This window comes from Myripristis murdjan, chromosome 21, assembly GCF_902150065.1.
Source record: "Myripristis murdjan chromosome 21, fMyrMur1.1, whole genome shotgun sequence".
NCBI lineage: Eukaryota > Metazoa > Chordata > Actinopteri > Holocentriformes > Holocentridae > Myripristis > Myripristis murdjan.
In genome coordinates, this window is record NC_044000.1 from 8,850,638 (window position 1) to 8,988,244 (window position 137,607).

At 40.3% G+C, this 137,607-nt stretch overlaps 3 protein-coding genes across 6 annotated transcripts; 2 read left to right on the forward strand and 1 right to left on the reverse strand.

Annotated features, from left to right (window-relative positions):
• The first annotated feature begins 1,057 nt into the window (after positions 1-1,057).
• On the forward strand, positions 1,058-79,908 carry LOC115379824 (nck-associated protein 5-like). 4 transcript variants are annotated; one of them, XM_030080742.1, is made up of 15 exons: positions 1,058-1,658; positions 16,115-16,250; positions 28,151-28,241; positions 30,882-31,034; positions 40,801-40,869; positions 43,262-43,300; positions 44,702-44,821; positions 58,884-59,063; positions 59,205-59,582; positions 59,622-62,191; positions 63,114-63,228; positions 65,175-65,256; positions 71,137-71,523; positions 74,557-74,652; positions 77,183-79,908. In XM_030080742.1, coding segments are annotated over exons 2-15 (4,311 nt in total). In that variant the 5' UTR covers positions 1,058-1,658; positions 16,115-16,221; the 3' UTR covers positions 77,185-79,908. The 4 variants fall into 4 exon arrangements, with proteins under 4 accessions (XP_029936602.1, XP_029936600.1, XP_029936601.1 ...); XM_030080740.1 differs by having other exon boundaries at positions 59,205-62,191; XM_030080741.1 differs by having other exon boundaries at positions 16,115-16,210; positions 59,205-62,191.
• An 8,847-nt stretch (positions 79,909-88,755) lies between these two features.
• On the forward strand, positions 88,756-107,803 carry LOC115379422 (ly6/PLAUR domain-containing protein 1-like). Its single transcript, XM_030080085.1, has 3 exons — positions 88,756-88,907; positions 90,644-90,778; positions 105,725-107,803. Exons 1-3 carry the CDS (start codon positions 88,859-88,861, stop codon positions 105,964-105,966), a joined length of 426 nt encoding a protein of 141 aa, XP_029935945.1. The 5' UTR covers positions 88,756-88,858; the 3' UTR covers positions 105,967-107,803.
• gpr39 (G protein-coupled receptor 39) lies at positions 107,801-137,365 on the reverse strand. Its single transcript, XM_030080083.1, has 2 exons — positions 136,591-137,365; positions 107,801-108,303 (listed from the first exon to the last, which is right to left on the reverse strand). The coding sequence occupies exons 1-2, from the start codon at positions 137,363-137,365 to the stop codon at positions 107,801-107,803; spliced, it is 1,278 nt and encodes a 425-aa protein (XP_029935943.1).
• Between the last annotated feature and the right edge of the window lie 242 nt (positions 137,366-137,607).

Here is a 137,607-nt window from a genome sequence, read left to right on the forward strand (position 1 = left end):
TAAGATGTCCAACAAGGAATCTTTCACTCTGAGACATTTTTAGAGCCTATCATTGAATAAACAGCTATTATAATAAGAGTAGTGATATTTTCCCACAAAAGACCCCACTAAATCTCTTTCTTCTATGTGATCTGCTTCGAATAAAGACATGTATCGTTTTCCTGGGGCATATTTCTGCAGTTAATGTGCATCCTTGCAATCGTAGCAACATAGGATCCTTTTGATATGACTTAGCCTGACAGCGTATCATCCAAGAGCAGACCATGTGACATGGCACAGAAATAGAGGAGCTTATTTCTTTACATCAGTCTCCAACCTTCTATAAATACTCCAAAGCTCTCCTCTCTCTATCTCGATGTCTCCCTCTCTTTCTCGTTGCCTCACTGCTTTCTCTGTTCTCTCCCACTCTGCCTCTCTCTCCGTTTCTTCCCCTTTTTTTCCTCCTCTCTGCCCCCCTCCGGCTTCCCTCTGCTCCTGTCAAATAACGTAGAGAAATGCGTCATCAGTTCACCCTCTTTCCTCTCGTCCCTTAAATCTTTTTTTCTTCATGGGAAGGGTGTTAGAAAGAGGCACTGTTAAGCTGGAACATAAACACTCTCGTGCTGCATATCATTTCTGAGCTCATTGTTGAAGCCTGTAGGTTTTTTTTTCTCCCCCTCCTGCAATTCAGCTTGGGTGCTGTGCCTGCAGGCTATTTAAACTGACAGCGATTTTATCATCCTTTGCGTCACCACAGCACACAACAATATAGATTCACTTCCTACCAGCGCACAGATTTACACCAATGATGGATAACTGCTGCAATTAAACTGATCGACAATTGCTCAGACATTTCAAGCTTTCAAATGCGGGATTATTCAGGAGGAATGGGGTCAACCAAACATTATCGAAAGCAGCTGCTTGTTGCCACCTCCGATGATGCGCCGCTGTGCCCAAAATGCAAGTGCAGTGCCGTTCTATCCATCCATGTAGGAAGTAATAAGCGTGCCACCTATGAAGTCAGCAGTCCCCAACCCCCACCCTGAACACATGTTCAACATTCTCTGGGCACAGGCTGAGCAGAGCACTGAGACACAGCTGAGAATTAGAGGGAGGGAGAGAGAGAGAGAGAGAGCAGTGAAGTGGAAGTATGAGTGAGCATCAGAGAAAGACAGAAATAGAGCAATAAAGCAGTGAATTAGGGAGAGAGAGAGAGGCAGAGGAAGAGGGGGAGAGTCTTTCACTGAGGTGGTGATGGTTGGCGTGCACAAGGCTTTATTCATGTAGCAAAAAAAAAAAAAAAAAACAGCTCAGTTTTCCCCTCCGTCGTTTGTGGATGTAAGAGCCTCATGGATTCGCTTCCCTCTGACTCCCGGTGGAATTCATTGCATCTGGATCCAAACAGCTGCAGCTGGAAGATGCGACCGTGCCTGGGTACGGGGATCCATGTGGGCCTGTGACGACTGCAGTCCCCGCCGTGGCTACCTCTTCTCCATAAGGATGGCTCCAGCAGCACTGACCCAGATTGTAGAGTCGTGGCTCGTCGCTGTGGATTGCTCCTCCTCGGGTGGTCTGTGAATGTGATGCAGACCAGGCATGCTCTACACCTCAGCGGACACCACGCAGCGTGCTACCTCTGCTGACATCTGTCTTTGTGGATACACACAGTGACTGGCAGGGTAAGATGCACCGCTCTCATCAGCGCGCTCAAATGTCAAGCTGGCTGGTCTGTGTATGTGTGTGTGGATGGGTGTGTGTGCCGGTGCAGTGTATGTATGCATGTGTGCTGTGATATATATGCCTGTGTGAATGTGGCTGCAATACGGCTTGTGTTTTTCGGAAATGCTGGTACTCAGGGCAAGCATAATAGATGAATTCTGGGATTTCTTGTCAGAACCTTTGTAGACTCTCCATGAAGTGAGGCTTTGATGATGAACTGGTGCCATATTGTATGCATATACTATGCAGAACAACTCCATGCATAATGTATGACCTAGGAGAGATCATGGCAAGCAACAAGTCACTGCACTTGCCCCCAAACTACAGACGAAAGTAGGCTAGGATGGCACAGCAGAGACAGAGAAGACCTGGATAAATAATTGATTGATGTCCTTTTTGGTTTCTTTAAGCATTAAGCTTTGTGGTGCTCGGAAAGGAAAGATGGACTTGGTCTGCATTTTGAGAGCAAAGTGTTTTGTTCAATAACATGACACAAGATCAGAGACAGAAAATCAATTTCGTTGAACTGGATCCAAGTTGAACCAATCAAATTCAGTCCAGTCCGGTCCATACACTCTCCAGTCAGTTCAGGTCAGTTCATCCATCCATCTTCCATACCTGCTAATTCCTCCTCAAGGTCTTGAAGAGCTGGGTCTATCCCAGCATGCACTGGGCAGAAGGCAGGGAAACACCCTGGACAGGTTGGCAGCCCATCACAGCTAACACACAGACAGGCAAACACACTCACACACTTTCATACCTACAGTGTGGACAATGTGGAGTCTTCAATCCACCTGACCTGCTTTTGACTGTGGGAGGAAATCAAAACAAGCATGGGAGAAAATGCAAACGCCACACAGAAAGGATCAGGGCTCAGATTCAAAGCCAGAGTGCTCTTGCTGTGGGGCAACAGCACTACTCACTGTGCTGCCCCCAGTTCAGCTCAGTTCATTTCAGTTAAAGGTTCTTCAGAGGAGACCCTCAACGGGTTATAAGGCTAATCTTAAATTGTAGAAAAAGGCAGTATGTATCAGCTGACCACAGATGTCAGAGGTCAGAGGCCAGAGATCAGTCAATAGGCCAGTAAAGAGCAAAGCCCACTCATTTCGTTTAGTAATTAGATGAGGGTCTTGTGAAAATCAGAGGTGGTGTCTGTGGGGTTTATAATAGCAGAGTATAACAGAGGGCTTTATGACGAACTTATGTAATTATGTGCATTAGCGCGATGCTATTAATTCTCCTTCTTCTCCTCTCTCAAGCTCAGCTCATGCTCTGCTCTGGACAATGGTTCTCTTTTTCTTTTCCTCACACCTGGAGAGCTTTAGCCCAAATCCAAACATTATGTAGTCTGAAACTTTAAACAAATCCTGCCTTCAGCTGACCATTTCATATTTTACATTCTTTTTTTCTTCTTCTTCTTCTTTTTGTCTTGGATGCTGTTCTGTCAACCAGGTCTCTTGGGAAAAACATTTGTAATTTCAGTGGGCCTACTGACTGAATGTTAGTTAAAAATAAATAAATAGATAAATAAAAATGTCAGGTCGATTAACTTTTAGTGAAATAATTAGTTCAAGATGAGATTTATATGAATGAATGAAATTTATTAAATAATGAACATTTTTAAAGCAATTATACTGCACTTTTTTGTGATACAATAGACTAATGTATAAATTCAGTCTGTGGCTGCAGAACAGTAGACGGACCTACAAGTACTGTTATTACGGCTGTGATAACTAAGCTATATGCAGATAACATTTTGATTAATTTTGTCTTGTCACAACCAGGAGTACTCATCATTGCTCTCTGTGGTCCATGTTTCTACACTGACTGTGATTCTGAGATGGTTGTACCTCCTCCCCACTAAAGGCGATCTTGCTCATATGCCTCATAATGTTGTCAGTGTTCTCTTTAAACACATTTATACAACATTCACATGGATAAGTTTATAAGGCAATCATTAGTTTCAAGTTAGTTTTGTTGTGACAAACATGGGTCTACATAAGGGAGGGAATACGCCCAGAGATACTAAATAGTATCCCTAGATTACAGTAAAATTGGCCATCAGGCCTGGATTGTTCAGTGACTGCAAGTAACTATTTGCAGTTGTTTTGCCTTGCTTGGAGCACTACATGGCTGGAACTCAGACACTGTATGTTATTTAGAATGAGGGGTCACTGTTAGATGCTCTGAAATAAAAAGCTGTGACCCTCCCTGACCAGACTATATTTTTCTTTGACCCTCCCCAAGTGATTGAAAAAAAGATGAGTACCCCTCCCCCAACACACGTTGCACTATTTTCACTGGCGACATGATATTCAGCATATAATCACTACAATATTTTGGTTCAATTTGGTCTCTTTGCTGTAATAGGTTGGGTTAATTGTCGATACGTTTTATAATCGCAATACACTGAAACTGACAGAAACAGTCACAATCTAATGTTAATTAATGTTGTGTGTTCTTCTACATGTCCCAAAGGTCACATACACAATGTTCATACAGAGAAATTGTTTGGAGTAAAGCAGCCTTCCTGCTGGTAAATCCTGAGCTCCATCAGCTGTCCAGAAAAATATTTCAGCAGCTAAAATTTTAATTCTGTTTCCCGTGGGGAGCTTCCTTTCAGTTTTGCTGCCTAAATGTCTCACAATATTTGCTGCAGTGACATTAACTGCGTACATGAAAATGTTTACAATTTCTGAAAAGAGCCGCTCTAATTTTTAAAGTGAATCGTTAAAACAGTCATATATTAATACACACACAATAACGAAATCACCTGGAAAGCTTGCACCGTTCTACATAATTTACCAAGCAGCGTAGCAAGGACAGGTAGAGGTGGACTGAAATGTCCATGTGGGTGCAGGTCTCCAAATCTGAGAAAATCCTTCATTCGGGTAGGTGACGCGGAGACAGTTTATGTATATACATGAATTTATGTGGCATCAGAGCTGATCAGCACATCATAAAATGTGACCCCACTCTGTGTATTTAGGTAACAGACATTCATTTCGTCCACCAGATGACACCATGTCACCATCTGTCCATCCAAGTTTGGCTCAGGGCAGCTTCCGTACTTTCACCAGAGCAGCAGCGACACAACAGCACCATAGCTGACCTGAACTCTGTGGTTGTAAAATTAGGAAACTTTTTAGCAGTGAGGCTATGTTGCACTGACTAGGTAAAGGTTAGGGTTAGTGGCTAATCCTAACCTTAACCCAGGTCGGTGTGATGAGGGGGTAGGTGCCTGAGTTGCTCCAAATGTGATGATTACAAGCCTGGCCCAAAGAGAAATGCTACACTGGATCATACCACACAGTTTGGCTAGGAGGAGGAGAGTCACTGAAGGAACTTTGCATAGCTGCTAATTTCCAAAAAGCCGCCTGAAAATAAATAAATAAATAAATAAATTTGATCATTCAAATTTGTATGACTGTCCCCTGGACTCAAATCAAAAACAGTGTACTCTCCCTCAGACTAAAATTAAAAAAGCTTGACCTTCCCCATGTTTTCCTCCAGTGTACCCCTCCTATAAATTTCAAGAGGTCCTTTACCACATTGATTCTGACTAACCCTTGTCTTCCTACCCCTTCTGTCTTGGAAGAAAAAAAAAAAAAAAAACAGAATAGACCAGCTTCTCACCCTCCATAAAATGACAGGTTATTATAAGGGGGGAGAAATGTACTACTTGCATCATTTTATTTGTTTACTTAGAGCATACAATCTTCCTCCTCTGGGTATTTTCACTTGAATTGGGACTTGCAAAAAATACTAAGAGGGATGGAGATTAAGGGAAACATGGGAGAAAGGGATCTGATGGGATTTAACTGGGTCCGCAGAGACACAACTAGTCCCAAAGTTGTTCCAGAAGTGCCTGTAAGGAGAATACAGCTGACGTTTTGATCTCTCACAGGATGTTATTAAATGAGTTTAAGTTTGAGTAGGTGTAGAACTTATCGTAGTAGTACTCGTGGCAGCAATAGTATGGTGGTAGCTATTCTACAAGTCCCTATCCTATTTGAAATGCATTGCACATTCATCTATCCTGCAGCACAAAACTCTGTCTCAGGCCTCATCCGTACTTCTTGCAGTGGCATGTTCCTTTATTTCAGAGTGTGATACATACAAAATGAAAATGAAAAAACACTGTTGGGGTGCTGTCACAATTCATATGGGAACAACACTCCACTGAGACAGTGGCAACAGGGGAGGAGCTCAACAGACAGCCAAGACAAATGTCACTGCTGTGAATTAAAGTGAATCAAGGGAAGTAAATATTTGTCATTCTGCCTCATGAGCGAGCAGATTTTGACCTGTCACTCACACTGATATAACGCTCCATTGACAATTAAATTCAAAGATGTTTAAGGTAACTACTAGGCTAGCCACACTTCATATTCAGAGCTGGTTTTGCTATAAAGCGAAAGTGCTAGTTGACACTTTATCAGGCGAGTTGCTCAAGGCTGTACATTCTGACGTCTTCACTGTTCTTCACAGAGTCTTGAGTGTCTTTGGTTCCTGGAAGAGTTAAAGTCTTAATTTTCTTTAGACCACAGATACTCAAACAGGCTGTTTGTCTACTCCATTCAACCTTTGTTCGGTCCTCTCCCCATCATGCTGTGGTCCTTCCTAGTGAATCATTTTGTCCACTGGGAGAAGACATCTGAAAGCATCATGCTAACTACATGGCTGATCTGACCTCAATGCAGAAAGGCCTTTAAACAGAAGTGGATGCACAGTAGCTCAAGGCAAGGGGATAACCATTGTCTGTGGCTCCATCCATTCCATATTTGGTGCACTGAAGCAGACAGTCTAATGCATTCGATTGGGAGACAGGATAAGGGCATTGTGCAGCCACACAAAAAGGGGGGCAGTGGTAGCCTAAAGGTTAGAGGAAGGTTTTGACAGGAAGGTCTCTCACTTGAATCCTCATACTGGTCAGGGGAATGTGGCTAAACCAAGTGATTAATGCTCTCAAAAACTGGTGTAGAGGTGCCCTTAAGCACCTCATTTTTTCACTGGTATATCAAGACAATACTGGTCTTTTATCAAGTCTCTGGTCTAAGCCAGTCATGTGGTCCACTGCAAATGTGGTGTATCTGCCTTGACCACAGCTACATGAAAACACTGTAGAATCTGCAAAGTTTTTTTTTTTTGCACATTTATCTATTCACTTTGTTGCTAAGAGTTTTCCCTGCCATTTAATGGGTGGAGTGGGCTCCTTCTCTCGAAGAGCTGCTTACCCTACAAGATGTTTTTTTGGTTTGAATGAAGAGCTTCAGTGTCCTATTTTGTCTGAATGCTGTTTCAGAGGCTTTCTCACCCTGATAAATATAGAATTTTGGGTGAAACAGTGAATGCTAATGATTGTGTGGCACGAAAATTAACAAATTTAAAGACACCAGATGTCATTGAAATGTTGGTATGAAACTACTGATATCAGTAACAGCCCTGTCAGTGAAACCCTAGTATGACTGTGAAACCGAGGGGCGGTGAGGACAGGCATATATGCTGAGCAGAACCTCTCACTTGCTAAATAAAGATTAAAACCGCAAAATGACAAATCTGTGAAAAATAGCTCCACATCAAAGGCTGAATTTGATTGTTCCATAAAAAGCTGCTGAGGGATCAGATTAGAAACTGGGAATGAACGACAGAATGGTAACAGCATGATAGCACGGGAATGAAAAAACTTTTGCACCATCAAGGATGCACAAAAAATAGCTGCACTCTAAAAATAGCCCATACGAGGACTATTTCTGGAATGAAAGGAGAGGAAATGCTTAAAATTTTCACGTTTGCCGGAGAAACAAAAAAACAACTCAGATATGGACCTGAGATAGGGGAGTGAGTGAGGTAGAGTGAGCTGATGAGAAAAACAGCTGATCTCACTGTAGGTCTGCTCTTTTTGGACATTTGAGCCTCTGTCTGTTTGTTTACAGTTCAGCCATTCAAGGGATGTAGGCCTAAGCTATTCATTATGGGCACTTTGACCCTTGATCCCCTGAAAACTGTTATTCTTAGGGTTATTGATCTGGGAGACTCAGTCACATTTACATTTGCACATACAAACAGATGCTTGGTGGTTCTCTTGATGGTCACTTTAAAGATGACCAGCTGAGTTTTTGATCACTAGTTAGAATATTGGTTTTCATCCCATGGTGCACATGAATATACATATGAACATACCAGGAGCTCAAAAGTGATGCAGTATTGTATGGAGAAGACAGTGTTTCCAGGTTGTTTTTCCTCTGTGCTCACTTAATAGCCATGTTTGAGGAAGAAACGGATAAAAGCTGATTGCAATGCTGAGTGGAGAAAAATCACAGAACATTTTGCTCTGGTCCTCACCTCTGCATTGTCCTGCCTGCCATCAACAACTTTGCTCCATGCTAGTTGGACAACACGACAGCAAAAAGTTCCGTCAAAGGATTATTGATGCGAAATGAAAGGCATCTGAAATAAAAGATTTTTCTCCTCATAGGCAGTCAGCCAAGTTTAATGAACCAAACTCCAACCACAGCCTGCTGGTGAACGTGCCATTGGAGCAGTTGAAAAGTTATGACTGTCTTCTATACATTTGTATTTGCATGTTGTAAATTATATTGCTTTTTTAAATTAATCAATTTATTTCTTTTTACTTGCTGAGTAAACTGCAGATGTAAATTAGCATTCTTGCCCACTCCGGCATGTTTACATCTTGTATTTTATACTGATATTCATCAACGTGCTCTCCATCTTTAGTGTTAGGGTGAATTAATGAAGGAAAATGGTCCTGCAATCAAATGAATGCTTTGAAACCTGGGCAGATTCATTTGACTGCTTTCATAATCATTTGGAAAAACACAATGAGCAACTTCACAAGAAAGGACTGAAAAATGAGCAAAATTAGCAAGACATTAGTAAAAAGTGGACAAGAAGATGACCTGAAAATTAACCAAAAAAAGACAAGATTTTCTTCCTGTGACAAAATTTTACATATATAATAATAATAATAATTATAAAGATAGATTTCTGGATATTTATTTCCAAGTTTTTTTTTTGTTTGTTTTTTTTTAAAAAACATTTACAATAATTTTCTCTCTCTCTCTCTCTCTCTCTCTCTCTCTCTCTCTCTCAGGTTCTTCTAACTTTCTCACTAATTTCTTGCAGATTTTCAGGTCATTCCTTGCTAAATTGCTCATTGCCCTCTCCCCCATGTTTTTGAACTACATTGAGCCAATTTGCTGTCACAAGCAGTCAGACTCAGGAAATGTAACACCCCAACAGGTTTCAAAGGATTAAGGGGCGGAGCTTCCTCTCAAACCGCAGCTCTCCACCTGAATGACTCTGGAGCTTTGATGACCCAAGAAATAAGGACTTTACAAAAATCTACAAAAGTAATAAATTTGTTCAATATAGCATATATAATAGAAATTATGGATCTCTTTTTTGAAGTAGTTGCACAGAGAATTATAGTGTAAAGTAGTACATTAAAACCTCCAAAGTAGAAATTGAATAAATAAATCTCATCTATACCATATAATTTGTGCTGGAACCTGATGACTTGCACTGATTTGAAGCTATGGAAGCCTGTAATGGGAAAAAAAAATATGATAACCATCTTACAAGATGTTTCTGGGGCCTGGTGTTTTTGCTACTGTACGTTGCACCCAGTATGAGTCACTTTCGATAAGTGTCTGAGCTAAATGTCTAAAAATGTTAATGCACCTACAAATGTAACCCTTTCAAGGATGCATTTCCCGCAGATCTCATTTTCCCAGTGTGAGTTTTACCGCAAAGTCAAAACAGAGACTTGCCGTTGTATCAGCAGGATGTGATTTACAGGATAAGTATGTATTCATTAAATGCCCAGGGGGGCCAGATCTCAGCAAGGTCCTGTCCTAATTCATTCCAACATCAATGCCAGGGGCTGAACTGCAGCCTTGATTACACCAATTTAGCCCCACACCCACCCAAAAGGAAGACATATAATTATGCTGTTTATACTGGGGATCTTTCCTCTCTGAAATCTCACCAAGTAAACACACGCTAGCTATTGTTGTCAGCCAATCCTATGGACGCCATATCTTCATGATCGGAGTCATTTTAACTGAAAAGTACACTTAATGTTGTGGAGTTTGTTTTGGGGACACTGAAGTAGAGACATACCGACAGCTTCTCTGGAAGCACGGTGCATGAACAGGAGTAAGGAGACATGCAGTGGTACTTACTCAGCATGCATACGTCCTACATTCAGTGTGAATACATTCCTAGTATGAGCCCAATTATCCACAGCATCCTATTATTTCAGGGTATGCGGCTAAAGGAGCCTTTGAATTGCAGAGTCAGTGTCACATGAAGAGAACATGTGCTGTATAAATACGGTGCGTATAGTGATGAAGATCCCCCGCTGCTGCTCTGAAAAGCAGCTTGAAGGCAAAGCTTTTCACTCAGTCATACCGCTCGGTCATTATAGGTTTCTATGCTGGTTTGGAGCTGTTTTGCCTCCCTGTGCTGGGCCCAGATGAGGCTTTATGTTGCACTTTACTCCCTTTATTGAAGAGTGTCATCAAGAACGAGCTTAAATAAAGACAATGTGTACAAAGGTGTAAGCTTGCACATGATTTCAGTCTTTTCAAATAATATAATTCTTCTTCTCTTAAGTGATGTTTTCTGATAATGATGCCATTAATCAGCTAACCAAGGAACAAGCTCGTTTAACTGGTTTGAAAAAAATGGTATCTTTACAGCCACTATAAAATCATAAAGACATAGCAGCTACTTTGATATCTACTTAATTTTTCACTACATGTGTGGAGGGAAAAGGCATTTATTATATGGGACTGTAACACAGTGAGTTATGTATTCATATTACAATGCATAACGCAGGGTAAATGATTTGTTTACTCTCTGGTTTAGTGGAAGCAAAGACACATCAGAAAATTACATTGCAGAATTTGAGTTTTCCCATATAGGCAACACTGCTGCTTGCAATTTTAGGCGTGCAAGCTTTAATCTGTGATGGATTACACTCTCTCTCTCCCAACCACAACAAAATAAATCCAGTTTGAACTCATTCTTTAACCTCAAATTTATGATTCAGTATGTTTAAAATGTAGAAAATCCTGTCTGGAAAACTGATATCTTCTTGCCAACTAATAAGTAAAAAAGAAGTAAAAAATATGAGAGCTTTCATATGGTTTAGATTTATTGTAAAAAGCAGCAAATTGTATGTAGTTTAATGAGTATCAAGGTGTGTGACATAGATTTATATATTTATTGTTTGTGCATAATTTATATATAGTATTGTTTACAGATATAGGGGCTGAGAACCTTGAGTTTTTAGATTCAAAATGCCACCTCCACCATTTACATCTTATGATTTTTAGCATTTTATATGGAATACAAATTTGTACATTACATTTTCTTACATCTCCATGGACATATACAGAGGAAAAGGTGTCTTAGGCCTTGTCCCTGTGGGTGCATTGGAGAGCTTTATTCAAAAAGTATATGAAAAAAGTGACACCCTGTCTCACAAAATGATCCAAAATACAAAATGAATGGGTGTCCTTCCAAAAGGCCGATTTTTCACAATCACAGATGATTCTGTGTTCAAAACCATAACCATTTTGTCAGCAAAAGCCCCAGTATGAATGGCAACTAAATTAACCCAAAATGTGCTTTAATTTAAAGGCAGCTATCATCTCATATGAGTATGTGTCATTTTTTCAACTCATCTGCTCAATTTCTGGTCCTTTTCAAAGGCCGTGGGGGAGTTTAAATCCTTGGTTGACAAAGCAGAGACAAATTTACAAACTATCTTTTATGTTATGACACATTTTGAATTATATAATGTTTTCCCAACAAAATGCATATGTGCTGCTTTGGAAAAGAACGCTCCATATCAGCAAGGCTGCCCTGTGGCTTAGCAGACTGTAAGCCAAACAGCAGCTAGTGCTGGTGTAATCTGGCTCCCAGCCTGCAGTGCATGTTATCCCTCTTTTTCCTCTACTGTTTATCCTCTGCCTCTGCTTTTGATATAGTCCCACCGAGCCACAATGCCACAGAAATAATCTCCAAAAAGAACAGACAGGAATACAAGGAGCCAGATAATGAGTGCAGGTAATTCATGACAGCTGACAGTGAGTCAAGAGCGCCCTCTGCAGGCCAGTCACTGACAAACATTCACACAACCACATAATCAGAAATTAATCTTTTATATTAACCCTTCTGTTACTTTTCAAATTTATTTTTTATCAGCCGGGTTCAATTTGATCCCAGTAATTTGAACCTCCAGAAAATTATTATTATACTAAATACGGTTTTGCAAATTTATGCATCAAGTACTTAATGTCCTAAATAGCCCTTTAAATCAAACATAACTTGAAGCTGGTCTGGCTTTGGCACCTCTACAGGTGTGGTTATGTTAGGTTAGAGCCCTAAAGCAAAGAGATGTTTTTTTATGATTATAAATGTCAAAATTCCTCAGTGTCTAAAACAGCTAAAACAAATGTGTGTAAAATGTTGATATTACTTGATATTACTTTTATGCAGCTAAGAAACACTGATGCTTACCAAATGTGGTCAGGGCATTGAAAACATGTCATCATGTTAACTTTATGCTTACCCACCTGGCCCCATTAAATTTGGAAAAGTCATTAAAGAAAAATCAAGAAAACAACAACAACAACAACAACAACAACAACAACAACGATGATGTTAATCATGTGTTTAGAGATTGAACATTGAATGGGGTCAAAATCAGAGGGTTAAAGAAAAGTGAACTCTTGAGGAAATATAAAAGCAGCAGATTGACAACCATGCACTTTAGACATTTTTAAAAACAAAGTCACTTTAGTTTTACCTGTATAAAAATACATGTATATAAATGAGGGATTATAAATAGGAGAATAACAAAAAATGCCATTGCGAGGCCATATATGCATACTATACAACATCTCTGCTAATCATGTGGCCAATATTTCTGTGCAGCACAGGGAAGTAAAGTGAGGCTTTGTGCAGTGTGAAATAGGAATGCATTTTAATCAGTCAGATCCATTTAATCAATGATTAGCTTCAGTTGGTAAAAATCCATGTCATTGTCTTTGCTATTTTAAAGGTGATGCTTGCAGAATGTAAAAGCAGGTGCCTGTCACTGGTAGTGATCTGCATGCACCACTAGATGGAAGTGCTGATTCAAATTTCGCTTGCCTGGTCTCTCAAATGTGTCATTTCCCAAAATGACATGCTCAAGACCTGGAGCTATTTGGGAAACCGCTTTCAGAAAGGATAACTCTGCTTTTGATGGTAGAAAAAAAGGCTTAAGTCCGTTCACTGATCTATTCATTTTAGACTGCTCATTTTTATTTTGTATGCTGGTATGTTTGAGTTGTTTTGTCCTTGGCTTTGTCTAAAAAGAAATAAAAAATAATAATTCTCATAACCAAGCTGCTCATTTAGACTGGAATGTTAAAAAAAAAAAAAAAAAAAAAAAAGGAGAAGCAGTATCACATTTCTCAAAAGAAAAAAGAAAAGATATCCTTGAATATAGGGATTTAGAATATTATTAATAAGAGTCATTTTCTCATTCACTATTATATCTTATCAGTTACTCTCTGATTATTCTCCACTTTTGAACAGCAGGTGTCACTGTGCTTTAAAGTTGTGGGTCTCACATTCAGACTGAAAATTATTTGTTCCCCTATAATATGTTCATGAAAAAAGATATCGGTGCTGAAAACAAAGCGTGTTTATCTTAAAAGAAGTTTGTCAGACTGATCAGTTGGTGGTTGAAAAGCATCCGGTTAATTGAATGACCTTTTGTAATTACAACGAGGTCTCAGCTCACGTCAGAGGAAACGGGGGGGATATAGCGGCGTGTGGGTGTCTTCTGCATAAGATAATCACAAAGTGAGGGGGGAGAAGAAAAAGCCCAGCCGTTGGATATATTTCCTATATAGGATGGGAAGTTAAAGGGGAATATGAGCCATGCTTCACTTTCTGCATAGCATTCCACTAGTAAACACTTGACCTGTTTTAACCCAGAGACACCATGAGATCCTGTCAGTTTGACCAAACTCATCGTATTATATTTGCACACACGTCTTCAGCAAAGTCACTGCGCTGAAAGTGCCTCCATCGATCTGTAGAGCTGCAAGAGCATACAGTCAGAGGCTACACTGCACCTGACTTTGGACTTGTCCTTGAGGTCTAAAAAATTTTACTTGAACTTTATGTTGAGTCTTTAGTCCAGTTTTACTCAAGTTGCAATACAAACTTATTTCGTTCAAACTTTACATCTGAATACATGCAGCCACTTGTTCACTAGTTGCAGTTCCTCAGGCCAGCATGTTGACCATGGTGAGCAACATGCAAATGAGGCAGGTGGGCTGTAACAAAATCCTGAGTCCTGATTGGTTGGCATTTTTGTTTTTTAACCAGTGAAGTGAAAAGATACGCCAACTAGTTGACTCGTGAACATTTTGGTATTCACGAGTCAACAAGTGGAGGAAACTGAGATCTAATATCAAGGATATAACATAAATGCTCAAACAGCTTTTGATAGTGGCAGTAATACTAATAGCAGCAGCAATAGTAGTGGTAGTAGTAGTAGTAGTAAAAATATTAGTCTTTTACCATGCAGTGTCCTCACTCAGAGTGAAATCTATTAATGATATAAAAAGCAGTTATCCAACAACGATAAGAAACAACCTGCTGAAAAAGAGAAACTGGTTGGCCACCTGATGACCAGGTCAGCAGGATATTGGCAATCAATACATTATGAACACAGGCAGTTACTTAATCAAGTGCTAATCTGCAATTTTTATACTAGCAGGGAGCAAGAATGAAAAAAAAAAAAAAATCATCAAAGAGCATTCTGGGTAGGATGATGAGGTGGGATGAGGTTGCACATCAGAAGTTTGTGTCATTTCTTGGGTTTGAACCACAAGAAACAGGCTGATTTACATGGTGAAATTAGAGCGTCATCCTCAAGAAATTTCACCATGAAGTCCGGTAGATCAGAGATTTACAAACCTTTTTCATATTCCAGACCGCCAAAATTGACTCAGTAAATTCTAGTGAAATTCTTCATTTTGGTAGCCCCTCAAGAACCCTGGAGGGTCCCAGGATCCCACTTTGAAAACCACTGCTACAGGTGACAGAGTCTGCAGAGGAGATAAAAATGTCTCTCTCCTTTTTAACAGCAGGTCATGAACCTGCCTCTAGGTGGCAGATTAACTCTCTCTGTGCGACAGAATTGAGGGGAGGAATTGTCATGTGTGGCATCACTGAAATGGACAGCCAGCGGGTAATTTCTCCAGATAGTGCTCTGTTGTTTCAGGTTTATGGTGGTCTTGCCTATGTGCAAGGCCACAGGGACTTCTTATCAAATAAATAACACCGTGGAGGTGGAGGGAACTCATGTTATTTCTTTGATAAGGTGTCCCTGTGGCCTTGCACTGCACGGTGGAGTATGCTGATGTAGTGTGACGGGTACGGTGAGTCACGGGGAACCAGACCTGTGACTAGAGGCTAGCACTAGAATGGGATAAAACAAACTCAGACTGATTATTTCTGGAATAGACCGGGCTTCATCGTGAGTCATTTTATTGGTGCTCCAATTAGCCTCTCCATAACTCTCTATAGACTGCTGCTCAAAAAAAGAAATGACCTTTTTCTCCATGAAAATTCCCATTAAGTTGATGCAAAGTCAGCCTTTCACAAGTAGGGAGCTAATTTGGAGAGCGGAGGTGAATATTCTGGACTATAATAACTTTTCAGAGTGATTGATTATACTTATACAACTAATGCTGACAACTGAGGTGGATTTTTTTCCATTAAAAAAACAAATTCCACTGGAGTGCATAAGATGAACTCAGTAACTAACTGCAAAAGTAAATGACCACACCACAGCAATGATAAATCTTTTGATTATGTGGCACAGCTCTTTTTTGGGGGGAGGTGGAGGGTGGGTTGGGGGGCTTAGGGATATCCATACAGGTAAACATCCCAAGGATAAGCCATGGTGAAAACTTTATTATAATTTTCATATCACCTCAACTTTTGCTTCCTCACCAGTACCGAGGCATCTTTGATTTCTTAGATGTACAGGTACTTGGTCCCAAAATGACAGTTTACCCCAAGGCCCTGTTTAAATGTCATGAGTAAGGAGGTAGTCTAACTCACAACCTGTCAGCTGTGGGGAAAACATGGATGTCAACGCTAATTCAGAACTACAGTGTGTGAGGTGGGAGGCAGCAGAGAGGAGCCCGGGCTCTGTTTGTGCTCTTTTCCAAACAAGTAAACTTGCTGACAAATTGTCCTCTTACCTATCTAGGGGGAAAAAAAGTGAGCAGATGTATCTTTGAAATCTTCTGTGGGATTATGATATGCAAGATTAACAGCAAACTGCGGTGTTTATTCCTCTCCCCTGCAGCTACGCCAGCGAGACTGATCCATAATAATAATCCCCAGCCGAAGAACAAACAACATCTGGGCGTGGAGAGAAGGGAGAGGGCGAAGTCTCAGCAGGGTGGGTGGCAGATGGTGACACTGCAGCAGCACTTCTCCAGGTAGCCCCCTCACCACATCAGCTGCCAGGCCAGGCCACTGAAACACACCTAGACCTACTCTGCCTGACTGACGGTGGCAACAGCAGCTGCTTCTTGTGCTTTAACCCTCTGAAACCTTAGCAAATTCACTTGAACAGCAAAAAAATGAGCACTAAAAAATTACAAAAAAGTTGTATTAACAGAAATCAAAATGATTTGTTTAAATGACCAATCAGTGATGCTCGAACGATGTTGTATTTCTTGTATTTAATGCTTAAACCCAGAGCAAATTTACTTGATTTCTTTCAAAAATGTGGGGAAGATGTGATGAGCAAATTTGCAAGTTATGACCCAAAAATTTGCTCAAAAAAGAGGAATAACCACAAAAAAACTCTACCATTAAAAGATTACCACAAAAATTAGCAAAAGAAGAAAAAAAAAGAAAAGAAATAAAGCGAATTTTGTTAAGAGGCTGAAACAGAACCTTTCAAAAGGGTTTCAAAGGGTTAAAGGTCAAGGGTCATGACTTGGGTTTGAGTTTGAATTTAAATGAATAACCCACTTTTCTCATGAAAATGGTTATGGGTGTTTTGATGCTCTCTTTAGCCAACAGAGATAGACAGTTGGTTTTCTCCCTTTGCACTGAGACAAACAGCTTCTGTAGATGAGGCTCACAACCACCGCCAGTGATTACCATGCAAGCAGTACAGCTTAATTCTTTGTGGGCCGAGTGTGCTGCAGCACGCACAGACATCTCACTTTCAAACCCATTCCTTGAGGAAGTAGCGCACTGTTGAATGAGTCATCTTTTTGAGGTGCTTGTTTGAAATGAACAAATCGCCAAAAGACTCCCTCCTAGCACTACTAAAGCCGAGACAGCCTCCTGTATCACAGTGGCCTAAATTTAGAAGCAAATCAACTTCAGCAGACTATCCATTTTTGTTTAAAACATCACTGACAGGGACATCAAGGATCTTTTTTAGGTATGTCTTTTTTTTCTCAGTTGGTTGTGACATATTTAGCCATTATTTGTGCACAGCCAAATCTCTCAGACACACAGTTACCAAGTTATCTAGCAGTCTCAGGAATAACAGCCACGACTGCTTGAACATAATAGTTTTTGCCTTTTGGTCATGGCTATGATCATATCTCTCCATCCCAAATGCCAGATGTCTCAGTGTGCACAGAATATTCTTTGGTAGCTTAGATGTCAAGGTGAACTCACTCCCATTCATGTCCAAATATGTAAAAAGCTGGCTTGTGAAGCTTGAAGGAAGGCAGGTCCATGTCGTGAATTCTTGGCCAGCGTGTACTTTTGCTACAGCTGCAGAGATCCATTAAAAGTTTTGTGTTTGGAGGAACAATTTTTTTCAGGTACATTCAAATTCGCCCACTTGCTCTCTCAGCTTTGTTGTACTGTATTGTAAGAGATGGCTAGCACAACCCAAGTCAACGATTAGATGAAAGGTGCACCACAGAACTCGTAATTCAGCCTGGTCTATTCAGCAGCATGTCGCTGCATCTGGGCCACTTACATCTGACCAGAGCGCTCGACCTACAACCACTCAGAGATCTGAACAAGGATCGCATTTGGTATCAAGTTTCTATCCAAAATGTTTTACATACTTTAAGCTCATTTCAATAATTCAGTTAAAGAAAATGTGACTAGAACTGGAAGTGATGTGACGAAGCATCTCACTTCCCTAGCCCTCACTATAACCCTGCATGTGAAGCGAAACATTAGGCACATGACCAAGACTGTGTTCTTTTTCTGGTTTCGGTGCCTAACCTTAACCTTTCCTTAATGATAACCAAATGGTTATTATGCCCAAACCTAACCAAGTGGCTACCAACGCTAAAGACCAGGGTGCGTGGACTGCAACACTGAAACTGCAGCCTCTGGTACTGCAGACACACAATATTGCAGCCAGGAGACACAGAAGGGGCGGTCCAGTGATCAAATGTTGTCCACTTTATGTGGAGTCATGCTGTAGATTGTGATCTGCCACAAAGAATTTATTCAGCAAAGGTGCTTCCATCTCCCATTTAAGGCGAAATTAAGTTTTTCAGTCAGCCTCTTCTAATATGTTACTTCAAAATGCACTTAAAAATATTTTGTTGGGGTAAAATGGACCGAAGAAAACAAACAAACAAACAAAAAAACAGTGTTATAGTGAACGTATTCACAAGATCAGCAAATAGCAAGAGTAGCAAACTGTAAGTTTCAAGGAGCTTTTCATAGTTTTTGCACATGAATGGGAGTGAACTGCCTTGACATCCAGAGCATATTCTGCAGCTGATATTTGTGACAGACAGATATGATCAGGACTTTTAATGGGAACTCACAGTAGGACTGGTATAGTCCTTTAAGCTCTGTAACCTCTGCAGTTTCTTAAAGTATACTGAGGCAAATTAACTACTTAAAACATGAACTTGTATCCATATTTTCTGATAGCCTTTCACAGAATCTGTGGAATGCTGAACCTTTTCACATGACAAACACCTGAATGGCATGTTGTCCAATTAGCGCCTGTAGTTCATGCTGCGGTAGATAACAAGCCAGTGCCAACAATGCAAAGACAAAACCTCCTAACCCAGCAACAAACAAAATGCATAGCCCACATCCATCAAGGGCTTAACACTAAATGTGATGAGCTGCTTGGCTTTTACAGTGACATCCCACAATTTCATTAACTTGAGAGCACAGCACATGCAGAGGTTGTCTCTACAAAAAGTCCCTACACAGTTTTATTGGAGTACACCTCGCTCAGACTTGATATGAAGTGTCAACCTTCTGCGACAAGAGACTGCTGTGTCCCAGTCTTATTCATCGTCCCTCTCAGCGTGTGATAAGGGGAAATAATAACCAAGCATTATGTCCAGCCAACTGTTGGGCTGCTGACAGCCCCTCATGCTCCAAGTTCGATCCCATCTGCATATGCTCAGCGAGGTGTGAGATTAGGCTCCTATGATTTGTGTCTGTAAGTTAATTCACACCCGCCACGCTCAAGATATTTGGGATTCAGCCGGATATTTAGAGGAATTAGAAAACACTTTTTTCCCTCTTGCCAGTTATCAGACTTACAAATAAATGAGTGGAAAGTGATGTGCCAATCAGCTGTAGAGTACACCCTGTAATTTAGTCAAGTGTACACATGACTATGCCTTGTTTAATACTGTGCCTGCACTGATAGTGACAGTGGCCAGCGAATGGCATATTTGTTTTGTTTTGTCTTATTGTAATAGTTTGAGGTCCACCTAATCTTGTTACATACACAATGAAGACATTTAAAAACATAACACTTTCCAGAGAATGGGAAAGCAAATACGATACCTAAGGCAAATAAGCCTGAGGCATCGTAACACCATGCAGTGTTGGTGATGAAAGTAAGGACTACGGTGCACATAAATTAAAAGCTGACGATTAAAAGATGAGAGGGAGTGTGAACACCTTAAATGTCTTTTTTCCCCGAAAGAACACAAAAATATCAACACGGAGTGCCTTGTTTGAGTCTCTGTGAATCACTGAAGCATTTCCTTTAAAATGATACAACCACAAGGTCATATTAATTGAAAACCATTTGAAGTTGATTTAATGAGCTCAGGGCTGTATGTTGGCTGTCAGAGGGAAGCAGAATGTAAAAGCTGTGAAGAGTGGATGGATTTGTGTGCTTTAGACATGTAGCACCTCACCCAAGGCAGTCTAATTAACAAACTCATGTTCATCAATGTTCTGATGAAATACTGAAATACTGGCGCCGCATGCCTTCAACCACTCCATCTTTATTTTGAATTTGTAAAATATGCACGGTTCGTCGTACGCTGGAGCTTTGCGGGTTCTGGCCTTTGAGTGCCCTTAAGTAAAAAGTGGGTGTGAAGCTCCAGTGAATCATTTCTGCCTCATATTTTATTTATGGTCAAACTGTTACACTTCAAACCTACAAAACGACCACCAGTTTTTTAGATTCTATTTTTGTCATCACAAAAAGCATGCAAATATGGAAGCTCTACTGAAAATAGATTGCCAACACATACAGACCGCCATCGCTGCTGCCGAAGTAAAATTTACTCACAGCTTTTTAAGTGAGAAGAATATTGTTTTATTCCCTTTTTGCATGTAAACAGATCAACATTTCATGAAGGGAAGGAAAAAATCCCTTCATTTGACATTTTATCATCCCTGTTAAATGACTTTAAAGTTGTCTGTTGCACTGATCATTGAGTTATCAGACATAAACTTTAACATGGCTTGTGTTAAATGTACATCCGTCTACCTTTACTCTGAGGTTTTCACCCCAGGCCTCCCCTGATCCTTCTTGCCTTCACTGTCCGTCCCCCTCTCTACTGATTATTGACAGTCAGTGAAAAGAAAAGTTACCTCACAATAATATACATGTTGTGTTGTGGCGCAGTGGGACTTTGCCTTGTCTCTCACACACAATCTCATGAGGACTGACTATGTAATATGTGAATAAGCTTCTTTAACTTTTAGCACGGCTATTGAGTTAGTGCAGCCGCTTCAGCTTGGATTGAATGTTGACAGTTGCTCAAGCGAGGCATTAGCTTCAGCGTCTGGGGCTCGCTTGGTGAAATCCCCCCCAGGTGAAAACAAGCTGTTTTTCTCTGGTGGATAGCACACTGGTTCCTCTCTGTATGAGATGGGGACAGCTGGGTGGGCTGTCTTTCTATCCACACAAAAGAGGACCAGGATGGCTAATGAGGACATCCACGCCTACCCTGGACAACCTCTCATTTTCGTTTTCAGTGTTGTGATCTGCTGGTGTAGCCCTGGGCTTTAGCTTTAAGATGATTGCAGCGTTACAATGTTCAGCTGAAACCTCTTTCCATGTGTGTGTCACAGGGAGATTGCAATCTGAGAAATACAGTTTAAACTGCTCAGATCTCCTCTCTCTGTGCTCTCAGTGTCAACCACTGTATCCGCATGCTTCGTGTTTGCTGGTGGCGACACCACTGCTGTCCCAAAGCTGGCTCCCAAACAATCCCACAATGCCTTTCACACACCACATGATCAGGCAAGACAGCTGTACAGTATAAAATGTATCACGATTCCAAGTAGTTTCAAAAGTAGCTCCAAATTCCAAGAAAACGTAGAAGTGGCAAGAATTTATTTAGCATAAAAAAATGAAACAATAAAAAAAAATACCATAGGCAAAATCTGGTTCCCTGAACCGTTTTGGGGCAAATTTGGAGGAGATTGGAGGAATGTTGATCAGAGGAATGGCGAGACAAACAAGTGGACAGATACACACATACACACACACCATACACAAACAGCTCTCCAATATTAGGATCGCCGAAATGTTTAACACACCAGCCTGGGTCCCATGTCTGTACAGTCTTCTGTTCCTGAGATACAGGTTCTGTTTCTGGCCCATTGGCCTGTTCTGATGATTTCCAGAGGTCCAATTGACTCGGGACCATGCTCAATCAACTCTGTGCCCCTAAAAACCCCTGGAAGCTAACATGGGATCAGTGACCCAAAGGAAAAGGTGTTGAATAGTGGGGCAATCAAACACACGGCTCTCCAATTATAGTGGTAGGATACTAAACAGTGAGGTAAGCAAAATGATCACTACAAAGTGGAGCAAGAGGGACCAATGATCACAGGGGAGCACAAGATAAATATTAAGAGAATGGAGAAGCAAGACATTTTTTAAGTGAAAGTACAACCCCAACCATCATTACCTTTTCACACAAATGATGCGGTAGCTTTCCTTTCATTTGAACCCTTGACGCCATCGAGGACTGTTTCTTAAATGCGCTTTAATCATGCCTTAAGAAACATAAAGGTGAGACACACTCTATCATCTTATTCTAACTTAAGAAGGTATGCAGTGATTTTAGCGCATTCCTTTGGCTACAGCATACGCTTGACAATGACAACAATCATCATAACTCCATTATATCACAATTCCTGCAGAGAGACTCGTCTACAGTTTATAGTAAGTGGCTCATCACATCATTCATAGCAATGCCTGCAACAACCACCTAAAATACCTCGGAGGACAGTAACCCTGTGCTTTTTGCTATTGACTGTAGCAATTGGTATCCTATGAATAATAGTGCTCGTCTGCAGGGCTGTGCTATCCAGATACACTTCAGTGCATTAGTGTGCTGTGGCTAAACAGTGATGAAAACCACCGAGAGCAGAGGGGCCCGGTTTTACGCAGCGAGATGCTTCCCCATTGATGTTTCGTTTGGGATTAGTTCAGCTTGTCATCGAGGCAGTGAAAGGGTTCACGTTTACTGGGTGTCGGTGAAACTAGGCCATCCATTCACACATTGTTGTGCATGATGAGCTGAGGTCAGGCTTTGAAAAGTGTAGCCTGTGGCAAAATGTCATGGAGCAGCAGCATCCCCTCTGGTAAGAAGGTAGGGTTGGTTTTGTCTCTGGCTTCAGTGAGGGACAAACACCATACAGTGTCTGCATGAGATGTGCATGATCGCTGAAGGCATCCCCACACTGTGCACACAGGCATGAATGCACATGCTTGTCTACAATACATTTGTATACTGTATATTTGCACATGCATGTGTATACAATATGTGGCTCGACCAATATGGATTTGAAATATGGAACATCATTTACAAGTTCCCTAAAATTGTTTTAAATATTAAATATTAAAATATTAATGTCTAAAATATTATTAAATTCATTATGGGACACTAAAATGTGTATTTTCATTGAAACACAGGAAGACAACATACAGAATAGTAGCAGTTACAGTTGTAGTAGTACTTGTATTAACAATAATAGCATTACTAATTATCATCATCATCATTATTATCAATATCATCATAAAAGGTAACTTAATCAGAATCAGTTGAGGTAATGGGCAGTGTAATATTGATCATTTATACAGTAAACACAAACTATTGGCATTATATCCATCATGTTGGAAGCAGATGACACTGAATGATCAATATCCACTCTTAACAACAGGCCCATATGGACCTGATTTATCAGCAAACCAATTTATCATTCTAATCCTAATATGGTTTTGTCTTACAAAACTAAAAATGAAAGGATGACACAGTGAGATAGTAACGGAAACACAGTGACTGTCTGTCCTATTTCTTCTGAGTGCTGGCAAACAGACTTATTTCACATAATTCAAAGTACTACTTCACTCTGGTGCCGTATTTTCATCTATGAGACATTTAATGTGGTGAACCTCTGACATTAGTTGCCCCTGTTGGATACCCACTCATTTTTTTTCTAGTTCTCTTCATCCATAATTGAAAGCAGATGATCTATTAAAGGAAAACCATGAAGCAGACAGTAGAGCTCATCAACAACCGTCACAGCAGACTATGTCGTGTCTATAGGCCTGTACAGACATGATGCACAACACTGTACTTCGCATTGATCATCTACCACATGCGGTCAGCTTACTCTTCTTGCTTCTCGGGGACTGAGGTCCTGTGAGTTACAGTGAGTGAGTGTGTGTGTGTGTGTGTGTGTGTGTGTATCCCAGCTTGCACGGATGTACAGTATGAGTAGTATGACTTGACAGACATCTATGAGTCAAGTGCAATCAGGGGACAGTGAGACACAGAAAACAGACTGTTTTGGTGTCTGTACTCACCAGTGTCAGTTGTTATCCTCACAATGGCACAGAACACTGTCAGGATCGATGCAGAGGACTCACTGAACCGATTTTGCTCCATCCTCTGGAAGGAAATGCTTCTGTCCTCCGCTGGTGAGATGAGGTGAACTATCACTGCTCCCTCGGCTATGGAAGTGCAAAACTTATTGCAAAGTTGAGGGTAAACAAAGCCACTAACTTTCCTTGTAACAAAGAAATAAGATGCGTAATTCCAGTTATTATTAGTAGGGTTTGACTGTTATGGGTTTTGGAGGCTGATGCCAATACTGATACCAATACTTGTGGATCAAAACTGCCTGCAGCCAATATTCAGTATTTTAAATTTGACTATTTTTATGCCCCAAAATTTCTGCAAAATTTACATGAGCAGAGATTCCCCCCAGAATTACATTACTGGCAGGGTGGAAAAGCCTCTGAAACAGTGTTTAAACCATCATGGGACACTAAAACTCAGCTGAGACCCAGACTAATGAAATTCTTGTAGGCTGGCTGGCAGCTCATTAAGGCAGGTTGAGGCTCCTTTTACACTGCCGCTTCTGAACCTGGCGAGGAAAATCAGACCCTCCATTGCATCGGTGATGAATGACACTGGCCAGTCCCATGTCTTCAGTAAAAGTCAGACCAATATACTGATATAACCCCAATTGTTAGATTTACTTTTAATTTGGTTTTGGAATGTGTGTTATGCAGTGATAGACAATCAACTACAATATACTAAATACCACAGCAGCTCTAGGACATGATTCCACATTGTAGCCTCATTACATAAGCCAAATTCTATTACCCTTAACTGAGTGGGAGCAAAGGCAAAAATATTCAATGTTCATTCTGCGGCACTTTAGGAATGAGGCTGAACACAGAGAAACAAGAGCAGTGCAGCCACACAGACCATAGACGTCTTCCCTGCCAGACCAGAGTCATGAGATTAGGGCAGCCTGGAGGGTAAGAGGCCTTGTTAGGGAAGAGCCAGACAGAGGGTGGGAGGTTGTTTTTTCCCGTTCTGGGAGCACTCAGCTTCACATTATTTCCCACATGGTCCACAGAGAGACCCAGAGACCCACTTTCCGTTCAGTGCCCACTCACAAATATGGAACGACGATAACTCAGCACTGGAACTGAGGATGCTGTGCACCATGTTGGTGGGCTCACCTCAAGGGAACGGCATTGATGAAAGTTAACAGAAAAAGAAAAGCAGCATGGGGTGAGTGATGAAACTTCAGCGGGGCTTGTGGGGAAACTGGGTGCTATCTGATCAGTGGTACATAGTGCTAGTGGTGGTTAGGTTAATTTGGGATAAATCACAGCAGTTTTGTAGGTAATGGTGATGGTGATCATGGAGATAAAATGCTGATAAATGAATATATAAAACACTTGGGCACAGTAAAGGGATGACAAGAGCATGTGTGTAGTGTAGCAACTGAGTAGGATCAGAGGACGGCACATCAGCAGAATGAAGGTGAAGTAAATGTCACACTGTATGTGATCATAAAGAGAAAACAGTTTAGACATTTTCATACTTATTCTTATATTAATCTTTCCTTTCTCTCCATTCTCAGTGAGCTGGTTTCTGCCAATCATGTTTGTGTTTTTTGTAGTTTTTGATGTTTATGTTGATTAGCTCAGTGCTGGACAGGATACTGCGACACAATCAAGCACAGCTAATTATTGTATTTGTAACTTTTAAATGCTGAAAAGTATTTGACCGTGCACACAGTAACTTCTGCTGTTCGGTGCATGGTGTGACAAATTTAAAGTTTCATAACATATTCCATTTGGTGGGCACTTTTACATTCAAAGCTGCTCACAGCACCACAAGTGCATACACTTTTAGCCTGGGTGGTCCCAGCGGAAACTGAACCCCCAACTCTGACAGCGCTGAGGCCCTGCTTGGCCCTTGGAGCCGCACAGGACGACATCCTCATTTCACATCTGGCCTTTTAGACAGCGCATATTCACATTTTGCTGACATCAAATGACTCAGTTTGCCATTTCCTCTTCCTTTGAAGTCAAAGAATACTTGGGACCATTAACCCCACCCCCCATCGCCTCCCCTCTCGTCCTGTTTTCATTTTTGCTGGGTCTGTTTCAGGTCAGTGGCCGTGAGTTTGGGCAGGACTGCCAATGGCGTGGTCACAGTCAGCGGGCTAGTGCTAATGGCTGTGCCACACGCATCAAACAAGGAAAAAAGTTACTATGGGAGTGACAGGGCAAAATGTCACTGCGCACGACATTATAGGGAACACGGTCAGTGTCTATCAAGCATACACAGCTCCAAGGGAAAACAATTACAAATCAGAAAGCAAGACCGTACTGATTCAGTGGAAGCCATTTGAACAAATGTCAGCAGGAGTATTATGGCTGTTTGGAAATCTTATTAAAGTCTGGAAATTATTCATCTCAAGAAAATGCTGGACTTTGACACAACGGATCAGTACAGCAGTAAACAGCAGAATGGCTAATTTGTTGGTAACGAGACAGTTGTTTATGTGTTCCAGTGCTGTGAACATATGGTGGTGTGTAAGGCTGCACCTTTTAATGCCAAAATGGCAGTTTTCATAGTCACATAGAAATGGTGATTGTCTATCTGTAAACTAAAAGGATGTTTCCATTTTGTAAGAATATTTGCACATCTTGACCCTTTCATGCATGAATTATGATAACCTCAGTCAAGATGTTTGTTTGTTTTTTTCAAGTGTTTTTATTAATCTTTAAGCATGGAAAAAAAATGATGTTCTTTACATTACGTTTTTTACATTTGTCAAGGAGTTTTTTATATGTCCACTTTGTTGGGCTGCATGCGTTTAATTTTTCAACTGCAGAGCTATTTTTTTTTTTCCAAACCAATGAATAAAATGATAAACTGTGTGAAAACTATAAAACCATATTTATTTTTAATACTGCTAAACTAATGTGTTCACATATTTTATCATAATCTAACACTGATAAATGCAATGCAAAAAGGTAGAAGGTGAGTAACAGTTTGCGTGTTTCTATTTAGCTCAAGTGCAGTGCGTGATAGAAAGGCCTACAGGATATTGGAGCAAATACCGTCTGAGTCAAGTGAGGATGACGCTCGTGGCAGTGATGATGAATGGCTGCCAGAAAAAGAAAGATCAGCCAATAGAAGCAGCAGTGACAGTGTAGATGAGGATGTGCCACCTGACAGAGCTCAAGGACAGAAAAAAAGCAGAAATATCTGAAAAACCAAAGACAACCAGTTTGAGGGAGACTTGCCTCCTTCTTAAGGAGAACAGAAAGTGTTTAGGGAGCAGAGCCAATGATTGGATTTGAAGCTACAGATTGGTTTACCACGTCAACAAAGGCCACACGAAGCTGTCATTCACGAAAATACTTATACAGCAGTCAAGAAGTATAATTAATTCCCTTTTTGACTGTTGCTGCTGCATTCTGGTGAAATATTGTTACAACGGCAGATAATGCAGTAATGCGTCATAATGTTGTCTGATGTGATGCCCACTGGATCAAAATCACCTGCATTTTATTTGTGTGATAATCAAACCTAACCTAGTCTAACAACCTTACTTTTAACACATACAACACACATCCTGAGAATATCATTTTAAACTATGAAAATTCTCAAATGAAAAATAAAAAAAATTAGTAATTATCACATGGTTGTGGTGTGTTTAAAATAAATAAAATATTGACCAGTAGGGTTGCTGAAATGAAGTTTCTGATCAACAACAATCCTCAGTTTAAAAGTATTCCGACTACAGAGCCACAGTAATGCTGCTTGTGTCACTGGAGTGTTAGATCACTACTTATGCAAGTGAAAGGTCATCGAAAAAGTCTGAACACTGTTGGTTGCCACATATCAGGTTGGGGGAGGGGCTGATGCCTGTGGTGGACTGTTCATTATCTCCTACATGCTAAAATGTGAAACTGTTCTATAAAAGTGAAATAGCCTTTCATTTTGGAGCCTCCACCAATTGTCTCCAACAATTCCATACCCCTGCATCCAATTAGCAAACTTCATTACTGTATCCACTGGACTGGGAAAATTGCGTTATACCTCAGCCATTATTAATTTCGCCGTTCAGTCTCGGCTTCAACCTTGTCAAAAACTATTACTTAAAATGGTTTCTGTAAACTGTTGGTAATGTCAGACCTAAGGCAAGTACTACCCGTGTTGGAGAATGAGTTTTAAAGAGACAAGTTCTATTGACAGAAATTCTTGGGATTGTGAAATAAAATGCTTATGTTTATTTATATATCTCCCATAAATGTGGATATCAACCTCACCACTCTACCTGTTTTCTCTGAGCGCAGCATGGAGGAGACAGTACGAACTCTACTACAGAACCAGGACTCAGTGGAGGGCCCCAGCGTGGACCCACTGGACCTCATGAAAGCATACAAGGTACGACAGGAAAGCCCCACTGCATGGCTGCTTTAGGCTGCATTTCATACAAAATGATGCTTAAAGGGGTAGATTGGATTTATTTACACAAGTCGGAATGACTCATTTGCTATTAGGAAAGGGATGTGCAAACACATTATCTCCTGAAGCGATCCCTCTAGTCGGAGTTGTGGTTAATAAACCTTTTGCACCACAGCCAATTTTGACATGAAATAGCAGGGTAAACACAGGTGTTAGGTCTAAGCGAGGTCACTGGAAAGGCTCTGCAGCACTTAAATGGAAGGGAACCTTAATTAACCTCATTAGTAATGCCTGTTTTTACCTGCTATTCTATGTAAAAATGACTGCTGTCGAAAACGTAACTAAAAATGTTTTCCTCAATAATATATTGAAATATTTATCACTCAGTAGACAAACATTATATGTTAAAATCATCTTGTTCACTGAATTTCTCCTCTTGAAATTTCTTCTGCCAGCAAAGCTTGTAGGCAGAGTGGTAGCTACAGGCTTCAGTGTGTATACATACAAAGGCGCTATTCAGTGAACAAAATAGCTTCAAGTTATAACATCAGTCTAATGGGGGCTGTAGACATTGGATTACATTGCTACTGCATTGTGTAGATGGTTTTACTAGTGGGGTTTTGTGTGTGTGTGTGTGTGTGTGTTACCGTACCCTGATGATACTTTGTTCTGTGGATTGCCCTGGTGGAGATATCCATGCACTGATATCACTAATAGCCACTAAGTCGCACCACCTTTTGTCAATAAATCTAAGCTGTCTCTTTAAGGTTGTCTTCACCCTCGTCGTCCATTTGAATCAACTCAGATCCTGTCCACAAACTTTGACATAACATTGTTCTGAACTGCCTAGTGGTAAGAGGATTATGTGGAAACTGCCTTATCACACTTTTTTTTTTTTTTTTTTTTTTTTTTTTTTTTTTGCACTAAGTCAATACATAACTGTAATAGGAAAATATGTGAACAATTGATTCTTTCATTTTTATTATCCAAATTGCTGTTTAGATTGTCAGAAATAACACTTTAGTGAACCCTAGAGAAGATTTACTATTAAATATACTATTGATCTCAGCATGGAATTAATTTGAAAGTCTTTTTCACATCATGGCTTCTTTTTTTCCGTTCAGCATTCAATTTTAAAGCATGCTTTGTGAGGATTCCTGAGTAAGTGGCAGGATCATTGTGTTTTCTTGTGCAGAGTGTACTGTATATCGAGGTAATTATGAGAGAGGTATCTTTCCCAAGAGGCCTTACAAATCGACTGCTGGAGTATGGCGCGGTTTCGAAAACTTTCAGTGTGATGCTCCTTAATCGATTTTTATCCATGACAGTTTGTAAACCTCCACCCACAGCCCACCCTTTCACACATGCACAAACACACACACACTTCAGCTCTCATGAAATGCAATTTATGGGAAGTGTTGGTGGGAGTGAATGTGCGAGACATAAAAACTAATGAACCATACAACAAATGCAAATAAGTCTCATAATTCATAATACATTCTAATTATTTAGCAGGGTTATGTAAGCCAACCCTATTCTTTTTTTTCCTTCCTTTTTATGCCTAGGCTTCTGTTACTTCTTTTTTTTTCTCTTTGATTGGCTTTCTATCCAAGAGCTTTTTAATATTGTGCTGCTGATATTTTACAATAGTCATTCATGCAAATTGCTAAATAATGCAAACATGTATTATGGGTCAATAAACACCAGGGAAACAAACATCTCATCATCTCATGTTGTGCACACAATGCAAACAAGTATGAAGACAAGAGTGTCAGTGACAAGTCAAGCAAAATAGAATATTATAATATCAACTGAATTAAAATACATGCCTGAAACAAATGATTGATGTTAGCATATCAATATCACCCACTGGATGATGAATTTCAATGAAAGATGGACAAAGGACGAAACATCTCCTGTTTAAAAAGAAACCATCAAAAATGAATCATACCTCATACTATGGAGGAATACAAACACAAATTTTACAATGCATTGCACTTTTCAATGCATCTATAGTAACAAATAAAAATAGAAGCCTCTCAACCGCTGAGCTTTATGCATTCAAATAAAACATCCAGTTGATGCTGAGCATATTTCTACTTCAATACAAACACCAAATGTCATTTACAGTTCAATGCAACTTTACAGTGTTAAACCTGTCTTAAAATTAAGTGCTGTCTTGGCCAGCAAAGACTGATTACTTCCTGGCAGATTTCCATTTCTTCCTGTGGCTGCCAGAGTGTAAAGTCATGTGTGCGCTGATATGAAAACACTCAGTTCAGCCACAATGAAATAACAATAAAACACAGACTCTGACAAAAAGCAAATTACAGCTTCGTGTTTTCCATGATGGATTATCTTGTTTGGGCAATTTTCAAGCCTGTTGGAAGTTGTTTGTCAAACTGTACAAAAAGTAATTCAAAAATATGGGATGGTGATAGTGGTCGGAATTTTTCTGTATTGATACTCAGTGCTGTAATGATATAAATGATGCTGTTTTCCAAAAAGTACAAAAAAGGGTTTTAAAAATTCTGTTAACATGTGGAGAGTCAGCCAACAATGTGAAAAAAAAGTCCTGTATCTTTAAGTTATGTATCTAATCCTTTCACTGCGTTCCAGGACAAACTCCTGGAGGAAATGTGGAAGCAGCAGGACAGTCTGGAGGGTCCCACAGCCACAGCAGAGAGTCCCGGCTCACCAGAGGCCGGCAGCAGATTGGAGGAAAATTCAAATGACACCAAGCCCCTTCTAGAACGACTGAGAGCCCTGGAGGTAAAGTGGATTCCATGGTCCACCTCCTATCCTCCAACCCCCCCATCTCCCTTTCCTCACCACTCTCCCATTCCCAAACCCCCTTTTTTTATCCATTAACTGCCGCACTGTTTGATCAATTAAAAGTGTAATTTCTTTCTTTAATCTACTTCATTTGATTATCTTTACAAGGTCAAATCCTTGGTTCAGTTCCTCTAGAGGTGTCACCTACAGGGATATTCATATTATTAAAAAATGAATCAAAACGGATTAGCATGTCAGAAACACTCTAATAACTCTGAATTATGTTTATAAATTACCGTTATTGTGTGCCATTCATAAATAGCACCGGAGTCTGTGTGGTTGCCTCATTCGGAAACACTGTTGAGATGTGTAGATGACAAATAAACAAGCACAATGACTGTTTCATCATAGCTCTATTCATTTAGGAATATTACAGAAAATGAGGAGATTTTGCTGAAGAACAGTCTTGAGGGCAAAGAAACAGCAGCCGACAAGGGACTTATTCATATCCAGGAGGTGATAATTAAAATGCTGACAGGGTAGTTAACATTTGGAGTCAGTGTTCCAGTGAATGTACCTCTCTTTCACACCTTCCCCACAGAAAAGTAATGGGACTTCCCATCTGTTGAGAGGTCTCAGACAGGCATTATTGATCACACTGCACAGCATACCTTGAAGGGAAAATCCACTCAAAAACAAGAACTGCAAGAACTCATGTACACTCTTTTTGGTCACTGATGTATTTCAAACATGGTATTTATGAACATTTGATGACACCGGTGACATTTCCTTTTAGCTGCTCTATAGTCGTAGCCCATGTGATGGGCTGGCAACATGTCCAGGGTGTTGGCCAGCCTTCTGCCCAATGCATGCTGGGATAGGCTTCATTTCACTTTCCCTACCTGTAATCTAAAATTATACACCTGAGCTACATACTGATGAACATATGCTTTACTCTAGTGAACTGCCTGCATCTGTTTGAGTGTGGGAGGATAGCTTGTGTTATGAACATGAAGCTACAGAAAAGAACATTGAATCCAACCTGATCTCACAGAAATCCGTGAAATGAGCACAACCTCTTAACAACGCATTGCGTGCTCCTGGCACATAACCTGTTATAATTATGTGTGGCCACCACAGAAACAGCGTCCACTGAAAGTCAATTAGGATCCGTGTCGTATGGCCACCACGCAAACGCTGTCCACTGAAAGTCAATTTCACGTGGGTGGTAGTTCATAGATCCCGGAAGTGCAAATTTAATCAAAATAAAATAATAAAATAAAAAATAAAAAATCGCCAGTTTTCTAGACTAGGACTACCATATTGACCCGCATAAAAGACGACCCTGATTTTAAGATGACCCCTCTTTTTCAAGACCATTTTTTGGAAAATAGGCTACTTTTTATATGGACAAAATCTTGTTTGAATAAAAAAGCCACCGGCCTGCATCAGGCGGGTCGGTCGCGGCACCGGCTGGTACCGCGCCCACCCGGTCAGGTCTGCGGGATCTGACAGGTGAGCGGTCAGTGCCGCGGTCGGCCCGCCTGGTGCCATGGCCGGTAGGAGTAGTATCTAACATGGAAGGGCGCAAGCCAGTAATTTCGCCTAGGGCGGCACATAGGCAGAACCGCCACTGTATAGTTTATAATGTCAGCATTTTCATATTTTTCTAGTCCACAAAAATCACATTTTAAGCCATTTTGAAATCAATGAACGAAATTTTATTTTAATCTGAAAAACACCGGCGTTACCAAGGCAACGCGCTTCATGCTACCTGGTGACTCCCGGCTACTCGGCTTCAAAGACGTCACGCCGTGGGTGGTGGTTCATAGATCCCGGAAGTGCAAATTTAATCGGTATTCTGAAAAAAAGGTCTGATTATTAGCCATAACGTTGTAACCACCCAAGGCAGACTTACCACGAGCTATGAGGATGTGTAACGATGGCATGTGTCCACAAGTCCCGTATAATATCAACTTTATTTTAAGAAAACACGTTTTATTTGCGATAGCATATCACGGAGAAGCACTACATTACCCATAATCCTAGTGTTTATCAGCGACGTGTCTGAATTGACAGCTTTCATCAATAAAGTCAATAAAATCTAATAAAGTGCATGAAAGTTGATAATGTGCTGATATGTTACGCCATTGAACACAACCCTTTCAGTCAGCGAAACAGAGCGGGTGGACAAACCGTGGAAACACGTCAAAAATAGCACTAAAGATTTATATAGTCTATATATATTTTTTTTTTTCATAACACATCTTTATTCGTGGTATAAACATAGGCTACATGTTACGGTTATGCTTTTGCTGTTGAAAAACTACCGTATGTATGGTTTTTAAACCTAAATTCACAATGTTTATCCTAACCCGGAAGAGGGGTACCAGAACTACAATTCGTGCAGAGTTGCAACACACAGAGCAGTCCTGCGCCATAGCTTTTGTAGTTCTAACATGTTATGTCTATTATATGAAGTGGTGATCACTAATTTTGCAATCTTAATCAAAGTTTTGGGTGTGGGAAGAACGCCTGAATGGTCAGATTTTAATTTTTTTTTTCTTAAGATAGTGAAATCATGTTTTTTCCATGTTTTGACACTAGTCGGTGGCGCCCCCTATTGGTTTGCCATCGGACATGATAGTAGAGGTCAAGAGCTTTCCAAAAATGTTGACCCCATGTCTGTGCCATTTTTTGTTGCTGCACTGTAAGCCTTTAAAAGTGTCTCAGGTGGCCATATTAAGTTAATGGGAAAATCTGAAATATGAAACATTGAGTATTTTATGGGGAAAAAAAGCTTTGAAATGGTCCAAATTGAAAAGTATGACTGTGTATATGACTAACATCAATATTATAAATAAATTTGGCCATTAAATACCCCCTTAAAGAAGTTTGACTGATTTTATCAAGTTTGGCCCTAAAAGAGGTCTGCAGATGTACACCTGAGACAGCCTTGGCTTGGAGCACGATGAAAATCAAACTTTGTCACAGAACAACAATGAAGACATCGTTTGAAAGGTCTTGACCTATGGAGTAACATATCTCAGTGTGAAACCAGTGCGCAGTTCCTGCTCCCCACAAGTGCCCTTTGAACCTTGCACCTGAGACACTTTTAAAGACTTACAGTGCAGCAACAAAATATGGTAGAGACATGGGGTCAACATTTTTGGAAAGCTCTTGACCTCTACTATCATGTCCGATGGCAAACCAATAGGGGGCGCCACCGACTAGTGTCAAAACATGGAAAAAACATGATTTCACTATCTTAAGGAAAAAAAAATTAAAATCTGACCATTCAGGCGTTCTTCCCACACCCAAAACTTTGATTAAGATTGCAAAATTAGTGATCACCACTTCATATAATAGACATAACATGTTAGAACTACAAAAGCTATGGCGCAGGACTGCTCTGTGTGTTGCAACTCTGCACGAATTGTAGTTCTGGTACCCCTCTTCCGGGTTAGGATAAACATTGTGAATTTAGGTTTAAAAACCATACATACGGTAGTTTTTCAACAGCAAAAGCATAACCGTAACATGTAGCCTATATTTATACCACGAATAAAGATGTGTTATGAAAAAAAAAAAAATATAGCCTATATAGACTATATAAATCTTTAGTGCTATTTTTGACGTGTTTCCACGGTTTGTCCACCCGCTCTGTTTCGCTGACTGAAAGGGTTGTGTTCAATGGCGTAACATATCAGCACATTATCAACTTTCATGCACTTTATTAGATTTTATTGACTTTATTGATGAAAGCTGTCAATTCAGACACGTCGCTGATAAACACTAGGATTATGGGTAATGTAGTGCTTCTCCGTGATATGATATCGCAAATAAAACGTGTTTTCTTAAAATAAAGTTGATATTATACGGGACTTGTGGACACATGCCATCGTTACACATCCTCATAGCTCGTGGTGAGTCTGCCTTGGGTGGTTACAACGTTATGGCTAATAATCAGACCTTTTTTTCAGAATACCGATTAAATTTGCACTTCCGGGATCTATGAACCACCACCCACGGCGTGACGTCTTTGAAGCCGAGAAGCCGGGAGTCACCAGGTAGCATGAAGCGCGTTGCCTTGGTAACGCCGGTGTTTTTCAGATTAAAATAAAATTTCGTTCATTGATTTCAAAATGGCTTAAAATGTGATTTTTGTGGACTAGAAAAATATGAAAATGCTGACATTATAAACTATACAGTGGCGGTTCTGCCTATGTGCCGCCCTAGGCGAAATTACTGGCTTGCGCCCTTCCATGTTAGATACTACTCCTACCGGCCATGGCACCAGGCGGGCCGACCGCGGCACTGACCGCTCACCTGTCAGATCCCGCAGACCTGACCGGGTGGGCGCGGTACCAGCCGGTGCCGCGGCCGACCCGCCTGATGCAGGCCGGTGGCTTTTTTATTCAAACAAGATTTTGTCCATATAAAAAGTAGCCTATTTTCCAAAAAATGGTCTTGAAAAAGAGGGGTCATCTTAAAATCAGGGTCGTCTTTTATGCGGGTCAATATGGTAGTCCTAGTCTAGAAAACTGGCGATTTTTTATTTTTTATTTTATTATTTTATTTTGATTAAATTTGCACTTCCGGGATCTATGAACTACCACCCACATGAAATTGACTTTCAGTGGACAGCGTTTGCGTGGTGGCCATACGACACGGATCCTAATTGACTTTCAGTGGACGCTGTTTCTGTGGTGGCCACACATAATTATAACAGGTTATGTGCCAGGAGCACGCAATGCGTTGTTAAGAGGTTGTGCTCATTTCACGGATTTCTGTGAGATCAGGTTGTTGAATCGGGTCATTTCCCATCAATATTTCTGTATCATTTTTCCACTGTAGGAATAGGATTAAAGCTGATAGGTTGTGCGGCATGATGATGAGCATGACACTGGATTCTCCCTTCCATGTTCCCATCAAAGACAGAGAGGATCTAGAAACTGATTTACCTGATTGTGGCATTGGTTCTCATGCCACAACATTGCGTTTTGTTGCGTTAACATTAAACCTTTTCCACTTGCACTTGCTGCAGTGTGGTACTGGTCCATGTTGTCACCACCTATACAGTCTCTGTCTTAGATGTTGAAAGGAGGTGAAATGTCCACCTGGTGAAATGGTGTTTAGGTGTGAATTTTCACACTAAAATGAACTTTATTTCAGAATAGCTGTGGAGGAGCTTTGGTCTGTGTTCACACTAGGCCAGATAAATTTGAAAAGTCATCTTTTTTTTTTGCTCCACACTGAGCTGTAGTTTTCTATCTGCGACAAACGGGGCTTTTTGAAAACGTGCTTCTAGGTGGGTAAATTTGATCTGATGTAGTAGTTTGGAGAAGGGAAACGGAGCGTTTTGAAAATACTGACCCAGGATTGTCATGTGATCTAGTCAGAGCCTATAGTATTGAGTATGTGCAGGCCATACACATTGCCCTGCACATGCTTGATGAATTTTAAGACCTGTGGGGCACTTCAATCTGGATGCTGGATTTTTGAAGAATGGTTTGGAAACATTTGTGTGCTATAGTGTGGTGGCTTTTTGCAATTTTTCCCACCTCAGTATGGGTGTAGCCTTGGTGACTGGGAGAGGACAAGATTGTCAGGGCTAAACAACACCAAACACCAAAGTGCTGTGGCAGTGCAGTTTTGTTGGAAGCTGCTGAACAATATACATGTACATTACAATATATATATATATATATATATATATATATATATATATATATATATATATATATATATAGATAGATAGATAGATAGATAGATATATATAGATAGATAGATATAGATATATAGATATATACCAGATACAATTTACAACAATATATTTGCTCCATGCATTGACATAGCCACCACAGTTAGAAAATCACTGAAAATCACTTCCTGGTGGATGAGGATGTCCAGCTCATTGATTCTTGTGTGACTACTGCCATACTGCATGCTCTTCAGCATGAACAGTGGACTGTAAATCATGGCAAAAGGTGTTAGACACAAATGCATGAACACACAGAGCCAGGCTCTTGTAGAGCAGCTCCTCCCCAGCACCTATTAACTCTAAGATCATTGTGTGGGATCGCAGGTAAACTTTGTCTCAAGGTGGATTTTCAATTCAAGTCTACTGAAGCACTCAGAGAACATGAATGTGTTTTAACTGCTGAGATTAATCTTCATTATCCTTCAGTTGTTTATTATTCAACCATGATTGTCCTTTCTTTAAGTAGGGTCTTATTTACAGATAAAGCAGGGCTGAGGGGCTTAACTCACTAATAAGAGATGATCCCTAGACAACTAGAAAAGCAATGTGGAGAATTCATGAAGCACTGCGGCACAAATAATTATTCATAGGTCCTCCTCTTACAGCATGGAGTTATACTGAAGCTGACCCACGAGCAAATGCTTTGGTCAGTTATGCACACTTCAAAATCTTTGAAGTGTGCTGTGCTCCACGTCCACATAAGGTGACGATAATTGGGTGCAAACTCAGATAATTAACAGCAAGGATCCTTGCTGAATAACTGAAAATATAGTGATCCATCAAAAGCTTGGTTCAGATAATTTCAGTCTTATTTAATTTTTCTCTGTTGTCGCACTGGGTGTTTATATAAGAATAAAGTCATAACCATGCTGTCATTAGCGGTGATGGCATCAACTGGCGCCTTAAATTGCATCAATTTCCTTGTCTACTTTGTAGACCCTCATGAATCCCTCTGAATATAGTTTGTGATTTTCAAGCTGTTGCCTCTTCGTGGTGGCTGACTTTATTTGTTCCAAATTTGTAATTAAACTTTAAGGCTGAAGCAGAGGAACATTAAGGATTTTCCATTTAGTTTGAAACTACTTTCCAGCCATTACTGCACACTTGGGGGCCTTCCATATAATCTACCATGAACAATTTGCTCCAAGAACCACAAATAAAAGTGAGAGGATAAATAAGTAAACATGGACTGAGCTCGCTGTGCTCTGTGAATGGAAAGGAGCCCTGTCTCTCCGCAGCAGAAAAGGAATTTGGAGTGGAATGTGACAATTAAGAGCAATACACTGTTTGATGCGATGCTTGCTGCAGATCAATCATGTCAACTATTGTAGAAAAAAGAAGTAGAAGGTAGGAACACTTTAGTATCATTTTGGTAAACAAGCCCACTACAAAAAATGACCATGTCATTAAGTTTTTATCTATCTTAAAATTTCATTTTTCTCTAAACAAGTGAACAAGGATGTGTGCAGTGACAGATAGCATCTTATCTTGCAGTTTTTTTCTGAATGTTTAAACACTAACAGTGATTCTTGAAGCTTTATCTCTGAAACAATTCACACTCGTAGCAAATGTATTTACCAACTGTGCCAAACTGAATGCACATTCTCTGCTTTACACTCAGTTTGCAAATTAATAACACATTTCTAGCAGAACTGTAAACACTGATCTCTACGTGGCTGCATTATTTTGCCAATTGCCTCTTCTCATTTACACGTGGAAACACTTTCATGTAAATAATGGGTTCACAAACAAATCAGAGCTTGAGCTAGTAAACATTTGGTTTGGACAACAATGGAGGCCAATGTTGGACAGAGAGAAAGAGGGGAGAGAACTAGAGGAGGACAAGGAGGAGAAAGAGGAGGAAGAGAAGGGGGAGATGAAGAAGTAAGATGAAGTCTTATGTCCAGACACATTTTTTCTGGTCTAGCACAGTAGAACAGTTTAAGAAAAAAAATAACTTTTTCCCCTGATGTGTACTGATAGTGTATGTGTTCAGAATACACATCCATGCTTTAAACTTCTGGATATGTGTGTGTGTGTGTGTGTGTGTGTGTGTGTGTGTGTGTGTGTTTGCTACATGTATGATTAACTGCTGTAGTTTCAAAGTTAGCACCTAAGCAATCAGAAATAATATGGAAAATAACTCGATATGCTTAGAGATAATGCTACCTGATGAAATCATAATAATTGCAAAGGCAAAGTGCTACCAGGCCAACAACATATGTAGACACACACAATGCATATTTTATAAGGCTCAGCCTCATGTGATGGATTTCCCTGACTTTCAGATGAGCTGCTTTCTCAGGGTCCATGCCTTCAGGTGGATCTGTGTCCTTTTAAACTCCAAGTGTCCTGATGTTTTCAAGGCAGAGCTCCTTGTACACACTCCACACACTGGATTAATATGATCACTCTTGGGAAATTAATGGGTGCTATTTCATCCAACCAGTGTTAGTGAACCAGACAATATACTTTAGTGATTTCCACAGCCGTAGCCCTGGGTTGCTTTGCAGTCAATACAGAAACTGTGGAACTATGAAAGACAAGAGCTTCCCTGAATGCTGTTTCTTCATGTTTGTGATTATTGGCCATTCCTGTATTTCTCTGCAAAGTTGGTGTTCAGAGAAGTTGCTCACAGCGGTTTAGTGATAACAGGCTAGCCCAGGTGTCTTGGCCCCCAAGATTTACTGGATTAATCATTTCAGTGGAAAGTCACCTCCTGGGTTCCTGGAATGGATTCTGCTCCCTGATGGGCTAACCAATTGAATTATACCTGGGGTACTTTTAAATTACCTTTACAGACACTGTGAAGTTCTGTAAGTGGAGTTTGTACACCTGAAAATTATAGCGTCGTGCATTTTTAGCAGCACCTGTCTCCAGTGAGACTTCAAATCTGACTTGATTTGACTACAGCTCTGCATTAACACCATAGATCCCTCCAGGCTTGTCACAAAGCTCAAGGACCTGGGATTAAACACCTCACAGAGCATGTGGATCCTTGACTTCCTGATGGGCAAACCCCAGCTGGTGAGGGTAGGCGGACACACCTCCTCTACCCTCATCCTTAACTCCGGAGCACCCCAGGGCTGTGTTTTGAGCTCCCTGCTGTTTCTCTGTACATGCACAACTGTGTAGCCACTTTCAACTCAGCCATCTCCTGAACGTCAGCGAAACTAAGGCACTGATAGTGGGCTTTGGGAAGAAGCAGGGAAGGAAATACGCCCCTCTTGTTATCAATGGGTCCTGGAAGAGGTGGACAGCCCCTCTTTGGTCATGGTTGGTAATGGGCCAGCAAAGAAGTCATCTTTTCAGCCCAGTTTGCCTCAAGAGGGTGGGGCAATGTGGCATAGCACAAACAGGGCTGAAATTTTCAAACTCATTCATGTAACATCACAAAACCTGGTGGGTCGGATGGTAATAGGTCAAGGTGGCACTGACCAACTTTCCCCACGGATAGGCTGAAAGGGGTGTGTCCTATGACAACTGCAATACCAAAATTGGGCATGGCTTAGCTCAAACACGGTCATAACTTCCAGCTGCAATGTTGAAGAGGTCTGTGTTCTACTGAGTGCATTCTTGTTTCCTTTAGGACTGTTTTTTTTTTATTTTTTTAATCTGTGTTCAAGGTTTGTTCCTTTGTTATCTCCCATTTATCTATGAATCAAGAGAATATAATGTAACTTTTTTTTTTTTATCTCATTAAGGCAAAAAAGTTAATGTGCGGGCATTTGTGTCAGGTCAAAATGTTATTAGGCTACTTTCCAAAAGATAAGTTCCTAAAGAAGAGTTGACAGGATCAAAAGCTTGAATTACTCATATCAGATACTGGTTAGAACTGAAACCCCTTTGTCACGTTACATGTAGTGGACACTTAGCCATGACATTATATACCTCCCTGAAAGAATTTGCAGGATTATATTTTAATAATAATATGGCAGCACATCCAAAATTAATCTAGACAGTATGTGTAGTTTACCTGACTGTGTTTTGCCTCTGCAGGCAGAAAACTCTGCTCTATCTCTGGAAAACGACAACCAAAGGAAGCAGTATGAACGCTGTCTGGATGAGGTGAGTGTTTCTATTTCCTCTCTAAAGTTTATGACAGGATAGTTAACTTTTGGAGTCAGTGTTTACTTTTCAATGATACAGGGGTTGAGCAGATGCATGCGTATCTTCAACAATTAGCCCTTTTCCCTGCATCATATGGTGTTTAATGAGGCCCAAAGGGTTCTAAAGTTTCTATTCTGTCCTATTGGAGATTGTCTGTACTTGTCCCTTTGTGATTGAACCCCATGTAAATCTTAGCCCTTATTTTCATAAGCAATTAAAACCTTTTCACCAGAGCGAGATGAGTCCACATGGTGGTGAAATATCCTCATTAGTTGCTCTGTGTTCCCCTGGGCTATAATCCAACATACTATATTCACTTCCATCATGTGGCAAAACAGCTCCCAAAATAACTCTTTCAGCACATAAACAAAGCAAACAAAGTAGATTATGCCAATATAAAAAACAACAAGTCCCAGTACCCATTTATTTAATGAATTAAACAGCTCTTTATTTGTTGTTTTCCTGTTTCAGTTGGAAAGTAGATCTGGCAGGCAGCTTCTACAGGAAATATCCACTTAGTAGCCTTGCACCAGACAGAAATGACCTGTTGGTCACTTCAGAAACAATTGTAATTGCACAAACACAAAAATGTGTACCTGGACTTATTTTATAGGCATAATATACTTTCCTTGCTTCACATTTGTTTGTACACAAAAAGTGTTATTTTGGTACCTGTTCTACCACACTATGGAAGTGAATGGAGAAATATTCTGGATTCCCTGCTTAGAGGAGCAACATGCAACAACTTCGGAAGATATTTTGCCACAATGTGGATTCATATTGCACCCAGGTAACTGCAATCTAATACTCCACCAAAGTTCAGTTTTCAGAAAAGCAGCCTGTTTGTAGTTTTGTACATGCGGTGGGGTTGAAAAGTTAGTAGTTGGAGTTACAAAGTTTTCACATGACAGAGGTGATATGCTGAATGCTCTATCAACGGCTCTATCAGTTTCAACTTTCAACTACGGGCCAGACAGACAAGGTTATATGAGGCCTTAGTTCACATTGAGCTATACAATCTTTCCACACACACACACACACAGAGATAGTGTTATCGAGGTCCATAGAGGAAATCCAAGAGAAGTATACACCTCTAATTTAGGTGGAGAGACAATGGGGCTGCAGGCAGTATGGGAGTGAGAGCTGGTCTGAGTGCAGGAGAGAGGCTCCCTGTCCAGGAGGAGCGGCTCTGAGCTACAGCACAGCTACAGGGCTGCCTGCCTGCACTCCTTCCACCTTTTTCCTGCCCGACAACAGTTTGATTGACTCTTCCTCAATCCTCTGTCTATCTTCCATCTCGCTCCAGCCTATACAAGACTGCTCTAGTTTTTTTTTTTCTTTTCTTTTTTTTCCCCCTTTTAGTAGGGTTTGGTCATGAGCTTGTTACCATGAAGTTTGTTGCCCTTGAGATTTTTTTTTTATTATTTTTGATGACAGAAATTTCAGAATTGCTGCTGCAGGATTAATTTCTCCTCATCTGCTTTTGAGATTTCTTATTATGCACATGGGCCTCTTTGGGCAAGCGTTCAGAATGCTGCCTGTCATGGTTTGACTGGGCTGAGATGGGTCTTTTGACAGCCAGATGAAAGAGGTAGAGGGAAATAATTTTGCAGCACACAAAACTGGAAACCTATTTATTATTTCAATTTCAAGGTATGAAGCATGCTTTCCCTTCAAAACATCAAAATAACTAGGAAAACCAATAGCTCAGATTATGCTGCTTCATGTGAAATCCACAATGAAAACTGAACTATACTTTCTTCATTGTCATCACCTTCATCTATGACGATTTGGAAAACATAGAACAGCAAAAGTTAGGCCAGTGTCTTATCCTCAGTAGATTAGGGAAAGCAAAGAGATGAAGCATTATGCATTTCTGGAAAAAAAACAAACAAACAAACAAACAAAAAAACTGCTCCTGCTTTTCATAACAATTTTTAGTATTTGTTTGTAGTTGTGTACTTTTGCTTATAAAATTTCTAAAACTCATACTCTCAACAACAGAAGATCAAGTTAGATACACTGACTGCAGGCTATTGCTGCACATTTGCACTAAATCTGACTCTGTGATGCAACGTTTGGTCAATTTGTCTCAAACAGCAACACACACTCAAAACATACATTTCACACTGCTCTCTGTTCTGCTCTCATTTATGGTTTCTGTGTCCCAAACATCCAAACAAAGAGCTGAAATATGATCCACTGGAAGATAATGATCTGATTCATTTTTCAGACACAGGCCACTTGTTCAATGTTATTGTGTGATAAATATAAGTTGCTGTTTTTTTGTTTGTTTGTTTGTTTTTTTACTTGTTTCACTTCTCTTTTGCTGTGTCTTTCTCTCTTCAAGGTGGCGAACCAAGTGGTCCAGGCCCTGCTCACACAGAAGGTTAGTCTTTTTCTGTGTGGTGCTGAAGGATCATTAATCCAGTCGGCAATCAGAATCAATCAGATAGATGATGACTGTCACAGTGATGAGTAGCTATGCGTCAGTAATGTAAAGAATGATCAACAGCGTGTGTCTTGCCTCATCAAAGCATGCCAAACATAAAATATCACCCGAGTATTTATGGTCATGTTGCGTACTAGTGTTTTTAAAGGTGAGACATGTAGCGTTTTAACATCAACAAAATAACAGCACATTATTTTAATTAGTTTAATAAGACAGTTGAGACACACTACAGAATGCTTTAATTGACCAGTCAGAATCAGAAATGTGAAATGACAGACCAGAGTGATTTAATGCTTTGACCGATTGGAATCAAGTATTCAACATAACGTAACATAGTCTGGAATAATGCAAACAATAGATGTTATTTTCTGTATAAATCAAAGCCCTAAGAGGAAAAAAAAAAAAAAGTGAAGTTTAGCCAGGGGATCAACCCTTCAAGAAAAATGCTGCTTCACTTCTGAGCTTTAGGACTACAAACTGTGACACTCTATGGGCTTTGAAGCTGCAGATAAACAATATTTTGTACCTTTATTCAATAAGTATTTAAATTTTACCATTTTCATGCTAACATCCACTAAAAATCCCCTGAAACACGGGATAAAACTAACATTAATGCTAATACTACAAGTTAATGCATACTTATGTGGAAGCAGATCAAAATCTACATTTTAATAAATTCAGGTTAAGGGCTTCCCATAGGCAACAGGTATAACACCAATAAATTGATTCAATACAGTGCATATGTAATCAAATACAGAAGTGTCTTGCACCCCCTTCAGGGATATGACGGTGTTGTATAGATGTAGTTTATCCATAAAGGACTGAGTATTGCTATTTTATTGATTTACGGTGGAAAGAGGATGGAAATATCCCTTCCAACACTGTAAAGTGATAAGCAATGTGCCTGGAGTGACACCAGGTGCTGTGAGGGAGGCAAGCAGCAACATCCTCTTTGCAACAAAACAGCAAGAGGGTTTATGGGAAATGTGGCCTTACTTTTAGCACTAACAATACCACAGGCATGAGATAGAAGCATCTAAACTGTGGTCTTACTTGTTTATTGTAATTACACAAAGATATTAAACTTAATTGGCTGCAGCTTGAATGACGTTTGAAATGCTACATGGAGCAACTTTAAATGCTTTCTCATTGAAATAGTATCGATTCCCTCCCCATAGTTTTAAGACCGAGGCTCAGAGCATTTGATTGCCATGTACACCTTGCATGGATAAACTCTGTGGCTATTAAGTTAGACTGTGATATCCATGTGTTCTTTGAAAAGGTCACAGTCAGTTGAACTGCTTGCCTATTTCTCTCCTTTTTTCGGGGGGTTTCTAGGACTTGAAAGAGGAATGTGTGAAGCTTCGGACCCGTGTGTTTGACTTGGAGCAGCAAAATCGCATTCTGAGTGTGCTGTTTCAACAACGTGTCAAAATGTCCACAACTCCTGTCTCGCAGGTAGGCTCTGGTGTAATGGATAGAAACCGACACTGACAGACACACCGCTTCAAGGCTGCTTGAATTTTACATGAGCTGTGCTCTACTTCTAAAGGTTACTAACTTTAAAAGACACTAAAAAGAGAGAGTAAACAACTCGATGTTCGATATAATTATTTACATTTTGGGGGGCATGTCTCCTCTAGAAAGGTTCAAACTCTGATAAATGTGGCAAGAGGTTCATTTGGCCTTGTCTTAGTTCATTTTTAATTAGTGTAGTCAGTGTCACAGTGGGGCTTCCAAGTGCACTGCAGGTCATCTGACAAGCATTACCTTCCCGTGCCACTCTCTATTTTTATGTTAATCACTGCAGAATTTCGCTGAAACCTCCCATACAGCTGTAGCTGGAAGGCAGCATCCAGAAACCCGACATGGAGCTGAACAATGTGCTCTAATTGGAATGCACTCAACATTAGAGCATTAAGGTTTATTGATTTCTAGAGATGCTGCTCAAATGAGGATAGGAAAAAATATTAAATGACTTAACTGATGTACAACATGATGCTGATGCCCGTTGTTTAGACTGAGAGGCAACAGCTGGACGGGAGAGCTGGCTTGTTGTTCAAAGGTAAGCGGTGTTGTTCTGTCAGCTGCTAAATGCCTCCTAGAGGACACAAGAGTTCAGGAGCTCCACTCACACCACAACAAGATGAATCAGAAAGAGAGGCCTCCAATCACAGCAGCACCTGCCTCCTCAGTAGTGATGCTCTCGCTGCGGGCAACATGAAAGGAAGCGGCCAGACTCCTTGGGTCAGAGTGTGGTGAGGACCAGGCTGCAGTGGCTGAGCAATCACTAACTAGTTAACAGAGTTCACACTCATTACATGATTTGTCAGTCTAATTAGATGCTTATTAATGCTACAAAAAGCACCTGCAAATGTTTTTCAAGATAGAAGAGGATGCTCATTGTTGCTCATTGATTACTGTGCATTGTTGAAAATACACCGCAGGTTTCCGAGGGCCAGTGCTTCATTAAATTCATTAAATTCAACATGTGCAGCTGTAAACTTTAAATTGAAGTAGAGAACCATATTTGCTTTTCTTTTCTTTTTTTTTCTTTTTTTGCAACAACAGCAATATGCAGTATGACGGCAGCCTATAACTAGAATTTAAAAATTCTCTAACCTCGTCCTCAAGCAGTCCTTTGATCCTCAGGTTGGCTGTTTCATTTTGTTTTTTGTTTGTATTTTTTAATTTTTTTATTATTTATTTTTGATTTTTGATTTATTTTTTTTTTGGGGGGGGGGGTTTGTTTATGTAACCTCGCTGACGGGCTTGGTTTGCCTTCTTTGATCATTGTCTGGGAAACTTGACAATAATGAGGCAGCTGTGCCCTCGTGCTGTGCAACAGTGCGGGTAAACACATCTGAAATCGAGCGAGTCCATTTAGATCAGAAAATATGTTCTATAAGCAGACATGATGAGCGGGTTATGCTTCCCATCCATTTATATCACTAAATAAAACATGAACATGCTTGATTTGAAGACTTAATTCCCTGTGTATATGTGTGTGTGTGTGTGTGTGTGTGTGTGTGTGTGTGTGTGTGTGTGTGTGTCCTGAGAAACAAACAAATTAATTAATGGATTAAAAGTAAATTAAAAATAAAAAACATTACTTGAAATTCATCATTATATGTATATTTTTATTGTAATCATTTCAGAAGAGAAGGTGCACCTTTCCGTTGAAGCAGACATCCCATTTGTAAGCAGAACTCTTGCTCTGCAGATGCACAAAATTGACAGCCTAACTTTTCCATGAATAATTGATGAATAGATGATACTTTTGATGGACAGATGATACTTTCTCCAATCTGATCGCTGATAGAAGCATTACATGGTTGAGCCTGGCTTGTCAGACTTTGGTATTAATTCTGCATTCGCAACGTGTCAGCGTTTTATATTTAATAGAAAGATTGGTTTATTGAACAGTGCTGAGCTTCTCTTACTGTCATCTCTCAAGGCACCGGTGGGAACTGCGCATGCAAGTTGAAGCCAATCACAAACACACCCCAGTTACTCTTTTATTGAGTAACTGTGGTAGCTTGCAGGGATTTGCTCAGTCTTACGTCCAGTCTCTGGTTTGATATTTATTTACAGTAAAGTGGACTTTCTTCACCTGAGTGTCCTTTTACTCTAAATTTATACAGCGGGGAAGAACCAACGGAGACACATTTAGGGAGACACAGGAGAGCCCTGGCAAAATCTCCGATAAAATTGAGTTCTACCAGTGGGTGAACATGTGGGGTGTGGGATTTAACCAGGCTGGGCAGGCACAAGGGAAAACCCACTCTAAAACACATCAACAATGGTATAAATGGTCCTTTTTATTGTTTAGTTATGGATTATTCTTATTATTCCAGTGGGAAAGTGCCCAAACATATCTGATGTGACGTCTCATCAAGATGTTTCCTGCTGAGGGGGGTCTGATTTGAAGTTTGACAGGAGACTTTTTTTTTTTTCAACTGTCTGGAACATCAGTAGTTACTGGTGTCAATCACTCCTAATCAAAGAGCCGGCGCTTCTTTCATCTTTGTGCACCGACATTCAACAGGGTGGTGCTGTATGGGGTGAGATCTATTTCAGAGGAGGAGAAGATGCAAATTTCTCCACTGACTGTAGCCTCAGTAGAACAGAATGCAATGCAGCTGCGAGGCATTGCATTTGGAGTGAGGGTTGTAATCCGCACTTTTCCTCTGCTGGAAAAAAAAACCCCACCCTCCTGCTCTTTCTGTGCGATTGCTATTTCCCCAAGCAGCAGCCATAACCCACAACTGAAAGTAACAAGTTCATGCCCGTTGTCTGAGGCTGTCTCAAGTCTTTCTGGGACATGTAGGAAATCACCAGCTGAAGCAGAAGCAGACGAGGCAAGTTGAGGGAAGGTGGGAACACCAAAAGAGTCAATTAGAACAAAAATGACTTGGGCATTGGATTGAAAATTACATATTGGTGATTTCAGATCTTTGGGTGGCATTCTCTTTTAATTTGAACAAAAACAATCCATAAGCTATATTTATTAGCTATTATTTCATGACTGAAATGCAATTATAGTGTATCTGGACAATTAAATGCCAGGGACGAACTCATTCTTCATCTTGATTTTGATTTAACCTCTTTTCATCTCTTTTCATCTTGGCCTGAACTGAATCCCATGCAGATGCAGTTTTGTAAAATAGGAAATCAGCACTGGTAGCATTTCCTGTGTTTTAGCCTAAAACCCAATAAAACCCACAGCCAAAACATTTTTGAAGCCCCATTCTCATGGATTGTCCCCTCTCTCTGTTGCAGTGAGTCCTAATCGTTATGCAGGAGGCAGGAAAGGGATTTTGAGTTATTTTGTGTTTAAAGGTCTTTTTGGATTGTCAGATTCATTGGGAATTTTCCAGCAGTTCTCAGCATGATTCATCCCCTGACAGTTTCAGGCTATCTGTATTCAGGAGAACAGTTTTCTAACAAAGACAGGATTGATCATTTAAAATATATAATGAATAAATTGTGAAAACACTGTAGAACAGCGGTGCCCAGCTGATTTGCTGTGGGGACTGGTAGACGTTTGAGAGATGATTTGGGAGGCCACAAAGTGCATGTTGAAAGCTACTTTAACAAACAAAGTGTCTTTCAACAAAAACAATACGTGAATTTGGCATTGATACACATTCAAACCTTCAGCTATAATAATGGCAATCTCATAAAATGATTTCCCAAAAGTTACTACCTGAATATGTCAATGAAATGCACACAAGCTTGATGAATAAATGAAAACCAGAAACGCACTGCAGCATGACAAACTATGATTTAATGGATTTTATTGGTCACAGGGCCACATCTGGCCCCCGGGCCATATGTTGTGCATGTCTTATATAGAAGCTCCTTTTTCCAGCTCCATGGAAGTGGTCAAGAAAGATGTAGGAATCCCCATGCCAGTTCATTAACTGTAGTGTGAGCCTAGCAGAGCAGCAAATGCTGTCCTTCATCCGTGACCTTTTCTGTAAAAGTCAAACTCCCAGGCTTTGCAGAAGAAGAGCTGTTCTCTTATTTATCACTACTGAGATGCTCTGCCACTGGAAAGAGCTGTTTTTATTACTGTACACTGTTCTTTACAGTCATATTAAAGGTATTTAATCTGTCAATTAAGGGAAACACCTTAGTCAGTTAGTTAGTCAGTCCATTTTCAGTCAGCTAAATTTCTTAAATCTTCATATGAATCTAATAGCAATTTTAGTTTTCATCAGTCTGTTTGTGGTAATTGCAATGTCTTTTTTATAGAAAGACTTGACAATTGGACAGATGACTGATCAATTATGCAGATGAATAGTAGCCTACAATCACTGTCATATTAAAAAACATTTCCCCCAGGGGAATGTCATTACAGTTAAAACATACATTTTCTAATTTTATAGATGAGTCTGCATTTGTGAAGGAGGCGATTATTTAAACTGTGGTGTGATTTTCCATCTAAACTTTGTTCGCTGCACAGCATCACAAGTTTTAACACACTGAATCAAAAAGTGTTAACACATAACACCAAGGGCTGGAAGCTGACCTCGCTCTCTCTTTGCCACTGTAGAGGATGAATTCCAAATTTTACTAACCAACATAGTTATTTCATCAAACAATACAGATTTTTAGAAAAGAAAAAAAAAAAATCCCAAAAATGATTGTTACTATGACAACATGGCTGGCAGAGTGAAAAACACCTCAATGTGGCCTGGTGCCTGGTATGAATCTGCTACCATGAAGGTGTTGGTGTTTTATGTGCCAAATACTGAACTTCTGATTCACTACCGCAGCACTCCATTCACCCAGTGGGCTACATTAGTAGTTTAAGATAATTATCTTGTGCCAGAAGTTGGAATATTAAGCAGAGTTTTTCTGTTTGCCTCCAGTGAAATCACAGATACATTTTTGAACAAGCTTTGCATGTAAATCAGTGATTTACAGGCATGGGGATGTTTTGATTGCTGTCATCCCGACAAAGCTACAGACGCATTTCCCCGGCACGATTCACGGCTGCACAGCTGAGCCGCATTTCAATTGGGATTGAGAGCAGAGGAGATATTTGTGGAGGAGGTTAAGGAATTTCTTGGAGAGATGATCCGGAAATGAGACATTTAGCACCCGCTGAAATTGTTCATGTTGTTTCACTGAGACATGTTTCATTTGAACCCTGAGCCATTTGTCCCCTCGTGATGCTGTTTGACAACACAGGGAAGAGATGAATCAGGCGAACAGAGGGAAAAGTAGAGCATGCCAAGTGAGATTCTACATGGATGTCAGTGAAATTATAGTGTTTAAAGAAAAAAAAAAAAAGCAGCGAGGTAAGGCAGTAAAGCCAAGCTCCCTGAGAAGCCTCATCAGTTCCTCACATCTTTTCATGTCTGATATCACTTCCTGTAAAAATAGCCACGTTAGTCGACTTCATCATAAACTCAGATGACACTGATACAGCATCGTCAGTACTTATAAATGAGCTAAAAACAACAGTTGACACTTCCCACCACTCTTACATCATCTATTCTATTCTATTCTATTCTATTCTATTCTATTATTCCACCTGACCACAGGTACAAAAACTGTTGGTCCGTAAAATGTCAGTAAAGTGCCTGTAGTGGCATAAATGGCATTTTATATTCACCGCACATTTCATTTAGTCACTTAATTGTTCCATAATGGGTTTTTTTGTTTTGTTTGTGTTTTGAGTAGATTCCTCAGCGCGTCCTCTGCCATTGAATAGGTGCAATGGCTCTTCCTGACTTAAAGGACTCCTAACCCTAATATAATTTCATCCGTCTGAGTTTCAGTGGAAAGTTTTAGTGTCCATCGATAGTTTAAAAGCTGCTTTAGAAGCATGAAAATGCTGAAATTTCAGTACTGAATATTAGTGCAAAATATCAGAATAACTTCAGGATAAAAATAATGGCACTGGCTTTCAAAACTGCACGTCTTTCCAGCTCTTGTAATTATATTCCAGTGTTCGCCCCCCTACCTGAGTCACTTTTGATGACTTACTTGAATCACGCTGAACAGAGCTCACCTCCTGAGTGCTTCAGTCTTTTTATGTGGAATGCATTGAGATCGCCAGACATAGTAAGATCCAAGGTCGTCGTTCCTCTGGCGCTCTTTTTGTCTAAAGACGCGAGCCAGTAGCCTGTCCTGGTAATGAGCACGCTCTGGCCTCTTGGACCAAATGAGGAGTGTGATTACCAAGACATGCAATCATGGCCTTTGTACTGCCAGAAAGCGGGAGCAAAGAGACCTAAATCCATTAGACTCTATTGGATTCCTCCATCTCAGCTGCGGAGAATACTTGAAAAAAGGAAATACAGGTCATTTCATTATCTATCATTGGCAATGAAGACTGGAATAAGCAAGGAGGGAGGGAGCGACAGAGGGGTTTGACGGTAGAGAGATACTCTGGCTGTGTATCAGCTTGCAACGTAGCTGAGAGGCAATGGTGTATGAATTATTGAAATGGGTTTTTGTTTTTCACCTTGAGTCAGACATGCTTATTTACAGTATTGGAATTCAACGCCAGAGAAATACCTGAGAGACTTGGGACCGTAGTGTTGTTAAACAAGGCCAAGTGCCGCTCTCCTCAGATAAATGTTCTAGCTGGCTGGCAAATGTAAGACACAGTGAAATTTATTTGCCTGTTTCTAAGTATTTAGGAATGTCTTTGATGTATCTGGTTTGACACAACTAAAAAAAAAAAAAAAAAAAAAACAGCAAGGAGAAGAGTTCACAACAGCAGGGCGATGACAGCATGTGTCAAGTGCTGATGCTGTCTGCTAAACGTGTTAACAATGACTTGAAGGGACTGCTGCAGTGATTTTACATGTTCAGTGTAATTCCTACAAAATGTATATACTTGACATTTCTGCTAATCTTTTCCCAAAGGCAGCAGTCATATTTTAGAACTGTAATTTTTCCTACCTTTTATCCAGCCATTGCTTTCAGAGACTTGTTGGGTTTTGTTGTTGGGACACTTGTTGGGTTTTGATCACTTGAAATTAGGCAGAGTGAAACATTGGATCATGTGATCTGGATAAAGCGTGGGATAAAATATGTAAAGTCCATATCATATCTGTACTATTAAATGACAGAAACATATATAGCTTTTGAAATATATACAAACTTGGTATAAACCAATGACTTGATATCAAGATCAGCTTTTAATTTTTAATTAAACTTTGGTTTTAATATAATTGCAAACACAAGATCTTCATATATTTTGAAAATGTAACTGAGTAAGCTGAGAGGAGGTCTGTCTCTCAGTTTCCCTTCTCATTGTTTCCTTTCTCATTGTTTTCCTTGATAAAGAAGCACAATAGTCATAAGCTGCTCAAAAAACACTTTGATCTATTTAGTAAGGTTTAAACAATTGAATTGTATGACATCAAACTGGATTAAGAAATTCTAACAGAAATGAAGCAGTAACATATGTGGAACAACATTATCAGAAATGTTATCCCTTATGAAACAGACTGAAAGAGCTCAAATAAATAAACAGCGACTGAATGTAAGTGTGTGAAATCTGGGCTCATAATGCTGGTGCAGTTCAAAAGTATTGGCCACTTGTGCGGCTTTTAATTTTTTATTTGTTTGTGTTCTTGAAAATGTGGTTGTATACTGATAATGCATTTAGTTAAAAAAACAGCTAAGTCTTGCTCTCCTAGAAGAGAATTGAGTCAGTATTCCTTATTTTAGTGTTTCAGGGGTGCAATCTGATTTGTCAAAGACAGGTTGTAACCATGCCAGTGACTCCATGGAAGTTGGCAGCTAGACAGGAAGTCTTCACAACACAACAAGCTGTCTTCTTTTATTAACCTCTTTTGCTAACCTTTTCCCCTCCCTTCATCCAGGGAGACTTTGTCGAGCACACATGTTCTTTTTCCACTCCGTGCGCTTTTTCATATTCATGCAGTTCCCTTCACACCTGGGAGCTGCACACCCTACAATTACTGTCTTCTACTGGAGTTTCACATTTCACCACGCAGAGCCAAAGCCTAGTGTGGTCTGCTTGTTTTCCACACTTTCAGCCCTCGTTCCCTGTCTCTCCCTGTCTGCTGACAACAAGTGAACAGCAGTGCATCTAATTAGAGTCCAGCCCACCGGGCAAAACACTGAGCAGCGGAGAGGAGAGGGGGCAGAGGAGGTGAAGGTGAAGTGAGAGATGAAGATGTAAGAGAGAAGGAGAGGCAGGTGTTGCTGAGCGAGAAGTAATAATGAACGGGGGCAAAAGACAAGGAGGTGGATGCAGAAGGGAGGTGGAAGCCACGTCCTGCGATGCTGAAGGAGGTAACGGCGGTGCAGCGGGTTACTGTTTCAAAGCAAAGAGCGCAGACAACTGGGACGTAAGGAGCAGCTGGTTGAGTGCAATTGTGCTTTGGGCGGCGCAGGGGGATGCATGGGAAATGTTTGATCAGATGAGCTTATATGTCCACTGAAGCACAGTGACTTACCTGCTACAATGTATAGGACCTGTTGATCAGCAGCCAGGTGGGAAGACGGTATAATGGTTAAATGTACTCAGTGTAGTTTTCCTCATAAACACAATTGTTTTGTTTTTTTTGTATCTCCTACCTCAAGAGACAACCCAAAGCCTTATTTTAGATTTTTTTTTTTTTTTTTCCGGTCTTGTCTTTGCTCCCACCCCCACCCTTCCTGGGGGTGGAGGTGGGGACGGCGCTTGCTGGGCTGCAGGGTCCCTCTGTGTGTCCACAAACTCCCTCACCCCTCACCCCACTCTCATCCCCAACCTCAGCCCCACCCTTACTCCTGTGGCTGCCCCTCCCACCACACACATTTGCACTATCACACGTGTATCTTTATGCTTTACCCCACTCATTCCAACTTTTTTTCCCTCAAATACAAACCAGCTGTGCTTGCCTCTCCCTTTTCTTTTCCTCCCTTTTTTCTCTTGGTTTGTTGTGTTGTTTTTCTTTTGTTCTGTCCTGACGATGATGATGTGTGATTATTTTATGACACTCTACACCCTCCGTCCAACCTCCCAACTTCATGTTTCAGATTGGTTTACACTTGTATTTCATTAAGTTATTAATTATTAAGGTTTACGTGGACATCAGAAGAAAACTAAAGAATGTAGAGTCAAAAGTAGCCAGTATGAATCATGGCATGAACAAATCTACAATTTACAAATTGCTGAAATCAACAGTGATGTGATGTTCGATGTGCATCGATGTTTTGTCTTTCACTATGGTGAATGTAGAATGCACACAATATGACTAGCAACAATACTGCAAGTAAGGTAATAGTGCAACTGAGCCTTTTATGTGACTGAATAGTTTGAAAATTCCAAAATTTATTTAATTTATTTTTTAAGGAGGTGGCCATGAGAAGTACGCCAGAGTGAGATAATCCAAGGGTTGTGTCCAGAAGTTTCAGAAAGATGAGAAAATGAGTCAAATCTCACTGATTTTAAACAAACCTAATTTCTGTCCAGGGGACAGAAATGAGATATTACCTAGGATATTGCCCAGTGCTCAGACTACACTTCCCTGCATCCTCCACATGACACCCTGAGCTGGGTAAACAAACAACTTTACCACAGTGCAAGAAAATTAAGATTAAGATGTGCATATGATTGGCATCTTCTAAAGCAAGTACAGACCGAAAATGTGCACCTGTGTCACTGTCATCATCCGTACTTTGACTCAGAGCATAATTACAGCAGTATAATCAGAGTATGATGTTTACATGCACTCACCCTTAGTCGCATTATTGCCTTAATCGCATTATAATCACATTTTTGATGTGCATGTAAACAGGATTATTGTCGTGTACTGTAGCATACTGATATTTCTCACATGTTGCACACAATAATACACGGTGCAGCTATTAGGGACAGCACTTAGTGTTATGATTGCATATTTACGCGGCACATCAAAAGCGCAAGTCAACCATGATTGCGGTAATGTCACATGGAGCACCCTGTGATCCTGCTGCTGTATAGCTGAGTGGGGAGAGAAACCACGAATGTGCCAGAGTTAGGGGGTAGATTTCTGTTCCACGCTCAAAATGTATGAACTCATGGTGCTGTAAAGCATTCGGGATAAAAGCATCAACCAAATAGCATCTGCCCTGCGCAGCTCGCTTCTTAAGCTGTATATCGTAGACGGGCCGTTTGAAAAGTTGTTGACATGAAATGTATTATTCTGACAGAGAAAGTTAGATGGGAGCAGGGCTAATATGATTTATTTACATAAGCTTCTGGGCCACTGCTCATGTCTGGCTGTGTTTGGGAGCTTGAAGGTACTGTGCACTGGTACGTGTCCATGTTGTGGTTTCTGAAAGGACCTTTAGACACCATGTTGTAATTCTTGACATTAACATTGATTGGTTTGACTATTGCTTCTGTAAAAACCACCACTAGTACGACAATTCCTCTGCAATCAGCAAGACAACTCAGTTGAAATATGAGTTGAGCAAAAAACAAATCATTTAATCACTCTCATTTAGATGAGTCATGCATGAAGTTATGAATTTATTTACTTTTCATCTCAGATCCGACATTTATGTATTTTTAAGTAGAAATGTCATGGCATTGTGTTTTTAAATCTGCAGTTTAGTGCCAGCTAAAAGTACGATTCATGTGTTTGACATTTTGATGTAAAGAGGCTTTATTCATTATTTAATATCATAAGGAATCATCAGGCAAGGTTATGTTAATTACTGGACAGATATTTCTCACAGATACATGCTTTCAGCTGTATATGTCCATCATGGTTTCACAAGCACCAGGCTTATGGCACTGTCACTGCATATGAATGACTACAGTAAACTTTGCATCACCTTTTACTGCAGAGTAATAATATTTCTGTGAAAATAGACCACTACTGCACGACTGGTATTGGCAGCTGATGAACCTGATGTTGGCGACATTCAGTGAAATTCAATACTTACTGTGAGGAAAGCAACCTGTGCAATGAAAACATAATAGGCTCGTGTATGTGTTCAGGGAACTAACTAATAGTTTCTGCCAACCTCTAGATTATGTTCCAGCTCTGATATCTTTTAATAGGCCTTTGGCAATTTTTCAGATGACAAGCATTTGGACGTGGCATTGGTGTGCACACAATCAAGGGGACATAATCTTCTTTCACTTTGTAAAACAGTCATGTCTGGATTTTATAACACAAAACCAGAATGTTAAGCAAAAGTAATTTTAGAAACTGGGAAAACATTTAAGATATGAAAGGGGAAAAGCACTCCCTCTGTTGGCCCTGAAGTTGCCCTTGACTTAAAGCACAGCGCTGCTCTGATTGAGGGTTTTGTTAAACTGTATCACTTGTGTCAAATCTGAGAGATAGCCCTCGACATGCTGACTGTAATTAGCTCCAAAATTAATCCGGAGAAGCATGGTCAAATTTGGCGTTCTCCCACAGTGCTTGTGAAATAAAGGATAGAATGGATAATCAAATAATAGGTGAATATCAATGAATGGACCAAATCACTTTAGTCCCAAGCTCCCTGATGCAATTATTTCCTATTCACATTAATTATTGCTAACAGATGACACTAATGACTTTGAGAGGAAGCTGGCCATGGCAGCTCTGCAAAGAGATCAATGCTGTTTTAAATGGGGTCACAACATGCCTAACACTCGATGCCTTTGGGTCTCTGTACAATTGGAAATGGCAAGATTGTACAGAGCATCTGCAGTATGTCAGTGAATAGAGCCAGCAGCTCTCCATAACAGACTAGACTCTGCATAGGACAGCAACACCATCCATGTAACAGTGGACCCATGAACCATGAAGCAGAAAATACTAACCAATACTAACCAAAGAGCAACTTTTCAATATATTACCTTAAAAACAAGATTTGAGCCAAAATTATTACCAAATGTACCTACTTGTCTGAATCCTTTCATCTTGTAAAATAATGAGTATGTGATATTTATTTAAGATTGCAGGCTTTACAGGTAAAATAAAATAAATAAATAAATAAATAAAAAACTCATACAGTATATAATGCATTGTACAGAGTACTTACTGAATCTATTTTATATGTATAGTCTAGTCTGAAATAAAAGTGTAAATTACTTGGATAAATAAATACCTAACTCTAAAATGATTTAGGTTACCTCAGTTGTCATATAGACATTTTAGGTTTCAATTTTATCAGCGCAGTGACAGAACATTATTTGCAGAATTACAATAAAAGAAGCATTTATGAAATGTGATGATTAAAGAAACACACAGGAGAGATGCAATCAATAATGTGTGCAGGTGAGATAAATCTCCCCAGGGGGGCTTATAAAAACTTAATTTCTCAAAACAAATGGCATTACAAGAATATCTAAAATGGCAGGTGAAATGATGCTCTTAGAGCTAACATGCTCATTCATAATATTGGGCTGACAAAGAAAGCAGGTTTAATGTATTATAAATAAATTATTCTACTTAGTAGCACATTGGCACCATCAGTTCCTCTTAGTTATGGAACCACAGGCTATAAATCCATATTTAAAGTGAACTTTAAAACTTCCACTAAAGGCAGAAAAATAACAATCTGGCTCTAACACAGTAAACACCACAGAGCATATGTCTTTGGCCTCACTGGTATCACCAGTCAACCCGTCAAAGTGTTGCATGCTGTCTATGGTCTGTGGTTGTGAATGATGGTGTGTGATATATTTTTTTGGTACTGGCTTTGCAAGCTGAATTTTCCTCACAATGCACTTAGTGTGGAAAAAGGTTATAAAGGATCATGATTTTTTTTTGTTGATTTCACATTAGTTCATTTCATATAAATTTGTGCAATTATGCAAAAATATGATAGGAATGTAATATGGAACATTAATAATTGGATCCTCAGTATCTGGCAGCCTAGCTGGTATGTTAAAAAAAACATGTTACAGTGCTTCAGGCTCACAAATGTGGTGTACAAATCAGCAACATAGAGCAAGTAAGCCCACTCCAATATAAAGTGTATTTGATCAAATATGCAGAATGAAGTTTCAGGCCAGAGTTATGGAGTTATACTTACTATACAACTATTACATTAAACTATTCAATCAAGACACTTACATAGTAGTTTTTTCCCACTCTGTCACTTACGACAAAAACAGAAACAGTATGGGCACATGTTTGCTTGGGCATTGACTTTGTTTTTTGTCTGCTTTGGTAAAATAACTCTCCAAACAACTGTACCCAATGGAGAAGAGTCTTCTGAGTCACAGGTGCACTGTGTGAATATTGATTTTGGTTCTTCTTGTAGGCTCCAACCAAACAAGAGCATCACTCATCTAACACTGGTTATTCATTGTGGACTGACTTTTGAAATATGAATGAACAGCAGACACACCAAGTGGCTGCAAGCTTGGTGGATAGTGTGCCTTTACTATGAATCAGAACTGAGGTCTATAAAATGCCCCAGTTGACCAGCTTGCAAAAAGTAATCATGGCATACCTGCAAGACTAGAGAAAAGTGAATACACACATTACAGAGCAGAAACCCTCCAACTAGTGGAGTGGAAAATGTCATTCCTTTCCTCGGCAAGCCTTTGGATGGAAAGAGACAGCAATGTATCCAGCATATTGATTTTTTGAGATCTGTGACAAATACAGATGGAGACCCATGGGGCATTCTCACGGGTTGCGTATAATTCAGACTGCTAAGATAACCTATCGCCAGAAGAGGGTATTGAATACAATGTCAGGAATTATTTGCAGAAACAAGCCTTGACTTGACTGTTGCAAAGGTCAGCCATAATTATGGAATCTGGCAATACTGATATGTTAACTCATTAAATTAGATATCAAGTGTTTCACATTTATGTGTGTTATATTTATATTTATTTATATTTGACATACAAAGCTAAACAAAAGCTAAACAAAAAATGTTTTTCTTGTTACACATCTTACAGTAGTCCATTTGTGATTTGCTATTTAAGATAAAGTGTCCTTTACCCTTTGTTTTACCCCTGAGTATCACATACTGTCTTTGTAGTGTCAGTTTGCTTAATTCCTCTTGGCTTATTATGCAATTCATTACTTTCCAGGAGGTCCAAAGGAATGGAAAGGCAGGTGTTCCTGCTGGGAGATGGCCCAGTCTTCTGAGTCTAACATGCCCACGCAGTAGCTGCAGTGGCAGCGGCAGTGAGATGTCATTATCCAGCGCTTGTAGTGAGTACTCCAGTGGCTCCCATACTTGGGCAGAGGGACGTGGCTCTTCTAAGCAGGTGAGTTTTGTTATCTTCTTGTAAATTAATTAATACATAAATCTAAAATATAAAGTACTCCTTCTTGGCATCTTTTGGTATACTGGGTAAAAATGATGATCTGAAAAGTGAAAAATTGTAAATCTGTCTTGTCATGCACAGTATGCCACAAGCCGGGAGAAGAGGATGAGTACTGGGTCAGTATCCAGCAATAATTCAGTGCCTGCCGAGCAGACAGACCTGGGATGGAAGGAAGGTCACATTCTGAAAGGCCTGAAGCGTCTCCAAATGTCTGGCCCCAAAGAGCCATCCTCACTTACATCTGTGCCACATTATAAAGATTGTATGACCTCCAATGAGGGTATATATTCACTTGGCATCAAGTGTGGTCCACAGGGAATTGTACCAAAACAAGCAGTCACTATGGGCAAACCTTTCAGTGCAGGAGAAGGGGCGGCTGCCCTAGTTTCTGACTCTGATGATGCAGATGATGAATCACCTAAATCCCCATCCAGAGGATCCTGTGACCAACCCAAAAAAGAGGTTCTTTGCTTGGACACACCTCATGTCACTAGGGATGAAATGAGTCCTGCTGAAAGAAGTTTTCAGGAGGACCCTTTAAAACTCAGAGGAAATCCTGGCAATTTCCTCTCACCTGTCACAGACAACTTCCTCTTGGAGGGCCCCACAGTGAAACCTGGCATCAGCCCAACAGAGAGCCCTACCCACATGGATGCATTAAAGAATAAAAATTCACTTGAAAAAAACAAGCCATCAGGCTTGAAGAAGTTAAATGACAGAAACAACAATGAGGAAAGGTCCACTGACCGAAAATCCAGGCTTGATCATGTCAAAAGGCACCAAGACAGACTCATAGCCAAGCAACTGGAGGGAGGGATGAGTGATGTGAGCTCATCTCTTCATCATACTGCTACAACTGCTCTGAGCTCTGTTAGTGAAGCCAGACAGCGCAGCTCCTCAATGGACATTCCTCATTGCAGAGATCAGGCAAATCAAGCTGGAAGTGATAGCAAGGACTACACCATTGTGGAATCAACACAAAGAAAACTAAAACCTCAAGCTTGTGACTCAGCAAGGAAGGCTTTCATTCTGCGGAGCAAAAGTGCAGATGGAGGACCAGAGCAAACCAAGCAATTCCATTCTCCTCTACACCAAAAGCTTATCAAGGTCCATAGATCCAAAGGACAGTCAAACTCTCCTGGACGTAGTATTCCTGGCAAAAGATCAAACTTTGGCAAAACACAAGGTTCAGGAAAAGGCACATTTCCTAAAGTTGAGAAAAGTGAGAATTTTGCTGAGACAAGAACTTCTGAGTCTCTTGACAATGTAGGGAAAAGTTCTCCCCTGTCTTCCCCTGTGAAACATTCAAAGGCATTTAAGCCTTCTGGAGTCAATGAATGCTCAAAGAGCCCAACCAAATCATCTTTGCAAATGACCAAACTTCCAAAGAGTAATGACTCTGAGGCAGAGGGCATCTCTAACAATTTATCCTGCTCTCCGCTCAAACAATGGAATCAAGAGCAGCACTCTGATACTGCTTGCCACTCTGAGCTTAGGTCCCCTTCCCCACCACCACCTCCAGGTCGAACTACATCTCTTCTCATTAGACCTGGGTATGACTCTTTACCCAAAGCCCATAAATCTGGAGGTCAACTTCAAAGCTCTACCACTGGGAAGGCAGCAGCTAGCAGCACCAAGCTTCAGCCAAGCCAACTTTCATCTGTTATGCAGATGCAGCCTCAGCACTCTAACACAACAAAAGATACTCGCCATATGGCCCCAAAATTGGGAGCTGAAGTTACCAAGTCACCAAAACATGTCCCCGCCAAAACCTACCATCCCCACTCATCCAGGATATCATCTACAACCTCGATCCCAGTTCAAGAATCACAAGCTTCAGACTCTGTCCCGTCATCTATGAACCGAAGTGTAACATGCCATGATGAAAATGGTGCTTCCTCTATGTTATCAAATCAAAGCATCTTACCAGTATCTCATCAGAGCATTGGTGAGCCAAAACTTTCAGAAGTCTTGCCTCAGGCTTGCTCTAATGTTTACTACCATGGGACTGGCAGTAATCCTCAGAATTCCTCCTCTAGAGCTGTGAAAACAGCCCTTCCTGTAAATACTAAATCTAATGAGGCAATTCCAGGGCAGGGGACCAGTACCTTCCTAGTTCAAGGAAGGCTTAACAAAAGCGACACAAACACAGCTACAAAAGGTGTCCAGACATTTGAGACTTTAATTTGTGATCCCAGTGTTCAGCAGGTTATACATGGAGTTAATGAAAGTGGTACACAGGACAAAGCCCGGCGAAAGATTGAGACCCGTTGTAACTCACTGGATTCTGAGCCCATAGTGCAACCTGTTGCAGCAGACAGTGGTGTGATATTAGATTGGGGATTTGATGAGGAGGGTTGGCTGTTCAAACGCTCTGTGTCTGTGTCAACCAGACCTCCCCTTAAGCCAGTTATGGGCATGAATGGAGCTAAGGCTCGAAGCCAGAGCTTTGGTGCAAGATACATGGATAGGCCAAACTTCAATAGATCTGGGATGGTCCGCACCCAGATCAAAACTCACTCAGGGAGCTCTTTGAACTCTCTTGGTGATGTCTTCCCAGGAAGCATGAGTTGCTCCAGTAGCTATCATTGTCCAATGAACCGATCTCTTTTGAACAACTTCCTGATTGAAGAGGGCCTGCCAATACCTTCACATTTGGGCTCCTCCAGTGAAAGACTTCAAAGTCTAAAACACCAGCGAGAGCAGGCCAGACGCCTTCAGATTGAACAACAGTTCTCAAGCGCCTTTGGTGAGCCAGTTTCTGAGGAACCTGAAAGACAAAATACTATAACCACGATCGAGGAGAAAGTTATGCTGGGAATAGAAGAGAACTTGCATAAGTCTCAGGAACAGGAGAGAACCAATGAATCAAAACAAAAATCTGGCTCAACCTTGGCAAATTGGTTTGGCTTCCGTAAAAGCAAGCTTCCTGCTCCAAGTGGCAAAAAGGCTGATGCACCTAAAGCAAAGGAGGATAAGAGGGACCAAAAGATCACATCCCTTCTGGGAGGAAAGCAGGCCAAGTCTGACAAAAAGAAAGACAGAAGAAAAAGTGATGGAAAAGAGTGGTAAGAGACTAATCAATAGTAAGTTAGTAATCAATAGTGCAGATAAGAATTAAATCATAGTAAATAATGCCAAGAAAAATTTTGCAACTAAACAATGTAGCATTTCAGGAGAGAAAAACTATGTTTCTGCATGGAATGCCAGGTCAACACTCATATCCATAATCAATATTTTATTTTATTTTATTTTATTTTATTTTATTTTATTTTATTTTATTTTATTTTATTTAGCAAGGTTGTGCAACGATGTTCTTTTTTGAGTAACCCATATGGATATAAAGTTGTATTTTGGGACAAATGTCTGTCGCTTCATACTCTAGTTGTACTGTTGTCTGTGTTCATAGATGGCTTAATAATCTGCCTCAGGGAGCACAGGATAATCTTGTTAAAAGTTTTCCAAAGCAAAACTTTCTGTTATAACAATAGCCTCTGACAATATATAGTTTCATTTTCTAGTTATAGGTCATGTTTACAAATGTTTCAATCTGCCTCAGGGAATACAATCTTGTTAAAAGTTTTATAAAGCAAAACCATCAATAGTAACAGTATCCTATTTTATTTATGACTATGGTGCATTAAACTCAACACCTGTGCATTTGAGACCTATTGAACTTTGGGGTTTCATTCATATTTCATCCCAGCACTTAAGCATCAGTGCTTGATCCAGCAGATCTCTTCATAGTCTTTCTGCCAATGAAGTGATTTACAGCCCTGAATAAGCTGGGCCATTTTTATCAAGTGGCCTTAGAGACATTTATCACTCCTCGTAGCCCTGAGACCAGTGGAGACGCATTTCATACAGAACATCGCAGCTAGGTTTCAAGAGATACAGGGTAATTTATCAGCTGAAACACCCTGGGCATGTTGACTCAATATCAAGGAATCTCAGATTATAGTGGGGTGTTGAAAAACTGTTTTCTTTCAGCTCTGTAGGGAGGAGAGAATCTCATGATGCAGTGCGGGCCTGCATCTCAATGCCCTGCCCAGGAATGTCCCTGAGTGAGATACAAGGACACAATGACATCTTAGGAGACCCAAAGGTAAATCAAATGATTACTCTATACAAAAACATAGCTCAGTTTTAGTTCTTTCCTGGAAAAATATGTATAAAATGTGTATGTGTATGTAACAAAACAGTACTGCAACCGGAAAGTATATGACCTAAAATGCCCAAACGAGAAAACTAAGGAACAGAGTTAGAGATGGAGTGAAGTGGAATGTGCTTGACAGAAAGACTGAAAGACTTAGATGAATGTCTTAACAAGTACGAGATGTACTTGAGGCTAATTTCAGCAAGAGTCCCTCAAACACTCTTTCGCACAATTTCATCATTTCTACTGTCATTATGAAGCCTTATTTCAAGATATTCAAGATCATCATTGCGTCCATAATTTCACCATCGGTGCCTTTCTTCCTTCCCAAGGAAGAAATCGCCTCAAGTTTCCAAAAGTATCTACAACATTAGAGAGTTTATTTCAGTAAGATGACACTCATCATATTTTGTAATTAGATGACTGTAATTCCATTACATGTACAACTATCAGTTACTCCCCTCATCATATAACTTTTAAGTGCAAACATTTTTAAGCTGAGTAGGCCCTTTGGGTATCAAACCTCTATGCTTAGCTGTACAAGGATGATGTCATGAAGCCATTTGATGTAATCTTACGAAACTACTGTCTGATACCAGCTGTCAAGCATTCACATTTTGGTGAGTCGGCTGATGTCCTTTTCCAGAGAGTCATGTAATGAGTGTGAAGTTAGCTGTTCAGCGCCATGTACAAGGAGACTACAACAGCTGGTGGATGCTCTGGTTGTCACAGGGATCCAACCTATGACCATCTAGTCACAGGACAGACTCCACTAACCACTAGGCTAACCTACCTCCATGCCACCAGACATGCACATGATCTAGAGCAGGGGTAGGCAACCAATGTGCCATGGAGAGCCGAGAATCTGCAGGTTTCCATCCCAACCAAAAACTATTCCAGGTTATTTCACTGATTCCCTCACTTTGGCTGGAATGAAACCCTGCAGACTCTGGGCTCTCCATGGCTCATGGTTGCCTACCCCTGATCCAGAAGTTGCTCATTATTAAAGTTTTACACATGCTCAGCAAACCGGTCAGTCATTTTAATGCAATTTAGATAAATACTGTTTACTGGCTATTCACACAGGATCGCCATCAGCTAGTCTAGACAGGTCAATTGCATTAGCGCGTATTCAGTCTGCCCTCAAGGTTAATATAAAGGGAGATCTCCACTTTTTAATGTGATTAGCAGGCCAAGAAATTGTGTCAAGTGCCCCAAATTGTCTTGTTGCTGATTTATAACCAGCTATTAAAATTAGTGCTTCACAGAGAAAGTGAGATAAATCTGAAATAAATTGGAGGGAGCAAAGAAGTTCAGTTGATAAATTAATCATGGGCAACATACTAGGGCAAATGCCTCATACTTCACATTACAGTTAGTCCTGTGGTTAGTGAATTGGGCACATCAAGCCACTAATACTGTGAAGGTTAGGTGCATATTGTCTACTGGAGCCACCATGGACAGAGATATATGTACATATGGTATTTGAAAAGACCATATTGATCCTATTTGGCCTTCTTGTCAATAGTCATGATAGTTTCCATGACAAATATCACTTGGATACGTGTGTATAGAAAGTACAGCTAGTACATGGCAGCCATGTGTTCATAATACTTGATTGTATATATGTGCAGCAACTTTCATGGAGCAGTTTTTCAAAAAAAAATTGAACATGAATGTGAATTGGGTTAAATTAGTCTCAACTTCACTTCAACTACAAATATCAACCAATATTTTACATCGAAGCATACAATCATAATGTTGATGAGAAGTCAAACTAGGACCAGTATGGCCCTGTAAGGTGCTTTAGATGCAAGCATCCACCAAATGTTATGTAAAAAGAACAAACTGGATATTGTTTTTGTTTGTTTGTTTGTTTGTCTTATCCTAAAAAGGCAAAACTGCAGATGATGAACCGCAGTGCTGATGGTGAAAATGGATCTGCACTGAAGAGCCCCGGCAAGGATCCTGTAATAGGTCAGATATTTCAGTCTTTTTTTATATATCACAGTCAGTGTTGGACTGTAAAGACAATAATTCTTGATACCTATCTGAGTACACACAGTGTACAGCTGAATCACACAGCTTTGTAGTGTCTTCATGCATGTGAGCATCAAAGTTTTATTATTGCCTACCATTTCACAGCAATACACTTAACAAAACCTACATTCGATTTACAACTGTCTCAGTTTTTTGTATGTTATTTTAATTATATCTCTCCTCTCTGTTGGCATATTGGACAATTTGATTTGGTGTAAACAAAAAAATGGAAAGGAAACAACAGCAAGTACTGGCCAGCATCACCACATTTGAATTCAAACTAAATTACATATGTGGTTATTTTCGCTGATTATCATCAAAGTTGTTCCCTCCTCTGGGTGGCACGCTGTCTCTGTTTTCAGATGTGTATCATCACTGACCTTGTTTCTTTAAGATATCTGTTTAGCCTGTGAACTCCAGTGGGCAGAAGGTGACCAGAGGTGAAAAAGCCACAGTTACTTTATCTTTAAATGTATTCCCTCTCTAATACCTGCCAGCTGAAGAGCTCCTCTCCAAGTATTTCATATAATGATGTGCTTTAGGGCAACATCATCATTTCCCCCTGCGACTACTTGAGATGGCTGTTGTTTCCTCTCTCTCTCTCTCTCTCTCTCTCTCTCTCTCTCTCTCTCTCTCTCTCTCTCTCTCATCTCTCTCTCTCTCCTCTCTCTCTCTCTCTCTCTCTCTCTCTCTCTCATCTCTCTCCTCTCCTCGTCTCTCCTCTCTCTCTCCTCTCTCTCTCTCTCTCTCTCTCTCTTGATTGTGAGGCAGAAACAATGTCATTGGCTGAGTTATACCTCAGCAAGGCAGAGCCAAAAAGCAAGTTATTCTGGCGAAGTAATGTTATAAAAAGTCCAGTGAAAAAGGCAAAGGATAATATTGTGTTCAGACCAAGCACAAAGTGAATTTTCACGTCGCAGACTCACACAAATACAGATGCAATTTTTTTTGCTCGAATTTCAACTCATGTGAATATGCGAATGACACAAGTTTCTCATTTTCACGTCATTCATGACGTGGAAATTCGCATCATTTGTGTCGCCCAATGCGAGGTCGTGTCTATTTGCGTCTGTGAATTGACTTTGTAACTGTACTGCATGAAAAACTCACTTTGCATTTGGCCTGAGCACACAGTAAGAGCAGAGGTAGCAAACACCACGAGCTCATGCTGCTATCTAAGCGCCACTGAGCTAAGTTAGCCAGTTAGTCTTGCTGACCTTCTTGGTTCAAACCAGCCAGACCAGCCTGTTGCCGTTTAAATAAGCAGGTTAGCCAGTCAGCCAGACTCAAGACTGAACAGAACGGAGATAAACAGACAAAGAAAAACAAAAGTCAGACATTTATTTGTATTTAGGACAACAGTTCCATCTTCTCCATTAAAGAGGGAACAAAAAAGTAATTCTTTATCTTAGAGATTTAACTCAGCCAATGAGATTATTTCTGCCTCCAGAGCAGCTCTGCCTTCAACAAGTGCAATATAATTGTATTTTATATGAATGAAACTCCAGTCTGCATCTGTCTATCCATTTCCTTTCTTTCCCAAACTTATAAAATCAGCTCCTCCAGTCACTTGACAGTCAAACACTCAGGTGTCAATTGAATAATACTGAATTTAAGGCATAAATATTTTTTACTATTGATGAAATAATATCAATAATAGCTTTCCCTGTCACATTCCACCAAGCCTTGCCAGAATCAAACATGCACACGGGAATTTAATTCAGTTATAAAGTGGGCCTGTATGTTTTGCTCGGGGTCATATTTTCATTAAGATATACAACATGTATAATTAAACTTCTTTTAATTTAAAAGTAAAATACAGGATGGCCTGTGGTGGAAAAAAGAAACTCATATTGGCTTTGGGGGTTAATCACCTCATTAACATTTCAGTGCTGTGCCAACTAAGCACATTCATCCAAACTGGAACTGAGTGAATTAACTTTTCCTTCAGCTCTCACTTTCAGCTTCGGCCACTCACAGCATATTATAAAATCTACAGTTAAAGTACATAGATTCATTACATCCAGATTTGGCATAGCATAATTAGTTAGCCATTGTGTAGAATGGGCAATTAGAGCAATCAACACTATAATGATTTACACACGATAATATCACAGTTACATATTTTTGTTTTATTTTTTATTTATTTTATTTTATTATTATATATTTATCTATTTATTTAGTATTTTTATATTTTAATATTTATACATAGTATTTATTTATTTTTATTTTTTTATGTAGTTATTTTTGATGCTCTTGTACCTTTTAATTTGTCACTATGCATTTGTGTTCAAAAGTTTTGGGGGAAAATGTTCCAGCTAATTTCTTGCAATGTGCACAGTATCTTTGACTTCTCACTTTCTTTGGCTGTTTTGATTTTATTCAAGTGCTGGCTGACATTCACTAACAAGGTACCTTGCTGAATGCAACCCCGATTTGCATCATCTCAGATTCTGCCAATTGTGACTCGTTTTATATATAAGTTCTTTTATTAGGATAGCCCCTTGAGATGAACCATCTCGTTTTCGAGGGGGTCCTAAACACAGGACAAAGATAAGGACATTATACTCAGACAGATTTGACAAACATAGCCATAAATACATACATACATACATCATGACATAAACGTAAAGAGAACCAATCACAATTAACACAATACAAACAACAACCCAAAACACACACACACACACACACACACAAAAGAAGGGAAAAAAAATAAAATAAAAGGGGCCAAACAGAAATCAGAGCCTACAGTTACAACATATTAAACAACAGGATAGTAATCATTCAAGAGATTTCCCGGCATTATTGTAATAATATAGGAGTAATTTTGAGAGAAAGTGGACTCTTTAAAAAGATTCCTCATGTAACTGTATTGTTAACAATCAGCATAACACAACAGCAAATACAGTGCATTATGCTAAGGTACATTTTAAAGGACTAATTGAGACGTTAAACATAGATCTAACCCTTTTCAACACTGAAACTAAATGATCTTTCACAACAATGTGACTCTAAGCAGCCATTGATTCGGTTTGGGCCAGTTGCGAGTGGATCTGAGGAGAACAAAATGCACACAGCACGTGTTAAGGGCTTGTGGAGAGCAATCAATTGTCAGCCTCTGTGAGTCTGCCTTCTCAGGCGCGACTCTGTCACAGCGGTTCTTGTTAAGATCCAGCTTAAGATCTACCTAATCAATAATGTCCGTGTTCTGTGTCCTCTCTACACAATTAGTTGTTCCTGTGTATGACTGGATACTTGTTCCATCATTATTTTCTAACGTTCATAAAGGCTTTTGAAAATTTGTATAGATATTTGAAGTTCATTTTTGATGCAACTGCCAGCACACGTAACATTGCTAAACTGCAACCTGCGTTTTTAAAACACAAGCCACTGTTTTATTTATAGAGCTGGCCTGAATAGTACTTGTAACTTGTTTTAAAGATAATTTGCCTCTGCTGTTTAACAGTGGTCAATTTGCTGAAGGGGAATAAATGTGTGATTAAGCTCTAAAGGCTAAGATGCCACTTTAACATGGAGAGACTTTTCTTCACTAAATGCTTCACTATTAAACAGTGATTTATTTTCCCTTGATTTTCTCTACATTTCCAGGTCATTCAGATGAGTTCAATTTTAAGAATTCATTAATTTCCCTGTTGGGAAACAGCAGGACGCATAAAGCGCAACACATGCCTTACATTAAACAAATTATACAGATCTGTACCACATCAGACCTACTAAAGTAAACAATACCACTTCACAATAAGACGAGCCTTATAAAGGTTCATGAGTGGTTTATAATTAGGTTATTAATTAGGTTGTAAACACATTACAAATCATTAATAAACAATCATAAACAAGTTATAACACAGTTTTCACATTGATGCAGGCTCACTTTTTGGATCAAGTTACTGCTGCATTGATGTATGGAAACTGTTGTACAACTTGTTCATAATTGTTTTTAGTGATTTATAAAGCATAATTTATAAAGCATTTACAGCCTAATTAATAACCTAATTATAACCCATTAATAAACAGTTTATAGAGGTAGTCTTATTGTAAAGGGGTACCGTAACATGTTTTAATGAGAATTTGCCTCTTCTGTTTTACATTGTTAAATAGTGTGAAGGGGATTAGAAGTGCATGATTTAGCCGGAAAGCCTAAGATGCCATTTAAATTGACATGTTATTACCCTTGATATTTTTGGCTTTTCCAGGTCATTGAACACTGAGCATGACTTGCACCCTCCCACTTCTCAGAAACTCTCGTTTTGTTTGAACAATCACTTCAGCTTTAAAACTGTGAGAAGCCCGGGAGTGAGGAGAAGTGAACTTTGAGGAATCTGGAATCAGGGCATAAAAACTCAAGTGTGCATCCCTTAATTAATAAAGGGGGAGCAGCTGTTGCTTTTGCTCCACTGCTTGATTGCCTACAGGCTTCAGGCTACAGGGCGTACATGAAAAAAAATAAGCCTGCACGACAACAACTTCGGGATATCTTTTCTTGTTTTGATTTTGTGTGCCACTTCATTGGACAGATAGCTGCTGTGATACGTCAGATATGTTTGTAGATTTCTACAGTTTGCTGCCAAGCAGGAATTGCAAAAACTCCTGGGGGATAAAGCTCTTAGCCTCGGTGGAGATTATGCCCACTGGGTTCAGGTTCAGGGTCCCCTGGAAGAGTGGTTTTGAAAAATGCTCTGCAACAGCTGTGAACAGCAATGTGAAGCGCATTAGTGTTTGAGGTCTTTCACTCAAAAATTCAACACAGGTTTATTTTTCTAGCCGTTTGGGTAAAATTCATTATTCTGTATGTATGTCTGTTAGAAGCCGAGGCACAACATCATATGGTTTTTGCGTGCATGAGTAAACAATCAAGTTTTGAATTTTGAACTTCAAAGTTGAGAAATAATGCTCACAACATGTCTCGCCTATGCATCCCTGGTGTGTCTGACAGTTTTGATTGATATAAAACGCAATTAAAATAAATACACTGCCTTGGCAATGTATTTGGATTCCATCTCATATGTTATGCCATGGTACATTTCATACACTCAGGGTGATCGATGATTGCCGCTAATCACATCCCCATTAACAGTGTCCATAGATTAAGGCAGAGTGGTTCAAGTGGGCTATGCTCTCTACGCTGAATCATTCTCTGTGGCAGTATTATGGTGTAATTATCCAGGAATCATTGCCCTGCATCACACTTACAAGTAATTAGATTGTACCGCATCATCATTCTTCAACTTGGCTCTTAGGAGAAAACCAATGCTAAGTCAAAGAGTGAAAAAAATAGACCATCTGTTGCATGAATGTTTTGAAATTATCAAAGGCACCGCTGCCACTGACTGCGTACATCTCCCCTCATGCAACGTACACTAATGATAATCTGACAGGAAAGATAAGAAATCATGGAAAATGAGTTACATTGGTGATGTTGCTCTTTGACATTACAGTGGTTGTTATTTAATCAAATCCTCAGAATGATCAAAAAAGCACTTTAATCACCAAGTAGAACAGCTGTACACAAATTTGTCTTGGTGACACTGGTGCGGAAAGTTTCACAGTATACGCCAAGTACTACAAGACTCCATAAGCAATACTAAGTGGCAGTACAAGCCATGAAAAACAATAGATTGCACATTGTTCTACGTGTTGTTGAGACATATACTCAATGTTATCATATCTATTAATGAATAAATATGATAGCTTTCTTTAGCACCACTTCAACCATTTATACCCTGTGATTTCACCTGATGCACCCTCTGCTTCCCGCTACCCTGAGCCCCCTCATCTGTTCTCCTTGTGCTGTAGGCTCTGGCTGCAAGATGCGAACGTTGGACAGTGGAATCGGGACCATCCCCCTCCCTGAATCCTGTTCCTTCTTCTCTTCCATCCTGCACTTCCTCCCCAAATCCTCATCAACCCCAGAACAGTCCCTCAGTCCTCCCAGTGCTCCTGGTTCCTCCAGTGAGGAGGTGTCTCCTTCCCCATTGCCCCGCTGGAAAATACCGTCCGGCTTAAGGGACAGCAGCCGTGCAGGGGTGCCAAGCTCCCTGTCCGAGTCCTCCATGACCCTTATCCAGTCAGTGCCTTTCCCCACTGTGGCCTTCCTCCAGCCCATCCAACCCCAGTCTCAACCCATTGTGACCTCTGCCAATGTGTGTGATACCCAGAGCAGGCTGCCCAGACCGGCCCCAGGTAAAGCCTCAAGAGCTCCAGCAAGGCGTTAGGACTGAACATGTTACTCACAGGGTTTTATCATTTCAGCACTGGGGAATCTGTTGTGATTAGACAGTAGCTGTCTTTCCACTGTCGCACCACTGTGAGCAAGGGCTATCCTTGAGCCAGACAGTGTTAATGGCCCTCAAAAACCATTTACGTTTCCACTGTTGCGCCAATAGCTCTGCAGTCTCGTCCCATCCATGCACACGAGTGGCAAGTAGGAAGTGAGTGGTTAAAGTCTGCACACCCATCACCAACTTTCCTTTGGATGACACTTTTTGCATTGTGTGCTCTAACTGCCTTCTACTGAGACCTCAGATTTTTTCAGTTTTTGGTGGACTGGTCCTGTTGTGCGTTGGATCTCCACCACTGCCAGCTCTCTCACTATATATTGCATAACTCATTTCAGCAAACGCTGTCGACTTGATGTTGGGCAGTATCCTCTGCCCAGATACTGAGCAGAGCCCTAGTGTCCTCGTTTGACCAGGACTGCCCGGTGTTCACTATTTTTCTTTTCTCTGTTATTTTTCTGCTCCAAAAGCGAGCTGCTGTGCAGACATCTGTACTTATCAGTTGCCCCCGCCTCCCCACCTATGACCCTTACCTCCACCTCAGACCTCAGGTAGCCCTGTCTGGCTCATGGGTCTTCAGAGGGCCATTAGCACCTGGAAACTGGCCCCTACAGCCCCACTGTGGCGCGATCAGAGACTGGAAGTGACAATGGAAATGCAACTAGCCTTGGAACGCACGAGCATGCCTGTGTTTGGTGCAACAGTGGAAAGCCAGCTATTGTTTTTCAACCTTGTGACCTTTACCAATATGGGCTTTGACACCCATGATATTAATTGGCTACATGAGGATACATGATACAATATGTAACAGAAGTCCAATATCAGCCTGATATATTAACAACCTCAGTCTAACCCTAGTTTAGTTATTGAGGGTAGACATGTTGTCATTTACTGTCTTTTGTTTTCTTGCACATTTACACACAGTTATACACATTCACACCAAGGAGCTAAATTTGGAGGTCTGTAGCCTTTTAACTAAAAAGCTCTTCCACTAGACTGGTGCATTAAGTCATACATCAACACCAGAGGAGAGGGTAATGAAATGTGCGAGTAACATATTAGTCAACTTGCCTCTGATATGGCAGCTCATATTGTGTAAGATATTGAATGGACTATAGAACATCTCGCCAGATGTCTCTGTCCCAAATTTATTTGAAAAGGACGTATTTTCTGAAAATCCTGCTTGGGTAATTTATAATTCTTGTACCCATTATGAGGCCATTTCAAGGACACGGAGGAGCCACATTTGCACAAGAGGAAATACATTTCATGAATGTAAAACACGGCACAGCCATTGTTTCTCAACTTAGTAAAAGATGATTAAAGTAGCACTGCTCCCGCTAGCAATTCCTGGTCTTGTTTGTGTCTCTACATTAGTGCTGTGAGGGTGCCAGGGAAATAGAAGTAGCAAATCACTGACTTGATGTAAATTCAGCCTTGAAATCAACAGTGATCATAAAGTGTCATTACAACAACTAAAGCCCGTATCAAAGCATTAATACCTTTTATACCTTTTATGCAAGAGGACATAGTGTAGACATTCTCTGCTCAGTATACTAATCATCACTCCAGTGCAGCCTCTGCCAAAGAGAAACATTCATTTACACTGTCAAGAGGAAAGATGTATTTAAGATTAGAGGGGGGTTTTAAGAAATAAATAGCAGCGGTGGTTATTTATGAGTCACTTTTTACAGTAAAGCCCCTAGGGTAGTCAGTCACAGGAGACATAACATACTTTTTTGTCTGTACAGTTTGGGAGAGCTACAGTGTCAGTGCGGAGGCAAACTTTTATTAAATAAACTGGGAATCAGTCGGAGCTTTTAAACTGTGTTGCACTTGATTGACTTGAAAGGCAGACTATGCAGCTTCAAATGGGAGGGCACACCACTTTGTTTACTAATGTTGAGGATGAGGTTGAGGAGGGATGAAGCCCCTCAGGTTCATGCCAAGACTAATAACCCATACTATTAATGTAAGGCTTTTAAATGCCTGTCCTCAGTCTAATGTAATGATTTCAAATTTACGTGAAAACATAAACAATGGAGCAAAATGCTCTTATATTTTGGATTTTGATTGGATAAAAAGTTGTCCTGTACTCTTGAGACATTTTAAAGTTATATTCTTTTGGCTTCTTTACCACATCATAACAAGGCGGGCTGTCCTCCCCTTTGAAACTGCACAGTCTGCTGGAAATTGGATTGGAAATGGATTCGCATTCAAATCATTCTTGGATATGGATGCAGCCACGACACCATTTGTGTTGTGGCTGAGAGGATTTCATTAAAGTTTTGATGATGAATAAATAAATAAATAAATAAATGACAAAGTCTCAGATTTTGTGGATATTGGAGATGGGCGCTATACCGAGGCCCATCTTTCTGACAAACTCAAACCCTTTCCGAGAGCGTCCGTTCTTTGCAAACTGTCCAAAGTCAAGACATTGAAGTCCTACCTGAAGAGACATACCGCAGATAACTGCACCCTAAATGCAAGCCCTCCTGTGAAATCAATGTGTGGGAACATGAATAAAGACCTGTATGATATGTCTCAAGCACTGAATATTTTGGGCTGCTTAATTTCATGTTTAAGCAATCAAACTGTCATTGCTGCTCTGGGAAACTAAGCCCTGACTCCCTTTGCTCAGTATTTCAGCATGGTAGAAGGCTGTCATTTTAAAGCCAGAATTATGGGTTTGTTATCTCTGAAGATGTCAGATGCTAGTCCTTCAATGTCACTCTAACCTCCTGCCAGCCAGAATGCAGAATTATAATTTTGCTATCTTTGAAGATGTCAGATTTTTATAGTCCTTCAGTGTCACTCTGTTCTCCTCTCTCTACTTCAGTTTCCTCATCTCGACAGGAGAGGCAATGATGTGTGACTGCTAAGGAAACCTCAGAACTGAGTTATGTTTCACTGATTCTTTCATCTGCTTTTGTAGGTGGAACAGAACCAAAGAAGCTGACCTATATCAAATCAAAGACAAGATCTACTCCGAGCCAGCAGAACGAGCAGACGAGACTTCAGCTTGCCAACTGTAAGAACCAATCTCTTGAATATAGTTATGGCAGTGGCACATTTGGACCAACTTGAGCCAAAATCTTTTATGCCTTTATGCTTTCAATTTTACTTGCTGAATACAGTTTTGTCCAGTGTATCTTGTCAGTGGCCTGCACAAGTCTTAGAAATATCTTTCAGTCAAAATCCATGTGTGTAATAACGACTTGATGAGGTTCACAAGTCAAATGAGATGTGTCCCACATTGCTAAATAGGTCGATTATGTCTGTTTTAAAAGGCCAAAAACCCATTATTATTATTTTTGTAGTGAAGTGCTCAGGAGTTGACATTTTGTTTTTCCATTTAAATGCCTGAAACATTTAAGTATCCAGTGTTTCCCTTGAAATTCTATTTCTGGCCTGGTGGTCAAGCCTCTGAACAGCATTCACACTGTTTGGAGAAGCTAAAACATTGCACTGAGACACAGGTCCACAGCACTTTAAAGACCGAAATCTGTCCCTGAGTGCCCCTTCACTTGAATAGGCTCACTACGTAAAATTGCCATTGCTCAGTATGAGTGAGGACACAACTGTCAAAAAAAGAAAAGGAATAACCATGTGATTTCATGCTTGAGTCTACATGGTTCTCCAGTTAATCTATGTGTTTACTCCATGTTTTCTGTCATATGAGTCTGAAGGGTCCTCGCCTAAATCAACCCTTGGCAATTTTGCATAGTGCACCTTAAAGGCCAGAGGACCCATCACACCTATTCAACTCAAAGCAAACTGAATTATTTTACAAAAAAAAAAAAAAAAACCACAGTGGGCATCAGCAGTGGATAATATGACTGGCCAGTATCAGATATTTGATCATCCTAACCCCAATAAGCCAAAAGTGGCAATCAGAAGTATTCACTCAAGTGGGATATTGATGCCTTATAATTTCTGATCTTTTGCTAGAACAAGGCAAAACACCATCTGAACCTGATCATCTGAACAAAGCGTTAGTGCAATACCCCTTTATTTCTGAGGAAAAGGAAAATGTTTACTTCCTTTATATTTGTGCTAACCTGCTGGGACACATTTTATAAATATCTTCCTGAATATGGATTTCCTTCAGTGTGAAATGGCTCGTTTTCTCTACCAGAAAAACCTCTCTCTTTTTCCCTTCACTGTCTTCCAAACTGGAATAAAAATACCGAGTCATTCACCTGTGCGCTGTGGAAGCTGCTGTTATTGTAAAGAACAGGATATGCTGATTCAGCTCATCATCAGTGACCTATGTAAATGTAAAATTCATAAATATCTACACCTAAACAAGCAAAAGACTAGTAATGCACACTTGAGTGATGCATTTGCAAATATTCCCTACTGTTTACTCTCATTGCTTTAAACTGCTGCAAGTGCCAGATAGGAAGGATTTAGTGCATCTGGGGAGGAGAAAAATATATAAATTTATTTTCATGTCTGATGATTTTGATAAGTTATCCTCAGATGCACACACTCAATATTTTCAAATGTAGTACCTCAAAGTATTCAAGTATTTTGAACAAGAGATTATTTTCTGTCATTTTCTAAAAGAACACAAATTATTTTTTTATGACTTAAATGATTCTTCCTCTTAACACCTTTTTTTTGTTCTCAGCAGCTCAATATTTTACTCACTGGAGATTAAGACTGATGAAGGATATGAATTCTTTATCAGTGTGACACATTCACCGTCAGTAACACACGGAAAGTGCAGCCATTTTACAATGTCACACTGAAAAACAATGCTGCAGAGCAAATAACTGCACTTAAAATACACTCAACTTGTCTGAAATACATTTCACTGAGCACCCACCTCCAGTACTCACACAAGCACGCACATCATTATGCAAAGATGTTAACACTCTATAATATCATATCAGATTCTTTGCACCTGAAAATTGTGCTTGATGACAGCGACACGCCACATCCATGAACAGTGGCTCAAACGTCATGTCAGCTCAGTCAGGCGGCTTTAATGTGTGTTAGGCTCGTGTTGCAGTGCATCAACATGCAGGAGACGATGTGTCTACCTCTGCCCAACGTAATCAAACTGCAAATTGTTCCTTCACTTGCATTTGAACTGCTGCTGCCCATATGGCTGAAATCCCTATAGGTTGACTTAGCGCCGAGACAGCTTTCATTTCACTGAAGTCATCATAAACTGTAATTTAAGTTTTTCAGCAGCTTCTGGAAAGAGTTGTTGACTATACTGTGTTTACAATGTAAATACCAGAAACAGACTGACTTGTTCAAAGAGCGGTATTCCAATATGTTGTTTAACCATTTTGGGAGCAAATCTTACGTGACACTCACCATCAAATCAAGTCTGCAAATGTGGTCATTTTGTCAACTGAGGAAACAGCAAATGGCCTTCAAAAACACTTTAATTTGTTTTAATTTTGTGTAATGAATGAAGGAGCATGTGAGTGTGTTTTCAAAAGGCGGCTGTTTCACTTTGGATATTGAAACTTTTCATGTGCAAAATGTTTTCATGGCACAGCGCTAAAGAATCTCACTCTGTTCGCCATTTCCCATTACAGAGTTGATTATGAGCGGAATGACTCAACTTAGGCGAGGAAGCAGCAATCAGTTGGACTTTGTTCTCACACACAGGGACGGTTCCCAAATCCCACAGTTTGGACACTGCGACTGTGTATCAGGATGAAACACCCAGCGCTGGACAGCTCGTGAGCTTGGACTGGTAAGGTTCCACCTGCGCTTGCTGTGGCTTTGAGATGCTGAGTTTGGAGGGCATGCAGGTGACGTAACGCACCCTCTGGCGGCCATGTTGGAGGTCTTCATCCCTTTGGCATTATTGGGCTGTGAGTCGCTGATTGAATCTCCACACGTACCACCCGGCCAACTCAATAGATTTCATGGATATGGCTAATTTCTGTGCTGTTACCGACTGAAAGCTGATTATTCCGCCACTACTAAACATGATGGACTTTGTCTTTTGACGTCAGGTTGTTAGCGGTTAAGTTAACTACTGTGGCATTGTGAACATGTATGATTTGCACACATTGAGTAGAAGCTAATGTAAGTGGCTACACTAGTAGGTCTGCTAAATTAGCTGACCAAAATCACCAAACATGAGTTGTTCCTTTAATCGAGTTCATTCATCGGAACTACATCTGGTAAGAAGAAACCAGGACTAAAGACGACTGTGTCACCGTAGCATCAATTTGGAAGCAAGTCTACCTTCACTTTTACTTCTTATTCCTGAACTGATCTGTTGCTGCACCACAACAGTCTTTTCAGATATATCTCCCTATGTAGCCTGGTTATTATATATGTAGCCATCATCTGTGTACAGCTAACTCTCCATTGGACCTCCATGATGGTACCAGACGTGGTTGATGAGAGATTTGCGACTACAAAGCCTCTATTCTATTTTCTACCCAACTGAATAAATATTTTAATAAGTGAAAAGTGATGTAAAGATCTGATTTTAGAGCTATAGTATTCTAATTAGTGAAAGTCCATGTAAAGACCTAACTGTAGAGCTCAAATCTTTGTATGATCAATTTCCGACCAAAATATCCAATAAAACCTTATAATGCCAAGATTCCAAAGTATGATTACCATCCTGAAAATATCCGGCGTCCAGCGCTCACCACTGATTGCCATGAGCTCTGTTCCCAACTTGGTAATTTATGTCCTCAAAGTGTTGCGCTAAGTCGCTGGTAACCTTAATTTATTTATTGTCACAGTGTTAATAACTTGCATGCAGACACCCTCAGGCTCATTCTAACAGGAGAAATGAAGATGCAAACTGATATCCATCATATGAAGGGTTTCATTACAAAACGCTACATATCCACTTTGAAAAAAAAAAGTTACTTCATGCTACTGCATTGCTTAGCATTTATGAAATGTAACAGATCCTCTTACATGTCATTATTTTGTAAGCAAATGTCTTTAAAAAATAATCCATAGTAAATTTTATGTTCATGCAAGCCATCATTTTGAAAAGTAGGTGTGCCATTTTTAACTAATAAAAAAAATATCTCAGCTCTGAATGAAACTCTTCATATATGTAGACTAGTTCGTTGTTTTGATATATTCCACAGTTATGACATCAAGACAAACCAGTGAATATGTTGCATGTAACCTTAGTTCTCTATCATCTTAGGCACATTGTGGACATTGCTGTGCTAGCTCAGGGAAAATGCCATTTGTTGTTTCTAATAAACTTGATAGATGCTGTGGATATAATGATTATGGTTCGACTTCAACTTTGACCTTACTATGTGCAGCCGTTTGTGTGCAATCACCGAATAAGATAGATTTCACTCCAACGGTTTGAAAGGTTTTACCTGAGCTTACTATTTCTCTCTTGTCACTTTTTGTCCGGACATTTAACTGTAAGATATCTGCACCATGGTTGCTCAGTTTCTCTCTCTCTATTATGTATACTGTGTTCTTTATAGTAATGTTTTTGGTGTCATGAATGCATCCTGACCTGTTTGACAGTTTTAGGTGTTTAGAGATGATTTCCCCCTCCCATCTCTGTCATTTCCCTGCCTTTCACCTGTAGATATTTGCCAAAATGTATTGCCAAACACCGCTTTCAGCTAATCACAGTATACAGAAAATGAATGCAACTGAATCTACATATCAGATTTGTCATGGTAACTATAGCCATAATGTTTTCAAATACTAGAGACAGTTTACAGGTTAACATTCAAGTGATGTACTATGAAGCACTGTAACGTTGCACAATATCGTTAAGTCATATCTTTGGGTCTTATTTACCTCTTCTGTATCTTTGCTCACTTGCTACATTTATTTGTCGGAAGTAACGTTTGTACATTTTCAGTGGTGTTTTTGACAATAGCAACACATGTAATAAATGACATATGTAGCGTACGCAGGTGAGACAAGGCGTTCATGGATCAGGGATCAGGTGTACTGTATTGATACGGGTAGATGGAGCATGGGGTCTTTGTTTTGATATGGCGCATATAATGAAGAGTGTCACTCTCACAAGAGTATTGTATTTTTCTAGCATTTACTCTTATGTATTTATGCCTGGTATTTGTACTCAGCACAGATAATTGTGTAATTAACCATTCTTGCACACATTGTTACTCACAATTACAGTAATTCCCCTTTTAAATGTTTTCTTTCAGAACCCAATAACAGTGATGTTCTTGTGTGGCAGTCACCTTAGCAGTCTGAAATAAGAATTGTATATTACTAATATTCTTTGTTTTATGTAAAAGAGGAAAGAAAAAAATAAACTATTTCAATACTTGCACAACATAAAGGATGCTGCCTTTTGGTTCTGCTCACGTGACTAAATTGCGATGCTTGTTATAAGCATCACATAGCTCCAGGTGTCATTTTACACATAAAATGGTACAGTTTCCTCTCAGGTTGAGTACCCATTTCTGACTCAAGCCCCAACTTGCCAGCATGATAGATGGACAAGCTACAAAGGCCAGCGTTTCCACCAGAGCGCTGACTCCAACTGATTTCTCCAACTCCGATACAACTGCAAGCCATATTTTTTCATTAACTTCACACTGAACAATGTGCAGAATGCTACCCAAATGACTGAGCAGCGTGTCACGAGTATTGGATTTATATCATCCTGGAAACCATCAATGAATGGCCTAACAATGCTGTTGGATGGAAACCCCGTGTATGCCAAATGTCTCTCAGGAGTGAACAATGCTCACTTTCTCATTGAAATACACAGATTTTTGAAACCATGACCAAAGGGGTACCAAAGGTTGCAACACTTACATTAATTAAGTAAATTTCTCCCATTCTCCCATTTAATTAAGTAAATTATTCCCAGGATTTCAAAATATTTGAACATTCCACATTGCGCATGGAACTGGAAAAACACAACAGCAGCCAAAAGAGTATTTCTCCTTCTCCAGCCAAGGGAAATATTTAGAATATGGGGTCTCAGGCCATCTGGTCCAGTCACATTTCTGAAGTCTCCTCCTTTGACCTACACCTACACCTATTCAAAAACCTGCCACCCACTGGGTTCTTTGCAACATACTGGATCTGAACATGGGTCTCATGCATGGGAAACCAGGCAGTGCCGGCTGTAGCCTTGAGATTGCAAAGGCAGAGAGCATATTTAGCTAGTTTTCAGACTCTCTTTGCCAGAGAGATTTAATAAGCCAGATCAGGTAAGGGTTTCAGTGTCTTGCTCAATGGCACTCTGACAGGCTCTTGCAGAGAATGAGCCAGTAAACCTTTGGTTATGGCAAGACGTTACACCACTATGCAGCCTCATTCATCACTATGAACCAGGACAAGATTATAAGTAGAATGAAGGAAAAAAGCCCAAGAGATTGGTTAGACGAATAACGGAGAGTGCTATTGACCATCTTAGGAAGGATTTATTTAATCAGGACTGGAGTGAAATTTATGTTGAAGACGTAGATGAATCTTATAAGACATTCAACTCAATTATATCTAACCTGTACGATAAACACTGTCCGCTTATGATTAAAACTGAAGGAAACAAATATGTGGATAAGCCATGGATAACAAAAGGGATACAAAATGCTTGTAAAAAGAAACAATTATTGTATAAGGAATTCATAAAACATAGAACAATGGAAACTGAAAACAGGTACAAGTATTATGAGAAATAGCAAAAAAAACACATTATGGTAAACTACTTGAAAAAAACAGGTTCAATACCAAAAACACATGGAAAATTCTGAATGAAATCATTAAAAAAGAAAAAAAATAAACGAAATTACCCACAGTATTTTTATTTGGACAATAACTTGATTGATGAAAATAAACAGATAGCAGATAGTTTTAATGAATATTTTGTTAATGTAGGAAGAAACTTAGCTAATTCCATTATCCCTCCAAGCAATACAGATGGTGTAAATAGTGATATTATCAACAAAATTACTCAGTCAATGTACATCAGAGAAACTGATGAAAAAGAAATATTTGATATTGTTTATAAGTGCAAAAATAAAAATCAACAGATTATAATGGTTATGTCACTGATTAAAAAAATTATTGATTGTATTATAAAACCTCTACATTATATCTGTAATAGATCTCTGATGGCTGGGAAATTTCCCAATCAAATGAAAGTAGCTAAAGTCATTCCACTTTTCAAATCTGGTGATAAACATCTGCTATCTAATTATAGACCTATCTCACAGTTCTCAAAAATTCCAGAAAAAATATTTGTTAGGAGGTTAAATGATTTTATTTCAAAACATGACATACTTAATGAACAGCAATATGGATTCAGAAAAGACCGAACCACTTCACTAGCACTGGTAGATTTTGTTGAACAAATTGCCACTGAGAGAAAAGAATACACAATAGGGATATTTTTAGATTTACAAAAAGCTTTTGATACGGTTGATCATGAAATATTATTATCAAAACTACAGAGCTATGGAATCAGAGGTTTGGCCCATGATTGGCTTACTAGTTATTTGGAAGACAGGTATCAGTATGTCCACATTAATAATATAAATTCAGGTTTTTTAAAGGTTAGGTGTGGAGTGCCACAGGGTTCGGTACTTGGACCATTGCTGTTCATCCTGTATATTAACGACTTACACTACTCACAAAAAGTTAGAGATATTTGGCTTACAGGTGAAATATACGGAAAATGTAAAAAGTTCACGCTACAGTGATATTATATCATGAAAGTAGGGTATTTAAGTAGAAGCATACACTGGTGATTTCCTCATCTCAAACAATTTCTTGAAACAAAAGCCAACAACAGTGATGGATATACCACAACAAAAAATGTCAATGTCTCAATAACTTGTCATGTGCCCTTGAGCATCAATTACAGCTTGACAACGACGTCTCATGCTGTTCACAAGTCGACTTATTGTCTGCTGAGGCATGGCATCCCACTCTTCTTGAAGGGCGGCCCTCAGGTCATTGAGGTTCTGGGGTACAGAGCTCCGAGCCTCTACACGGCGACTCAGCTTATCCCATAGGTTTTCTATGGGATTCAGGTCTGGAGAAAGTGCAGGCCACTCCATTTGAGGTAACCCAGTCTCCAGCAGCTGTTCCCTAATGATACCACCTCGATGAGCTGGAGCATTGTCGAAGATGAAATTAGACCTGTGTTGTTCATGCAGGGGCACAATGACTGGATTAATGATGTTATTCAGGTAGTATGGGCTTGTCACTGTACCATTAGGGCAGTTCTGTACTGACTAGACACACCTGCCCACACAGTAACACCACCACCACCAAAGGCTCGTCTGGTGACAACAGTGGCTGATCCATAGCGCTCTCCTTGACGTCTCCAACATCGTTGGCGGCCATCATTTCTGCTCAACATGAATCGGCTTTCATCAGAGAACAGCACTGAGGCCCACTGGTCCCTCGTCCAGCGTAAATGCTGCCTGGCCCATGCAAGACGATGACACCTGTGCCTGGTGGTGTGGTCAGGTACCCTTGCAGGTCGTCTAGCACGCAGACCATGCTGATGTAAACGGTTTCGAATGGTCTGATGTGACACTTGGGTGCCTCTCACCTCCCTTAAACGTGCCTGGAGTTGAGTGGCATTCATCATCCGGTTCCACAGGGCACTGTTCACAATGAAGCGGTCATCAGTGTGGGATGTGGCCAAAGGACGTCCACTTCTATGCCTTTCTGTGACTCTTCCAGTCTCTCTGTATCTCTGTTGCAACCTGCTGATGACACTCTGTGATACTCTAAGCTCAGTGGCCACTTCCGTCTGATTGTTTGACTGTTTGAAGCCTCGCAATGGCGAGGTGCTGCCGATCAATTGTTAGGTTACTTGTGATAAGGGTAGGCGTTATAAGCTCTGCTTCAGCCTACACCTTTTCGGTCAGGCTTTGTTTTGATTATTTATGCATTGTTGCTGATATTTTCTTTCTTTTTCTGTTGCTTCAATTGACCGAAATAAATAAATCAAAAAAAAAAAAAAAAAAAAAAAAGTACTGTATACACATGTAGGCTAGACTGATAAAGTTGGTTTTCATATATACAGCATGGGGTTATTTATTGTTAAAGATTTTGACAGAATAAGAATGGGAAAGAGTATAAATTTGTGTAAATTATTTAAGTGTAACCAAAGTTTTAGTTACATAACCATAACCCTAAAAGTATGGTGTCCAGTTTTATTGTATAATCCAGGTTATAGTGGACGAAGGTCTTCACGTCATGTCCACAACACACAGTCTGTGTTATATGTATTTCACAAAATTTCATGAACTTGTGTTTAGTAAAAATATTGTTAAGGGAACAATAAGTGATATGGACTCTTTAGTAACATCTAGTGGCAGCCGATGGAACTACAACACATCTAGCAGTTCAATCTCTAGCAATTGCTCATTAGCTGTAGCTACTGAATAGCTTGAGCCACTTAGCTACATGCAACAGCCTTGCACACAGGTACAACTGCCGTTCGTAATCCCTGGGGGCGTGGAAAACCTCACCCAAAACAAAGAGTCCAAGTCAGACACTCGGTTTTGAAAGCTTGAATTCTCAGCAGCCGTTGAGATAACAGTGGAGTTACTGTCACTGATCAACACAATTTGCATATTCCAACTCATATGGTCATTTTGTACTTTATAAATATTACTGTCAGGGGCTGCTCTGACACTGCAGCTAATATGTGAGGTGGAGCCAACACACGTCCTCATTACTATGACAGAGCTGCTTACAGACCATTGGGAGGGCAAGAAAACAGTTGAAGTTAAAATGTCACCAATCATGGAGCCCATCGGCTGTCGTCTGATGATGATGTAGCCTCTGGGTTTTCCGGTGTGGCCAGTAACAAACAGGAATCATACCGTTTCTGTCTCTTTTATCACACAAGTCCATACAATAGACAAACACTGATACTTTTTGTAGGTGTTTCAGATCCAGATGACATTTCGGCCGGTGCGTTCCACCTCTTTTTGCTCCCCACACAGACTGTTTTCCTGCAGACACAGCAACTACTTGAATTGAAAATGGAAACCAGAATGCCTTCAACACCAAAATCGTGTCCCTTGCTTGCTTATTCTATATATCTATATCAATTTGAATATGTATATGTATATTTATATAGATATAGAATTAAAATTTTACTGATAAAAATGATGTGATTTTGGGTGTAATACCAAGTTGGAGAACTTCTCTGCGTTGGTCTTGTATTACTCAGACCACAAAGAGTTAAGTCTTTTGACTCTCCACAACTCTCCTCCAAAAATGACTACTTTGTTTGATCCGTTCTCCTTCTCACACCATCATTTTACTCCCATTGACACTGACACAACCACACATCAGATTTACATTCTTCATTTGCATATATGACTCCAGCGTCTCGGCCAAGGCCACCTCAGCAAGACACATGACTGGTAAAGCGCACATTTCCTGGTGTGGGGATTGAATCTGCGACCTTTCAGTTGCAGGACAATCTGTCTCTAGTCACCCAGCCAAACTGACAGATTTGTGAAGGTCAGCCCACGAGGCCAAGTGGAAGAGAGTGGCAATATATAAATGAAGCCGCCCAGAATTTTTTCTTTGATGACAACTGAGCAACTTTCAGATAATGGGCTTAACTGCAAATTGGGTAAACAAACAACCTCTCCTGAAGTATCAAGGTTCTTGTAACCTTGTGCAGTGAGAGCTGTCCGGGTAAATGGTTTAAGTCCTGCAGTCTTATTCTCTTAGACATAATGGCTTTCCTTTGATGTATAGGTAGTGATTCAACAAGGCATGTGTTATGATTCTTTTCCAAAGACAAAGAAATCTTTTCCATCAGTTATAATTTGAGCGTATTTAGGGCATTTGTTCTGAAAGCCTCTGCCATTAAGATGCACATACTGTAGCCTTGGCATAAGGCCTTTTTGGAGTCCTGATGGTCCGTCATCTTTGATTAGTGTTGCTGTTTTTAAAAGCTCTATGCAAAATGCCCCCAGTGTGCTATCAGTTATGCTATCACACTGTGGCCCTCTTGATGAGAAACTGCCATGCAGAATGGCTCCAACGGGTGCATTCAACCAAGCACAAAAAACAACCAACTGTCAACAAAGCAAATGCTACAGCTGAAGGGTTTCAGTCCAAAATTATTTAAACCAACTTTGGGACAGTTTTGTTTCCAAAAAATAGAGCTATGAAAAGTCTTAGAAGTGTCATAGCTTTAATAATTGCTCGAAATGTCCTTGCTTTTACAAAAAAAAAATCACTTAGGTCTTATTTTAACTTGGTATAAAACTCCTTAGTTGCAGTTTTACATTTCTGCAGATGAGAACATGAGCTTTAATGTAATGGAAATTACCATTAGCTGATTTAAAGTTCAAGTAAAGCAGAGATTCATAACATTCGAGTGCGCCTTAATGTGTAATTATCCAAGTTTGAATTAAGCTGATTAACACAGTAAGTCACCAACAACTGCTTGACAGCCGCTTGGATGCAGCTTTTCATCCACTAATTAAAAAGCTTTATCATGAAAACTCTGAATGAAAACGTTAGAAAGCAGACAGAACATAGGAAACGTGAGATAATAAAAACTAGAAAGACGCTCGCTGCGAGTCCAGTAAACAATGACAAAGCATAGCACGATCCCTCTTTGTTGCAGATCAGCAGTTTGCCCTCATCTCGGTTTTGTTGTGCGCTGAAATCCTCTTACTCTTCATGCGGCAGTGTGCTGGCAGGTGTAGTCAGGCATATACAGTACAAATTAGTTTGGCGTCTGGAAAGAACAGGTTGATGTGGTAGCAGAGGACCACAGTCATGAGGCAGAGTTGGCCAGAAATTGCACACCAAGGTTTCAACCCTATATTAAATATTAGCCTGCACTGTACAGTTCTGAAAAGGCTAATCCATCTTTTGAATTTGTGAAAGAGTATCCAACCGGTTTTTCCCAAGAGTCATAGACAGTGTTATTAGTTTTTGGAAAGCCTTTTAAAAACCGCTTCACTCCACAAACCTTATCGCCGTGCCCTTTGTGACAGATTTCTGTGCCGCTCTGCCACATGCTAAACCGTAGCACCACACGCCTCCCTATTTACCTCCAGCTCACGATGCATTTAACTGGCTGCTATTTCTCTTCCGGCTCATTTTGTTTTAACTCTTACTTTATGATTTGTTTGTGAAAAGTAAGACTTGGGCTGTCCCACGGTAACCTTTGGTTGACTCATCGCTTACTTCAGCTTTCCTCTTTTCTCAGAGCTCCCGTTTCCTCCACCCACATCCAATTGCAAACCATTTTAAGCTATCTTTAAGTTGTCTCTGCACCAGTACCGCCAAGACAACTTTTCGTGCTGTTGTACTCAGCAAACAAAGTGATTCTGATTTTGAAAACTGAAGGGATTTGCATAATTTCCAATTTTAGCCGCAGGCTTGCGCTAAAACGGATTTGTTTTCATTCAGCAATAACATGGGATAGTGAACCTTGAGAAACTCACAGGAATAATAATAGATTAGTGTGAAAGAGTTTTAAACAACTTTCAAAAATGATACTGTACACAACCTATTTTCAGACTGTTTGATACTTTTTATCATATGTGCTCAGAAAATGTTGCTTTGTCCAGGTTTCTGCTGGTAACAAGCGCCTTGATTTAAACAGGGCTGACGTGGTTCAATAAAAGTTAAATACATGTTTTAGTAATCCATGTTTATAATTAGGAGATGTTTCGTTCATGGTCACTATCAGTAATTATATCTAATTACTGTGATGTACTTTTACATCATTAATTCAGCCTCCCAAAGGAACATGCATTCAAATTTTGCTTAGTGTGCATAGTCTTAATCATGATTCGGCTAACTTCGCTGCCTTTCTTCTTATATAACCTTTGACCTCTGTTCAGGAGCAAAGCCACAGAGTGGACTTTTTTTTTGTCCATTCCTTCTGACTCTTACTCCAGATTATAGACAGATTAGATAGATTTCATCTATAATGCTAAAGTGGGAAATGGGGATAAAAGAGACACCTACAGAAGCATGAGTGTGTGGTGCCATCTGAAAGAGGTGGTGGTGTCGCTGCTCTCTGGAGAACCGCTCATCCAAACAACGTCACACTTGACACTGCACTTCCTCGGGTCCTCAGCGATACACCAGCCAGGTGGGAAGTCAGCCAGATGAACAGTTGTTGACAAAATTGAAGGACAGACAGACAGATTTTGGAACAGTGACTCTCCTGTGAATCTGGTGCTGTTAAAATATTGTCTAAGTGTGCCGGCTGTTTCGCAGTCTTTTTGACTTCTCTGTTAAGAAAGTTCCCGTGTCTTCACTGATACACTGTCATTTGCATTATGCTTGTTCTGCTTGGTACGATGATTTGACAGCTGGATTTAGGAGGAAAAAATGCAGGTGATGCACAATACTATTATTCATTATTTATCAAATGCATCCCTTCAAACCCATGTTGGTGGTTATGAATTCAGTGGTGTAGGACTGCTGCCAGTACAGAGTAGAGCAACACAAGCAGCGTCATATTTAGGCTACAGTTTTATAAAGGGGTTTCCTCCTTGATGCTCATGTTTCAGGTGACTGTGGTCAATGCTCAGCGTAACTCTAACACCAGGACCAGAGGGTGTTCATGTTCAAGTGATTTTTTTTTTTTTTTTTTTTTTTTTTTTTACACACGTGCCATGTTGTGGGCCAGCTTTCTGCTACACATCCTGTCTTTAAATATGAGGGGCTTACAGAAGTCAGGTTAGGATCTTTTTTATGTCATTGCAGATTTCTAATGAAATCTGCAATGACATTCTTATTTTTGCTGTTTGATATGGAAGTTATTTTTGATTTCTTAAATAGAGGTGGTGTGTTTTTGGATTCCAGGATTGTGTCGTTTAGTTTTAATGCTGAAGATCTTCTGCTTCTACATGTTTCTTTTATCTTTTAACAACTTGGGACCATGTTGGAAATAAGTGTTTTCACTTTAATATGCATTGCATTTTTATGTCTGATGATCCATAAAAGAAAAAAAAATCAATCCAAACCAGTGCTGACTTTTTGTTGGATCACATGGTTCACAACGTCGGCTTACCTCAGCCGAGCATCTCAGCCTGGCTGCGCAGTCCGCTGTGCGTGCGTGCGTGCGTGTGTGTGTGTGTGCGTGTGTGTGTGTGTGTGTGAGTGTGTGTGTGTGAGAGAGAGCGCTGGATGAGAGAGGAGCGCAGAACATGTCAGCTCCACCATGCCAGGCTGCCAGCTCCTGTGCCTCTGGACTGTAGACGCAGCGCAAATTCCTCTCTCATGTTTCTTTCCAACGCGACACTAAGCAGAGAATGCGGCTGTTCACTGTCACAACTTTGCTCTTTTTCGTCCTCAACTCGGGTAAGTCACACTTCTCACTTGCAGCTTCACTGGATTTTTAACTAACGCGTCCATCCCCGGCGTTTAATCGCCTCTATCACTCGCCACCAAAACTTTCAAATCCGCTTATTTCTATTAAATTACCGGGGAGAAGTGGCGGAGTGGCTGCCGACTGTTATAAAATGACTCATTATTTTTCCAGTTTATTTTATTTCATTTTTCGTCAGTCATTCATTGCTGGATGTGGCCCCGAAGACGCGCACAATTTGGAGGCATCCTTGGTCGCGGATGGTCCTCTGATGATATTTTTCTTTTCTAAAACTGTCTGTGACTTGCGTCCCGGTCTTTGCCGCTCATTATGATGATCACAAGCTGAAATTCAGACTTACATTAAAGTAATGTGAGTGCCTTTATGCCAAACCCAGCCGCTCCAAAAAAAAAAAAAAAAAAAAAAAAAAAAAAAAAAAAAAAGAAAGAAAGAAAGAAAGAAAAGAAAGAAAGAAAAGGAAAGAAAAAAAGAAGAAAGCTCCTCTTGGCACGGTGTGCGTAACTGCCTGAAATGATCCATTTAAGTTTTGATAAGAGACAATTAATCAGCCAAAGGGAGCATTGGGATCAATAAGAGCTGCCCCGGACAGCCACAGCACAGACTGGACTCATTTCGCCTCCCTCTTCTTCTTTGTCTCTCTGTCTCTGTCCATTAATCGCATTGAAACAGTGAGGACGCGCTCTCCTCTCTGTAGCAGATGGATGAAGCAGGATTTCCCCCCATTTATCTTTTTCTGTGCCTTGTTTGAAAAGGTCTCCATTTTGTTTCTTAGTTTTATTCCATGTATCTCTGACTGCAGATGCACTAACCCAACCTGTGTGTCTTATGGCTACATGCGTATTAATGTGCAGCGCGTTGGAATGATTTCTGAAGGTGACTGTTAAAAGTTTGGCAGATGATGATAAAATGACAAAATATGAGGTTTTGATCATTTGTTGAAGCCTTTTAAACCTCATCGAGTTGGACTTTTCCATGCCAGTTTGCAACAGTGTTTAGTTATTTTTCCATCAGTGAGAATATTGATTATGGCTGGATTTGGTCGTTTAATGCACCAAGGTTAAAGTAATAACTGAATAATTAGCAACGTTGTCAGCGGTTACTATTGATGTTCATATTAAATGCCACTCAATTATTTCAAGAATCTTATAGGCGTCCACATTAAATAAATATGCCTCTGATCATCTGATACCCTCAGAGCATTTTTAAAGTCTCTTAAGCAGTGTGTCTGTTTTTTTTTTTTTTTTTTTTTTTTTTTTTTTGCAGTGATTATATTACCAGTAACTTTGTTCAGTCAATTACTGAAGAAAGACATCCTGAAATATTGCCACACAACTCAAATGCAGGGAAATGAATCAACATGCCTGTCATGTCACTCTATGTGTAAAATAAATAAGTAAATAAATAAATAAATAAATAAAGAGAAGAACATTTAGTGAACTGAAACATTTCATTTTGAGACAAATCTCCAGCAACTCTTCACCCTTGAAAACAACAGGAAATTAGATGATGTGTTAATTATAATGTGCAAATGAAGATGTTGCCTTTCCTGAAATGCTCCTGAACACAAACTGATTAGCTGATGCACTTCCAAAATCCACAATGAATATAAGTATAGATAGATAGATAGATAGATAGATAGATAGATAGGTAGGTAGGTAGGTAGGTAGGTAGGTAGGTAGATAACTAATAGTGTGTGTGTGTGTTGCAGGGCTGGCTCTGCAGATCCAGTGCTATCAGTGTGAGGAGATGACACACAACGACTGCTCCACCCCAGAGTTCATCGTCAACTGCACCGTCAACGTGCAGGACATGTGCCAAAAGGAGGTGCTGGTGAAGGAGGACGGTAAGTCCGGTCTCTGTGTTTCCAGCCGTCTACCAAAATGGAAATGAAGCCCTGCAACTGTGGGGAAAATGGAGTTTAGCAACAGAGACGAATACTGAAGATTACTATTCCTCCTCTCTGCCAGGCTGAACTCCATTTCTCCTGGCCTATATTTAATGGTTTGGGTGTGAGAGCCACTTGGAGAACTGCTTAGTGTTGTCAGAGGTTTGTGCTCTCTGATTGTCTTCTGGTCGTTTCTGATAGAAATCTCATACTGGAGCTCAGCTTTGATTGTCTTTTAATCACAGCTTTGAAAGCCATGAGTACATTCTGAATTGTACAGGAAATCAGGTTATTGAATCAATGGGAAAAAAACTGATGTGTTTCTCAACAAAAGGATCATTTGAAATCATATCAAAGGAAAAGGCTACATCACCGGCATACATAATGCTTTGCATACGTGAAAAAAAGAAAGGCGTTCAAATACACCCTATCTCTGGAAAATCCAGGCCCTTTGCCATGAATTAAAGTCAAATTACCATCTGATCTGAGATCAGTGTGGACAGGCTGCACAGATGGGTATCGGCCCTTGGGTGCACTAGAAATATCAGAAGATAAAAGTTTTAGTTAAAGGTCAGTATTTGAAATAGCAGCCAAAGCTATGAATGATTTCATTTCAGTTTTAGTAAAAAAAAAAAAATTGATCATCTCACACTCTGCATACGTTAGTAGATGTTTTAGAGCAGCCTCTGTATGTTCAGGCGTTTCTAACTATTTCAGGGCATTTCAGTGCAACAGAGAGATGCAGGTCCATGTAGCTGCAGATGAAAAATACATTTCCAGCTGTTTCCTGTGGCCCATTTGTTTACTGCTGTGACCTTCCTTCCCAAAGACACCACAATCCAGCCTAAGGCCACTCGCAATTTGCATGTGTCTGACCTGAAATTTTCATCATCCTCTCTGCAAATAAACATTTTTGCCAGGTCATGCACAGTAATTTAAAGGACTTAATAATGCACCTGTGGAGCCGCTGCAGGTGTATTACAGTCTATGTTTGCAAATGTGATCCAGTGTGTGCTCTTTCTTTACGCTTGTGTGTGTCCATCCATCAGGACATCCCTGCAGACATTCAAGACAAAGCCATGAGACACAAATGTCACAAAGAGGCCGGATTAGGTATCACTCATCCAGGCATGGTGACTGTTGCCAAACTCAAAGATGAACATTTCTCTTGGCATGGAAAATGTCATCTCATTTTGTCAGACCGACATCGAAAACATTCTGTGCTTGCTATGTTAGGAATGAAAACTCTATTTGAATCATTTCAGATTAAAGATTAAAGATTAAAACCTGGAACCTGTATAAAAATCCCAAACCTGCTCCAGTGAGCTGCATAACCTGTGTGAAAACTGAATCATATGACAATGACTGAATATGTTTGAAATTACAGCGTCTAGAGTTCTGACTAATATACAAAACTGTAAGACAAGGCATCATATAGAATCCACATATAACAATAGAATAATAATCATTATTTATAGAGCACTTTTCAAGAATCCACATTACAAAGTGCTACAAAAGGCAGTAAAGAATCCAATAAATCAAATAAATAAAGCAAGTCATAAACTCATCAGGTTTAAAAAAAAAAAAAAATCAATAAAAGACAATAAAGGACAGATCAAACTAAATTAAAAATCAGCAAAGGCTCCCCAGTTTCCTGATTCAACAGCTTAGCTTGCTCTATAAATTCTCGTTTTCAAGCTTTTTCAAGATTTTAAATATTTGCACCAGATATGGAACATAGTATCAGTGGAGTGACACACCATATGAACCATCCTAATCAATAACAATATTGCTGCCATCAACCAATAAATCTTGGGGTGCTGCTGTGTGTGTGGGTTATCGTACAGCTGCCCATAACTCCACACCAGTTTGTCCAGTCATCAATAAGCTGCGCTGTGTTACAGACAGGTGAGGACTCTTCCCTGCGAGGTAGTTTGGTGTTCACCAGTAGGTGGCGCTACAAATGGCAGATTTGTGTCTTTGCAGCAGGCAGGTTGGATTTCCTCAGATTCGATTCCCATGCTCCTCCACGTATCAGTCACATTCTCAAGTTTTTTTTCTTTTCCGCGTGTGGGTATGTCCTACCCCGTGACGGATTTGCGGTAACATTTGAACCTTTATTTCGAACATGCTTGTAATGAATGAGTAACAAGGCCTTCAGGGATCTCACTGCACGCTGGCCACTTCGTTAGCAGTTAAAATAATCGACACATCTCGTGTCTCTGCGGTGCTTACACGCTTGCTTCTTGCCTGTGTCGAAACCCCAGTCGCAGCAGGTCACTCTTGCTGCCTGAGGCCCGCTTTGTTATCACACTCACTGCAATTGGGTGCCTCCCCTCACCCCTATCCCAAAAGCAATAAGCTCTTGCCTTTGGAAGTATAACATGTAGTTCCCCATCACACTGGTACACACATGGTGCTACGGAGCCGACAGTTCTTTATTAACAATTTCCACAAGGACGCCCGTGTACATGCATGCCTTTATTTCCCAGTATTATAATTATTGCTTCTCTGCATGAAAAGATGTACTTGGACATTCCACTGACCACGCCTTATCACTGTTAGAAATGTAATAGATACATTCACAATTGCTGTGCCACCTCAGTGGTTTGCGCTCAAGTGATAAGAATAAAAATCAGCGAGGCTGTTTGATTCCTCCTAAGTATCCTCGGCCCGTGATTGCCTCTATGAGCCTGTGATTGCACATACAGCTCTATGCTATAGATGTAGAAAATGTAGAAGCACTGAAGCACATCCTCAGTTCGGCTATTTTCTTTTCCCCAGCTGAGGGATTAGTCCCTGTACATCCTGAGGGGGTTATACAACCCATCTGCTGCCTTGATTTCACAAACAACTGTGCTCTCTAGCTGGGAAAGTGGCTGGCTGGCAGAACACTGAAGTGGGAGCATCGCTCAAGACAGAACATCCTCTGTTAAACTCGCGCACACGCACACACACACACACACAGACACACACACACATATGCACATGCACAGTCACACACATACACTCCATTCAGATGAAGGTTATTATTCTGCTGGGCACTGAGGGACAGGCCTGGCTTCCCATCCTAAACCACCTTCTATCACCATCATCATCATCGCCCTCTGATTATGTCTTGAGAAATGTGCTTTCACTTTGCTGGAGAGTCCTCCTCTCTCGCGCTCCTCAAAGGGGAGATGATTGCCATGCTTCAGCGGGCCACCTTTCATTTGAATGTCTGCTGAGAAAAAAAAAATCTGGGGGTTGCGGGGTGGCTGAAAACTGCCTCTCCGTAGATTCACTGTCATCAGGGATGTGGAATTGGCCGCCCTTCGTTTTCTTAGAGGCCAGCCTGTAATCACACACAAAAAAGGCACGGCATCAGGGTACGGAGTTATCTGTGGAGATGATATGAACTTACCTTGGCCCATAGTGAGTAAATTATTTGTTGTGCGACAAAGCTGTAATACTGTGATGAGCTTCATTTGATGTTTGCAAAACATTTTAATACCCAGAGATACTGACTCCAGTGGCTGGTTGTTCTGCATGCATGAGGCTCTCTATTAGATTACAACATCTCACTATGAAATATGAGAGATATATGCAGTATATTTATAGACTATATCCATATAATTTAGGAAAACTCTATTTAGACACCTATTTAGGTTTAACTACATCAACAAATAGTTTTTTTTTTCTTTTAAAAGTTCACTGCAAAATTACCTGCTGCTGCTGTGAGAGAGGGTGTTTAGACTCAACTGACAAAAACTTTAAGTCTACGTGGTTCCTGTCACTAATAAATTATTAAATTAAATTGGTTATTGCACATTTCTGTCAGTTGTGGGTCGTCGCCTCAGTTGATCAGCAATTTGCATATTGCCCCTTTAACTTCAGGTGAAGGGTCACATGTAGCTGGCAGTATGGTTGCCTTGTGGCCTGTGGGGTGTAGGGACCCGTAGGGAAAGTGGGCCTTCCAACTTCCTGTGAGTGATTCAGCGCGTCACCTTGAATACATACCTGAGCTCAAAGAAGAATTTACCTGAGAGTTTACGCCAGATGCTGTAGATGCCCTCAAAAAGGCAAACCCATTTACATCATTTTGTTTTGTTTCAAGTAAACGATAAAAAAAAAGATTCAACTGAACTAATATTTTATTTTCTTCAACTACACAGACATGCAGTGATGATTGGTAGCTAATATGTGTGTTGTTGTCCAGTGTGAAGTCTCTCTTTGATCATGTGACGAGATGACACAATATATCTAGGTGCAAAATCAAGTCAACACTGACCAGCTGAGCACATCTGCACACACATACACACATACACACATACACACACACACACACACACACACACACACACACACACACTCAAGGTCTGATTGGCAGTCCATTTTCCCTCCACCAGTTATCGCATGATTAGGAAAGCAACCTTGAACAAATTACTTAATTACTGTACACAAAATACTGGACAATTTTTTTTTACACCACAACACACATGTGCAATAGAGGATTTTGAATTGTAGTAATGGCACATCAGTGCTTCTTTAAAAGTTTCTCTGACCTTCCAGTCACAGAGATCAGCTGATGAAGGCATCTCTGTGTCTTGTGAAGCAACAAGCCGCTGGTTAAACTGACTGAGGAAACACTTTATCAGTGTAAGAAATAAATTTAAAAAAAATGTACATGTTTAGTGTACTTTCTAGGCTGGTTATCTAGTAACTCACCTGCTCATGTGTTTTTTTTTTTTTTTTTTTTTACCTACATGCCTTCCCGGAAACAGTTATAGTTATGTGTGTATGCTGGTTGATTAGTTGACTTTTTGATCTCTTTGACCTCATTACTTTCCCAATATGACAGCCTAAGTGAGTTGTTCGACTGAAATCAAACACATATTTAGTAAAATATGTGTGTGTGCTTCATAACTAATAACTAGTGTGCACTGGGGCCCGACGTAAGCACCTCACCCCACTGTCACTATGAGCTGAGGAAATTGGATGACCCTTGAACTTTTTTAAATCATATCAAACCCGTTTTAATAAATCTGAAAAACTCACTCTAGCCACGCTAAAAACCAGGCTGTTTTTGTGATACTGACATTGTACAGATAAAGGTTTTCAATGGCAATATAGCGGCAGGGAATATCCTAAGATTTTAAGGTAGGAAAACAAATTAAAATGCACCGTGGAGTTAAGCTGTCAAATAACTGGAGGTCGTTCAGCAACGTGTGACAACTTACATAAGCAAGAAGAGCAACGCTGACTGAGATTGTTGGGATACTGTGGCAGCACTTTTAAAGAAAACCAACTGTCTGGTCCCAATAAACTGCCTTAAAATAAATGTTTTAAGGCATACAGATAAATATGTCACAGTTACCATCCGCCGCTGAGAGGGTGTATCAGTCTCTCCTGTGGTTTGTCTTAATGCCGGAGATGCATTATTGTCACAGCGTTCTGAGAGGCTGCATACTAAGCGTGGCGGCGATGACAAGACAAATAAGCATAATGATTCCCTTCAGACTTCTCTGAAAGCCAGTCTGAATATCAAGCAACAGTGGTGAATGTGCCACAGAGCAGCGCGTTGCAGGTGATGCTGATAAAACTCGGTAAATACCGCCTTACTGGCCAGGCAGAAAATGATGCCGCGCTCCTCCCTGTGATAGGTTATTATAGATATGAGACTGAGTACAAGGAGTGGGGCTGCAGCATGCCTCAGATTTGCCTTGCTGAGGCCACTGGATCTCATGTCGAAATAACGGAGAGGACCTATCTTTGCTGCGTTGAGGATCTTGGTTCAGTGCACACGTTGCGCCTCAACATGTAAAACACAAAGACGCAGAGGTCAGTGTTGTTGAAATTTCTGTCATAGCTGGTGGCACGAGGTCTATTTTTGGTTGTTAGGCTGTGACTGACTGCCTAGATGAGGTGTAAACAGCCACGGCCGGGAAGCAAAGGATGTCTGAAATAGCATGAAGTGGCGTTGCTCTGTGGCAGGGGTGGGCAGCCTTTTTGTTTCCTGGGCCGGATAGAAAGTTGAAGTTTAAAATGTATTGTAAGTCAAGTTTCTGTGCCAGTGCATTTTATTTCAAAACTCATTCAGCTAAATTGATTTTCCTTTTCAAATTCCTTTTATAATCAGTTGATTAATTTTTTGCTGTTTCATATATTCAGAGCTCATCACCAGTGTGTGATGTGACATCTCAGTGGAGCTGTCCCGCTCTCCAGCTGATTCAAGGCTCGCAGTATCTTTAAGTAGAAATCCTCAGTATGATCCGCAAATGTTTATCAGCTCTATTTTAACCATATAAGCATATAATAACTGTGCATGCAGTGCCTGTAGTTTCCCACAATGCTTCACTGTGCTCTCTGTGGGGAAACTCCAGACAGGCCAGTGCCAGGGAATGGGACAACATTTTGTTGCTCACCTGCCAACAGCGCAGTCTAATAACATTCAAAAGAAAGCCCCTGTGTTTGTTTTTAATGCTCTTATGCTGTTCAGTTGCAGCCTGTGCGCTGCCCACAGCGTGTGCAGGAGGAGCTGCCATGCCGAGCTCAAACCAGTTCATATCCACCTGCAGGAGTGTTGGTGCACAGCACAGCATCTTTGTCAGATAAACAAAAGATTTGTTTCCTTATACAAACATAAATCTGGCAGGGAGGTTGGATTCAACTATAAATCAAGATGTATTTCAAGGGCCAGATTCAATTTTCTCACGGACCAGATCCAGCCCCGTTCCCCAGGTCTAATCCTTGCCCATGTATGTTCTAGGGAATGATCCTCTGATTTCTCCTTCAGTTTCGCCTTAAGTAGCTTCAAAATTAGAAACAACATATTTTCCACATTGTAAGAAAATGGTACATACACCAGATATCCTGTATCTGCAGGTTGCAACACCTCATTGAAGCTACATCACACTTACACTGAGTGAAATACTCAAGATACAAAAGATGCCTTTGTTTTATGGCTGTAGCATTACATCAAATAAAAAATATCTACATGCCTTGTGCATTATTTTATACATATTTCTCTGTAATTCAGCAGGACATACTTGATATCTTTGGAAAACTTGAGATCTCAAGTAGAATTCCAAATAAAGTTCTGTGGGTTTGAAGAAAACCGGGTCCCACTGAGACTAACCCCACCGAGACAATAACACAGCTTGTAGAGGCCTTGCTCAAGGGCACAGTGTTCAAAGATGATGATGCACAACCACTACCAGCATGCTGGACCAGTCGCAGATTACATAACAGCAACCAGTGTCTCTGCTGCAACTTTTATGAGCCTCTATTCCCAGGTCACGCTGCTGTTTCTGTTTAACAGTCACAGAATACAGCCGAGCAGACAGCAGGACGGAGAAGAATGGATAATTCAGCGGTGTCCACCCAATTTCACTGCTTATCTAAATTGGCTATTACTATTCATGAAAGTTAATTTACTGTATCAGGAAAAAGGAAATGAGAACGCGGTTAGTCACAGCGGTTTACGCTCAGTTCGCTTAAACAGCAGCAGCTCCAAATGGTGATGGACGTCTGTGTGGTTTATGAGTTAGATGAAGTTTCCCAACAACTGTTTAACAGTTTGATTTTGAGATGAGATAGATAGATAGATAGATAGATAGATAGATAGATAGATAGATAGATAGATAGATAGACAGATAGATAGATAGATAGATAGATAGATAGATAGATAGATAGATAGATAGATAGATAGATAGATAGATAAACATCATGACAGTTTTGCAGTTCATTTTGTAGTTGAAGCTGTGGAGTGCAGCAGAAAATACATGAAATTTGGTCAAACTCCATGTTGTATACCAGCTTAAAACAATTCAATTAGGGCTTTATCCTTCATTCAGTTCAAGCTGTAGCCTGCACAGTACAATGAAATATACCCCAAGAGTTTGACAGTGGCCGTATAACTTGATGATTTTATTTCTGGGTGAATCTTTACTGGATTTTTATCACCAAAAATGCCTTCGAAGCTTTTTATTGCACATGCAGACCGTTTATCTGGATGATGTCTTTATGTTGGTTCATGTAATGACTGTCATCTCATTTTACTGCTTAGTCAAGTTTGATTTAGGTCGACGGTAAACCCCACACAGCAGACTGATACATGCCTTAAATGGGTGATTATGTTTATGTAAAGCAACAACATTGCATAAATGAATCTTATCAGGGCTGCTGTCCTCTTAAAGGGACATACCACTGCATTTAAGAACACTTTAAGAAGTGTTATGGACATTTATATCTCTGTCTCAAAGCAAAATACAAGGAAACTGTGACTTGAGCCAACTCCTCGGTCAAAATGAGTCTGGAGCTTCTTCTCAGACAGAGAAGAGAGAGATGGTGCACAGAGTGGGGGAGAACAGGTTTGACTGGGAGAAAGGTCCTCATGGCTGCAGCTATTGATTGGACTGTCATTGATAATCACACCACACTGCAGGAATTCTTCCCATTTAACGGACATTTTAAAGGACATCTGAACTGAGATGGCAACATCCCCCAGCTATAAAATATCAATTTCTTGCGTTCACACTAGTCTGTGGTTTCGACAAAAGCACAGAAGCACTGCCGCCGTTCACGTTCACATGCAAAGTTCTGGTTGATTTGGCGGCTGAGGTCTCATTTACAAGAGAAATCCAGAAGGTTCTCCAGAGACTCTGAGATGTTGGACTGTTCGCCCCTTCCTTGTGCATCCGACCATAGTGATTCTCATTAGACTGAAGCATGTGTTTTCTCTGAGTGCTGGCAAGCTGATTAAAAATTTTCACCCCTTTTCCCTATAAATTACCCCAACAGGATAATTTAGATTGAAGTGCTGAATGTTCAAATTCCCCTGCACAAATTAAACGAAATCCCTCCCAGCTGAGAGAAAAAATGTCTCTGATGCAGTTTTTTTTTCTGGAATCTTAACTGTGCTTCATACAATATGAATTGAGTGTTTCCCTGCTCTCTTTCCTGTCAGAGATTTATTGTGGTGATATTTGCCCAACAAATAAGCACCCATCACTGCATATAGTCTCTCATGCAAAAACCACATAATTGATGAGAGGGGAATACAATGACCATGCCTCGCTCAGTGAGATATATGCATGAATTTCAGTGATTGATAAAAAGTGCAGCTGGCAGTTTGTAAAACCAGCATAATGAATTGGCTTATTGTCAGAAATTTATCATATCAGGATAAACCCCTTGAGATGTATCATCTAATTAGTAAAATTAACATCATAATCTAATTAAGGCAATTTTACAGTCCAAAGAGAAGCCTCCCTGTAACAGACTTGACATTGTCTTTCCAAATGTAGGACGTCAGAAAACATCCTTCACATCTGATGCTTACACTAAGAGATCTTTATATATATATATATATATATATATATATATATATATATATATATATATATATATATATATATATATATATGTGTGTATGTATGTATGTATGTATACCAAAATTTTTGTAGCTGACACGATTTATAATAACCAAATGGGGGGAGAGGAGCGATGCTTTATTGTTGTTTTCTTTTGACAGTGTCAGCTCCACTGAAATATTCACGGGCAGAGCTGCTCATTGTGTTTACAGGATGAAGTGCCGTCTGGGCTCCTTTTCACAGTTTTAGCTTTGCATGTGCAAAGCGGCACTGTCACTGCACATTTATCTGCCAGGACGGCTCAAGTCTAAAAAAAACAAAACAAAAATCATAGGTACTAACTGCACTAAACATCCTGCGTCTGTGGAAGTAGGCCATGGTAGTATTATGGTAAACTAGCAAACAATACATTTTCCTGTTTTGCAATTATTGATGTTTATTGCTTTGGGGGAAATTGACTCCTGGCCTACAAATTGTATGCCCTTTTTTAAGATTTTTTTGTATGACAGTCACAATGGAGAGAGATAGGAAAGCCAGGGCAGAGAGACAGGGGATGACATGCAGCGAAGGCTCAAACCCAGGCCGCTGCACTTTAGCCATGGTAGTAAACGGCACTCGCTCTGCACAGTGAGCCACTGGGGAACCGCATAAAATGTTTTTTCCAGATGTAAGAAAACTTCGTTTAGTGCTGATCTGAGCAAAACTCACATTATCGTCATTTTAACAACTTTTTCAGTGAAAATCAAAATATTTAATGCAAATGCTATAGTGCCAAATGCTAAATATATAATGCAAAAGTGATCATTCCTACTACACCTACTACAGTCGGGACCATATCAGAATAGCAATATCTGTAAAATTAATAGTAATATGTTTTTCTTCATTGCTCGGTTCAGTAGATGACCTCTAGACAGAGTAAATGAATGAGTTTTCACATAAATGTCTCTCTCATAGTCTGTCATCAGTGCAGACTATTTCACATTTTATCTCTTAATTTTACTTCTGTCTATTGTTTCTGGCTTATTTGGTTTCTGTAACTATCTTCAGGCCCGACTTCACTGAGTGTGTGTGTCAGCAGCCAAACCGTCACCTTATAATTACTGTGATAACTTACAGCTCCTCTGTCATAATGTCCGTTTTGACAGGATGATCAGAAAAGTGTTCAGTGCCAGCAGGAGTCCAGCAGCAGGTGACAAATAAATTATCTTATTCAAAATAAAAGCTCCAAAACAGACACAGAAAAACAGTAACCTGGTAACAACAGAGGCAGATATACACACATATAGCACATATGTTTATTGCAAGTTTTGAAAAGCTTGCAATAAACAGAGACTGTGACAGAGTCTGTAATGGCAATTATAATATAGATATAGATACAATGTCAAGTCCAGTTTTCTGTCTAGTGATTTATCGGTTTGAAGATTGATTTTCTTTTTTTTTCCTGGTTTTATTTTTATAGTGGTTTAATAGATTATGGATTTTATTTATTTGTTTATTTATTTATTTAATCAGTTAGTTAGTTTTCCTTTTTCTGGTTAGGTTTATTTATGATTTAATGGACTGAATATTTTTGTCTCTTTTTCCACACAGTACTATCAGGATGTGAGAGGTATTTCCAATCCAGAGGGCAAAAGTGAGGTTTAAAAGCAAACATTTTACTGAAGTTTGTTCCCACTACAAAAGTAAACAAAGGAGGCAGAGTCTTAAAAATATGTGTAAAACTCGTAAAATGTCAGCTGTTGTATAAAAGGTCCAATAAATGTCTCGTAAAAAATATCTTCACCGCAGTAAACTGTTATTTAAAAGAGGCCATTTGTTCCAAAACACAGATGAGGGTGAGAGGGTGAGCTTTGAGAGGCAGAAATCTCAGTAATTGTTGAGAGGCAGCCTCTGATGGAGCTCTCTGTGAAATCCTTGCAGCTGCGCCGAGGACGTTTGGGGATTTCTTGAAACATTCTCTGTGTTCTTGTAAAATAATTACCATAGCCAACTAATTGCACCTGCACTTCTTTTTGCATTGTGTTTCAAATTCTATTAAAATGAATGAATCAATTGTCCTCTATATGCATCATTGAATAAATCCAGTTTTGTCAAACAAAATCTGCAAAACAAGCTCAGTGTCTGCGAGTTTTCTGATTAGTTTTTTTTCTTTTCTTTTTACTAACGCCAACATCAAAAAGAGAACAAATTCTTTAAAAAGATCTAATAAATACTCTTGAAGATAAGCACTAAATCCTACAAAGAAGGACGGATTTTTTTTCAAAACCAAAGAAATGCAGTCGTATTAAAACTGCATGGATGTGAGCAGGGAATCCCAGGTTGAGATGAACTTCAGGCTCTGGATTTTCACAGAGGTGAACCTGGAGTCTTGGCAGAAGTTATGAAGATGCAAACCTTTCTCATGTGTTCATGAAGTTTCCAGAGAAAGTAATTATCATTGTGCTGAACACAATCTCCACATCCCCGCTCCTACCGCTGATTCATATTGATCTGTGTTACGGAGGACATTAAAGAAAGTAGGCAGTTAAAAGCAGCATTTAGGAAATTCTCTCTTAGAAGAATTTAGTTGTTTTACTTTGTTACGTTACAAAGAAATGTTACAAAGTTACAATTAAGCAAAAACGGAACTCATTACCTTTGCGCTGCCAGCTTGGGAAGTGGCTTGTGTTGCCAAGTGTCACTGCTGTCAACTGCTGCTGATCTGTGTTTAAAACTGGAGGTCGGTGCGTTGATCTCTCTAAACTTAAAAACACATTGTTTTCAGTCTTGTGTCTAGTTAACACAAGTGCTTCCAAAATATATGTATGATCTGAGAGGGACAATGATCCCCTTTCCCCAGTGTCCCCCCTGTCATCCCCTGGATTTCCGTCTATGACTTTGCTGGCACATGGGATGGTGATATGGGAAGCTGCTCTGATGTTGGAGATGCCGCCGCCTCATAGGCCGGAGCTCAGCTGGAGGTGGAGCGTGGAGACGTGGAGGGCGCTGGGCTCACACCACAGGGTGCTGACAGTCTTGCAGAGAGATCACACACCCTGGATGATCTGCTGCACTGTGTTTAGACCTCCACTTACAGTCTGGTGGGAAAACTGCTGGAGGCATTTTCATTGTTTTCATTCCATAAAATTATGAGCCAGAATTTGAAAAAATGTTCTCTGATTAAATTTGGCTAGTATGTAGGACTGGACCCTCAGTGTGGATCTCCAGCTATCATGTGAGGAGCAGCACAGCTTCAAGGAAGTGAGCAACCAGCAGATCCAGAATGTGTATGGCACATTGTTGTACACCGAAAAAAAGTCTTTTCTAAGTTTGAAGCTTCTTAAGGGAAATTGTAAGGGAAAAGTTTAAGGCTCTATGGACTGTCTCAACTTTTTATCCATAAAGAGAGACAGACAGAGTGCAGCCAAAGTAGGAAAATACTATCTATTTTAACACTAAAGCACATGTACAATTATTTTCTCATTGGAAACACCAGTGGAAAAAAAACAGTGATGTCACTTTCTCGCCAAGCAAGAAAGCCAGACTTTATAATCTAACAAATTTCCACTCAGATACTGGAAACTGTAAATCCTGATACAGGCTTCAGTATGAACAGACACATGCCATGTCCTTGACAACTGTCCCCCAGGTAAAATGCTGCAGACTCGACATGTTGTCTGACCAAGAACTTGCGGTTATTTCAAGTAAACCAAGCAGGTTAACTTCAGAGCCTAAGTTACCATGGTAACCAACCTAGAGTTCATCTAATCTCACATCTTGGACCTTGGAAAATTGCAGTTCTCTCTTCTGCTTCACTTGGTTTAGTCAGGAAACGTGCTTCCAGGTAGTAAAGGTTTGAGACTTTTGAATTGTGAGGATGTCAGTAACCTCGCTAAGGTTTGCATGGGCTAGAATGACAGATTCATTGTTGTAGCCTTCAGAAACCATAATCTCCTGGCTGCTGCAGGGTCTTTAGTCTCAATGGAGAACACAGAGAGGTCTCACTTTTCTATGTATCTCCCTCCTTTGATAGTTCGGCTCACACTGAAGTTGTAAACAGAGTACACGTCAAGTATTAATCTCCAGGCTTTGTGGTATGATGGGAATTTCCCCCACAGAGCTTTACACATAAAAACCAAGTTACACTTGAAGATTGGATTACTCATCACCTTTTAGGACGTCCAGTGACATTTGCAGTAGTGTCGCTGTGGGACATGGGAGGATGCACACATTAAGTGAACATGCACTTCTCTTGGCATCATTATGCCTGTATTTTTGGCACTCATGGTGTGAGACAATAATGAAACACTACAAGGGATATGAGAAGTTTATGTGCTTGTTTATCAGTTTCTTAAGAGTAAAATGTCAGCCAAATGTTAAAGGCTCCCTCCAGTAACCTCACAAACAAAAAGGGGGTAAAAACTGATCCTTTCAATTGAAATGGTCACAGTTGTGCATCGTCTCTTTCATTCCCCTCCTTAACAACCACACTTTATTTTGTTTTAAATTGTTGCTTGTGGAGATAGTCATGTTTTTAAGATGGGGTTCTTTGAAACATTTTGGTGGTGGTGGGGGTCAGCTAAGAAAAAGCAAGACCCATGTGTAAATGTGGGTGGGTAATTCTTGATGTACAAATTATGGATCCATGCCCACAGATTCATAAAACATATCCTCTGATTATCTGTGCAAAACATAAGTTGCCAACATCTCCTGATTCCTAAAATCAGATTGTATGAGATCCTCTGGATACATGTCCACACTTGGCTGTCCAAAATGGCTGTCCCCTCTTGGCTTTATTGACTGAAATACACATCTGCATTACTTCCTTGAGGTTGTTTGTGTACACAGTGTGGCTGTGTGTTTAGTTTTTTCGATTGTTGAGTAGGTACCATTTGACTGTCGCTCGCTGATAACTTCAACAGGTAAAGCAACCAATTACTTAGCAGTGTGGTGCTTTCTGGGAGTTGTAGTCCAGATTAAAGGGCACTAATGAATTTTAGATCATGTCCATACAGATATGGAAATATTTGAAATGTGACTTTTTACTGTCTTGTCTTGTCACATGCCAGAATTTTGTTAAATGTCTTTCAGAAAAGCAGTCTCTTGTGCAAAGAAGCTGAGGAGGGACTGCAGTTTGTTCACATCATTGAGGTTCAAATGTAAAAATGAATACAGTTGAAAAAGTTGTAATGATGTCTAAAACTGTACAGAAAATGAAGTAGGATGACAAATTTTACCACTTTCACCTGAAACACTACCACTTAAAAATACCACTGTGGAGACAATTTTCCGAAAGTTGTGTTGTCAAAAATAATTTTTAAAAATGCGTGGACAGAGGGCCAAGAAAAAGAAAGAAAAAGTTGTGTCCAGATAATTAGCATCCTGAAAATGAATGAATAAATGCATCAGAATTAGATTTAATTATATGTAAATTATATGTAAGCCATCGCTCCTCAAACAAGGAACTAGAAAAAACAAACTGCAGTGTGTTGATGGCTGAAGTTGCAGTAGGGGACTTAGATGATGAAAACACACTGTGAGTCTAATGTGTCCATTTCTGTTGTTATTGCAGGGATACACTACCGCAAGTCCTGTGCCTCGTCGGGAGCCTGTCTGATTGCTTCCTCTGGCTACCAGCAGTTCTGCACTGGCAAGCTGAACTCAGTTTGCATCACCTGCTGTAACACACCGCTGTGTAATGGACCACGCCAGAAGAAACGGCCCCTACCGTCCACTGCCTCCACCTTGAGCCAGTCACACTCCCCCATCCTGCCTCTCTCCGTCCTCTTTGTAATTTCTTTGACCCTGTGCTGACAGACCCTCAGACACTGAGTAAGATGTGTGATGCAAATGTACAAGGAGTTACGGTGGGACAAGACGAGAACTGGAACTGGATTTGCTGAGACCATGAAGAAGGCACACACTGACATGTATATTCTTAAAAAGTGAAGAAGGCATGCATTGTATTTGCTCCCTGAATCCCCAGGCTTTTCGTTGCAGTTTGCCTCCAGAATCTGAAAGGTCAAAAGATGTAGACGGTGCTAGGGGATTTTATCATCAAATGTGTCAACAAACAAATCTTGCTGCAAGGGGAGCTGGGTAAAGTGAGGTGGAAGACATTACCGTGGATGAACCAGGCATGGAGTGATACAGCTTCCGGCTAGTTTGTTGAACAAGGGGTGGCATTTGTCTTTATTTAACGTACACTAGGAGGTCAACTTAGGTGTCATGCAGGGAAAATGATAAACAGCCTAGGTTCATTATTCATGCCTAAACCCTCAGGCAGAGAGCTCTACTATTCTAATACAATTAAATACCTTATAAAGAATGCCACTGAACGCAACAGTCATTTTACTGTATATTTGTGGAATAGAAAAAAAGACAAGTGTGTAAAATAATAGTGTTTCATGAATCTTTGGTAAGACTGCCCCAAATACATACATGGTAGTCCATTGTGGTAAACTCAGTTATTTGGCAAAACAAAACAAACCATTCTACCAAACATCCTTCAAACAATCCTACAATCCTACAACACTGTACAAACATAACACTGAGTAACAAGCCACTAATATACAGTGGAAAGCATCAGCAGATCCCCCCTGTCCCGTTTCCATCCTGTAACTGTCCCACATGTCATATGCTGTAGATAACGCTGAAGAAGCATGTTAATAGTACACAGTTCCTTTAAAATGACTAGGTTTTGCACTTTCAGATGGTTGGAAATGGAACACAAATACATCTGTAAAATCTAGGACAATGGAATGAATGAATTATTCTTATTATTATTTTTTTTTTAGGTGTTTTACTCTGCAATATCTGATCAGAGGGTTGGCACTGAAATCATCTGCATCTCTGGTTGATAGCCATGTCCATATTGTGTGCATGCTACCCCTTGACTGTATGGTAAAGTAAATGATTAGTGTTATCGAAAGTGTGAATATGGACATTTTAATATTCCAAAGTTGGTACTGATTTTTACTCTATGTACTGTACTGGAGATTCATAACTACTGAAAACAAAATGTCAAGTATGACTCAAAAACAAAAAAAAAGAAAAGAAAAAACATCAGAGATAAAAACTAATGTGTGCCCCAGACAAAGTTGTCTAATGGAGACAGAGTTGTATTTGTGCCAACCCTCTAATCACATACTGGGGATGGTGACCAACGCATCAAACTCCCAAAAGGCGGTCCAGTCTTTTAAAATGTCGCTAAATGCTGTTTATAGTTGCTTTTGCCATAGTCCTAAGACAAAAACATGGTAAAGTTGTCTGTGTTGGTGGTTTGGGTATTGCCCTTGGAGGTAACTTTAAGTTTAATTTTAATCAAAACCCCAGCGGGGGTTCATGTATAAACTTAACCCCTAAATGTGCAACCCTACAGCTTTTGATTAATCCTTTTCTGAAATGATAACAATTTCACATTTTTGGCAAATATAAGTTAAAGTTCCCATTGAGAGGTCCCATCATGCTTTTCTATTGTACCAAACTGTCAACTCGGTGTTGTCTGTCTTGGAAAATTCAAACTTAACTCTTTGTGTTGTGTTTCCTGTGTCCCCGGGTGGCACAACACAAGTGTCCTTGGCTAAAGCAGTTTGTGTCATGTTTTATTTTACCCTGTTTACAGTGTTGCATTAAACTGTGCTGCACCTTATACTTCAGTCTCCGAGGGTGCATTTGTCTTTGTTTTGGGGATGGAATCTGATGCTTCAGTGGGGCTGAGGGACTCCTGAGTGTTTGAATGCACACCGGAGTCACTTTTGCTCTGAAAGGTTGTAAATGTGGGAGGGTTTTTGGCTTTTCCTTGGGTGGAGGGGTTCCCCCGGCTGCGACGCAGCGACTTCAACAGCAGGGGTTGGAGGGAGCGGGCAGAGGCAGCCTGGGAGCTCTGCAGGGTGCGCTTGTTGACGTGTTGAATGGTGAGACGGCACTGCAGCACCTGGACAAAGACCTGCCGAAACTGCCTGGAGGAGAGGTTGTAAAGGAACGGGTTGAGGACGGAGCTGAGGTAGAAGAAGGTGTCGGCCACAGGGTGAAGAGTTACGTAGCTCCGGAAGTAGGACATGGTCCAGTCGGACTTGGGCACGGCGGCCGTCATCAGGCGTCGAACCTGGTTGGGCAGCCAGCAGACCATAAGGGCCCCGACGATGAGACCTGTAGGTAAAAGGAAAAGAAAAAGAAGGGAAGATGGAAAAGAAGAAAGAAATGGGGAACACAAGAAAGAAAGGCAGTTAAGCATCATCCCATCTGACTTATAATGTGAGCAGGTAGGGTTTCACTAACTTGCTCATGGGCACTTCAACAAGACAGATGGCTGCTGATGGACACAGTGGGCTCTATTAATGTGATAGCCCATGGCAGATGGTGGAACTTTTTAGGTTGGGCTCTCGCCAAGTCTTTTTCTTGCCTGCGCCTGCATGTCATTTTAGTGACCTGCAGTGAACTTGACTGGATCTTAGTGGGAGGAGAGGCGCAGTAGGGGAGGGTGTCAGAACGATCAGGCTGTACAGTGTAATTTTGGTGTGAGGGATTGTGGAGTTTTGTCCTTGCATCACCCATGTGGCACAAAGCACAAGCATGTCCTGTTTTATTTTTATGGCTTTACCAAGCAACGTGCGCGTGAACAGATACTATTCAAGAGATTACTCATCCTTTTTTTTTTGTTTTTTTTTGGGTTTTTTTTTTGGAAATGTAGGTCAATTTGATATAAATCCCTCAAGCAGGGAAAAATATTTTGTTTCATCAGTATATATGCATGTGGCAGTAGCTGAATGATTGTCGCTGAATGATTGGCAGTATGTGCCCTAATGCATGAATTGTGGTTGATACCAAAAACTGACTGGAGAATGGGCCACCTTCTGTTTACATTGGGAAATAGTTCTACAGGACAACACAGTAACCAAATATTATGTTTTCAAATGTTATATCTCCTGCACAAGGACATCAGTTTCCTCTTGGGAAAAGCTTTTATGAAAGAACGGATATCTTCTTCTGTCAAGAAATTGTTGAGTGCACTATGGCGGAGATCACACTGCTTTTAAGTGGGAGGAAAATGAAAGAGAATAAGAATGTACTGAGAATGTAATTTCCAACGCCACTTCATAGTGCGCTGCAGGTGCGCCCCACCCCCCCACCTTTGGTCAAGCAGTTACCAAAAATTAGTCACCACAGCTCAGTATGCTGACAAGTAAGGTGTATCTTTAATCCAGGCCCACACGGAGGCAAGTATTTTGGGAGAAGCACTTCTTAATGTTTGCATTTAGATACAAGATGTGTCCAATGCAGTTTACTCTGCATATAAGTGCAAAGCAAACAATGTTCACACTAAAACCGATTTTGATGGCAAACTAATCACGCCTAGCTCCTTGTTGACGTTGTCAGTCTCAAGTATGAACATTTGCAAGAGACTGAAAGCATTTTCCAGGCTGTCACAGGCTGGCTTGGATTTCCCCATTTGACCACAGTCACTGAAATAAAAATTGACAAGAACCACACAGCGAAAAGAGAACACTAAAGAGAGAAAGAAATATTTTTTTTTTCCTCAGAACTGAAAATAGATACTGAGGGAATATTTGAAATGAAAAAAAAAAAAAAAATCCCACATACTATTCATGCTGAAAGCTGTTAAAGCTTTGTTTGCTCTCTCTCATGTAATCCTTCAAGAATACAATGGTGATGCATTGTGCGTGTGTTTTCAATGCGTATAGGGCCACTCAGGTTTGTTACTTGATGGTTTAGAGGCGTGAAAAGGGATTTGTTCACATTCACAAATCAGAATGACTTAAATCCAAGAATAACATAACATTAGGCGCAACATGATTTTTGTTTAATTACGGATTTTCCCTTTGGAGAGCTAATTCCATGAAACTGTGAAATGATGGTTGTGAATTTGACATGGAGATTTAAATTCAGCCTGAATTTAAGTCTAGCTTATTTCACGACTGAACAGAGTCTCCTCATAATCCTCCGAGGTGCTTTTCATTCTTCTTTCACTCTTCTACAGTTGCGCAGATTCATATTTCACCGTCCTGCAGTAAAAGTGACTCAACATTTTCTGTGGAGAGAGGGCTCATTAAACCTAACAAAGTAGTTTGTGCTGCAGGCTCTGGAGACGTGTGAACATTCAGCGCTTTGTCAATGAAAGATGTCCTTACAGCAATACATTTTTTAGAGAAAGGCTTTGCTTCAAACACATAAAAGTCTTCAGGAGGCTTCCAGTGAGTGGAGATGTTCTTATTGATTTTTTTTCCATGCATAGGAGCGTATATCAGCACATTTACTAAATTACAGGCCCACAGAATCGTTGTCACCGCAGAGCTGCAGACACATTGCGGACAAGCCGTCGTGGTGCTGGGCTGTAGGACTGCTTTTCCTCTGTGCCGGTTCCAGTTTGCCCCACTTGCCACCACAGTGATTTCTCTCGATGCGGTGCAGCCACATGACCCTGCTCGTCATGTACAAACACAGCTTCATTGCAGGGCTCGAGGCCAATCCATTAGCCTGCTGATATGACTCTAGCATACTAGCCCTTAGCAAAGATCAACCCATTACCCAGTTACCAGAGTGCTGCATCTGGTTACTTAGCAGTGGGGTCAGTCCCAGGCATCTCATCGTCACCAGTGTTAGTTTTGCCCGGTTGGTTTTCAAACAGCGCCGGCGAGGAGTATAGATTTAAATAACAGAATGACAGCACTCTAAAAAATAGATCCCTATGTCAACATGAGTGTCTAGTCTGGGACAACATACAAATTCAACTGTGCTACTTTTCAACACAGGTTAATAACAACACTGCTGATACAATTGTTACTGGTTAAATTTTTGAAAATCTGCTTTCAAAACTCATTCTGGTTATTTTGGTACAGTGGCATTACTATATCCTTCAATGGGAGAAAAATAAAATAATATTATTTAGGCCTTATATAATATATGCCCTGACCTTAATATGCGTTGCAAGATAAAAACTACAGCTAAAACAACCCAGTTGCCAGAATAAAATGCAGTAGTTTTGCATTTTTGCACAAATACATTGAAATGTCAATGCTTCTGAACCGTTTCTGAACCAACCTTAACACACACATTCACACCCACACACACACACACTCAACTGTAAGAATTATTATCTCCCTATCATGGGAAAATATAACTGCCTAGAAATGGCGACGCTTCTGAGCCAGACTTATAGTCAGTGTGGCCATTCACTTGCACAAACACTACCTAACATTAGCTGGTTAGCTACTTCAGCCACTTTGTCTGCTCCATTAGCCGCCAAAACTACTTGGTTAAAGGTAGGAAAGGGTCATGGTTAAGGTTAGGAAACATTAGCTTACATTTGCTAATATTAACTAAAAACAAACACTCATATACGCTGTCACAAAACCTGCAAACGTGACCAGGGACGCTGTTATGGGGGAAAAGTTAGAACAATTCCAAGGGCCCTTGCCTGACAGGGGCCCCCATAACAGGTAAAAACGAATATAAAATTATTAAGCCATCGGGTAAATATATATATATATATATATATATTTTTTTTTTTTTTTTTTTTTTTTTTCATGGGTCTCAAAATTCCTGGCGGTGCCCCTGAACGTGACATTTCACTGTGACATATCCTTGGTTTACAGGAATGTAAAATACCAACGTTTTCTCCTGGCACATGGACTCAGTGTAAATTCAGAAGCTTTGAAATATCAAATAGGACCTATCAAAATAGTTTCTTTGCTTTTAGTATTCCCTTCAACTGAGCGAAATGGCCAGCACAAGAATAAGAGTAGGAATAGTTCACCCCCCTCCTCTCAAATAGTTTGACTGTTCAGTAAGAGTGCTAAAGGTGATTTTGAAGACCAAGAGTGTTCAAATTAGCCAAGTGAAATATACGCAGGTATAAAATTGCTTCTAAATTTTAAGACCTAATAAGCTGCTTCTCAATACAGTTTGACATCTCTCGCAGTTTTGGCTTTTTTTTTTTATTTGAAGGAACTCACTTTTTTCTGCCCACACTGGAAAAGAGGAGGCAAGTGTTTTCATATTTCATGAGGCGCTTCACTTGTCGTGGACTTTCTCACGTCAATACTACGACTACGAGCCTCTAAAGGTTTTTAGCAGATGAGCTCAGGAAGAATACCAAATAAGAAAATCCTTGTTTTTAGCTGGGTTTACTGCCCCTTTTAAACTCCTAACACCATTTCATATACAATAATATAAGATGTCATTCATCATTAGTGAATGTACGTTACTGGATGTTCATCGCAGTGAAAGACAAATATGAAAAAAAGAGTTGGAGGGAAGAAGGAAGGGGAAGAGGTTTACATTGAAATTACAGAGGAAAAAGTGATGGTGAAAGGAGGAGACAAGGAGGAGAAGAGAACAGAAAAGGAAAATGACAAGTTTGGAATACAAATGTGTTTGGCAAGACATGTAGAGATAGTAAGGGATCAAAAGAAAAACAAAGTATAGGGTGGCAGCATATCATCTCTTTGCATGAAATGATAATAATCTTAAATAATGTTCCCATGCCTAATGTTTTCCTCTGTTAAAACATCACTGATGGTGAATGAATGCGAGTTTCTCGAAGTGATCAAGTGTTCCACTCATGACCTTTTCAGTACAAAACGCTCATTGTTCAACCATGATGACCCCAAATTTACAGTTTGATGAGCATTTTCTGTAATTAAAGGGCAGCGCCACCATTATTTTGAAATGTGGGCTCCCCTGCCTCGACAGGAGGTAATACCTCAGACCATTGTTTGTCATCTTATCCACAGCTGACCTTCAAAATCCTCAAAGCTCACTATATTCGAAATGAAAATGCCCTTGCAAATACCGAGGTGTCAGTTCCTTTCTGAAAAGTTGGTCAGCTGTGTATTTAATTGCAGAGGTTGCTTTATGGTTTTAAAGGGATATTTTCAGCTACACCAGAAGCCTCTACTGTAGCAGTGAGTAATTTACATAAAATTGCAACCAACCAGTTTGTTAAAAAGTGGGGAAAATAGATGCTAAGCAGTGCCATTTACGCCCATTGGGTTTATGAAGCCAGTCTTCAGCAGAAAACCATATGCATACTGCACAGAAAATGAGACATACACCTTTTTTTAAGTTTTGCATACTATTTATACTTTTTGTGCCCCAAAAATCGAAGGTGAAATCGAAGTGGATTGGGCAACGAAGCTAATATTGATGCAACTTGGAGGAATGATGCCTCCTCTCACGGCCTGGCCGCAGGGATCATTCATGAGAGGTGATGCATATTAAGTTGCTTAGACTCTACTTTTTTTTTTCACTCTACTTCTGAAAGAGACCCATTCCCTAAATTTTCTTTTAAGTTTTTTTTTTTTTTTTGATATTCCTTTACTTGACTAAAATAATTGGCCCTGATTCTAATCAAAGCTATACAAAATGTAGGTCCTACGTGAAAAAAATTGTGGAATCATCCTTTAAGATGGATTTTTTTTTTTCCAGTTTGGCTCCACTTGTCACATCAGCTCGTTGCTCGAAGTCAAGGCAGTCACCTGGAAAATTGGTGCTGCGTCAGCAAAGATCAGTGACATCCCCCTCATAGACGTGCGCAGGAAGCTAAAGCTGTGAAAATGTGAGTGTGTGTGTGTGGGTGTGTGTGTACATTCACTCCGATCTCAGGTGTGAGTGCAGCAGATTCGTTTTGCTAATAAATCGTTAGTATCATTATTATTAAAATTCCACTGCTGTCATGCTGGATGAGCCTGCCCCCTAAACTGCAATCTAACATGACGGCATCAACAGCGATGTCCCTAAACACACACACACACACACACACACACACACACACACACACACACACACACACACACACACACTCAGCAGCAAGAATTATTATCTTCCTGCCATGGGCAAAATATAACTGCCTACTAATTAGACAGCAATTAAACCAGACTATTGGAGCAATTAATTCCTTGTCTTAGCTGTAATTGGAGTCTCTTTGATCGAGCTTCTCAAGTCTTTGCAGGACAACAGCAGAGGAGGACGTGTGTGAAGTTGTGTGTGTTGCTAACATGAGCAGGCAACCATACGTAAAATAATCATGTGATCATAGATGAAGGACTTGGTATATTGGAAATAACAGAGAAAAGCACAATGAACAAGTTACCTCTCTCTCTCTCTCTCTCTCTCTCTCTCTCTCTCTCTCTCTCTCTCTCTCTCTCTCTCTTTCTCTCTCTCTCTCTCTTTCTCTCTCTCTCTTTCTCACACACACACACACAAACACAGAAATTCTCACCATGTTATGCTGAGGGAAAGCTGTAAGTAAGTTGTAAGTTATACAGTAAGATGTATGGTTTTAATTTCCATGAGCATACTTAACAAGTACCATTTGAAATACACACACAGTGATTTGGCTGTGGTAGCTCCAAGAGTAAAAAGTGGCTCATTTGACCCTGTTCACCCAGAAGAAAGTGACTTCATAGTACAGGAAGAATGGTTTGCTGAGTCATATTAATGGACAGGGATTATCTTGTGCTCTTACATGATGCACTATGAACCATATTATATTGCTGTCCATTGTATTTTTTTTTTTATCTTTACTCTGACTTATGCACAATTTGAAATAGGTTTTCCATAGTTTGGGCGCTTTTATAAAAAAAAAAAAAAAAAAAAAAAAAACACCTTTTCCTCAAAAGTCACATCCCTCCAGTAGTGGAAATGAATGTTTCAAGAATTTAGTTTTCAGCTTCAAATATGCCTTCAGGCTGTTGCTTGTAGCCTGGAATCAAACTGCTGTCTGTATCCACTTGTAAGTTTTGTCTCAGGCCTTTTCAGGTCACCTGATCACATGCCTTTGTTCTCTTTTGTATAGTAGCTCTTCTGTGTACTATTATGTGTATTATTATTCTTTGCTACTAAAACTGTCTTCTTATGCATAAAAATGCGTGAAAGCTTCATTTACATGCCAAATGAAAGAGGCCTGTCCAGGCGGGACAGTGTCACCTGGCCAGCGTCGGCCAGGCTAGCTGCAACAGGGTCCAGAAGGGTCAACTCCTCAACTCCACTGTTTCTAAACCCGTTTAGTTATCTCAGTGACAAGTCCCCTCTGGAATGAGTGAGTCAACAGCATAAGCAAACACAGCAAAAAGACCAATTTGTGCCCATTGCAGCTGCTGCAGCTGAGCAGTTCATTGGTTAGGCTCCTTCAGCAGGATGTGGAGACGAGTTCTGCTCCACAGATCCCACAGACATGAATCACTTGGTTGAGTAAACTTTCATTTCAATATTCAGTGTGAATGCTGAACTTCTCTCAGCACTAAGGGAAGAACTTGTCACCACTGAAAACCATTTGAATGATGCCATCTATTTTTCCAAGGACGGAAGCTGCTTCATGGATGCCTGCTTCAAACTGAATAATCAAGGGAAGTGAAATATTTCTACAGTGCCTTTACTGAATCTTGTCAGCAGCCATAATGGACTTGATCATGTTTCAGTTTGAAACATATGTCATGTCTCCATTAAAGTGTCACAATGAAACAGGTTAATGACCAAGAGCATTTGAGTGCATGATCAAATCATTCAGGTATTCAAGATGATGATGGAAACGTAAGCAGCGATCATCTCCGCCATTTGGATGCAATCAGAGCGACAGCAGTAGCTCATTTCCTTCTTTTACATATTTATTGTAAAAATAAAAATATATACAGTACAGGCCAAAAGTTTGGACACACCTTCTCATTCAATGCATTTTCTTTATTTTCATGACTATTTACATTGTAGATTCTAACTGAAGGAATCAAAACTATGAATGAACACATGTGGAGTTATGTACTTAACAAAAAAAGGTGAAATAACTGGAAACATGTTTTATATTCTAGTTTCTTCAAAATAGCCACCCTTTGCTCTGATTACTGCTTTGCACACTCTTGGCATTCTCTCGATGAGCTTCAAGAGGTAGTCACCTGAAATGGTTTTCCAACAGTCTTGAAGGAGTTCCCAGAGGTGTTTAGCACTTGTTGGCCCCTTTGCCTTCACTCTGCGGTCCAGCTCACCCCAAACCATCTGGACTGGGTTCAGGTCCGGTGACTGTGGAGGCCAGGTCATCTGCCGCAGCACTCCATCACTCTCCTTCTTGGTCAAATAGCCCTTACACAGCCTGGAGGTGTGTTTGGGCTCATTGTCCTGTTGAAAAATAAATGATGGTCCAACTAAACGCAAACCGGATGGGATGGCATGTCGCTGCAGGATGCTGTGGTAGCCATGCTGGTTCAGTGTGCCTTCAATTTTGAACAAATCCCCAACAGTGTCACCAGCAAAACACCCCCACACCATCACACCTCCTCCTCCATGCTTCACAGTGGGAACCAGGCATGTGGAATCCATCCGTTCACCTTTTCTGCGTCTCACAAAGACACGGCGGTTGGAACCAAAGATCTCAAATTTGGACTCATCAGACCAAAGCACAGATTTCCACTGGTCTAATGTCCATTCCTTGTGTTTCTTGGCCCAAACAAATCTCTTCTGCTTGTTGCCTCTCCTTAGCAGTGGTTTCCTAGCAGCTATTTGACCATGAAGGCCTGATTCGCGCAGTCTCCTCTTAACAGTTGTTCTAGAGATGGGTCTGCTGCTAGAACTCTGTGTGGCATTTATCTGGTCTCTGATCTGAGCTGCTGTTAACTTGCGATTTCTGAGGCTGGTGACTCGGATGAACTTGTCCTCAGAAGCAGAGGTGACTCTTGGTCTTCCTTTCCTGGGTCGGTCCTCATGTGTGCCAGTTTCGTTGTAGCGCTTGATGGTTTTTGCGACTCCACTTGGGGACACATTTAAAGTTTTTGCAATTTTCCGGACTGACTGACCTTCATTTCTTAAAGTAACGATGGCCACTCGTTTTTCTTTAGTTAGCTGATTGGTTCTTGCCATAATATGAATTTTAACAGTTGTCCAATAGGGCTGTCGGCTGTGTAGTAACCTGACTTCTGTACAACACAACTGATGGTCCCAACCCCATTGATAAAGCAAGAAATTCCACTAATTAACCCTGATAAGGCACACCTGTGAAGTGAAAACCATTTCAGGTGACTACCTCTTGAAGCTCATCGAGAGAATGCCAAGAGTGTGCAAAGCAGTAATCAGAGCAAAGAGTGGCTATTTTGAAGAAACTAGAATATAAAACATGTTTCCAGTTATTTCACCTTTTTTGTTAAGTGCATAACTCCACATGTGTTCATTCATAGTTTTGATGCCTTCAGTTAGAATCTACAATGTAAATAGTCATGAAAATAAAGAAAACGCATTGAATGAGAAGGTGTGTCCAAACTTTTGGCCTGTACTGTATGTATACATAAATTTAATCAAATCACCAAACACTGTCCTCTATGATTGATTCCTCTTCTGTGTAGTTTTGTACAACATTAATTCGTCCTAAGATGGATAATCTAACATATTAATTACCCAGGTCAGTTCATATTCCCATATTCCATTTCCTCAAAGAGTTTTTCTCTTCTCTTGTGTTACAGCAATGACAATGGGGAAAGTGGAAGTGGGATGATGACAGAAAAAGTAATAAAGCATTCAGGCTATACCTGGTGTTGACCTTGCTTCCTTTTGAGCACTTAAAGGGAAAGAGATTTTTAAACATCTATAACTCTGCATGTCTGTGATGTCCATGTGTCAAGTATGACCCAACCATGAAAGCTCGACTTCCTGTATCAGTGGTGAAACTGAACCAGAACACGGTATTAGGCAAACAAGCCCAAAAACTCCTAATATAGGATGTATCATCGCCATGCGTATGTGTTTGAGCACTTGTATGAATAATAAAAAATGGCAAACTTAAAATTGCATGTGCTTGTTTGCATGAGGGTGAGTGTTTGAGCACGGAGGATGAGAGGCTGCGTGAGCGTACATGTGTATCTGCACATTAAAACAAAGTGTTTCTGTTACAGGGAGGGAGTTAGCTGAGTAAATCAATGTCATGCATCACAGAAATGAGTGAGCAGATAATCTAGCAGCCGACTGATTGATCTCGCTGGATTCAGACATCAAAGGAAATTCTACTGAAAGTCTGTCTAGTGGATTATACGCAAACTGTGATGATGGAAGACATTATCAAAGCCCGTGACAGAAAGCACAAATATCCCTTGAACCCACGCGCTGTCAGAGGGGAGCGGACTGAAGCACCATGACAACCGAGGCAACCGGCGAAACCGAGAGTCTGAGACACACATGTGATCTGAAACACTAAAGAAGCTTTTTCTTGATTTGAATTTTGGTGTGTAGTATTTTGCATAATTCACGGCATTTGGAGCACCAGACTGGTTCAGCTGCATCAGGCCAATTCTGACAGTGCAATACAGAAATGTCAATCACAGGAAACTGTCCTGAATTACAAACATGTTTGTGATGATCATCAAGGTTTTATGGCACTCACTGTGTTGTCCTTTGCAGCAAACACTTAGAAGGTTAAAATCAACCATGGAAGGTAATTGCAAAGACGACACAGGTCTGCGAGGGTTTCATCCCACTCTCTAATAAGCACGCTGAACTCATTACATCTTATTTACATCTAAGCGTGGATCCAGCCAGAGCCTCTCAGCCTGGGAAAATCTCAAGTCATTTATGAGTCTGTCGAACACAAATAGAGGGATGTGCCCTTCCCGCGGCAAATGGGAAAAGAAGTGACGGTTAGTGATGTTGGGCTGGAATCCAGGAAGAGCGTGAACGAATTAATTTAAAGGCTAACAGAAAATCCTCACTCATTAAAACACTCGAATAGCTTCATTGACTCACAGGGGAATATTGTTAATAATGTAACTAATCTAATCATCATGCAGGAGGTTTTCTCACGGAATCGTGGGTTTGCTGTTGGTACATTGTTTTGTTTTTTAACTTCCAAAAAAACAATGCACAAATACACATCTCCTCTGCGTATTTTGAAGTAATATTTGCTGAACATTTTGATGCTGCCATCACAGCGCATAGATTTTGTGCAAAAAAAAGTCATTTTAGAATTAAGTATACTAATACACTGATCTGTAATATGCATGTTATAAACTGTGACATCTTTTATTCTCACTATGTGAAATTTTATTATTTCATGGCACCTCTAGCACTGAATTCAGTTTCCTGTGGTGTTTTGTTTTTTTTTATCATTATTTATCTTGAGAAATAAATCAGGCCATATGACAAATAAGAATAACTTGTGATGTGTTGTGACAGTTTGAGCGTAGACCTCATTACCTCATGGGAACAGTACATATGTCGTTATATTCTTGTTTACTTGAATCTTAAATCGATCAAATTCAGAATCTTTTAATATTCATCTAAAAGTCTCCAAAAGCTGGTTGCTTTCATTAATTCTCAAAAACAGAACTTTATTTTTTACTACATTGATACTTATTAGTCAAGAGTGCAATATTTGAGAATGATTTTGCAAAATGCTCATATGAAACTATAAAATATGTATGTGTATTGCTCACACACCATTTGGTAGGGTTTTCCCAAAGTGTTATCATCACCCCACCAAATATTAATTAATTTTACTGATTAAAGTAATGTATTATTGTCACTACTACTACAACTTGGCTGCAACCATTATCTGCAGTCCAAGTCACTTCCAAGACCAGGTCAAAGGAGTCTGAGGCCGAGCCAAGCAAAGTGAATCATATTCAAGTTGCCAAGGCCAATCAAGACAATACTCAGTGTACATGCTTTTTTCCAAATGTGAAAATACTGGTCTATCTGTACCCTTCAACATGCAACTGGAGGTAACTTAATGCATCCGATTCTGACCAATCAGTTCATAGTACAGTATGTAATTGAGGATCACTACATACACAGGTTTCTAAAGCTGAAATCCCTTCATACTGTTTATGATACTGGACAGGAAATAGACTAAAATAGGTTTCATTTGGCAGGAAAAAGTTGTGCTGCAACCAGTTTCTAGGAGCCAAGACAAGACCAAGTCAAAATGACACAGTATGAGGCAAAGACGAGTCCAAGAGGTCAGAAAAGTTGTCTGAAGACTGACACCAGTGCAGCCCTGGACAACACTTCACCTAATTGGATTCTTGTCTATGAGTTCAGCGAAAAGAGTGGAGCCAAAAGTGCACTTATAACACTGGACCCCCAGTCACCTCAGCTCACACCAGCGCCGTCCTGTGCTCTTGAGAGAAGAGAGGAGCAGCTCTGCATCAATCACACTAATGCTGGTGAGGATACTGGGCTGAAGCTGCTGTTGGTTTTACCTTGATTAAAAGGAGGTGCCATAACAATACTTTACTTAATAGGTGACCGAAATAGACCAGGCCTAAAACAATGTCTCAATTTCCACCTTTCTATTCATCTTTCCACTATGACACCCTGTGCCTCCTCTGGGCTCCTTCCCAGCGGAGCCAATAATTAGCATTCGGCAGATCTTTATTTCCAGCTCCTATCATACCTTAAGGAGCCATGTGGGAGAAAAATGAGCAGAGACTTCAGAATAGCGTGCCTCTGTAGGCTGGTTGGAAATGCCTCCTTGTCAAATATCAGCTAACAGCGGCACTTTACGTGTGATTTCTGTGCAAAGTGTCTTTCACACATACTCCAGGCTCAGAGGACAGCTTTACTATCATGAATTTCACTCAATAACTGATTCGCCATTCAAAATGAACATGCTAACGTGAAAAAGAGCGAGCCACCCGCGTACCGATGACACCCTGGTTTATTGATTTATCGCTCAAGTTAATGGTTCACCAAGGCTGGCATTGGTTTTGGTTTTGGTTTTCCCAGAGATAACAAGAGGTTGAGGAGTTTTTGGTTGGCAGATGATTTAGGAACAAAAGTGGCAACTGGTGCTCAGTCTGCTCACAAGCAGGTGACGTTGTTGAACAATTCTAACAAATATGATCCATGACTGGCCAATGGATCAAGAGATTCCCTATGGAAAAGGTTACACTTGAGCAAGAGAAATAGTTTGACAATGACAAACTAAAAATGGAAAACTCAGTAAAAGTGAAAGCTTGGGTAAAAATAAGATTAATTTGGACCTGGAGTACCATTCAGTTTTGGCAAGATTTTGGATTAGGTGGTACATAATGGCGCATTGTCATGACAGAAATTATCAATCAACTCAATGAACAATGAAAACAGGTTTCTATTTGGAGTTATATTGAATTCATGCCTGTGAATCAGTTACATCAAATCAGCCGATAAAAAATTAGGATGCATATATGCATAGGTGTAGGTTGGTAATATCAGACCTCACCATGTAGATATTCCATCAGAGGAAAACAACACCTCAGAAACAATAACAAATACTACTCCAGTTCATCAGTCAACCTAGAGGGCATATCCTCGGCTCTATTCTCTTGCATTTTAATTGCTTTTTAAGAGCGAATGTGATAAAACAAGCAATTGTTTGTTTTGATTGAGGTAAGGTTCCTAGACGCACTCAGTCCCAGAGGACATTAGACAGCTCCTCCTCCCCCACCTGCTCAGCTGTGCGCCGGCAGCCTCACCCTCAGCAACATCTTAAATGAAAAAGGCTGCTCATTTAGGAGGAAGGCAATTTTCCATCTTGTGCGGCGTGGCAGATTCCTGGAGGAAAGATGGAGCACTTGAAGCTGGTATTGATCTCAAGGCCAGTGTTCAAGCATCCTCTTGAACATCACAGCTTTTCTCTGTCTGACCTTGTAACTGTGATTGTCCTGGTAATATTTATGTCAGGTGTCGTGTTTCTGCCTTAAGCCTGCAGAAGTCGCCAAAATAAAATGTCGCCATTTTATGAATCTGCAAACGAATGAACATGTTGAAAAATCAGCCTTAACCCTACCTCCAACATTAAGTGCTAAAGTTTTTCTTAGATGCAAATTATTGCCCTGAAATGATCCCAGCGAGTCTCCCTCAGTCTTCCCAGAGTGTGGGTTCTGGGCAGTCGCACCAGTAAGTCTCTCATTTAATCTCTCCTCAAGGTTTTAGGGCTGCACACTGTGCCGCTCGGCAGAATTAATGGAGTCGCCACTGAAAGTGAGCGAGATGCAGTACATTAATTCAAATGTCATCAAGGAAACACCTAAAGGTCAACCATTATTGAAAAGACAGCGAGTCGTATATTTAATGAGGGCATAATTACAAGCGTTGCTAAACTGCCAACTGTTTCAAAGTGAGAGTACACATGCAGATTTTGTTTAAGAAAAATTATTAGCCGAAGTTGAGAATTATAGAGGGAGTTATCGAGAATCCAGGGTGTAAAAGTTTTTGTCAGCCAAGGAATTAAATCACCTGCTCCTTAGTACAATTACAGTTTTGTGCTGTCAGTCACTCTGTAAGAGGAGGTCCAACTTTTTTCCAGAACTCTTGGAATGAGATGTGGTGACAAATGGGAGACTAATGGCAAAGAACAAGATTTGGAATCGATTATCTCACATTATCAACACATCAATCAGTTCTCTCACTAAGTGCCAGGTGTTAGCATATATCAGATGTGCGGTGCCAAACAGTGTGAAGCAGATAACTACACACGCCCCCGCAGTTTACAGTAACCTGTGATTTCCCCTCCAAGCGCTGACTCACTATGAAGCCATCCAGTTCTCCCCTCGGCCCTCCGCAGGAACGTCTTGCCTGCCGCTTGCTGAGTGCGGGCTGTCACTCGCAGGACGGCTTGCTGTTAGCTATGATGGCTGCCAAGGGGCCGTGGAGCTCTGGAGCTTATTATTAAACTACGTGGCTGTCACTCAGAGGAGTGACAGCCACATTTACAGGCGGGGGGAGACGAGGGAGCGACGGTGGGAGGGAGAGGAAGGTGAGGATGGGAGGGAGCGAGGGAGGGGAACAGAGAGAGGAGGGGGTCATCAATCCACCCGCCCAGAGGGTGCTCATACATCAGCGGCAACAAATCCTCCCCAAGGTTTATTTTACACTCACCAGCCCATCAGTAAAAGGCTTTACAAGAGCCCACGAGAGCAGCAGAGAGAGGAGGCCGGGGACGCAGCATCTGTAGTCGCACACAATAAATAAGTCCCATCGATCCACAGGAGAGAGGGTCATGGGTGGCAATAGGGCTGTCACTGCGCTTCATGAGCTACGGCCACATCCTGGTGGCTCCAGAGCGGGTGGCTGATGGGACCCGGCCAAGAAGGCTGGCCTCGGTCAAAATGGGCACTGGCATGAAAAGTGAAGCATATTCTGTTGCTGTTAAAATATGGCTGAGCAATATCATCAATATTACATTGATATCATGATTTAAAACTGGAGACTGTGTGGGATTTTGGATATTGCAGCATCACGGTATGGTGAGGGGTACAGTAAAAGGATGCAAATTTCTGAGCTTACTGTATTATTTGCCTCTACCTGCGTGGTCATTATATCCACATTACTCGTACCGTTATTCATCAAAAAACTCATCGTATAAACATTTTGTGAAAGCACCGTCTTCCTTATAACATCATCGCGAGATTGATACCAAGGTATTTGATGAACAATATTGTTTATATTTGTATCGTCCAGCCCTATGTTGGGAGTTAGTGTCCTCTTAAAGGAAAAGTACACACACTCGGACACTCTCCAATCAGTGGAAGAGGCCTGGCTCATACTTGGTTGCATTGCTCATTTCTTTTTGTTTAGTTTCATGAAAAAAATTAAAATGAAGCAAAATATATAAACAAAAGCCAAGGGGTCGGAGAGGGCAAATGTTTCCTGGAGTGATTTATTTATCTGTAAAATAAAGTGAGAGATAATAAATGCATAAATAAATAGATAAATAAATAGATTTATTATCTCTCACTTTATTTTACAGACCCATTTGACCGAGCCAATATCCAACTTGGGCATGGCGTGCCATCAGCAGCGCCCACATTTGTTCATAATTTAAGTCATTGTTTGGGATATATACCAAGAAGGTCTTATTGCAAACCACACCATCAGGGTAAACACACCAGAGTTTGTTTCAACCAGACTAAATAAAGCGGGTGTGAAAGTGCCCACTCTTAAAGAGCATCACACCAGGAGTTATTTTGCAATGAAAGGTTGTAATTTCACAGTAGTGGTAGGAATAGTGAGGCAACAGGTTTTCAGCTGAGAAAAAAAAAACAAACTGGTATTTTTGTCTCTTTAACCATAGATTTGTCCCTGTGACTGTTGTAGAAAGACACAAAGCCTGACATTTACTATTGATGTAGCTGGTGGCTGAATGTTTTATTGTTATTTATTAAATTTATGTATTTATTTATTTGTAATCAAAGCTCAGAAGTAGAAAATATCTCACTGTGATACTAAGTCATTTCTGATCAGCTAGTTATCCACAGGACTGAGAAAATTCAATCACCCCACAACAAAATGAAAAAATTAAGTTACATGCCAAATAGCTGATGTTTGCTATGAAACTGAAATGAAATTTGCTACTGCGCACTTCATCTCCCTCTAACAATAACATCTCCTTTGCCGTCTTGTAAATAGCAGGAATCTGCCTTTAAAGCGGTCTGAGATCAGTCCTCAGTCCTGTCGTCTGCATGTCGCAGTGTGTGTGGGCGGTGTTTGACAGTTTAGACAATCAAGGGAAATTATTAATCTGAAGCATTTTTCTGTGAGTGACAGCACGCTTTCACTCAAATCGTCCTGACGCAGCACGTTCAGCCGACCTGGTGCTTCAACTAGAGCTGCGCAAACAGAATTATTTACTGGCTGACCCAGCTCTACTTGAGATAACTGAGAGATTTTTTTTCTTTCAAGTGGGTATTGTCCTGAATAAACACTGGATGCTACACATAAACGTGTGGAACGCACCAGAAACTTGTTAATATAATTGTTAAAGGTCAAAATTTCTAATAATTGTGAGCATCTATTCAAATGCAATTGTTATTTAGTCCAGTTAATGGCTTTTCACCTACAAATTGGACTGTACTCAATACTGTAGCATATGTGTGCACGCATACATTCATGTTTTAAAAATGTTGAATCCTGGAATCTGGATGGTTTGAATGGCCAGCTTTGTGAGATTGTGCAGGAACTGAATTTGAGAGTTTCAAAGTTAACGTTATATTCACAAAGGCACCACAAAGGTTTAAGTGATATGTTACAGAACAACAAAGTAGAGGTATCTGTAAGAATCTGTATTTTTTCCACAAAGTATACTCAACGTCAACGCATGTAGCACTTCAGCGTTGATTAGGCCAGTGAAGAGAAAAGGACTATCACAGCGCACATCTCAACTAGATTGAAAGCATTGAAGAATAACAATAGCACTACCTAAGGCAACCTTGCTCTCCTTTCTTCTTTTTTTTTCTCTTCTTTTTTTTTTCTTGGTCAAATGTTGGAGTGCCTCTTCCTTTCGCAAAGCCACATCTGTCCACCGACCGACTCAGTGAGCGCTCTCATCACGATTGGCCGTTAAAAGGTCACAAGCCAAAGGCTGAAGGCAGCAAAACAAAATTAATATTCATTTCACAAATTCTTGTTCCCGGTGACTAAAAAAAGTATCTAAAGCAATTAACCTTCTGTCCCAGACGTGATGTGTGGGCAACTTAACAAGTTTGCGCCCTGCCTTTAATTACTCTCCAAAGTCACAGAGCCCAACCAGGATTAAAAGTTATTTCAGGGTAAAGTGGGGCAGTGACAGGAGCGTGGCCACTTTATTCCACAGGTAATTGACATTCGTGATGATTGCTTCGGCATGGGCTGTTTTCAAGGCTGCATCCTGCTGGAATTTCAGGGCAGTGTACGTCAAGTCTCCCTGTCAGTCAGCAGCAATTACAACTCACTTTACACTCATATTCATATTCAGATCCTATTTCTCGCTGCAGCAGGAATTAAGTCAGCAAGAATGAGAGCAAATATAACGTTGATGCACGCAGGCTGTCGTGCATCTGCAGTAATATTTCATGATGGAAAGGATAAAGGCTGCGTCCCTGCATTGTTGCTGCAGTGGTTGTTTATCAGTTTTGAATCCTGAAGTAGCTCTGATGGATATGATAATGATGTGGCGGTGAGGGCAGCAGGGCAGCTGAGGTGGGCCTGATTACAATATGGCCGGGGCAATACCCATGTGGTCCTTGTAATATTATAATTTAATATTTATAATTTAGGAATATTGCTTAGTCATGCATAGCCATTCGAAATTAGTCATGCATAGCTATTCAAAATTAATGTGAGCAAAGGCTGACAGGCTGAAAAGAGCTGGGATTATCTTGTTGTATACAGACCACACTATAATGGTTTGGTATGTAAACCAATATAAACACATAATCCTGTCCTCATCAATATTTATTCACCTTATTTTTAATGGAAACACAGACACAGCCATGTTACATTTTTTTGTGTGAGAGACTTCCAATCAGTTGTTCTGGAAACAAATCAGTAAATGGCAACAACAGGTAACAACAACAAGGCCTGGCACAGATCCTAATAATATTGTTTTGGGTGTGTTATTAGAAGACTAAAAAAAAAAATCTAATAGTCAGTGTTTTAATAATTTTAGTCATTTTTTTATTCATAAACCTACATTTACAGACTCCATCCATTTTCACGTGCTACCCTAATGAAACTCAACTCTATGATTAATGAAATCAAAACAATCTCTATGTATTATTAGAAAATGGTCTGATCAGTGGAATTCTTAAAAAAACGAACTTTTGCTTCGTCTTATTTTATTGTTGTTACAATTGATTTGTACTGTGTGTTAATATTTTATGTCTAATCTAGTGTCTGCTCATTCAATTGGATGAAAGGTCTATAATTGTGGTGATTCCATTTGATTGTTTCACTTTTGGGAAAAAAAATAATTAAAACATTTTTTTAAAAAAGTCACTACAACAGTCATGGACTGATTTTTGGAAGTGCTCACACAACACAGTTAAATTGGTAGTCAAGCTAGTTAGCAGGGAAGTGTTTGAACGGAAGTGTGGCGCGCGCACACACACAGACACACTCACAAACACACAAAAAATCAGAAGTTTGACCAGCTGTTTACTTCTGCACTCTAAAATCAGGTGGATTAGATTCAGTATTTTCGTCTGTATAATTTACCTAATAACCCTGTGTACTGTGCACTCAGCTCCCTGTAGAACCAGCAGCACACTAAACCTTCCCAGCGATTGCAGACAGAGGAGTGGCGCCTCGTGCGGTCTGTCTAACAGTCAGTCAGATTTACACCTGCGGCTTCCAGCACATTCTACACAAAGTTTCTCTGGCACGTGTTGCTGCCAGTTCTCACTGTCAACTATAGTATTTGTGAGAGTTGGGGGAAATCCTTATTTTTCTGTTCAGCGCTTTGGCAGCAGTGGCACATGATTAACATTTTGTTGCTGTACAAACTTAGAATATTTGTTGGGAGGGAAATTAACTAATAAATGCTGCAGCTTCCTGCATAATAATCACTGTTTGGTAGATGGATATTGTGGCTTTGCATGGGATGAGAAAACTACTTTTAAAACTGCTAAAAATGTCACAGATTATTTTGGACTACTACCAGCAATCAACTGGCGACAGGAAGCTGGCATTCTGCACATTTTTAAATGAATGGAAATCCATGCGCTTGAAAATATTTTGAACTTACTCTCAACCCAGACTGCACTGTACGTCCCTTGTTAAAACCCAAACTCCAAATCCCCTCACATCTACTGATAGCCATGCTCATAATTCCGATATCGCTGAAGGGTGTTAAATATGGCAATAATGCATGGTGCAACGTAAACAATACAGTCAGTGGCCCTACTACATATTAATGTTGTTTATATCTCACGGCGGTAACAATAATTTCTTCAAACCAATATGGAGTTGGTCGACCCAGTCAATTTCAAGACATTTCTTAGTACACTGTGCCCACAAACATAATATTCCCAATATATTTCATTTCTCGTGGCACAGTATCACTACAGGATCTCTGAATATGCAAATGTATTTTTCAGATATGTGCATAAATTTAACTGACATAAACTAACTGAAGCCTTTAACTCGTTTCTCATCCCCTGCTTTCCACTGCTGATTGGAGAGCAGAGCTGCTGGCTTCATGGTAGAGCACGTAAAGGTGTGACTGGTGTGACTGTTTGTCAGACATGTGCCTGTAACAGGGGACAAAGAGGCACATGGCTGCATGGGTTTTGGTTTACTGGTTTTAAAAACACTGAAGGAAGAAGGAGCTGGTCACTGCATTTGCTTCACAAATGTTTTGGCAGATTTGTCTCCAAATTTAGGTTAGTGTGGCACAGGTGTCTTGTCTCTAGTCTCTATTCAAGAGCGTCAACAGTAGCTCATTAACAGTCAGCTCACTTTACCTAAACATTTAGCAAAGTTAAAGCCAGCATAGAATATGCAACACTTTGCCTTGAGGCACAAAGTGTATTGTTTGTCCTCCCACTCACTGTGAATACTGAGCACAACAATGTAGCCGTCCACTGGAAGTTCACCCATTGCAAATGGGAGCGTTGTCAAAATGGCAGTAAGAGAGCTTATAAATGTAAGTAAATTATGAAAACATAAGTTGTACAAAAGCTGAAGATGCACTTTTCTTGATGATGGACATACTGATGACTGACGCTGGATGCAGTCAGTCTGCAACAAGAATGATTCACTGAAGCTCACGGTGCTTCTCAACAGGCCTTGTGTCACATGTTTAGCTCCATTGTTTCACCAAATACACACCTCATATAGCATATTACACATCCTACCTGCCCAGTGTTAGTATTGCATTAAGTCTCTAACACTTTTTATCCCACTAGAGTACACAGTGTCCCTCAGAGACAGTTTGGAATAGTTTTCAGACTGCAACAACTTATTAAACACTTTTTTTTTTTTTCAAAAAAGTTATTGGCAATCTTGGTGAACCGTGGAGAGAGGAGTGTGTGTGTGCAATATAGAGAAAACGCAACAAGGGCACAGAGGATAATAAAACCAAAATGTGATGCTTCTTCAAGGGGCATGAAATGCATTTTTTTGAGATGTTAACTAATATACAGGGGTTGCCCATGATATCAGGTAATAATTGTATGAGTTACATCAACATTGTAGGGCATGTTATTGTATAGGTTATTCTCTTCTCTGCATTTTGAATACATCCAACATGCATGGATGCACACTTAAAATACTTTAAATTATTTTAAATATATTAAATTTACCCAGGGCTCCCTAATAACATAGTGGGTGTAACTTTGACAAAATATGATGATTCTGAGTCCAGTTTCTGCATATTCAGATCTCGACTGTAGCTCCAAACCCATAAATGACAGAAAAGTCATTGTTTAAGGTGGATGGTCGTGAATTACTGAGAAAGATCAACTCGTTAGACCCTGTCCCACCACCACAGCTTCCTTTTATCCTGGTAATTTCTTTGGCACAAAAGGCACTACACTTTCCCTCCGAGCATGAAGCCAACACAAACTGTGTTATGTGACGATTGCACCATAACTGGTGTATGAATTCAGCTGTGTGAAACTTTGGGCCACACATTTCTTGTTTAGGGCCACCAAGTCCCTGGGGCCACCCCTGCTCTACTTGATACCTTAGAAAATGTACAAATCAGATGTGTTTACAACAAAACAGTGCTGGATAGCTGACCACATACTGATTTGCCACGAAACAATCTGACATTCTCAAACACAAATACAATGGAAAATCAATCAGATTTGTCTCTGGGGAAATAATAACCTCCAGCTCCAGAGCAGCACAGAAATGAACTGTCTTCCACTCAAAAAGCCAAATTGTACATTTAGAAATGGAATCAGCCATTCACAGTCACTGCTGCAAAAAGATGAAAACCTCCAGTGTGGCTGCCTGAGGGCGTGTCAAGTCATGTGAAATTCTCCTCATGGTGCCTGTTCCTTTGTTTCCACTTCAAACACACCTGCTGTGCATATCGTTCTTTTGCTATAGAGGAAGTTGTGCGCATTTACCATCAGACAGCCACCACTGAACCCGTCCTCTAACAGAATTACCTCTCATTACTTATTGATACAAACAGCCAGGGTTTATTTTATGAACCATTCAAAGAAAATTACTCATGTTACTCATGTTTGCTCATCTTTCCCACAGCTGTGTAATTTCTGATCTCATTTAACCCCCAACACCTTCCTTTTGTTGTTAGATATGTAATTAAAAGACACATTACCTGCTCAGGGAATTATCATTTACCATTTCTATCAAGTTCCCTCAGTAATAATACATCAGCACTGAGTGTCTGGTTTGTTCTTATTCAGGCAAAAAAAAACTCTGACAGCTGAGTCCCCAGACCATTTGAAGAGGAAAAACATTGTAGCGCACATTCAAATTGATTGTTTTAAACTTTAATTTGGCAAATATTATGCATCAACAAAACACCCCACAGTAAATTTGTATTCACATTCCATTCGCCTAACCATTGATATCTCAAAATATTAATTTCCAAAGGCAAAACAAAGCAAGAATAAACATGTTGTCCCCCAGAACTGATAAAGTCCCCTTCTGGGCCAATCAGTAACAAATATGACTTGTTTTTTTTCTGCATTGTCGAGTACAAAAGGTGCCGAATAATAATGAATACCCCCTCAGGCCAATCAGTATCATTTTCATTGCTGGAATGCAGAGGTGATATGCAGCATTTTCTCAAGTCTGTCAAAAGTGGATCAGTGGTGTTGGAGCTGTTGCACACAGACAAGCAAACAAAGGATGCAGTCAAATCACCTGTTGGTGACTTTGAAAATGTGAGAGAAACTCAGTGCGGAGTTCTGGCAAACACTGTCACGCCCCCTGCAGGTCAGTCAGGGTCACTTTAAACAAACTGGAATCAAACAATCAGGGGTGTCATTCTTTCAAGTTTCATAAAAATCTGATCAGTGACATTTGAGCCATTGTCCATGCTGTACAGACATTTAAACAGACATTGTAGCGCCCCCCTTTGGACCAATAATTAATTGTGAAAATGCCGGAAATACGCAATAACATACATCATTCCTGTCCTGTGTGTGACGTCCCTCCCCTCATTTCGTCATGGAAGCTCAAAAACACCAAAGTCATCCAATGAGAAACGTCCCAGTGAATGAAATCAAACAGAACCAGAAGGCCATCAGCTGAGCACAAACCTCCACCAAGAAAATCCTACAACTTGCAAAGCTGCAGCCTCAGTCACAGGTCATGCGTGTTTATCATTTGTGGTGTTGGTTTGATTTTTAGAGGAAAGAGCACGTGAACGCAAAAAAAAAAAAAAAAAAACACCTGACAAATGGCAGAAACACAAAATCTGGAGTGTCACCAAATTCTGGTAAACTGACTTTTGAGCCACTGCTGCTCTCGCTGACAAAGTCCATCCAAACCTGTTTGTTACTTTTTGAAATATCTTGCCACCGAGCAAAGAGGCAGAACCTAATAACCATCATTACTAAATAGTAAATCGATAGTTAATTTAACTTTGCTGATAGTCATTTTCAGTTAACAAATAATGAATTGATATTAATGTTAACTCATTATATAGTAAACTATTTATCAATGTTGTTGCATATATTATAACATTTTATATAATAAATTAAGTATTTGCAATGAGTGCAAGAATAAACTTTTATAATTCTAAATAATAATAAATAGTTTCCTCTGTAATAAGTAAACATTATTAAGTATCAGTTTACCATTTATTAATGATGGCTATGATTAAGTGTTACCCTAACTTCACCTTTGTGCTCTAAAATGTGATTCTGACCCTGATTTAAGAAATGGGACTTTTTGACTCAGCATTAAATACAACTGGCTGGTTATTCATCGTAACTATAAAATAGGTATATAAAACAATAAAATGTTATCATCCATATCCTTTTCCTCCTCCTTCTCATTATCACATCACTTTCATTGTCCTCCTCTTCATCATCAAAAGCATCATCACAAACACAATCACCGTCGATGTCACCGTCACCGCGCTCAGCCTCCTCATCAGTGTCATCAGTGTCGTTATCATCTTCCTCCTCTTCATCGCCATCATAATTATCACGCTCCTCATCAGTGAGTAACAGCTCCGGCATTATGTGTGAAACACAGTGAACAATGCCATCCATAAAGCTGGACAGAATCAATTACGCCCTATCAAGCAATTAAGGTGCACAGTGATTGGGACTAATGGATGAAACCTAATTTTATGCCTTGTCTGTAACGCGGCTGACCCCCCCACACACCCACCCAAACCCCATCCCCCCGCCCAACCTGTCGCGGCCCGTCCCGAGGTCATCAGAGCACACAAACTCAATTTGATTCACACACTGTCCACTCCTAAAGACATAATTAGACCAGTGAAGATGTACGAGTGACTGGTAATTGAATCGGGCTGTCACATTCCTGCACTCGGGGGACCAGGATGAGTGAAATCACAGGAGTATGTTTCAGCGTGTCCACTCGTCCTGCATTTAATGGACAGCATTTGTTTACTCACAAATTTGTTTGTTAAAACAAATGCCACAAAGAAAAGCGCCTGTCACTGTGAGTCAGCTAATACGGAAGAGTTAATTATTCTGAATTGCTTTATTATAGTCTGCGTTACCTTTGCTATTCTGCTCACTGAAAACACAACCTTTAGTGTCAGAGTGTTTTATGTTACAGCCGTTGATTTGGCCCTATCTAGGAAAAGATAAACGGCGGAGGAGTTTGCAGAGAGTCAACATGTATCCATCATTAGTTTTTTTCTGCTACAGGATGTAAAAACCTGCAAGGCTGATTGAATGTCTCTCTCTCTCTATCTCAGTGAGGCTGATGCATTGCTGTCCTGAGGACTTTAACTTAGTCACTGTGATGCTAATGGAATCACAGAGTGCTGAGCCCTCAACTGTATAAAAAATGTGATCATTGCTTTTTCCATGATGAAAAAAGAAGAATATCTCTCCGAGTTTCACCTTAGAAGACAAAAAGGGGAAGATTTACTCCCAGTTGGCTACTTTGCATGATGTTTTTAGAGCAAATTTGTATCATTTATATTATTTATATCCTTTGCCCAGTTTCTACAACAATTTTGAGCATTTGGATGGTGTTTATGTTTATATGTTTGGATGATATGTATGTATTCTGTGCTGTGATGTTCATTTGTTCATTCAGTTGCTCATTCAGGGTTGGGTTTGCAACTGTCTTCATAATTGTTATCAGTTAATATAATCCACATCTATTACCCAGCCTCAGTCATGTATTGTAATTACATTCAGTTATTTCAGTCGGTGGATGACAGGTGCAGCTCCTCGTGCAGCCTCCTGGCTGGGTGCTCTGCCGCAACACGTCGTCACAGAGAATCCACGTGAGAGGTAGAAATAATGGCGCTCCAAAGTTTCCAACTTTCCAAATCAAGACTTATCAGTTTTATCATGCACATCAGAGCCTTTTACGGCCTAATGTGCAGCACTGTCATTTCCATATTTTACATGGAGTCTTTATTCAGTTATTTCAGATCTGCATACAAATTTTCTATTGTGCCACATCTTATAAAGAACACCTGCTACTATCTCATTGGCTCCGTGAGGTTCTTGCATTCACTTTAAAAGGTAATCCTCTACTTTTTCACAAGTATCTGTAGTCATGATTCTTCTACAGAAAACATAAGAGGTTATTTTTGATGTTTACAGTAAAGAGAGGGATTGGGTCAGTTGTAAAGGCTTTTGACTGATAATCAGATACAATGGAAACATTTGCCCAAGAGTGCTGATTTACTGAGCTGAATAACTTGTATCTGTGTATGAACTGTTGATAATTTTGATCTGAGGCAAACAAAAACATAAACCTGCTGTGTCTGCACACAGCTTTCACAAGCATCACTGAGCTCACATTCAAATATATAACTGTAACAGTTGTTTTGAAATATAAAACATATATATGCATACATATTTTTGCAAATTTTCTGGAAATTATTTTTGCTTATTTTAATCAATGTTAATTGTTTGATTTGCCAATTGCAAACTCCATTAAAATATTAATCATTGCAAGATATAAATTATTGTTTATGGCCAGGCCTATGTTTTTTCATTTTGCATAAGCATTTTTCACCATAATTGTGCTGCAGCTGCCAGCTGAAACACTACATTATCCCCAGCTAACTATACCTTTATCACAATTCATATCTCTGCTCCATTAGTATTCACCACTGGCTCTGACGCATGTTGCAAAACCCAGCCCGTGTCATGGTTATAGGTGAAAACTGCACTTAGCACAACTAATCATTGATGCTATCAGCTCAACAGACACAACAAACCCAACAAAGTATGTAATTACGTAAAACATCTGCAATGTTTTGCTTTCTTCTTGCACAGTATCAGCAAGCAAGCACGGTTTTGAAATCAATACCTCGCAATCATTTCAGCACGGTTCCTCAGCCTCCATGAGATGAGTATTTACCTTCCAGCACTGAGCTGACAATCTGATGGAAACCAAGATGGCATCTTGAATCTTAGGGGATTGTCATCCTCTCTATAGGCTGTGCAAAGAGAAATGTACAAACCAGCAATACTAACAGTGTTTAAAGTGAGAGGACGGTTGCAGCTTCTTTGCTCTCCTTTAGGGTTGCATCTGATTTGTGCTATTGCAGTTATCATTTCTTAGTTAGTACAGCATAGCTAATAAAAACTGTCATAGTTTTTAAATATGTTATATATGAGTTGGACTTTATGATTACTGTAACTAAGTGCTGATAAGCTAGGATTGGGTTCATTTAATTGAATCCTTTTAAGATGATTAATTACATACACTAAAGACACACTTTAAGACACTGGGCAGCTCATGCCCTTCAGATGTGTTAGATTGAATGTGAAAGTGACAAGAGACAGCAAAGTTAGCGAGAGAGAGAGAGCTGCATATAGAGAGGGTACATAATGAATTCCAATGCTGTGATTGAAACCCGTGGAGCCGTGAGTATTTTGTGTATGCTCACTGCCGAACTGACCCAACATGACACGCTGTATGATTGAATTCAAACCGGGAGTGGTCATGTGTGCGTGAATGTCAGGGCATGGTCCGGGCTGTCAGCGCTGCAGAAGGCCACGACACGGATACGTGACGAAGCAACGGGCAAACTGGTTAACAACGACGACCTCTTGGCTTCACATCATTCAACTGTGCCACGCCGTCCTGCAGCTGCACACGGACCACTATTTCAAAACAGACAACACTCCACTTATAAAAAAAAAAAAAAAAAAAAAAAAAAAAAACAGGCTCAAAAAGTGTTGTGATCAAATTTAAGCACTGAAATTCGTGAGAAAGTGTAAACCCTGTGGCTGACATTTTGTCGCTCCAAGTTCTAACCCCAGGTCCAGATTTAATGATGTGATGCAAGGGCTTTTCCTTGTGGCAGCACTGGAGAACTGTGGTCTTTACAGAACAATGTGCTGCACATGGCATTGTCTTGGTCTGTATTAGGAGAGTCATCACACAGCAGGCATTGCAGGGTCTCCGTGGTGTAAGGGTAGACTAGTTAGTTTGTGCTAGACCAGGTTCCTGACAATGGGAATTCAGGTTGCACACCCTGCTTTCTGGTATGTGCATCCTTGTTTTTCATATGGTGTGTGTGTGTATATTTTTGTGAGTAGGAGTAAGCAGCTAAGCTCATCTGCTGTGTGTACTGGTGCACATCCAAACTCTGTCTGCAGCTGGGCAGTAACAGTCTTTTATGGCCCCTTCCTCCCTGTCTGTGTTGTCCACGGTGACTAAGACAGTGCTGACTTCACCGGGTGTCACTCCTCTGATAACAATGACGAGATGCTTCTGGATGTTGCATTCATATCCTGTTTGTTTTGTGTGTTTTGGTATTTTGTTCATGCTTCCTTTTGGCAGTCTGTCCATCCTGGAAATCGGATCCGTCCCACACCGCGCAAAGTTTCTTACTTCTTTTTTTTCCCCAACTTGACTTCATGGAAATTTCTCCTTCTTCTCATTGAGAGTGGTGTCATTTTCTGTCTCTCTGATTGTTAAACCCTTGCAAGTGTGATTAAAACAAACATATCTATATTTATGATCCTGTATATGTCACACAGTTATGTTGAGACAGCTGGCAGGACTACAAGCTACAAATCCACCCTCAAGTTTAAAGCCTTATGCAAACAAAGTAAGACAAACAATAGTTGCTATTATGAGTTGATTTATGACAACCGTTTCTCTCAGTTCAATGTACAAGCCCTACACAAAAGCAGTGTGTGTGAAATCAATCACTTGAATGGTCATAACACTGGAAAAGAAGTTGTGTTTCACTGTGCTACTTAGGGCGCAGAGTTTAAGTGATGTTCTTGCTCCTGGGGTAAACAGATGAAGAGATTTCCGGACACAGTGACACAGCTCAAGCAAGCGGTGGCAATATAGTAATGTCATGCAGACACACAAACACACACATCAATTTTACTCCATAGCATTTATCCCAAAGATAATGTTTTATGTGATGATTCCTGTTACTATTTCTCATGTTTTTTTATTCTCATGGGGTCATTTTGACCCAAAAAGATTGGCTAAAGAAGACCAAATGAACTACACACATCAAATAATCACTGTGATGACAATTGTGTCTTGGATAATAGTGTCGTTTGAAGCATTAGACCAACAACTTACCAAGAAAAAGGATGGTCTGCTTCCTGGCTGTCTTGACCCTTGAACTTTCATGTTTTGGTGGTCCTTGTGTTCCTCCAGCTGAGGGTCCCATGGGTTTCCGCAGAACCAAGATCATAGCTCGGCACATGAAGGCCACACAGACCAGCACCACCATGTAGACGATGAATGCCACAAAGATGCTGGCCTGGTACATCACCCACCGCTCCCTCAGGTTTGTGCAGAAAGTCAGATTCTGCACGGGACCGCTTGCTCGAGCAGGCACATGGCCCTCTGTTCCTGTGGCAACCAGCAACGGTAAGGCCACGACCACAGAGGTCAGCCAGGCAAAGGTGATGAGGCCGGTGGTCCGCCTTCCGGTCAAGGCTTTGAAACGGAACGGGTGGCAGATGGCCACATAGCGCTCGAAACTAAGGGTCGCCACATTGAGGATGGTGGCGTAACTGCACGCTTCAAAGAGGAAGTTGTAGATCTTACAGGAAACATCACCAGATGCGGATGTGAAGGGGAACCAGATGGCACTGTAGAGTTCCACCGGCATGCCAATGAGGAGCACCAGGAGGTCCGAGCACGCCAGGCTCACCATGTGGTCCGTCACATTCTTCTGCAGGTAGCCATTACACAGCAGCACCTGCGTCACTCTGATAGTGACTGCATTACCCACAATACCGGTCACCAGGATGAAGCTGTAAAGCACTGTCAAGAAGACTTTGACAGTGTAGTTGGGTTCAAGTTCCTTCCAGTCTTTCTCATCTGCTATCTCTGCTTCCCCGTTCATGATAATTGATTGTCAAGCTCAGGTCTTCCAGCTATTGATTTTGTCCCGTCGCTTATCAGTTCTGCCGGGCACAGTCCCAGTGATTAAGTCAGCAAACAGCAAAGATCAAGAGACAAGAAATTTTCCAAGATAGAACCATATACTGGCGATTTTACCTTGTCCAAAACTTGCACTGATTCTTCATGTAGATTATCCCACAAGCTGGAAAACACCAAATCACAGTGGATGTATCAGATCATGAT

Excerpts from the sequence above, each read along its gene's own strand:
- LOC115379824 (XM_030080740.1), top strand. The coding sequence starts at position 16,222 with ATGGTGACACTGCAGCAGCACTTCTCCAG. Across the intron at positions 16,251-28,150 it reads CTGCAGCAGCACTTCTCCAG|CATGGAGGAGACAGTACGAA; the intron begins GTAGCCCCCTCA and ends CTCTGAGCGCAG. Across the intron at positions 62,192-63,113 it reads AAAAGTGATGGAAAAGAGTG|CTCTGTAGGGAGGAGAGAAT; the intron begins GTAAGAGACTAA and ends GTTTTCTTTCAG.
- LOC115379422 (XM_030080085.1), top strand. The coding sequence starts at position 88,859 with ATGCGGCTGTTCACTGTCACAACTTTGCTCTTTTTCGTCCTCAACTCG. Across the intron at positions 88,908-90,643 it reads CTTTTTCGTCCTCAACTCGG|GGCTGGCTCTGCAGATCCAG; the intron begins GTAAGTCACACT and ends TGTGTGTTGCAG. Across the intron at positions 90,779-105,724 it reads GGTGCTGGTGAAGGAGGACG|GGATACACTACCGCAAGTCC; the intron begins GTAAGTCCGGTC and ends TTGTTATTGCAG.
- gpr39 (XM_030080083.1), bottom strand. The coding sequence starts at position 137,365 with ATGAACGGGGAAGCAGAGATAGCAGATGAGAAAGACTGGAAGGAACTT. Across the intron at positions 108,304-136,590 it reads GCAGACCATCCTTTTTCTTG|GTCTCATCGTCGGGGCCCTT; the intron begins GTAAGTTGTTGG and ends TTTTACCTACAG.